This window comes from Bubalus bubalis, chromosome 15 (genome assembly GCF_019923935.1).
Source record: "Bubalus bubalis isolate 160015118507 breed Murrah chromosome 15, NDDB_SH_1, whole genome shotgun sequence".
Taxonomy (NCBI): domain Eukaryota; kingdom Metazoa; phylum Chordata; class Mammalia; order Artiodactyla; family Bovidae; genus Bubalus; species Bubalus bubalis.
In genome coordinates, this window is record NC_059171.1 from 58,758,553 (window position 1) to 58,902,731 (window position 144,179).

Below are 144,179 nucleotides of genomic sequence, written 5' to 3' on the forward strand. Positions count from 1 at the left end.
TATACATGTGTTACCACCACCATCACCAGTCGCAGGCTGCACGGCAAGTCTGGGGATCCAGACCAGACAAGCTGGCATGGGCTTGTGTGGGGACCGCCTTTCAAAGTGTAGGGGGGGGGAGGGTCTGCTGCAGCTACTTTTGCAAACTCTAAGCTCTTTGCACTTGGAACACGATCTCCTGCCAGGTTGACTTCCCCTGGCTATGAGCCACTTCTCTGGCTATGAGCCACTCTTAAGTAGTGACTGGTTCACATTGAAAGACAAAAGACCTTAAGATGTTCCTACTATAAACCAGCCATTTCCACCTCTTGTTCTTGATAGAGGAAAGGTAACCAGGAAATTTTTATCCCATAGAGGAATGATCAAGGTGTGGATTTTTAGAGCTGATATGACAGTGTTTTATTTCCACAGAACCCAGTAACTTTGAAATCTTGTGTCCCTAGATCAGAGCTTGGGACTAATTTCAGAAAGTCCATCCTTGCCAACTGGCATCCTGGTTGAGTCGTTTATTGTTCAAATCACACAGTCCCATTCAGCATGTGATTTTACCCCAGGAAGACTACCTTGACTGCTGTTCAGCTTTGATTTGACTAAATATTTTAGCCACTCTCCATATCAGACTTTAAGTTAGATTGTTTCCAGCACTTCTATCTGAAAACTTCAACATGAAACGTGAGGTTTCCTTGGTCTCCATCGCAATCCTAAACTTCGCCGAGGCTAGGGATCTCATTGGCTAGTGGACACCGAGCGCGTCACCTTCCTTGCTGGGACTCACACCTTCTGAGAGAGCAAGAGTGGCAGTGTCTGCTGTCAGTAATCCAGCCCCTCTCCCCCGCTGCACCACCCACACAGGCAGGATCACACCCACATCTGCACACCCACACGAGTGCGAACAACACACAGAGCCAGAGACTGATGCACGTGGTGCTGCAGCCAGCGGTTCCCTCTGATTCGGGGGACACAGGGCCCCTGCTATGTGATACAAATTACAGGAATGAAAGTCCAAACACGAAGGCAAGCCAAGGGACAGCCCCACCTGCCATCAAGCCTGGAACACCCGGTGCTCAAAAACAAAAAAGAAATCTGACCAAGCCTGGGTCACTTGCTAACAGTTTACTCTAAAGGGAAGGCTCCAGTGGCACTCCCAGGATTTGTATTTCTTAAATTAAAGTTATTAAGTATCTAGTCTGGCCGGTGCTGGTGCGACAGCAACAGGCAGGAGCCCCTCTGATCCTCCCTTCACAGACCTTACACCTAAACGTTGGTGTTGCGGAGAAGAGAACCAGCTAAGGGATGAAAACAGGACGGACAGGTTCTGAGCTCCTGTATGTTTGAAACACTCATATAACTATCATACTCCCTCGTTCCCTCCCTGCCCCACCCCCGTTGCTACAAGTGCCAGGGCTTGATTTACATGGCATGGTATCATGCCTGACATATCACCACATTCATTAAAAGGCTGTGCTGCTCATGCTTCATTTTCAGTTCAGTTCAGTTGCTCAGTCATGTCTGACTCTTTTCGACCCCATGAATCGCAGCATGCCAGGCCTCCCTGTCCATCACCAACTCCCGGAGTTCACTCAAACTCATGTCCATCAAGTCGGTGATGCCATCCAGCCATCTCATCCTCTGTTATCCCCTTCTCCTCCTGCCCTCAATCCCTCCCACCATCAGAGTCTTTTCCAATGAGTCAGCTCTTCGCATGAGGTGGCCAAAGTATTGGAGTTTCAGCTTTAGCATCAGTCCTTCCAATGAACATCCAGGACTGATCTCCTTTAGAATGGACTGGTTGGATCGCCTTGCAGTCCAAGGGACTCTCAAGAGTCCTCCAACACCACAGTTCAAAAGCATCAATTCTTCGGCGCTCAGCTTTCTTCACAGTCCAACTCTCACATCCATACCTGACCACTGGAAAAACCATAGCCTTGACTAGATGGACCTTTGTTGGCATGCTTCATTTTAGCATAGGACAAAGTCACTAACCATGTCACTACTGAGTATCAGAATAACTCTCCCTGTAGGAAAGTAGTGTTACCGGTGTTGCAACCATCATAAGAAGAGGGGAAGAGGAGTAGAAAGGCATTAGACTTAGATCTCTGATGTGCCATGAACTCTGCAAAGGAAATAGACATGCTTTGTTTTTAGAGTGCCTTGCAGCAGCAGCTCAGTCTGAGTTAACAAGGACAGAAGCATCTAAAACCACAGGAAAATAAATCCAGTTCACGTAAAGAATTATGGGCGCACCTCATTTTATGGCACTTCACAGACATTGCATTTTTTCTACCATCTGAAGGTTTTTTTTGCAAATTGAACATTTGTGGCAATCCTGCCTTGAGCAACTCTTAACGGCATTTGCTTCTTTCGACAGCATTTGCTCACTTTGTGTCTCAGCATCACATTGTTTCTCATGATACTTCACGCTTCCATTATTATATTTGTTCTGGTGAGCTGTCATCAGTGATCTTTGTTACTACAGATCAGCCAAGGCTTAAATGATGGTTAGCATTTTTAGCAAAAAAAAAACATTTTTCATTAAGGCAACTTGTTTTTTAAACCTAAAGCTCTTGCACACTTAATAGATGACAGTATAGTGTAAACATAACTTTTACATGCACCAGGAAACTGAAACATTTTATGATTCAATATGTTGTAGCGTCAGCTTTACTGCGAGGGGGGTCTGGAACTGAACCTGTGTATCTCCAGGGTCTGCCTGTGCACCCTGGTGGTGCTGATTTCCTTATTCAATTCAGGTGAAGAAAGAAGTTGGTGATGTTTCCATCCTGATCAACAATGCCGGAATTGTAACAGGTAGAAAGTTCATGGACTGCCCGGATGAGCTTATAGAAAAGTCTCTTGACGTGAATTTCAAAGCACATATATGGGTAAGTACTTTTTCTTCTCGTTATAAATGTCATCCCCAGGTGGCGCTAGCGGTGAAGAACTCACCTGCCAGTGCAGGAGACTTAAGAGATGATCCCTGGGTCAGGAAGATCCCTGGAAAAGGAAATAGCAACCCACTCCAGTACTCTTGCCTGGAGAATCCCATGGACAGAGGAGCCTGGCAGGCTACAGTCCATGGGGCCACAAAGAGCTGGGCACGACTGAAGCGACTTAGGCTTCCTCTTGTTCTCTTACAGTAGTGAAAGTGTTGGTCACTCAGTCATGTCTGACTCTTTGCCAGGCTCCTCTGCCCGTGGGATTCTCTAGGCAAGAATACTGGAGTGAGTTGCCGTTCTCTTCTCCAAGGGATCTTCCTGACCCAGGGATTGAACCCAGGTCTCCTGCATTGCAGGCAGATTCTTACAGAATCCACTGCAGACAGGACTCTTACAGCAGTACTGGTCTTAAAGCACAGACTTCTCAGTTCTAGCTCAAGCTGTCCTCTCCTGATCCAACTTAAGCTCTACCTCCCCACACCTCTGCTCAGGGAATCCTGCAAAGACACAGCTGCTCTTGTGTCCTAATCATGTACTGATGGCCAGCGTCCTGTCTGGTACCATCCCAGGCACCTTGTGAATAAGCCTTCAAACAGCCCAGTGAGATAAGGGCTCATAGAAGTTAAAAGTGACCATGCTTAGACATGACCAGGTGACCTCATCATTTGCCTAGGCAAGAACTCCCTTGAAAGGAGGCATAATTAACGAGCAAACATCCACCAGGTCTGTTTGGGGGCACACGAAGATGCACAGTCAACTTTGTTGTTGCTGTTCATTTGCTAAGTCATGTCTGACTCTGCAACCCCATGAACTGTAACACTCCAGGCTTTTCTGTCCTTCATTATCTCCCAGAGTTTGCTTGAACTCGTGTCCATTGATTGAGTGATTCCATGCAACCATCTCATCTTCTCTTGCCCCCTTCTCCTCCTGCCTTCACTCTTTCCCAGCATCAGGGTCTTTTCCAGTGAGTCAGCTCTTCACAACAGGTCCCCAAAGTATTGGAATTTCAGCTTCAGCATCAGTCCTTCCAATTCATATTCAGGGTTGATGTCCTTTAGGATTGATTGGATGGATCAAGGACAGCACAGAGATCCTCTAGGACTCTCAAGAGTCTTCTCCAGCACCAGAGTTCAAAAGCATCAATTCTTCAGCCCTCAGCCTTCTTTGTGATCCAGCTCTTACATCTATACATGCCTACTGGAAAATTCATAGCTTTGGCTATGTGGACCTTTGTTAGCAAAGTGATGTCTCTGCCTTTCAATATACTGTCTAGGTTTGTCATAGCTTTTCTTCCAGGGACAGCATGCCCACCAGCAGCCTGATAACTACGTGCCTTGAACATTAAAAGGCACTGTCCTGACTCTCAAGGAGAGGTGCCCACACTCAAGTTGCATTGTCCTGGCCTTTGCACAGACCAGTCACATCAGCCTCTCCAGCCATGCACACACCCTCGTTCTGCCCCTCCTGGCTCTTGCTCATGACCACGTCTCCCTGACAGGCCAGATGAGTTTAAAAACAAACTGATATTTTAAAACTGAAACCAACAGCCACATGTCCTGTGAACAAAGTTCAGGAAAAATTTGAAATTCAAATATAAGCCAAGGGAGGAAAAAAAGGCACCATAAATCTAAATAACCATATCTTTGAGTGGTCTTACTGGTTTGTGGACTGTGGATATCACAATTAAGATTTTCCTGTACTGTTTCAATGATTGTTTTTGTTGTGTTTTTAAAAGTCAAATATGAGCAAATGTAAGTTTGAGTAAATTATTTTTAATAATTGAAATTCCAATTAAAATACTGGAATAACCACCAGCAAAATATTGATCCACAGTTTAAACAAGTTAAGATGGTTACTTGCCAGATATTTAAGTTTGAATGTCCCATTTCCTTCAGGTATTTTTTTGAACTTGAACAACTGTTTTCAATCATGATGATTATATAAACATCTGAAAAAATATATAATGTGCTATAAAATGTTAAATATTTTACCTTGATCTTCTTAGACTTATAAAGCCTTTCTACCTGCTATGATTGCTAATAACCATGGACATTTGGTGTGCATTTCAAGTTCAGCTGGATTAATTGGAATAAATGGACTGGCAGGTAAGAAAAATATGGTATTTCACAACCGCAGCTTGAGCAACAGCTCTGAATAATCAGCACTGACTTGGTGCATTAACAACAAATGGTAATAGATGAAGACATATATTCAGTAAGGTAAGTTGTTGAGAACTTTATCATCCAGCGAAACTGCCCAGCTGCTATACTTACCCGAAGTTGAACTGGGCACTTTAGAATCATTAGGCCTTATGCAATCACTTGGAATTAATAAAAGACCTAGATGGGTGGGATAAGAAGGTGGGAGAGAAGCTCAGGAGGGAGGGAGTATACATATACATATAGCTGATTCATGTTGTTATACAGCAGAAACTAACACAACATTGTAAAGCAATTATCCTCCAATTTAAAAAAAAAAAAAGAAAGAGACCCTACTTATAAATTCCTTACATAAGTGATTAGCATAGTCACCTTCCCCCAAACTCCCCTGACACTGTAATCAGGGTGTTAAGGAGGATCCTTCTGGGACTTCCTTGTGGTCCAATGAATGAGAATCTGCCTTCCAATGCAGGGGGTGCAGGTTCACCCCTGGTCAGGGAACTAAGATCTCATATGCTGTTTAGTTGTTCAGTCGTGTCTGACTCTTTGCGACCCCATGGACCACAGCACACCAGGCTTCCCTGTCCTCCACAATTTCCCAGAGTTTACTCAAACTCACGGCCATTGAATCAGTGATGCCATCCAACCATCTCATCCTCTGTCGCCCCCTCAGTCTTTCCCAGCATCAGGGTCTTTTCCAGTTAGTCAGCTCTTCGCATCATGTGCCCAAAGTATTGGAGTTTCAGCTTCAGCATCAGTCCTTCCAATGCATATTCGGGGTTGATTTCCTTTAGTATTTACTGGTTTGATCTCCTTGCTGCCCAAGGGACTCTCAAGAGTCTTTTCAGGACAACTAAGCCCATGCACCACAACTACTGAGCCCACGCTCTAGAGCCTGTGCCCCACAACTAGAGAAGCCCCACACACTGCAAGTAGAGAAAGCCTGCACACCACAATGAGATCCAGCGCACCCAAAAAAGAGAGAGGACCCTTCTGCTCTACGAATTTTCCATAAGTGGTCTCCCCTGGCTGGGAGCTTGGAGAAAATATCTTCACCCCAGGAAACCTAAAATTAACTTTCTTTTGCTGTTCCATTGGTTGGAGACTGGCAGGAATTTGTTGTCACTTCCATGTCCCTTGCAACCGACTTGACATTAGCAGTGGGGAGGGGATAAGACATACAAGATCTTCAGTGAAGAGGGCCCACTGGGGAGCTGGCTCTAGGAAGTCCTGCCCTTCCACCTGGGGTGCCCCCCGGAGGCTCATCCATCAGAACCCTAATTGCAACACTCAGGTAGCAGACCAGCCAGCTTGGCTGACTCATAGCTGGTTCCAGATTCACAACACTGGTCTCAGTAAGTACCTCTCAGCTGCCGGATAGGATTCCAGAACCACTTGTCACCCCAATATTAGCAGTCTGTACATGTCTCCCTATAGCCTGGGTCTCCCTGCCTCTGTCCTCCTTAGAATCCATCAGGCATTATTATTACCCCTCTCTCTCGTACATCTGAGAAGTCACAAGTCCTTGACATACCACAGGTGTATTTACAGGGCCTGTTAATCCTTTTGTTAGATACAGCATCTCTCTCTTCAAATGCAGGTCTCTCCTCCCTGGCTCCCTTAGAAACAAGTATTCCCAGCATGGGCAGCAACTCCCCAGAATCAGAACCACTGGGGCTGCTACTTGGAATGCAGGTTCCCTGGCCCTGGGCTGTACCTGCTCATCCCAGTCTCGGGGGTAGAGGAGCTCAGTGAGCTATAGTTCTACCAGATGACTCATATGATCCCAGAGGCGGTTCAGGACCCCTCCTCTACCTCCCTGCACCCCTCGCCACTTCTTCTGTGTCTTTCCCAGCGTCTGGGGCAGCAACTGCCTGATACCCCATGCCTGGCACGTGCAGCCTGGTTCTTGCTGGCTGGAGTAGCTGCTTTCCAGCAGAGCACCAAGGTGTATGTCTTCTGCTGTGTGAGGCAGAGGGAAGGATAAGTCACCTAAATGCCTTTTCTTCTCCTGACATTTCCATTCAGCAAACTGAATGCCCAGGTTTTGACTTGAAGTGAGTGTAACGGAGGACAGAAAGCTCAAAACTGACCCAGATACCACTTCCCCTGCATTTGAAGATAGTCAAGCAGTCAAGGTTGAAGGGGCAGTGTGTTCTTTGCAACCCATGGAATATAGCCCACCAGGCTCCTCTGTCCATGGGTTTCTCCAGGCAAGAATACTGGAGTGGGTTGCCATGCCCTGATCTTTCCCAACCCAGGGATCAAACCCCAGTCTCCTGCATTGCAGGCGAATTCTTTACTGTCTAAGCCACCAGGGAAGCCCAAATAAGAAAAACTGTTTTCCTTCTGGAAGTGGAAGAATTCGAGTTGGAAGAAAACTTGCTCTGACAGGTATCATGACCAACACTGATCTCTACCGCCTAGACTCCCACTTGATTTATTATTAGTGTATGTTTTTTTTACCTGCCCTAGGTCTTCATGGTGGTACTTGGGCTTTTCTCTAGTTTTGGCATGGAGGGGCTTCTCTTGTCACAGAGTAAGGGCTCTAGAGTGCATGGGCTCCATAGTTGTGGCTTGTGGGCTTAGTACCTCTGAGACATGTAGGATCTTATTTCCCTGACCAGGGATCCAACCTGCGTCCCCTGCATGGGAAGGCAGATTCTTGACCACTGGACCACCAGGGAAGTCCCTTGACTTATTATTTTATTTCTTCTTCTATGTGTCCTCCTGCCCCATTTGGGCCAGAGTTCTTTGGGACAGAACCCACATCTGGTGCCCCATGTCAGGGCCCAAGTGCCTTACCATCACTGCCATAGGAGTAAAGTTCAGCTGTGTGACTCCCAGCAGCCCTGCTGTTCCTCAAGCCCACATGGCCGTTGTCATCTGACCTTGAGGTGATCACTGACCTTCCCACTCACGCATCACCTCTTCCAGGCAGAGCAGACCAAGATCATGCAAAACAAGAACTCTGAAATGGTTTGTCTCTGCCGGTATTCGTGTTACGAGGAAATCTTCCTATAAAGCCGTTTTAAAACTTTACACTATATAATAGTATCATTTGTCTTTTCAGATTACTGTGCAAGTAAATTTGCAGCCTATGGATTTGCTGAATCGATATTTTTAGAATCATTTACCAAGGGACAGAACGGGATCAAAACCACTATCGTGTGTCCATTTTTTATAAAAACTGGAATGTTTGATGGATGTACTACTGGGTAAGCATGTCGTTTGATTAAAAAGGAACTGTATTTTGAAAAATGATCGACCATCGATTTTATTTTGTTCTGGCTAAAGTGATTTAAAAAGACTTTTCCAGAATTCAGCCTGCTTTATAAACGGTTTTAGAATTAATTTCCTTAGATGTGATAGTGATTAAGACACTGGGTTTAATAGTGATGGTTTATTAAGGCTTGGAGAAGGAAATGGCAACCCACTCCAGTATTCTTGCCTGGGAAATGTCATGGACAGAGCAGCTTGGTGGGCTGCAGTCCATGGGGTCGAAAAGAGTCAGACTCAAACAGCACACAAACATCAAGGCTATACCCATGTCTTCAAGGCCACCCTGTGGCCTCAACCTGCTCCCCCATCTCCTTGGCGCTCCTGTCACACACCCCCTTTCTGCCACCAACTCCATCCTGCTCTCATCCCAATTCCACAGAAGAATGAGAAGTTGTTGAAGAGGCGTAAATATCCAGTCTGCACTCATCAGATAACAGGCAGTTACTTTTCAAAGATGGGCTTTGCAACATTTAGGCCATTTGTTTAATTTGGTTTCACACATGTGCCTATTATAACATCATTGTATTAATTAGAATCCCTGTTTTCCACTTCAAATTCTAGTTATTACTCACCATATTGATAATAAGACAGCAAGTACAGAAAAATATCAAATCTGGAAGGAAAAGAAGCCAATAAATGATAATGTCTTGTGTGTGCATGCTTGCTAAGTCATTTCAGTCGTGTCCGACTCTTTGCGACCCTATGGACCGTAGCCTGCCAGGCTCCTCTGTCCGTGGGATTCTCCAGGCAAGAATACTAGAGTGTGTTGCCATTTCCTCCTCCAGGGGATCTTCCTGGCCCAGGGATGGAACCTGTGTCTCTTATGTCTCCTGTATTGGCAGGCAGGTTCAATACCACTAGCTCCACCTGGGAAGCTCACAACTGTTTTATTGTCCTTTTTAAGAATTGCTTTCTCTAATTTCTTTGTTTTTTTTTTACCCTCCTCCCCCTCCCCAAGCTGTCCTTGTCTCTTACCGATTCTGGAGCCAGAATATGCAGTCAGGAAGATAGTAGATGCTATCCTGCAAGAAAACATGTACCTGTATATGCCCAAGTTTATATACTTCATGGTGGTTTTAAAAAGGTAATGTTTCTGCTCCTATTAATTCTCAACGTGCCAGTCCAGTCAACAGCTTACTCTAGAGCCAACAGAGAGGAGCCATTTAGAAGATAACTGGCGGTGTGGGGGGCAGGGTGGGGAAGATAACTGTTTTTTGTATATTTATTTATTTATTTTGTTTTTGTCAGTGCTGGGTCTTCATGCTGCGTGGGCGCTTCTCTAGTTGCAGCGAGTGGGGACTACTCTGTAGTTGGGGTGAGCAGGCTTCCCACTGCTGTGGCTCTTCCTGTTGTGGAGCAAGGGCTCTAGTATGCATCCTGATTTAAGCGTCAGGATGGCCACATGGAGAAGATAATGTTTGACCAGGGACCTGAACCTGCGAAGGGCAGGAACCCCCTGGATATCTCGGGCTGCCCCCAGAGGGACCATGAGCCCAGGGCCCTTCTCTTGTCCCCACTCCTAGGACAAGTCTCCTGTTGGCTGACTGTGCCCTTCCTCGTCCTGCAGTGTGAACGTCATGATGGACAGGATCAAAGTGTCAGGAGGGGCGAGCAGGATGGAGAAGATGGACAGTCTTAATTGGGTCTTGCCAAAGCTCTGAGGGGCTATTGCATGGACTTCTCTCTTTTGTCCAGGAAAGAAAGGTCAATGACCTCTTTGGACAGTGGGAGGAACAGAGTGTTGAGAGCCCAGTAGCACTGTGAGCAACAGGGCGAGGTTGCAAGGCAGGATCAAGACTCCTCAAGGCTGCATGCTTCCTGTCCATCATTACAGAGTGTAGTCAGGCCTTGAGACTGACATGGAAGTGAGTGAATAATGTAAATAAAGCAAAGAGAAACACAGAGATCCTGGGCCGGTGTCCTCCCACGTGGTGGACGAGCCGAGTGACCACAAGACAGGGACATTCAGGTGGGCATGAGTGACTGACGCCTTCTTCAGCAAGTCAACGGCCCTGCTTTTCAGTGGAGCTCGTAAAGATGTTCCATGAATGATAACCAAGATGTTCCCTCTTGTGTTCCCTTTAGCTTCTTGCCCCTCAAGCTGGGGCTGCTTTTGGGTGAGTACCTGGGGGCCTTTAATTTAATGGATGGCTTCACTGGTGCCAGGAAGAAAAACTGAAGACCGATTCTGTGGCTGACATCCCCAGATACCCACAGTTACACAACATCTATTTCAATGAAGAAGTGTCTTTGTTGACAGAATGTACCTGGAGACCACAAGCACCAGTCTGCTGTCTAGACTAGTATTTGCAACCAGTGCCTCTGAAAATAATGTTGCACTCTGTTTTTCTGTTGAGTTTTTTTTAATTAAAAAAAAAAAAAGTCCATGTTTGGTGTTTGCTTGCAACTGCTGTGGAAGTGATTGTTGCTGTTGTTTTAGTTACTAAATCACATCCAACCTTTTGTGACCCCATATGTGGAAGTAAGATAATCCTCTCTCTCTTGTGAATAGCCCATCATTTTGGTTGGGTGTCTGTGGCTGAACATGCACTGGACAGGGGAAGTGAGGGCTGAGAAGAAGCACCCAGCATGCGGAGGTGGGGTGTCCTGAGGACACAGAGCTCGTTCCCCAACACCTTGTTCTCAGACTTGGCCTTGTTGAAACTGTGCCATCTGGCATGGAAATGTCAGTCTCCCACATCCTTCTCCCCACACAGATACTCGTCCTCCTCCCCACAAATATGCTTGTTTCTACAGCCGTGGGTATTCAGAGAGCAAGTGCCAGACCTGCTGAAGGTTCCCCAGGGGCACAGTGTCAGGGAGCTTTCCTGTACATTCCTGCATAACCAAGGGCCAGTGATACTGGAGTGCATGCTAAGTTACTTCAGTTGTGTCTGACTCTTTTGCGACCCCATGGACTGTAGCCCACCAGGCTCCTCTGTCAATGGGATTCTCTAGGCAAGAATACTGGAGTAGGATTGCCATGCCCTCCTCCAGGGGTCTTCCTGACCCAGGGATCGAACCTGCATCTCCTACATTGGCAGGTGAGTTCTTTACCACTAGCACCATCTGGGAAGCCTCAGTGATCCTGGACCAAACTTTAAATACGATCACATTGCTTTCCTAGAAGATACCAAAGAGTGGTTGCTTATGACCCTGAAGAAATGACCTTCTCCAGAGTTAGATGAACTGTTCCCTATTAAACCAGAAACCATTCCTGTGGGTAATTTCAAGTGTTTCATTTAGTAATTCAAACTGGGTTTCTCATAAGGTACTTTTTTTTTACAGAAGGAACAAATTTATCCATTTATATTCATCAGGGCTGCCTTCATTTCATTTGTATTGCATGCTTAGGGTTTAATCGACTGGCCAACTCTTCACACTTTGGAGATTAACTACAAAAGCAAGATTAAAAGAAATATGTTAATTACCATAGCCCCAGAGGTCCTTCCCCGGGTGGGAGGAAGCACCTGCCTTGCGAGAGAAACAGCAGCCTTTGTCTTCTGTCTCTGTCACTGGAGAGTGGGGAATGGGGAGGAGCACCTTGGGAATCCCTGTGAGAGTCATTTTGTGGGTAAGATGCTCTTAGAGGGACGGCCATCTCAGGAAATGTGGCATCTAGAATCTATTAGGGACTGATTTCTCCTGAGCTGCCTGTAGGATTCTGACAATTTTGCCCCTGTATTTCCTTTCCCTTCAGAAAGCCTTTTTTAAAAAACTCGTTTTTCATAAAATTAGCCCACAAAGACATTTGAAAATATGCTTTCTTTTTGCAAAAATGGGTGATTATTTTCAATATTCCAAAGCAACTGTATCTTCCTTATTTAAAGTACTTTGTTTGGGCTTCCCAGGAGGCACTAGTGGTAAAGAATCCACCTGCCAATGCAGGATATGTAAGAGATGTGGATTCAATCCCTGGATCAGGAAGATCCCCTGGAGAAAGAAATGGCAACCCACTCCAGTATTCTTGCCTGGGAAATCCCATGGACAGAGGAGCCTGGTGGGGCTAGAGTCCATGGGATTGCAAAGAGTTGGACCCGACTGAGCACACACACACATATGTCAGTGATTATATAAACTGCAAAAGTGCTGGGCTAAAATATTTTGTTTTTTACTGGTTTTTTTTTTTTTTGGAGAAGAAGAAAATTCTTCAACAAAGTAAGGATTTTGAAGAAATATAGGCCTGAACAATATAGGTATTATGTATTTTTTAAAAACTTATTTTATGATCATAAAAACAATAGCTTATATTTGTTGTGCCTGGCACAAAGCTTGCCACTTACACACACGATTTCATTAAATGAGAATCATAAAGGTATCTGATGGATGCTGAAGAAGAAACGGCATTTATTTCACAAGGGTGACATCCTCCTCAACCAGGGACCTGCATTCAGAGGATCAAAGACCCACTTACATCGACCAACTACTGTGCCAAATCCTTGGCTAACAAGGTTAATTAAGAGTGAGGCACAATATTGCTCCCATATTACGATTCCAAACACGTAGATTCTAGGGGCCTGTCTTTTAACTGAAGTATAAAGAAGAGACTCCAAGGGGATTTTGTAGAACAAGGGTCTGGGGCATAGCGGACACCCACCACCTCATAACAGCATTAACAGCAATTATTTCTAATTGGAGTGCATCTTGGCTGGACGACTACAGAGGCCCAAAATTCAATTGTGGTTTTACAGTACCCGTACAATTGTCTAAATGAATTTGGATCTACTCGAAGCACTCAGAGGGGAAGAGACCACATGTAAATTAGAGAATTCCAGAGGGTGATAAATACCAAGGTGAATTAACACCACGGGGGAACAAACATCCTCAGAGAGTTTCCTGGAAGCTTCCACCTGAAATTTAATCCTAATGAAGCCAAGATCAAGAGCCCAACACCCAAAGAGGCCTCAAGACTCAAAAGGCCGGAGACAAGAGCTGTCCCCAGGAATGGGCACCCTGCCCTCCAGATTGCGCCACCTCACATCCTGCAGTCAGCATACCGCTCAAGAATGAGGAAGAACTCTTGATCTTGGAAGGAGTTTGGCTGGGGAAGATATGTACCACCATGGTTTGGGGACAGCTTTTTGGCTTGTTTTTTTTATTATTATTATTTTAATATTTACTTTTATTTTTTATTTGTTTGGCTGTGGTGGATCTTTAGTTGGGACATGTGAGATCTAGTTCCCTGACCAAGAATCAAACTCCAGCCCCCTGCACTGGGAGCATGGAGTCTTAGCCAATGGACCACCAGGGAAGTCCCTGGCTTGGTGTTTATATTGTGAAGCTGTATTAGTCAGCTCAGATTGGCCCACCATGACAAAATAGCAGAGACTTGAAGGGCTTAAATATCAGACGTGTATTTTCTCACAGTTCTGGAGGCTGAAAGTCCAAGACCAAGGTGCCGGTGGGTTCAGTTTCTGGTGAAGGCTCTTCCTGGCATGCAGTCAGCCCTCTTCTCCCCATCCTCACATGGCCTTCCCCTGTGTGTGACCACTGAGAGGGAGAGGCCATGCTCTTCCTATAAGGGCACTAATGCTATCACGAGGGCCCCACCCTCACAACCTAATTGACCCTACTTACCTCCCCAAGGCTCCATCTCCACATATCATCACACTAGGAATTAGGGTTTCCAACACCACATGCTATCAGCCAGAATTAGTCACATGACTGAACTAGCCTGCAATGGAGGCTGAGTGTGGTCCCTGACTTGCACTGCATGAGCCAGCTAAACATCAGGGGTTATAGCACTATGGAAAAAGATAAAGACACCTGTTGATGTCAACTTACAGCTCTGTCACAGTCTGCTTCCCCAAATGGCTATGTATCCTCTTCTCAGATGGAAACCACAGACCCACTCTGCCTTCAAGACCTTCCCACTCTGCGTCTCAGGCAAAGTCCAGGACATCTGGACCAGGGCAGCACTCTGCATCAGGTCCAGAAATGGCTCTTCTCAGTCTGATGACCAAGAAGGTAAAAGGTGATATTTGCTGCCATGCTGAATTCTATGGTCTAGAAGACAAGCTTTAATGGAAGCTGCTGGGGAAAGGCTTAGGACCACAGTCTTATTTCTGCTAAGGCCACTATCTTGAATCCACACTTCCCAGGACTTCTCATCAGACACAGAGAGTGCTGGTTGCTTCAACCATTCCAGGCTCTTCTCTGCAGGTAGAGAGGGCCTCCTGGAACAGATTTTCATCCTCTTAAACCTCCACTTGCACATAGGTATTCTCCAGTCTTCAATTCCAGAAGATTGCTGAAAGCAACAGAAACATCCAAATTGTAGCAAAGTTATGAATTTGTTTTAGCTTTCCCCCTCACACTGCAGTCTCCCTTAGTGAGTGACAGAACTTTCAAGGTAGAGTAAGGTCAATGTGAACCCAATGTTCCCATATGCCAAACAAGGATCACTAGATTTCTAGTCCATATGATTATGAGCCCTTGCCACCTCCCCCATGAGAACTTGAACTTACATCACATATTTTCATCTCTGCCATACAAAGCATTGCTCAACATGGTATTGAGTTATTGTTTGTTGTTCAGTTGCTAAGTCGTGTCCAACTCTTTGTGACCCCATGGACTGCAGCACACCAGGCTTCCCTGTCCTTCACTCTCTCCCAGAGTTTGCTCAAATTTATGTCCATTGAGTTGGTGACGCTATCCAACCATCTCATTCTCTGTGGTCCTCTTCTCTTCTTGCCCTCAATCTTTCCCAGCATCAGGGTCTTTTTCAATGAGTCAGGTCTTCTCCAATGAGTCGGCTGTTTGCATCACGGACAAAGTATTAGAGCTTTAGTTTCAGCATCAGTCCTTCCAATGATATTCAGGGTTTATTTCCTTTAGGATTGACTGGTTTGATCTCCCTACTGTCCAAGAGACTCTCAAGAGTCTTCTCCAGCACTAAAATTCAAAAGCATCAGTTCTTTGGCCCTCAGTCTTCTTTATGGTCCAACTCTCACATCTGTACATGACTACCAGAAAAACCACAGCTTTGACTAGATGGACATTTGTCAGCAAAGTGATGTCTCTGCTTTTTGATATGCTGTCTAGGTTTGTCATAGATTTTCCTCCAAGGAGCAAGGTATTGAGTTATAAATTAGTTTAAAAACAAGGTTCAGTGACCCAGTGATTCAACCCACATCTCCTATGTCTCCTGCATTGGCAGGTGGGTCCTTTACCACTAGCACCCCCATGGGAAGCCCACTGGAGTGGGTAGCCATTCCTTTCTCCAGGGGATCTTCCCAAACCAGGGATCAAACTCGGGTCTCCTACATTGCAGGCATATTCTTTACCATCTGAGCCACCAGGGAAGCCTATCAGTGGGTTTAGATAATGCTAAAGTTTGAAAACAAAACTTTTTTGTAAGTCGATTGTTAAATTTTTAGGACTTCAGCTTTCACATTTATTTCCTAGATGCTTTATGAGAAAAAAAAAGGGTGATATTAAGACAATGAATATAACTCAAACAAGATTATGTATAACAAATAAATTACAAAAAAATTAAAATAAGGTTCAGCTGTAACAATGACTGTAAATAACAGAGAGTTAGGAACTATAAGTGTATTCTGTCATGGGAAAGTCCGAAGGTAAGTGGAGCATGCCTTCCTTCCATGTGGGCTCTGCTCCATGAAGTTCCAGTGACCTGGGCCACAGACAGCTCCTCACTTGGTCATGCCCATAGTGTGGCGATAGCATCTCCAACAAGATGGCAGCTGTCAGAGAGCCCTCCAGGCAGCAGATGTAGGAAGGGATAAGGATGAAAAAGACACAGGCACAATTTGCCTTTTAAGAATATTTCTAGAAACAGCCACACAACACACTCCTCAAACATTATTAGTCAGATGCAAGTGAGACTGAGGGTTGTTGCTTTTACTATAGCAGCAATGATTCCATTTCATAACTGCAGAGATTTCTAAACATGGGAAACTGGGCCTCAGTGATCTTGGCCACAGGCTATCTCAGATCATAGATGGGAATTCAAATCAGTTGAGTTATTCAACTTAGGTCAAGTGATGTGAGCTTTCTGAAACCCTTTTGCAATGCTGCAAATGACTGTAATTACTCAGGTGTAATTCCTCATAAAGAGCCTCTTGATAAAAGTGAAAGAGGAGAGTGAAAAAGTTGGCTTAAAACTCAACATTCAGAAAACTAAGATCACGGCATCCCATCCCATCACTTCATGGCAAATAGATGGGGAAACAGTGGAAACAGTGAGAGACTTTATTTTGGGGGGGGCTCCAAAATCACTGCAGATGGTGACTGCAGCCATGAAATTAAAAGACGCTTGCTCCTTGGAAGAAAAGCTATGACCAACCCAGACAGCCTAGTAAGAAGCAGAGATGTTACTTTACCAAAGAAGATCTGTCTAGTCAAAGCTATGGTTTTTCCAGTAGTCATGTATGGATGTGAGAGTTGGACAATAAAGAAAGCTGAGCACTGAAGAATTGATGCTTTTGAACTGTGGTGTTGGAGAAGACTCTTGAAGAGTCCCTTGGACTACAAGGAGATCCAACCAGTCAATCCTAAAGGAAATCAGTCCTGAATATTCATGGGAAGGACTGATGCTGAAGCTGAAACTTCAATATTTTGGCCACCTGATGCATAGAACTGACTCATTGGAAAGACCTGGGTGCTGGGAAAGATTGAAGGTGGGAGGAAAAGGGGACAACAGAGGATGAGATGGTGGGATGGCATCACCAACTCAATGGACATGAGTTTGAGTAAATTCTGGGAGATAGTGGAGGACAGGGAAGCCTGGTGTGCCATGGTCCATGGGGGTCACAAGGAGTCGGACATGACTGAGCAACTGAACTGAACTGAATTCCTCATAAGGAGTAAATGAGCTGACAGTTATTAAATGCCCAACGTATGGTTTGGTACCTACTAATACTTAATACTCCAGAATCCCGTGGACAGAGGAGCCTGGCAGGCTACAGTCCATGGGATTGCAGAATCGGACACAACTGCGTGATGAAAACACCCACACACAATGCCCAATACACACCAGATTTTTACTGTGTCCCCTATGCTAATCCCAAACACCTAATTTATTGCCTTCAGTTTTCTGATGGGTCAAAGAAAAGTAATTTGTTTTCAGTTTATCCAGATTTTGTTGTTTAAGATTGGAATGATGACTTTATGTCAGAGATGAAACCTGATGTTTAGAAGATGAAGTCTGAAACCAGAAGTTAGCATCTATCAGCTAGTTCTGCATGTTTATGTTTAACACGGTTTTTCAGAATATAAAGATCCTTATCATCCTCAGCATTGTGGCTTCTGCCAGAAGTTCAAGGTATCAAGAAAATGTTCCACTTGAGAGCCTGTAACTGGGGCTTCTCTGGCAGTTCATTGGTAAAGAATCTACCTGCCAAGGCAGGAAACACTGGTTTGATCCCTGATCCAGGAAGATCCCACATGTTGTAGGGCAACTAAGCCCATATGCCACAACTGCTGGGCCTGCTTCTGAGCCCACGCGCCACAACTACTGAAGTCCCTGTGCCCTAGAGCCTGTGCTCCACAACAAGAGAGACCCCTGCAATGAGAAACCCACATAACACAATTAGAGAGTAGCCCTGCCTGCCACTACTGAAGAAAGGTCTGTGCAGCAAAGAAGACTCAGCACAGCCAAAACATAAATAAATAAATAATTTTTTTTAAAGAGCCTATAGCATACATTTGCACACCTAATACATTTTGTACACATAGTACTTTGCAAAGTGAAACAAAATAGATATTCAGGACATATTTTTGAAAGGAATACAGGAAGAGATAGAGACAGAAGTTAGAAAGGAGAAAGGAGGAAAGAGAGAACAAATAGGAACCATAAGATAGTCAAGATCCAAAGTTTATCCAAAATTATATCAGTGTAAGTGGCCTACATAGAGTATAGTGAATAGTAACATGAGTAAAAACATCAAAGTAGAACATTATGTTTTCTTTGTGTGTGTGTGTGTAGTCCAAAAGATAGCAAATTCTTTTAGATTACAAAGAATTAAAAGAATATTATATACCTAAATGTCCACTGAGAAGAGGAATGGGTAAAAAAAAATGTGGTACATATATACCATGGAATATTACTAAGCCATAAAAATGAATGAAATAATGCCATTTGCAGCATCATGGATGGACCTATAGAGTTTTATACTGAGGGAAGTAAGTCAGACAGAGAAGGAGAAATATCACACTATATCCTTTATATGTGAAATCTAAAAAGAAATGATACAAACAAACTTAGAAAACAGAGTCTCATAGATTTAGAAAACAAGCTAATGGTTGCTGAGGGGAAGGGAGAGTTAGGGAGTTTGGGGAAGGTTGGGTACATGCTGCTATATTCAAAACAGATAACCAACAAGGACCTACTGTACAGCACAGGGAACTCTACTCAATATTATGTGGCAGCCTGGATGAGATGGGGATTGGGGGGAGAGCGGATAAAGGTGTATTTATGGCTGAGTCCCCTTGCTGTTCACCTGAAACTATCACAACATTGTTAATCAGCTATCAGATCAGATCAGTCGCTCAGTCGTGTCCAACTCTTTGCGACCCCGTGAATCGCAGCACGCCAGGCCTCCCTGTCCATCACCAACTCCGGGAGTTCACTCAAACTCACGTCCATTGAGTCAGTGATGCCATCCAGCCACCTCATCCTCCGTCGTGCCCTTCTCCTTCTGCCCCCAATCCCTCCCAGCATCAGAGTCTTTTCCAATGAGTCAACTCTTCGCGTGAGGTGGCCAAAGGACTGGAGTTTCAGCTTTAGCATCATTCCTTCCAAAGAAATCCCAGGGCTGATCTCCTTCACAATGGACTGGTTGGATCTCCTTGCAGTCCAAGGGACTCTCAAGAGTCTTCTCCAACACCACAGTTCAAAAGCATCAATTCTTCGGCGCTCAGCCTTCTTCACAGTCCAACTCTCACATCCATACATGACCACTGGAAAAACCATAGCCTTGACTAGACGAACCTTTGTTGGCAAAGTAATGTCTCTGCTTTTAAATATGCTATCTAGGTTGGTCATAACTTTCCTTCAAAGGAGTGTCTTTTATTTTTTTTTTCTCATTAATTATATATTTTATTTTATTATTTTTTTAATTTTATTTTATTTTTAAACTTTACATAATTGTATTAGTTTTGCCAAATATCAAAATGAATCTGCCACAGGTATACATGTGTTCCCCATCCTGAACCCTCCTCCCTCCTCCCTCCCCATACCATCCCTCTGGGTCGTCCCAGTGCACCAGCCCCAAGCATCCAGTATCGTGCATCGAACCTGGACTGGCAATTCATTTCATACATGATATTTTACATGTTTCAATGCCATTCTTCCAAATCTTCCCACCCTCTCCCTCTCCCACAGAGTCCATAAGACTGTTCTATACATCAGTGTCTCTTTTGCTGTCTTGTACACAGGGTTATTGTTACCATCTTTCTAAATTCCATATATATGCATTAGTATACTGTATTGGTGTTTTTCTTTCTGGCTTACTTCACTCTGTATAATAGGCTCCAGTTTCACCCACCTCATTAGAACTGATTCAAATGTATTCTTTTTAATGGCTGAGTAATACTCCATTGTGTATATGTACCATAATTTCATGGCTGCAGTCACCATCTCTAGTGATTTTGGAGCCCAGAAAAATAAAGTCTGACACTGTTTCCCCATCTATTTCCCATGAAGTGGTGGGACCGGATGCCATGATCTTCTTTTTCTGAATGTTGAGCTTTAAGCCAACTTTTTCACTCTCCTCTTTCACTTTCATCAAGAGGCTTTTTAGTTCCTCTTCACTTTCTGCCATAGGGGTGGTGTCATCTGCATATCTGAGGTTATTGATATTTCTCCCGGCAATCTTGATTCCAGCTTGTGTTTCTTCCAGTCCAGCATTTCTCATGATGTACTCTGCATATAAGTTAAATAAACAGGGTGACAATATACAACCTTGACGTACTCCTTTTCCTATTTGGAACCAGTCTGTTGTTCCATGTCCAGTTCTAACTGTTGCTTCCTGACCTGCATACAAATTTCTTAAGAGGCAGATCAGGTGTTCTGGTATTCCCATCTCTTGAATAATTTTCCCCAGTTTATTGTGATCCACACAGTCAAAGGCTTTGGAATACTCAATAAAGCAGAAATAGATGTTTTTCTGGAACTCTCTTGCTTTTTCCATGATCCAGCGGATGTTGGCAATTTGATCTCTGGTTCTTCTGCCTTTTCTAAAACCAGCTTGAACATCAGGAAGTTCACGGTTCACATATTGCTGAAGCCTGGCTTGGAGAATTTTGAGCATGACTTTACCAGCGTGTGAGATGAGTGCAATTGTGCGGTAGTTTGAGCATTCTTTGGCATTGCCTTTCTTTGGGATTGGAATGAAAACTGACCTTTTCCAGTCCTGTGGCCACTGCTGAGTTATATAATCAGCTATACTCCAATACAAAGTAAAAACTTAAAAGTTTGAAAAATAATATTCTGTAGAAATCCATAGCTGAGTTATATAATCAGCTATACTCCAATACAAAGTAAAAACTTAAAAGTTTGAAAAAGAATATTCTGTAGAAATCCATAGCTGTAAATAATTCTACTTTCTGCAGTGAAATACTAAAATACCCTTTACATATAAGTTTTAAAATGTCATTGCAGCCATTCTGACTGGCATGAGATGGTACCTCATTGTGGTTTTGATTTGCATTTCTCTGATAATGAGTGATGTTGAGCATCTTTTCATGTGTTTGTTAGCCATCTGTATGTCTTCTTTGGAGAAATGTCTGTTTAGTTCTTTGGCCCATTTTTTGATTGGGTTGTTTATTTTTCTGGAATTGAGCTGCAGGAGTTGCTTGTATATTTTTGAGATTAATTCTTTGGCTGCTATCCAAAAGTCTACAAGCAATGAATGCTGGAGAGGGTGTGGAGAAGAGAACCCTCTTACACTGTTGGTGGGAATGCAAGCTAGTACAGCCACTATGGAGAACAGTGTGGAGATTCCTTAAAAAACTGGAAATAGAACTGCCTTATGACCCAGCAATCCCACTGCTGGGCATACACACCAAGGAAACCAGAATTGAAAGAGACACATGTACCCCAATGTCCATCGCAGCACTGTTTATAATAGCCAGGACATGGAAGCAACCTAGATGTCCATCAGCAGATGAATGGATAAGAAAGCTGTGGTACATATACACAATGGAGTATTATTCAGCCATTAAAAAGAATACATTTGATTCAGTTCTAATGAGGTGGATGAAACTGGAGCCTATTATACACAGTGAAATAAGCCAGAAAGAAAAACACCAATACAGTATACTAACACATATATATGGAATTTAGAAAGATGGTAATGATAACCCTGTATGCGAGACAGGAAAAGAGACACAGATGTATAGAACAGTCTTTTAGACTCTGCGGGAGAGGGCGAGAGTGGGATGATTTGGGACAATGGCATTGAAACATGTGTAATATCATATGTGAAATGAACTGCCAGTCCAGGTTCAATGCATGATACAGGATGCTCGGGGCTGGTGCACTGGGATGACCCAGAGGGATGGGATGGGGTGGGAGGTGGGAGGGGGGTTCAGGATGGGGAACACGTGTACACCCGTGGTGGATTCATGTTGATGTATGGCAAAACCAATACAATATTGTAAAGTAATTAGCCTCCAATTAAAATAAATAAATTTATATTTTTAAAATGTCATTGCAAATGTGTTATAAAGAATTTCAAGGGTACCAGACACATTGCTACAACCTAGAAGTTTAACATATACACACAACTATATATAAAATAAATGGAGAAGGCAATGGCAACCCACTCCAGAATTCTTGCCTGGAGAATCCCAGGGACGGGGGAGCCTGGTGGGCTGCCGTCTATGGGGTCGCCCAGAGTAGGACACGACTGAAGTGACTTAGCAGCATATATAAAATAAATAGCCAACAAGGACCTAGTGTACAGCACAGGGAACTATACTGAATATTTTGTAATACCTATAAAGGAAAAGAATCTAAAAAATATATATATATAGATAGTTATAGATATGCCTCCCTGATGGCTCAGATAATAAAGAATCTGCCTGCAGTGCAGGAGATGTGGGTTCGGTGCCTGCGTCAGGAAGGTCTCCTGGAGAAGAAAATGGCAATCCACTCCAGTATTCTTGCCTGGGAATCCCATGGACAGAGGACCTTGGTGGGCTATAGTCCATGGAGTTGCAAAGAGTCAGACATTACCAAGCAACTAAACAACGGTGATGAACTAGCATGACAACAAGAAACTTTTGAAAACTAAAATCTTAAAGACCCCCACATTTCAATGGGCTTTTTCTCCAGGAATCCCAGCAGGTTCTCACAGTAAAGGTCTGAGAAAGATCCCTTCCTGGCTCTGGGAAGAGGGATCATTGGGAAAGACCCTCACACCAAAAGTTTATTTACTCCCATTCCCAGAACCCAATAAAACATGTTTGGCTTTCAATCAAAAATTGCAAAGCATGCCTTTTGAAAAAACACAGTCTGAAGAGACATAGTAATCATTGAAACCAGACTCATATATGACACAGATATTCACATTAGCAGGCAAGAAATTTACAATAAATAGATTAATATATTAAGGGCTCTCATGGAAATAGTAGATAACATGCACAAATAGACAGGTAATTGTGATACTGTGATTTGTATTAAGACATACACATTCCTCTTCCCCAGTGCTGGCACGGAGTTCCTAAAACTCTCACAACTCCTAAGTGATGAGTGATAAAGATAAAATGGATGTCCTAGTACTCACCTGACAAGTCCCTTTCACTCACACCTGAGTTTAGATTAATGAGGGGACTTTGGAAAGTCCCCGAGGGTCCAGGCTGGTTGCCAGGGGAACCAATCATGATTACAGGGTTGGAACTTTCAACTTCTGGGAAGGGAAGAGTGGCTGGAGGCTGAATCAGTCACCAATGGCCAATGATACAATCAATCATGCCCATGTAATGAAGTTTCTGTAAAACCTGAAGGACAGGCTTCAGAAAGTGTCCCAGTTGGTGAATGCTTCCCATGGCTGGAGGATGGGCACCCCCAGTCCCAAGGGCACAGAAGCTCCTGCACTCAGAACCTTTCCCACCTCTACCCAATTCATCTCTTCTTCTGGCTCTTCATCTGTAACCTTTATAACATCCTTTATAATAAACTTAAATGTGTAAGTGTTTCTCTGACTTCTGTAGGGCTTCCCTGGTGGCTCAGATGGTAAAGAATCTGCCTGCAATGTAGTAGAACCAGGTTCAATCCCTGGGTTTGGAAGATCCTCTGGAGAAGAAAATTGCAACCCACTCCAGTATTCTTGCCTGGAGAACCCCATGGACAGAGGAATCTGGCGGGCTACAGTCCATGGGGTCGCAAAAGAGTCAAACACAGCTGAACAACTAACACTTTCACTTCACTTTCACTTTATAATAAACTCATAAATGTAAGTCAATGTTTCTCTGACTTCTGTGAGCCATTCTAGCAAATTAATCAAACTGAAAAAAAGGAGGCATGGGAACTTCCTATTTCAAGCCAGTAGGTCAGAAACACTGGTGACAACCTGTGCTTACAACTGGCATCTGAAGCGGGGTCAGTCTTAAGGGACTGAGCCCTAACCTGTAGAATCAGATGCTAGCTCCAGGTAGATAGTGTCAGAACTGTGTCTATTTATAAGACACTTGGTCAGTGTCCACTGAGAAATGGAAAACTGGTTTATGTGGGGATAAAACACACACACACACACACACATCTGATGTTGGAAGCGTTAGGAGTGTGGAAGTCTTTCCAATGCAGTTGGTGGTGTTGGAAAACACTCATCAGAGTGATGCAGACAGAAAGATGGAAACTCTAAGAAAGAATAAAAAAAAAAGATAGAACTTCAAAGCACCATAACAAAGAAATGAATGTCTTTGATGGGCTCATTAATAGACTAGATATAGCCAAGGAAAGAATCAATGAAATTAAAGATGGATCAATACAACCTAGAGGAGTAAGATGGGGTGGGAGGTGGGAGGGAGGGGACATATGTACACCTATGGATGATTCATGTTGATGTATGGCAGAAACCAACACAATATGTGAAGCAATTATCCTCCAATTAAAAATAAATTGATTTTTAAAAGACAGTTCAATGGAAAGTTCCCAAATTGAAATGCAAAGAGGAAAAGCTTAGGAGAGAAAACAGAACAGAACATTAAAGAACTGTGGGGCAATTTCAAATGTGTATCATATGCATAACTGGAATACCAGAAGGTAAAGAAAGAGCTTCTTATTCCTAATTTTCCAAAACTTCCTTTTACTAGGATTAAACACACACAGACTCTCTCTTCTGGATTCTTACTGAAGCAGTAAGAAGGTGTTGCATGATAATATGCTTTGGCAATTCCCCTTTTGGGCATGGACCCTTTCCCTTCACCTGATATTTATCTGTTTGTGTTACCTGCTTTCCCACATAAACATGCAAATTTGGATTCTGATGGCATACGTGTATATCAGTCGCTCAGTCATGTCTGACTCTTAGTGACTCCTTGGACTGTTGCCCACAAGGCTCCTCTGTCCATGGGATTTTCCAGGCAAGAATACTGGAGTGGGTTGCCATTCCCTTCTCCAGGGATCTTCCCAACCTAAGGGTTGAACCCCGGCTTCCTGCATTGCAGGCAAATTCTTTACCATCTGAGTCATATTGCCTGTGAATATAGTCACTTTGCTGTCTTGATGGATGCATCACCAGAGACTGTAAGGTTCTCTGCACAAACCCTCCATGTCCCACAGATCTGGACCTACCAACCCAGCACCACTGCTCTCTGCTCACCCCTGACCAGTGACAGCTGTCAACCTAGATACTCATACAAGCCCTATCCAGACTTTTATTTTTTTAAATAGCACATGAAATCAGATATGTACTACTTACTCTTAAATTTTTCATCATGATGAGAAGTGTTATGTTTGTGTTACATTAAAAATTATGTTTCTAAAAACTCTTATGATGATTGAGAAGTGCTTCTCACAATTGATCCAGGGCTTTAAAAAGCATGGAAACAAATTGTTCAGAATCATAACTACATAAAGGGAAACTTAAAACAATTTAAAATCATATGGAGAAAAGCTTATGTCCATAAGCCTTCACAGGTAATGTGACCGCAGTGATGCTTTTTTACTTCTCTCTCCTGTGTCTCTCAAATGGTAATGAGGATATCATACATGCTCGTGGAGTCCACTCAGATCCCTTTTGCCCTGACACACCCACCCTAGCTGTTGCAAGGGATTCCTAGCAGCTGATACTTGGAATCTTCAGCCCAGGCTCCTTCCTGCCTGACTGAGCCAATCCACATCTTCAGGGCCTGGGTTTGTTTGATTCAGGGTATAAAGAGTGGTGTGTGTATGCACGTTCAGTCATATCCAACTGTTTATGACCCCCATGGACTGTAGCCCACCAGGCTCCTCTGTCCATGGGATTTTTCAGGCAAAAGTACTGGAGTGGGCTATAAAAAGGAACAAGTTTGAATCAGTTCTAATGAGGTGGGTGAACCTAGAGTCTATTATACATACTGAAGTTAGAAAGAGAAAGACAAATATCATATATTAACGTATATATATGGAATCTAGAAAGATGGTACTGACAATCCTATGTGCAAGGCAGCAAAGGAGACACAGACAATAAAGAACAAACTTTTGAACGCAGTAGGGGAAGGAGAGGGTAGGATGATTTGAGAGAATAGCATTGAAACATACACATTACCATATACAAAATAGATAGGCAGTGGAAGTTTCATGTATGACACAGGGAGCTCAAGCCCAGTGCTCTGTGACAACCTAGAGGGGTGGGAGGGGGGTGTAAGAGGGAGGGGACATATGTATACCTATGGCTGTTTCATGTTGATGTATGGCAAAAACTATCACAATATTGTAAAGTTATTATCCCACAATTTAAAAAAAAACCTAGTGGGATACCATTCTACAACTATTAAAAAAAATAATAATACTGGAGTGGGAGAGGAAGATAGAAAGAAAGGGTGGGGTGGGGGGGCTCCCTGTGTCTGTTCTTATATGGGCACTAATCTCATTCATGGGAGCACCATCCTCATGACCTAGTCACCTCCCAAAGGCCCCACTTCCAACATCATCACATTTGGGAGAAGTCAGAATTTCAACATATGAATTGGGAGCCAGGAGAGACACACTCAGTCCCTAAAACACTATCTCACTACATGTTGCTGTTCTCAGCAGCCCATCTTTAACTCCTTTCTCACCATGACACACACTCCCTGGCTGGTCTCCTAAGGGCAAAAGAAACAAAAGAAAAACAAATGGGACCTAATTAACCTAAAAACATTGCACAGCAAAGGAAACCACTGACAAAACGAAAAGTCAACCTACTGAATAGGAGAAAATATTTGCAAATGATATGATCGATAAGGGATTAATCACTCAGTCATGTCCAACTCTTTGTGACCCCATGGACCCCAAAGGAGCCAACCATGCTCCTCTGTCCATGGGATTCTCCAGGCAATAATACTGGAGTGGGTTGCCATGCCCTCCTCCAAGGAATCTTCCCCAACCAGGGATCCTAAACGAGTATCTTCCATCTCTTGCATTGCAGGAGGATTTTTTTTTACTGCTGAGTCACTAGGGAAGCCCAAGGGATTAATACCCAAAACACAGAAGCCACTTATGCAACTCAATATTTTTTTAAAAATCTGATTTTAAGAAATGGTTGGAAAACCTAAGTAGACATCTTTCCAAAAAAGATACACAGATGTCCAAGAGGCACATGGAAAGGTGTTCAGCATCACAAACCATCAGAGAAATGCAAATCAGGACCACAGTGAGATATCACCTTATACCTGTCAGAATGGCTATCATCAAAAAGTCACCCTGGGTGTGAGCAAACTGCTATTTTTCTTTGGGGACAGAAGGTCTCTTTAAGGCTAAAATTCATGAGTAGATGCTGTATCTCTGTGAGGTGGTTGCAGAAGGAGAACAAAGCAGCAAAATCACATACATGTTGCCACAAAGTAGAATGTCCAGGGAACTTTATATTATCCAGATTGCCCTCCAGGATTTGTGAGAAATTGGAAGATTCTCAGAAAAACTCTGAGGCATTACTGCCCAAAAGAAATGTTTTTCTTTCCAAGTGAAGGCAAAAAGGTAATAGGTAGTTTGTCAACTGGATACCTAGGAATGCACTGCATCAATCAGTTACAATAGAGAATTTACTTCTGGTGGGAACTGTTGTTTAGTCGCTCAGTCACGTCCAACTCCTTGCAACCCATGGACTGCAACACATCGGCTTTCTTGTCCTTCACCATCTCCCAGAGTTTGCTCAAACTTATATACATTATGTCAATGATGCTATGCAACCATCTTATCCTCTGTCTCCCCCTTCTGCCCCTGCCCTCAATCTTTCCCAGCATCAGGGTCTTTTCCAATGAGTCGGCTCTGCATCAGGTGGCCAAAGTATTGGAACTTCAGCATCAGTCCTTCCAATTGAATATTCAGGGTTGACCTTCTTTTAGAGGTCCAATCTGGTTTTAAGAAAATTAGCTTTGGGGATTTCCAAGGTCCCCATCATGGCCACTGATGTGATAACCTCCTTTGGTCAGGTGGGTCTGCTTAGTTAGAAAAGGGCACAAGGTAGGACTATGGTTTTTAAACATAAAATCAGCTGGAATCCCTGCAGAGGGTACACTCTCAAATTCTTTAGATAACTAGTATCCCATTTCTCATTTTTTTCCCCCTAGAGTAAAAGAATAATTTTGAAACAATCTAAACAGCTCAGTTTACAGCTCAGACAATTCAAACAGTTCAAACATCCCAAACAACCTTCAGGGCTAATAACAGCCAGTTCTAAAGGAACAGCTAGGTCCCAGAGGAGCCGAGTCGGGCTTTTCAGGCAGTTCATATAGGTCAGCTCCTCTTCCAAAGGAACAGCTGAACAGCTGAATGGGAATGGTTTTAGGGAAACATATAGAAGGCAATGGCACCCCACTCCAGCACTCTTGCCTGGAAAAATCCCAAGGACGGAGGAGTGTAGTGGGCTGCAGTCCATGGGGTGGCAAAGAGTTGGACACGACTGACTGACTTCACTTTCACTTTTCACTCTCATGCACTGGAGAAGGAAACGGCAACCCACTCCAGTGTTCTTGCCTGGAGAATCCCAGGGACAGAGGAGCCTGGTAGGCTGCCCTCTCTGGGGTCACACAGAGTCAGACATGACTGAAATGACTTAGTAGCAGCAGTATACTGCAAAAATCAGACCAGAGACTTCCCTGGTGGTCCAATGGTTAAGAATCCGCCTGCCAATGCAGGGGACACAGGTTAGATCCCTGGTCCAGGATGATCCCACATGACTCGGAGCAACTAAGCTCTTGCCCCAAGACTACTGAAGCTGGAGTAACCTAGAGCAAGCGCTCCAGAACAAGAGGAGCCGGCAATGAGAAGCCTGCTGACCACAACTACAGAAAGCCCACGAGCAGCAATGAAGACCCAGCACAGCCAAAAATAAATAATAAAAGAAAAAAAAAAATCAGACAAAAGTACCAAACAAGTACACTCATACAGAAGAAGGACTTCACCCGGAAAAAAAAAAAAAGGCGGGGTGGTGGGGGTGGGGGCGGAACAGGGAAGAAAAACCAGAACCTTAAAGATTTCAAATTAAGCCCAGAGAGCTTCAAACGCAAAGAGGGTGGAAGCTGCGATGAAGGAGACTTACCTTCAAGCTCCAGGGTCCTTGAGAGAAGCCGAGAGCTTGATGGGCTCCACGTGGCTCCCGGACCTTCTTGTTCACCAGCCCAGCACCCTCAGGGGTCTTCTCTGGACCCCTCGTAGGCCACCAGGATGAAGACTTGAAGTGGACAGACTGCTCGATGCTTCTTAAGCAAAGAGGGTCTTATTCGGGACCCGCAGAGCCTCGCAACTTGGGGTCGGCAACCACAGCAAGTCCCTGCAGGCAAGGGGAGATTTTTTAGAGGGGGAAAGAAGTGGGGAGGGATTCAGTAAGCACATGGCTTGTCTTTGGCTGAGTCCTTGCTGTCTGGCTCCGCTCCTGTCACGGGGCGTGAGTGCTCCGCCTGCTGGTCTCCTGGCGCTATTTCACTAAGGTTTCAACTAATCTTTTACATCTTCATCTGCAGTATGTAGATACTGATAATATTTAGTGTTAGTCGCTAAGTGGTGTCTGACTCTGCGATCCCATGAACTGCAACCCGCCAGGCTTCCCTGTCCTTCACCATCTCCCTGAGTTTGCTCAAACTCATGTCCATTGAGTCCAACCATCTCATCCTCTGTCTTCTTCTCCAGCCCTCACAGTCTTTCCCAGCATCAGAATCTTTTCCAATGAGTCCGCTCTTCACATCAGGTGCCCAAAGTATTGGTGCTTCAGCTTCAACATCAGTCCTTCCAATGAATATTCAGGGTTCATTTCCTTTAGGATTGACTGGTTTGAACTTGCTGTCCTAGGGACTCTCAAGAGTCTTCTCCAGTACTATGGCTCAAAAACACCAATTCTTCAAAACTCTGCCTTCTTCATGGTCCAGCTCTCACATCTATACATAATTACTGGAAAAACCATAGCTTTGACTAAGTGGACCTTTGTCGGCAAAATAATGTTTCTGCTTTTTAATATGGTGTCGAGGTTGTCATTGCTCTTCTTCTAAGGGCAAGCATCTTTTAATTTCATGGCTGCAGTCACCATCTACAGTGATTTTGGAGCCCAAGAAAATAAAACCTGCCACTGTTTCCACTTTTTTCCCCATCTATTTGACATAAAATGATGGGACCAGATCCCATGATCTTAGTTTTTGGAATGTTGAGTTTTAAGTCACCTTTTCCATTCTTCTCTCATCTTCATCAAGATGCTCTTTAGTTCTTCTTCACTTTCTGCCATTAGGGTGGTATCATCTGCATATCTGAGGTTGTTGCTATTTATCTGGGGAATCTTGATTCCAGATTGTTGCTACTCATCACCAAGTCCTGGCAATTTGGTGCCCCAGGTATTTCTATATCTACCCCTTCCTCCATCCAGACCTTTATCCTTAACTGCCACCACCCTTGGGCAGGCTCTTATCCTCCCAGCTGAAGTTCTATAAGAGCTTTTTGCACTATCTCCCTGTCTCCTTAAATACCATTCTTCCCTCAAGACCACCATGCTGGCTCCTTGAAAAAGCAGTTTCAAAACCATCTCAGTCCCTTGCAAAAACAAACTCAAAAAACAAACAGGACAAAATAAACCTCTCAAATGGTACCACAGTGACAACAGGGAAAGTTCACACGCCTTAACCAGACACTCAAGGTTTTCCTGATATATTTTGGCATTTCTCAGATACGACCTCTGACCACTTTTAGCACATTCATCTGAAACCTGTTAAGTTTCCTGGGCAGGGATTTGGGATCTCCACATTTAACGAGCTTCCCAGATGTAAACTGGGAACCCTCTTGAGTCATTTTCCATCACTCTCTGCAGCAAAAAATGGTGTTTCCCAGCCCTGGATGCTTGTTAAAATCACCTAGGGGAGTTATTTTGTTAAATACCAGCACCTAGGCATTCCCAGATGAATTAAAGAATTAATTCCCAGGGGCTTCCCTGGTGGCTCAGTGGTAAAGAATCCACCTGCCAATGCAGGAGACACAGGTTCACTCCCTGGGTTGGGAAGATCCCCTGGAGAAGGAAATGGCAACCCACCCCAGTATTCTTGCCTGGAAAATCCTATGGACAGAAGAGCTTGGCGGGCTACAGTCCATAGGGTCGCAAGGAGTCAAACACGACTTTAGTTTCTACTAAAGACCAACCTAGATAGCATATTCAAAAGCAGAGACATTACTTTGCCAACAAAGGTTCGTCTAGTCAAGGCTATGGTTTTTCCTGTGGTCATGTATGGATGTGAGAGCTGGACTGTGAAGAAGGCTGAGCGCCGAAGAATTGATGCTTTTGAACTGTGGTGTTGGAGAAGACTCTTGAGAGTCCCTTGGACTGCAAGGAGATCCAACCAGTCCATTCTAAAGGAGATCAGCCCTGGGATTTCTTTGGAAGGAATGTTGCTAAAGCTGAGACTCCAGTCCTTTGGCCACCTCATGCGAAGAGTTGACTCATTGGAAAAGACTCTGATGCTGGGAGGGATTAGGGGCAGGAGGAGAAGGGGACGACAGAAGATGAGACGGCTGGATGGCATCACTGACTCGATGGATGGGTCTCAGTGAACTCCGGGAGTTGGTGATGGACAGGGAGGCCTGGTGTGCTGCGATTCATGGGGTCGCAAAGAGTCAGACACAACTGAGCGACTGAACTGAACTGAACTGAAAGAACAGTATCTGGGAATGAAGTCCAGGGATTGTTATTTTTCAGAAAGTCCCCAAGTAATCTGATATGGACCCAGGACCAAGAACCACTGGTAGCATTTAGAGTTGAGCTGTTCGGAAAAGTACCCTCACATCTATGATGCGTCTCATCTCCATTCCTCTACCCACAACCCTCCTCCCCTAGATGGACCTGTGCCCGGATGTCTGCTGAACCAATTCCTCTTTATCCCTCAGGACTAGCTGTAGGTACTGCTTACAATCCCAGGCAGCGTCCCCACACTCCCTCCCACAGGATGGATTTGGTCCATTCTCTCTGGGCTCCTATAACATCAAGTACATATCTCTGCTGCTGCTGCTAAGTCGCTTCAGTCATGTCCGACTCTGTGCAACCCCAGAGAGGACAGCCCACCAGGCTCCCCTGTCCCTGGGATTCTCCAGGCAAGAAGACTGGAGTGGGTTGCCATTTCCTTCTCCAGTGCATGAAAGTGAAAAGTGAAAGTGAAGTTGCTCAGTCATGTCCGACTCTTAGCGACCCCATGGACTGCAGCCCTACCAGGCTCCTCTGTCCATGGGATTTTCCAGGCAAGAGTACTGGAGTGGGGTGCCATTGCCTTCTCCAGTACATATCTCTACTATTGTAGTAAGTTATGTAGTACATAATAATAATTCTCTCTGTCTCCTCCAAATAAGTTTTGGTGCTGTCACTCAATCGTGTCCGACTCTGCGAGCCCATGGACTGCAGCCTCCTAGGTTCCTCTATCCATGGGATTCTCCAGGCAAGAATACTGGAGTGGGTTTCCATTTCTTCCTCCAGAGAATCTTCCCGACCCAGGGATCAAACCCGCGTCTCTTATGTCTCCTGCATTGGCAGGTGGGTTCTTTATCACTAGTGTTACCTAAGAAGTCCAAACAAGTTTTGAGCTAAAGGCAAAGCCCATAAGCCATACATCTTGCATCCTTCTGAACTTAGCAGTATCTGGCATATCTTTGTTGTTTTGTTTAATCACTAAGTCATATCCGACTCTTCTTCGATACCATAGACTGTAGCCCACTGGGCTCCTCTAGCGATGGAATTTCCTAGCAAGAATACTGGAGTGGGTTGCCATTTCCTTCTCCAGGGGATCTTCCCAACCCAGGGATCACACCTGTGTCATCTTCTGTATTGACAAGCAGATTCTTTACTGCTGAGCCACCAGGAAAGCCCCTTCTATCATATAGTAGGTACTGAATGGATGATTGTGGATTGAATAAATAAATGAATGGAAAAAATGAAGGGATTGATCTTTTTGATAAAGTAGTAGGTGAGTCATCTGTCTAGACTAAGAGGCCTGGGGTGAAGTTGCTCTGCCATGTCTGACTCCTTGTGACCCTATAGAGTATATAGCCCACCAGGTTCAGGGTGAATTTAGAGTATTGGAAAGAGGAGGATATTTGGGACTATGCTGGTGAATCACCAAGAGATGAATGGGAAAAGTGAATTTGCATATATAGTCAAGTAAAATACAGGATAGAATTCTTTATTGTTCTTAAAATATTGGTTTAGCCATGCAATTCATCCTATGTGCAAGTATTGTTAAGTGTTATAAGATTGTATGTATGTATTTAGCTGAGACCCAAAGAGGACTTAGTTACTGTTGTAATGGACTTGTCAGTCCTTTACACCTTAGTGTAAATAAAAGCTTTGAAGATAGGAGAAGGGTGCCATCTACCGATAAAATGAAGAATAACAGCGACTTGACAGCTTCAGTGATTTCTTATTTTTACATTGCTCCTAGGAATTGTCTCACCTAATTTCATACTCTGTCCACTGAATATTTAATCAAGTCTTTTTCTAGATTATTTTAAGCACATCACTATTTAGGAAAACATTACACCACCTCCATACATACCCCATGACTATTTTTAAATATTGTTCACATCTTCCTTAAAATTTTAGTGTGTGTATTTTTTTTCCTAATGTCCTTAATCAAAATTTTTAAAATAGAAATTAGTGGATAGCACAGCTGCAAAGTCTGGACAGTTATTTATCTTTAACAAACAAAAGACACCACTGATTTTGTTCATAAATTCCAGGGGAAAAAGAATTTTTGACACAAGGCAAGGGCCAGCTGTGTTCACCTTATTTAACACAAATGCAAGCAATGTGCAGTTAAATGCATCACTGGCGCCTCTGCAAGAAGGCGTCCCTGGCCTGGCGCTGCAGTCCTCACCGGGCACCATGCGGCATGAAGCTGATGAGTTCACACAGACAGTGGAGAGACGGTCACCTGATGCCCACTCTTTAGGTCCTGTACTCATTGTATGGATAATATTCTGTACATCACATAAGGTATTTTCTCAAGAGCCTTCCTCATACACAGGAGACATACTTACTATTCAGAGTGGAGGCAGAAGCAAATAGTGAGCCTGTTTCATGGCCTTCCTGCTCAGATCCCCTGGAAGTCCAAACGTAAGTGGTTATTGCTGCTGTTTAGTTGCTCAGTCATGTCTGACTCTTTTGCAACCCCATGGTAGTCCGCCAGGCTCCTCTGTCCATCGAATGTCCAAGGCAAGGATACTGGAGTGGGTTGCCATTCTCTTCTCCAGGGGATCTTCCCAACCCAGGGATCAAACCCACATCTCCTGCACTGGCAGGGGGCTTCTTTATCACTAATCCACCAGTGAGGCCCTTCAAACATAGGTAGAAATAGCATTTATTGAGCTGTTTCTACATGCCAGTCACTGAGCTTTTTACCTTATAGATGGTGTATTGTTTAATCAGTTGGTCCCCTGGTGGCTCAGACAGTAAAGAATCCACCTGCCAATACAAGAGATGTGGGTTTGATCCCTGGGTCAATATGTGGTTTTGATACCTGGAGTAGGAAATGGCAACCCACTCCAGTATTCTTGCCTGGAAAATTTTATGGGCAAAGGAACCTGGTGGGTTACAGTCCATGGTGTCACAAAGAGTCAGACACGACTGAGTGACTGAGCACGTGCACCAATACAGGAAATGTGGATTTGATCCCTGGGTTGGGAAGATCCCCTGGAGAAGGGAAAGGCTACCTACCCCAGTATCCTTGGCCTGGAGAATCCCACAGCCAGACAAACCTGGTGGGCTACTGTCCGGGGGGTCACAAAGAGTCGGACACAACTAAATGACTAACACTTTGGTTGTTTAATCAAAACATTCTTGTGAGGTAGATTTTATACAGAATTTAATGATGGAGGAAAGAGACTAAAGAAACAGAAGCTTACACCAGCTGGTAGGTCTAGTAAGTGGTTGAAATTGCAAGGCCAATCTCTTTGACCCTCAAATCTATTTCGTTTTATCTCACCAGGGCTGTGAGGAAGACAATGTAGCCAAGAAAAATGGTTAGGGGCAACATCAAAAGGGACACTAATTCATACACGGGGGAGGCAGAGTGGAGTGAATCCCCACTGGTTTGAATTCTCAGTTGCTATAGGAAGTGTTTCTCAAAAGACTTACTTTGTAATCCTAATCGCTGTTGTGCTTCCCTGGAGAAAGTGTGGGGCCCATCTGGCTAGATTAAGGAAAGGCTCTATCTCGCATCTTCTCTGACAAGGGTCACAAAGGTCAGTAGTCTGCCACACATTACTGACTAGAGATACCTCTTTTGTTACCAGAATGTTGTTGTCCAGAGACATATCAATGTTTTAGAGAGTGATACAATGAACATTATGTATTAACATGACGATGGCATGCCACAGTCCATGGGCTTGCAAAGAGCCCGACAAGACTCAGCAACTGAACGACAACAACAATTAACATCACCAGGTAAACTCGCTAGGGCCTACAATTGACCAAGGGTTCATTACCCAACTTACGATTGTCGTTATCATTCACATTCACTTGGTTAGGCTTTTGTTCCAACCTTTGTTGTTGTTCAGTCACTGAGTCATGTCCGACTCCTTGCGACCCCATGGACTGCAGCACCCCAGGCTTCCCTGTCTTTCACCATCTCCTGGAGCTTGCTCAAACTCATGGCCATTGAGTCAGTGATGCCATCCAACCATCTCATCCTCTGTTGTCCCCTTCCCTTCCTGCCCTGTGTATATTATATACATAAAAAAAATTTTTTTAATGACACATCATGAAATTTTGAGTGAAGAACTTTACAGTGAAATTTATGCAGATACTTTCTCTGATGGTCCAAGTGACATGTATACTAGTGTCTCAGAGGATGATAGTTCTTCAGAGTATAGTGTTGATTCAAACGATGTGAATATTAGACCAACAAAACGGCAAAAAACCTTAGAGACTGATTATGACTTGAAAAGTTAAAATGAAACCCACCGTGCTGGAGAATGCTCCTTTGCATCTACAGAAGAGTGTATGGAAGACAACATTACACGAAAATGTGAAGACTTTACAGGTATGTCAGGTGTAACCATAGACTATAATAACCATCAAAGTATTAGTGAAATAACAGAACTAAATTTCAGCCAACCAAAATAAACATCACTACCCACAGGCATTGGTTTCAGCAAAAATCCCCCTAGTCAAAATTTAAGAGCTCTAGGAGGTAAAGAACTCTGTTTAAACTGGCTTATCCAAGGCTTCCTGACGAATTTTTCTTGCACCTCTTTGAACATCCCAGTGAAAACCAGTTAGAAAGCACCAGTGAGGAGTGGCCTGGTTGTAAGCAGGGCATGATGTGTGACGTTTATGTTTTTAAATAGGATCTGGCAGTGGGGTTGGAAGAGGCTGATTAGGAAATGCAGCCAAATCCTGAAATAGGATATTTGGTAGGGGAATTAGGATGGAGAGAGAAAGACAAAAATGGAGAAATATTTAGGAAGTAAAATGAATAGGACTTGAAGATGTATTAGACACCAAAGGGAAATAAATGATAATAATACATTATTTATTCTAATATTAAGTAATTATTACATGATGTTTTCGAACTGTGGTGCTGGAGAAGATTCTTGAGAGTCCCTTGGACAGCAAGGAGATCCAACCAGTCAATCCTAAAGGAAATCAACCCTGAATATTCATTGGAAGGACTGATGCTGAAGCTGAAGCTCCAGTCCTTTGGCCACCTGATGCAAAGAGCTGACTCGCTGGAAAAGACCCTGATGCTGGGAAAGATTAAAGGCAGAAGGAGAAGAGGGTGACAGAGGATGAGGTAATTGGATGGCATCACCAATTCAATGGACATGAAGTTGGGCAAACTTCGGGAGATGGTGAAGGACAGGGAGGGCTGATGTGCTGCAGTCCATCGGGTCTCAAGGAGTCAGACACAACAACTGCAGATTATCAATCTGCAGATTTCTAGTTGTTTGGGTAACTGGATATGAGACAGAGAAACTGGCTTAACTTTTTAAATTCAGTGCGTTCTAAATGTATTTACCCCTAACGCTGCTTTTCTTTTTTCCCCCTTGGAGATTTCCAAAAGAACTGGTGGCCTGCAGGACTTGCTTTCAGAAATGTTGCCATGGGAGTGCCATGTGTTAGAAAAGAACTGGCCCGGAGAATCTGCTCAACATCAGCCAACTTCTGGGTGGAAAATCCTGAGAAAATTGTTATGGAGACAAATGCATTTTACTGTTGAAATGAATAGCAGGGCCACCATTCCTGTGAAATAACCTGGAAAGAGTAGGTAAGCCACAGCCTGTGTAGAGGAAGGGAAAGAACCTGGGAATGGCATTAAGTAAGTGAAGTCATTTTTGTCGTGTCCAACTCTTTGCGACCCCATGGACTCTAGCCCACCAGGCTCCTCTGTCCATGGGATTCTCCAGGCAAGAATACTGGAGTGGGTAGCCATTTCCTTCTCCAGGGGATCTTCCTGACCCAGGGACTGAACCCACATCTTTTAAGTCTCCTGCATCGGCAGGCAAGTTGTTTACCACTAACGCCACCTGGGAGTGGTATTGGGAGCAGCCAAACTGCAGTATCCGACCCAGAGGCTGTGCCCCACTCACTCCCCAAAGCGCTCCCTCCATGATCTGTCTGGGTGAAAACAATGCCACCATCTTGCTGGTGCCCCACCTGGAGGTGTCTCCACAGGCCCCTTTGGCCTTGCTCGGTGTGTGTGTCACAACTTCCTTGCTCAAAATGTAACGGAGCAGGACCCCATAGATTCTTCCTGGGACAAGCCTTCCCCCATATCCTCTGTTGCAGCTCTTCCCTGAAGAACCAAGAGAACAGTACTGGACACACATTTCCCAAGTTGCTTTGCAGATGTGGAAACCCTCCATCAAATGGAAGATGTTAACTATTTGAGGACCATGAACACACAACCCCAGGCCTCCTGGAGCCTAAGGACCAATAGAGTGAACCCCTGTGACCTCACCATCAGCCAAACAGAGAATTGTGCTCAAGCTGATCACAAACTCGGCAACCACACCCTCGCCCCACCTGGCTTTTAAAAATGCTTTGCTGAAACCCTCCAGGGACCTCAGAGCTTTTTAGGGCACGAATCACCTGTGTCCTTGAAGGGCCCTGCAACAAACCTGTCTCCGCTCCACACTGCAATGTTTCCGCGTGTTTGGATTCACGGTGCATCAGGCACATAAACCTGAAGGCACAGTAACCCTGGAGACGATACACTGCAGAACACCCAGCGACACCACCTCTCTCCACTGAGCTTCCCATGGTCCCTCTCATTCTTACTCTGAAGCTTGAAAAGAAGCAGGCCAGAAACTCTATCCAATGTCCTCTCCAGCATCTCAGGACAGCTGCTCTCTGGGGGTCCTTCCAGAAACCTCCAGACATGCCTGAACCTCCATGTGGGTACAGCTCAGGATCCAATTCTGGGATCCTTGTAAATCAAAAGGGCAGAGCCAGACAGTGGATGGAAACAGGGTTTCAGGAACATAGTGCTACAGACAAAGGATTTATTGAATACCTAACACTTGCCACAGGGTTCCCCTTGTAGCTCAGTCAGTAAAGAATCTGCCTGCAATGCAGGAGATCTGGGTTCAATTCCTGGATCAGGAAGGTCGCCTGGAGAAGGAATGGCAACCCATTCCAGTACTCTTGCCTAGAGAATCCCATGGGCAGAGGAGCCTGGCAGGCTACAGTCCAAGGCGTTGCAACAGTCAGACATGACTTAGTGACTAAACCACCACCACTTGCCATAAACAAAGTCCATATTTTAATTATATGATATTAAATACATTCAATAAAATATTAAAGTCTATATTTTAATTTTAAACATTTGTCTATTTAAAAACCAGACCAGAAAGAAATTCTTGAAAATATGGTAACTAGTACAGCATCAGGGTCATTAAGTTTAATAAGAATCTTTATTTGGATGGTTGGATGAACAGTTGGTTGGTTGGCTATTATTTTTGGTTAAAGTTTATGATAAAAAAATAATATCAAATATAATATTTATTAAATACTGCATTAAAATCAGTCAGAGTTTTTATTCTCCAAGTTAAAAAATTGTAGTTGATGCAAATGAATCACAAAATGAGTATTTACCCCTTCGATCATGTGTGAACATGACCATTATTACATTGTTGTTGTTTATCCACTAAGTTGTGACCAACTCTCTTGAGACCCCATGACTGCAGCCCATCAGGCTTCCCTGTCCTTCACTATCTCCTAGAGTTTGCTCAAATTCATGTTCATGGAGTTGGTGATGCCATTTAACCATCTCATCCTCGGCCGCCCTCTCCTTTTGCCTTCAATCTTAACCAGCCTCAGGGTCTTTTCCAGTATACTGATGGAAAAGAGGAGACAGTAGGAAGGGCACCAAGTTATCTGAGGAGAGGCGAGACGTTGTCCACAGAGAATAAAAGAAAACTAAAAGAACAAAGGAGTTCCTATGGTGCAGAGTGGACCGCTGAGGGCGGGTGAGTCAGACTCACTGGGGAGGCAGTGCAGCGGTTCACCACCAGATGGCAGCATAGAGCTACTGCCATTTTCACCCTTGGCCCGCATTGCCGCTTCATGGTATTGAACTTTATTTTTTGTTTTTTTAGTTGTTCAGTCGAGTCCAACTCTTTGAGACCCCATGGACTGTAGCCCGCAAGGCTCCACTGTCCATGGGATTTCCCAGTCAAGAATACTGGAGTGCCGTCCCCCCACACACCCTCTCCCCTCTCTCCTGCACTGCAGGTGGGTTCTTTACCACTGAGCCACCAGGGAAGACCCACTGAACTATATACAAGGTTTCAAAGAAGGACTGGACTCACAGCTATGGAAACATGAATTATTCTAGCCAGACTCCTTTTATTTCACTACCCAAGACCTGAGCACTGATGCTCCTGAATCCCACTTCTGTTCACTTTCCCTCTTTCCCCCCCTTTCTTCTTGCTGTCACCGGCAATGTAGAATAACTGGTAAATCTGATTTATTCCAAAAAAAGAATCATTCTACTTCCAAATTAAAGAATCGCTGAGTCCATTCTGCATAAAGCATTTTTGCTGTTCTTTCTAAACCCACAGTGGTTCAGCTATGGCTAAAACTTTTATTAAAACAAAACACCATTTGCCATGTTTAACAGTATCACCAGTAAGAGGCAAACCACATTTTAACAAGAGTAGTTCAAAAATAAAGACGCCACAGAAATCCAATTGCTTTCCTACAGAAAAGTAAAGCTTTCTGCCATCAACATCCTTTAAGATTAATTTCCCCACACTTGCTGCTGCTGCTGCTGCTAAGTCACTTCAGTCGTATCCGACTCTGTGCGACCCCATAGACGGCAGCCCACAAGGCTCCCCCGTCCCTGGGATTCTCCAGGCAAGAACACTGGAGTGGGTTGCCATTTCCTTCTCCAATGCATGAAAGTGAAAAAATAAAGTGAAGTCGCTCAGTCTTGTCTGACTCCTAGTGACCCCATGGACTGCAGCCTTCCAGGCCCCTCCATCCATGGGATTTTCCAGGCAAGAGTACTGGAGTGGGGTGCCATTGCCTTCTCCATACTTAATAGCTTCTAAATGTGTTCAGTCATGTCCGACTCTTAGTCACCCCGTGGACTGCAGCCCACCAGGCTCCTCTGTCCATGAAATTTTCCAGGTAAGAATATTGAATAGGTTGCCATTTCCTACTCCAGGGCATCTTTCCCACCCAGGGATTGAACACAAGTCTCTTACTTCTGCTTCTAAATGGATTCATACAAATAAAGTATATTGCATCCTCAAACCCAAGGTATTTATGAATTTTCATTGTTGAACTATGCAAACAAATCATTTTCCTTTATAGCCACCAATAGGAATAGCATTGCAGTGATCTATCCAAGATTAAAATACTGTAGGACCATCAGTCAACCCACTCATTTTAAATTCGGGCCAAGTCATTCAAGGGGAATTTCACACATAAACATGATGTCCCCCAAATGCTATAATTTACATTTGGTGCTTAGATTTTGTCAGCAGATGTGACATAAATAGGTATCCAAATGGTTCTCTAGGAACTACACATTATACAGAAGTTGAAGACACATTATTCTTGCTTATGTCAATGTTTACTTTTATTTGAAAGTTTCCTCTAATTTGCCTTTCTGTTGTGATAGAACCTGGCCTGGTATCGTAGTCATGCTCTCATCCCTTGTTTCTGTGCTGTTGTTCTTGGTCAGTAAGTTGTGTCCCACTCTTTGCGACTCCATGGACTGTAGCCCACCAGACTCCTGTGTCTGGAATATCCCAGACCAGAACACTGGAGTAGGTTGCTATTTCCTTCTCCACTGGATCTGCCCATCCCAGGGATCGAACCTGTGTCTGCTGCATTGGCAGGCAGATTCTTTACCACTGAGCCACCGGGGAAGCTTTGTGCCTAAACTTAATGTGGATTAACTTAAGTCTACATTAATTTTTAGCATATTTCCAAAACTATCTATTAATAATGACACTACATTGAGCTGAAGATAACTAAAACATCAACTCTTTGAAATATGTATGCTTAACCTAGAGTTAATATTACCAGTAATTAACCTTATCAGTGACAGTAACAAATCACATCATGCGTCTCCTAGTATCAGGCACTGGAAAAGCCACAATAGCTCTTAGATAGGACTCCGTCCAAAAAAACCTACAACTTGAACCTAATCATGAGGAGATCGAACATCAGCCAAACTGGGGAACATTCTACAAACAAATGGCTTATACTCTTTGAAAATGTCAGTCGTGAAAGACAAAAGGAGAAACTGATCCCAATTAAAGAAAATGGAAGAGATGTGAAAACCCAATGCAATGTGTAATCCAGGAATCCAACTTGAACCAGGGAGGGGAAAAAAATTGCTAGTTAAGACGTTACTGGGAAAATTGGTGAAATTTGCATAAGGTCTATAGATTAGATGGAAAAGGCAATGGCACCCCACTCAAGTACCCTTGCCTGGAAAATCCCATGGATGGAGGAGCCTGGTGGGCTGCAGTCCATGGGGTTGCTAAGAGTCAGACACGACTGAGCAACTTCACTTTCACGCATGGAGAAGGAAACGGCAACCCACTCCAGTGTTCTTGCCTGGAGAATCCCAGGGACGGCGGAGCCTGGTGGGCTGCTGTATATGGGGTCGCACAGAGTCGGACACGACTGAAGCGACTTAGCAGCAGCATAGATTAGATGGGCTTCTCAGGTGACTCAGTAGTAAAGAATCTGCTACCAATGCAAGGGATGAGGGTTCAATCCCTGAGTCGGGAAGATCCTCTGAAGAAGGAAGTGGCTACCCACTCCAGTATTCTTGCCTGGAAAATCCCATGGACAGAGGAACCTGGCGGGCAACAGCCCATGAGATGGCAAAAGAGTCAGACAGGACTGAGCGACTGAGCACAGCATAGCACATAGATTAGATAATGATGCAACGATGTGAAGTTTCCTGATTTTAATCATTGTGCACGTTTGAGTCAGTGGATGTCCTTATTCTTAGGAATATGCACTTAATGTGTTAGGGATAAAGGGCAATGCACTCTCAAGAGACTCAGAGAGAACACGTAATTCTCATGTGTAGGGGAAAGAGTGTGCAAATACAGAAAGTGTTAACAAACTGCTGGGTCTGAGTGAAGAATAGGTCAGAATCATTTGGACCATTCTTGAAATTTTTCTATTAGTTTGAAATTTTTCAAAATTAAAAGTAACTCGTTAAGAAAAACATGACAGCCGGAAAGTCGTTCCAGACTAAGATCCAGCAAGGCAATTTTTGTTGCTGCTCTTTAGTTGCTAAGTTGTGTCTGACTCTTTGCAGACCCCATGGACTGTAGCCCACTGGGTTCCTCTGTCCGTGGGATTTCCCAGGCAAGAATACTGAAGTGGGTAGCTATTTCCTTCTCCAGGGGATCTTCCCAACCCAGGGATGGAACCCACATCTCCTGTGTCTCTTGCATTGCAGGTGGATATTTTACCACTAAGTCACCAGGGAAGCCCAAGACAATTTTTACTTTATTATTTTCTTAATGAATAACAAATACCAAGGTGAGAAAATAGAATATTTACAAAGAAAGTAAAATCACCCTAAATCCACCTCCCTAACCTGAAGGTGTTCCCACAACTACAGATTTCCTCCTGTCCTTACTACCTACACCTCTTGTCCCCTCTCTGTTCCCATCACCTGTTTACAACTTCCCCTTGGAGGTTGGACCCCCGCCTCTACCTGGCCCCTCCCCACCTAATCTTACCGGAGCAGCTAAGGTGTGTCCTTTTGTGTTTGGTACTTTCCACAAAGTTGTGCACATTCACCAAAAGCCAAAATACATTATGTATTTGGGCACATAATGAGGCGAGTGGCTAAATATGTTTGCATTTGAAGACATTCGAGCGTTGTTTAATCCTAGTAAAATCCCTTTTCCTCTCACTCATCCCCAGAGTTCATCTTCTACCCAGTTGAAAAGGAGACCAAACACCCCCAACTCCACTTTTTTTCTTCCTCCCCACTGTCTTTATCTCACACTATATGCATGCAAGCATGAGCTTTCCAGGTGCTTGATGGTAAAGAATCTGCCTGCCAATGCAGGAGGTGTCGGTTTGATCCCTGGGTCAGGAAGATCCCCTGGAGAAGCAATGGCAACCCACTCCAGTATTCTTGCCTGGGAAATCCCTTGGACAGAGGAGCCGGGGGGGGGAGAGGGGGGGTGGGGGGGCGGGGTATGGCAAGGAGTGAGATACGTATGACTTAGTGACTGAGCACACACACTTACATGCATGACTCTCCACCAGGGCATTGCTGAGGCCAGGCAGCGATGTTCACACCTCTCAGTTGAGATCAGACTGGGCTCTGCCCTCCAAGTGAGCCAGAGCCTCCCCAGTCTCACCAAAATCAGCAGGTCAAGTGTTAGACATCTGCCACTAGCCAGCTGTAAGGCCTTTGGCAAACTATAATCTTTCCTGTTTTCCATTTTCAACTAAGTCAACCGAAGGCAGGATTAAATAATTTCTAAAAATCACTTTTAGTTCTGAAAGACTATGATCCATGATTTGATAGCCTGGAAATGTAGAAATAATCCAAAAATCAGAAGTGGAAAAATTTTGAAACAGCATAATAAAAGATGATTATGAACAATGTGGGTTTATTCTAGGACTTAGATGCAGAGGATAGAAGAATCAGACTCTCCTAACACATACTGGTGGAACAGAATTAGCTAATTAGAGACTGGGGGTTTCACAGTGAGACAGCTAATGACTTAGTAAGACAGTTGGCCATGACTTACCACTATGGACGAATGACACATCTCCAGTGCCGTAATTAAATAGACTAGAAACCGAAGTCTAGCTATGAGTAAGCTTTTCTTCCTTTATACTTTCAGCAGCTTGGGAAGAAAAGTAGAGTCAGTTTTTTAGGTTATTAAATCCATGGTTCTACAAGTTTAGACCAGAGATAAAAGCATTTCAGACAAGAAGGGAAGGATCGATGACAACAAGCCCAACGTTCAGTTAGTGCACAGGGCAAGTAAAGACCAGGCTGGTTGAGGGACTTGTAGAAGGTCACACAGCATAGAGGTTCACCCCCAAAATGTCTGCTGGACAGGTACCCCACTGCTAGGCATCCTCGTCCATCAGACACTGCTCACCAGCTAGTATCGTGCTGGTCTCTGGGCTCTTACTGAAACCGTCACCTTTGACACTGATTTACACGCTTCACCCCTGTACACACTTCACCCCTGAGGCTGTCAGCTTAGGTAGGCTGTGTACAAGGAGACCTTTTGTGGTGTTGGGAGTCATTCCAGCCCTCTGGGATGGAGTCCAAGATGCACACCTTCTACCTCCCTGCTGTGGGTCCCTCTGGCGACCATCCAGGTGTTTCCAACTCTTGCAACAGCAGTAGGTGAAGAGCTCCACTTGGCTCTAAGGGTGTATATATCCATCAGCATGCCATCTAGAAATCTGCAAAACTTGAAAGTCCAGTACATGAGCTTCCCTGGTGGCTCAGACTGTAAGGAATTCGTCTGCAAGGGACTTCCCTGGTGGTCCAGTGGTTAAGACTTTGCCTTCCATTGCAGGGATTGCAGGTTCAATCCCGGGTCAGGGAGCTAAGATCTCACATGCCTTTTGGCCAAAATATATATATATTTTTGTATATATATATATATATATATATATAAAACAGAAGCAATATTCTAACAAAGCCAATAAAGACTTTTAAAAAAGATCCCATCAAAAAAAAAAAAACAAACTGCCTGCAATGTGGGAGACCCAGGTTCAATCCCTGGGTCAGGAAGATCTCCTGGAGAATGGAATGGAAACCCAATCCAATATTCTTGCCTGGAGAATCTCATAGACCAAGGAGCCTGGTGGGCTATGGTCCATAGGATTGCAAAGAGTCGGACACGACTAAAATGACTTAGCATGCTTGCACATTATTTAACCACTCAAGTCAAAGGTTTTCCTCTCTGTGGATGAAGGCTGCTATGAAGAATGAATGAGTAAAGAACACGGGGAGGACCATGCTGCTTCCTGCTCACCAGGCAGTTATACGATGACTATATTGAAGAGTTTGACTGTCCCGTTTTAAATGAAGAGAGAACAGTTGATAAGTTAGAAAACCAAACGAGTGAAGGTGGAGGTCTTGTTGACTACTATGGTTGTGATTTCTTCTCTGAACTCTGGTTACATATAGTATTTGTCCTGAAAACAGACAAGTGTTTTGTACAAGAGACTTGAAACTAGGGGTTATAATGAGAAGAAGCTAAAAGACAATATTCAGCGTGAAAGTTTTCTAGTCCTAGATAAAGAAGCCTTAGCATCCTACAAGGAAGAAATAATGCATTAGCTGCCAAGAAATAAACCAGAAGATCTAGAGGGTAATACCAATCAGATACTGAAATGGATTGAGCAGTGAGTCAGTTTCTAGTTCTTGACTTAACAAGAATGCTATTTTACAATCACTCTTGATATCTCTCTGCCATCATCATACATATTGTTCAATTATCAGCAAGACTTTCTTACTGAAATTGTGCTGTTGGACTAGGAGGTAGATAGTATAAAGGTTTATGCTTGAGTTTTTTTTTCTCCATGAGAAAGCCAAACTCAAATGTAATGAATAATACTATTATTAAAAGTTGAGAGTTAAAACTGTAATTGCTTAATGGTTCAGCTGCTAAAGAAAAAATGTGTTAGTCGCTCAGTCATGTCCAACTCTTTGCGACCCTATGGACTGTAGCCCGCCAGGCTCCTCTGTCCATGGGATTCTCCAGGCAAGAATACTGGAGTGGGTTGCCATTCTCTTCTCCAGGGGATCTTCCCGACCCAGGGATTGAACCTGGGTCTCCCGCATTGCAGGCAGATTCTTTACCATCTGAGCCACCAGGGAAGCCAGTAAATAAATAAATTTGACCAACAGCGTAGAAAAGAAAAGAATAAATGAGGAGAAAATGCAAGATATTCACAAAAGTACCTGGCACAGCACTTGGTGCATAGTAAGCATTTTAAAAATATTAGTTATTGCTATTAGTGGAAATGCAGTGGCAGCAACATGGCAGGAGTAGCAGCAATATCGCTTTATTTGGGAGACCACTTGTAATTAATAACAGTGGAATATCTCTAAAAAATGTTCTTGGCAGAATTCATGTTTCCATCTTTGACTGGAGCTCATTACAAATTACCATCTTCTCTGAACAGAGCAAGAACCTTTGAAAGAATGTCCTGGATGAATTAGGAAGGCACACCATCCAGTAATGTGTAGACAGAGAAATATTTTTTTCCCTCCTGAACTGTTCCATGGACTTATTAAAAAACCTTTCTTTAGCTGCTTTAATCGTTGGGATACTAATAAAAACAATAAAAATTCCTGCCAATATTTATAATATAAAAATATTCACTGGCCTCATATTTGGGGCATCTTAAGCATTTACCTGAAGTCAATTTATTCTCTTGAGGTACCATTATATAAGAGATGTACACTGGATTTTATGTGCTGTGCTTAGTTGCTCAGTGGTATCTGACTCTTTGCAACCCCATGGACTGTAACCTGCCAGGCCCCTCTGTCCATGGAATTCTCCAGGCAAGAATACTGGCATGGGTTGCCGTTTCGTTCTCCAGGGGATCTTCCAGACCCAGGAATCGAACCTGGGTGACCCGCATTGGCAGGCAGATTCTTAATTGTCTGAGCCACCACGGAAGCCCAAGTTGAAACAAAACCAAACATGTTATATGCAAAATACTCCTCCATCTACTGGCTTGGATAGAATATCATGACCCTGGGCCATCCCTTATTATTTCTTCATTTCTTCATCTGTCTCCTCATCCATGAAAATAGGAGCCTTAGTGGCTGCCCTGCCGGTCTTCCAAGGTTGTTATTGGAGATGAGATGAGGAAAAACTTGGATCCAATAATTGCAATTGAAATGGTACAAATTTAAAAGTTGTTCATATTTCAAAATGTGAGCTCACTGCCCTACACAAACACTGGTTCTCAGATTCTATTTGTGCTAACTGAAAAACAAATTCCGTGGTTGGTACATCTGCCCCGCCATTGGGGCCTGAAGTTGACTCTCGGGAGGGGAGACAGGCCGACTCAGAACTTGCTGGAAAGTGTTTGGATGCTCACCTATCTGTGCTGCAGACAGGGAGGCCACGACAGCAGGAGCCTTTCCCAGACTGCTTGAAGGAATGTAACCAGGCTGTCTCAGAGCTGTGTGCAAGCCAGAATATATATTGACATGATAGACCACAATGGATTTAAGTGTTTAAAGTCAAAAATACACTTTTAAAAATAAGTGCTTGAGTTGGCTGCTTGAGCAATACCTGGGTGCCGGAGCAAATTTGTTTAGAATAAACCACGGAGTATACAGTGGCTCAGACGAAGAATCTTCTTGCAATGCAGGAGACCCAGGTTCGATCCCTGGGTCGAGAAGATTCCCTGGAGAAGGAAATGGCAACCCACTCCCGTATTTTTGCCTGGAGAATCCCATGGACAGAGGAGCCTGACAGGCTACAGTCCATGGGGTCACAAAGAGTCGGACATGATTGAGTGACTAACACACACACATTCTTTTTGTCAACTTTTTTGCACTGGGGCAAGGACAATCAAAGGGGAGAAGCACAATTCCGTGGACCACTTTCACATTTCTGTGTTATGGAACAACTGCTGCTGGTGGCAGATTGTATCACGAGGCCAGCAAATCCTGCTGGCCTCTGTAAAACAAGGTTTAGCTTTAGATAAGCATGCTTCTATTACCCTGCTCTGTGTCCTTCTTGCTAACGCTTCACACACGTCCCTTACGCTTCCTGTAGCCCTCCCTTTGATGGGCAGAAACTCTGCTGCCAAAGAATCTCCCGAATTTGGGAAAAAACTGCAAAAATGTCGGCTGCCTCTCTTGCCCTGATGTGCCTGGGGGGGGCAGGGCTGGTCCCAGGTGGCTCAGCAGTAAAGACCTCACCTGCCCATGCAGGAAACGCAGGAAAGAGGGTTCCATCCCTGAGTCAGGAAGATCCCCTGGAGGAGGGAATGGCAACCCACTCCAGTATTCTTGCCTGGGGAATCCCAGGGACAGAGGACCCTGGAGGGCTACAGTCATGGGGTCGCAAAATCAGGCACGACTGAGCACGCTCGTGCATTCTGAGGGCACACAGACTGCTGTCTCTTCCTCTGGTAATGCACAGCTCCTGTGACCCTTCCAGGTTGTCTCCACTGCTTCAATTCAGGTGTTACATTGTGAAATATTTTGTCTTGAGTGACATCTTGTGCGGGCGGGATAGCCAAGGGTTCTGAAGCACGGAGATGAGTTTGTCTCATTCACTTGGCTCATTTAGGGAGACACCACTGCCTCTAGCATATTCTAAGAAGCGATAGGTTATTTCATTATTTGGTGAGATTCCAAACTCCAGCTTGAAGCATAAGGGGAAAAACCCTGTGGAACCAGGCAGGTGGTCAGAGCACTCTTGGTCCTGTCATGTCCTCAGATATGCAGACACTTGGCCATCATGTAGTGACAGGAGAGGTAAGGGGGTGGCCCTGGGAAGGTCTCGGAATTTGCCACGGGGCCTTGCTCCTCCACTTCTGACCTGGTTCTGCATGCCAGGGGTGGGAACTGGGGAGCAGGACCCCACTCTCCAACACAAATGTAGAGCAGTAGGTCAGAGGCAGTTGATTCTCCCTTTGGCCTAGAGGGGCCCTCCGCAATTGAGAGAGATTTATCAGGTTTGCCTGCCTGTGTCAGAGGTGAAGTTCCAATAAATAGTTAGCTCACTCTCAGCAGCAGGTAAACAATCTACCTGAGATGCAGGAGACATAGGAGACACAGGTTCTATCCCCGGGCCTGGAAGATCCTCTGGAGGAGGAAATGGCAACCCACTCCAGTATTCTTGTCTGAAGAATCCCATGGACAAAGGAGCCTGGCAGGCTACAATTCATGAAGTCACAGAGTCAGACATGACTGAGCGACTGAGTATGCACATCAGTGGCCAAGACAGCCTGTTTCCTCCGAAGGAAGGAAGCCTTTCTTCCCTCTACCTTCCATCTATGGGTGACATTCCTCCGACCTCAAGTGAGTGTCCTGCTCATCCTTCACCAGCTCTTGGCCACACCTCCGAGCTTGACCACAGGTGCACAGGGCCACGTCCTGGAGGAAAGAGAGAAACTAAGGCAGTCATGCAGGTTCCGGGGAGTGGGGGGGGGGGGGGTCAGGTCAGCGGGCAGTTAACTGCATTCCTCACTTAGGTCTTAGAATCTCCTGTGGGGAGAGATCTCTTCAAAGGCGTTAGCCCAATCAGAAGTGTTTCTGAATCCCAAACCTTCCTGCAGAGCCTCTGTGTATTCCGCAAGGGCACTCACTCCTCACTGCCCGTGGTTTACAAGTTCATGGTGCCCTGTGGGCTTTGGCTGCCTGGGCCCTGGGGAGCTTCAACACTGCTTTTCACTGTGTGTTTCCATCACCTCCATTACCTATGATTTCCAGGTTCTTAAATGCTTATTCCTGCTCTCCCTGGGACATTCATATGACCTATTTTACTCTCACATCCTAAACCAGGAGATGATCACTAGAAAAACGAGGTCAGAACAGCAAGAAGGAAAGTCATCCATTTGGGTGGTGGCCCCAACTGCTGTCAGAGAAATGAGCTTTGTTGCCCCTGAATCAGTACATCCATACCCCCTTCCCATCCCACATCCACTACTCCTCACCCCTCTTCTCTTGCCTTTACGGTCCTTTTATTCACAACCCTTACAACTTTCTAACAAGCTATCTAATAATAGTTTATTTATTGTGTTTATTGCTTACTCATTCTCTCTCCAATCATATAAGTCCCATGAGGGCACAGGTGTTTGCCTATCTTGTTCAATAATCAATCTTAAGTTCCTAATCTTATAGGACAGTGTAAGGCATAGTAAATACTCAATAAATAGTTGCTGGAAAATAAAAAAGAAATATTTGCTGTACAAATGAATGAATGCCAAAAGATAGATACCTCTCTGATGCTCAGGTCATAAAGCATACCCTTCAGAGTGCTAAATCTTTTCCTTGCTTAATTTCCTCATCTCTACATACAAACCTTCAGCACAATTTTAAAACTTGGCCTTTCTTTCTTCTACTCTCTTTACCTCTTCTCACAACTGTAAACTAGAAATTTTATTTAATCTAAACACAACCAATTCCTTGGTCAAGTCTGACTCTATTCTCCAAAGAACCCCATGCTTCAGTAAGAAATGCATTCTCTCTCAGTTGTTCACCCTCTTCTAATTAAATCCATCCCATTATTTATTGTTCAGAGAAGTACTCAAAATTTCAGAATCATAAACATTTCTGGAAAAAAGAACTCTTCAAGTTAATATAATTGTCTATCTTTGCAAATATGCTACTGTCTTCCGGAGGATTACTAGTGCCAAATCATACAATCTTGCACAGCTGGCCCTCTCCCTTAGAGATACCCAGATAGTAGAATTACTATAATTAGTTTTGCAATCACTCAGCACCAAGGAACTCTTACTCAAGACCGGGATACTGTTTTTGTGATGATAAGTTCAACATGGAAGGAAGTGGTACTGATCTAAAGACTAGTCTAGTGAAGAAAAAACAAAGTCTAAGATCTCTGATTTTCAAAATGTAATCTCCTGGAATGGAGAGTTCATGGGTATGTTTTGCTTTTCCTTCTCCTCAAAAGGGAGGGACACAGAATAAAAATAAGTGAGATTTATCAGTGCTTCTTATGGTCCAGTTACCGTGCTAAGCTTTTGGTAGCCATCTGATTCCTGGCCCACGTTAACTGTAAAATGTTGGCATTTCAAAGTTGCAGAACTGAGACTTCTACATTGAAGCAATTATCCAGAGCCCACTGTTAGGACAGCTAGGAAGTAGGGCTGCCCCTACCCTCCATCACCAGCCACACCCCTCCCGTCCTGTCCCTCATTTCCTCCGCTTTCCACATCTTCTCCCCCACGCCCATCCCAAAAGGATAAATAAAGGGGCTTCTGAAGAGATACAGGTAATTGACCCAGACACTGCTCTGAGCCCTCGTGTCGTGAGGGGCTGGAGTCGTGACCCCACCAGGAACAAAACTCAGGAGCGGCGACCATGTAGGGTGTGCTGCTGTTTGCATTGTTGTTGGGTCTTGTTTTCCCAAGAAATGTAGTCCACAGAGCTTGTGAAAGGCATTCTTCAAAAGTGGGAATTACATACAGAAGCTGTCAAGGGTCTGGAATGCAGTTCTACAGGATATCATCCATGTTTTAAGGGCGACAAGATGACAGCCCCAGCTGCCAAGCCCACGAACCGCAAAGTGGAAACACCCCCATCCCGGCCATGAGTCCCCAAGTCTCCAAGAAGCCCGGGTGTGTGTCAGGAAGCACTTCAGCACACCAGATTGACAAAGTCCACCTTTTTATCCAGGAGACCCTCCTCTCTCTGCAGATGACCCAGACCATGGCCTTCCTCTTCCTTGCTCTTCACGACAAACAGCGTGGCCATGTTCCTCTGACATCTCTGGAGCAGAAGACACAAGCACCCAGGACCGAGCATTTGGGGGAGATTTCTTAGAGGTTTAGTGAAGAGTCAGTCACACGGTCACACACACTAATTAACTTGTAAATTTACTCATATAAATCCATATTCATGTTTACATCCCATGTGGAAGCCTTTTATTTGTGTAGACTTATTAAGTATTAAATGATGAATAGTAACTGGAACACTAGGCAGAGTCAGGAGCTGCGAAGAAAATGGAAAATGCTGTGAGGCCGTGTCTATGCGGGGTGAGGAACATGAGGGTCAGAGGCGCACAGCATCTGCGTGGATCACAGCTTATAGGGCGCAAGTTTTGCTTCTGTATCTGCGACCCAGGAAGACGCCTGGCTTCCCACAGGGTGGGCTGTAAGATTATAGGACGTTTCTGACCCTGCCTTAAAAACTGCAAGGTGCCACGCAAACAGAAGTGTCAGGTCAGCCTCTGCTTCTGCAGTTTTGCACAAGATGTAATGGGGACAACATAGGTCTACAGCTGGGCACATGACAGAACACGCACCTAGTTACAGAGTGGACCAGTGCTGCATGGGGAGCTCAGGCACTGGGAGGGTACAGATGGCAGACGGTTACTTCTGGAACAGGGCAAGGACTGGTGTGAAATAGAGCTGAGCCACCACGAGTCTGCTCCTCAACGGAGCAGAGGATGGCTTTGTAAAAGGAGCAGAATGCTCCCAGCCGTGGGCAGAAGGACCAGTCAGCTCGGTTTATGCAGCTCAGGCCCTAAGCACCGAGGCACAGTAAACTTCTGACTGATGTGGTAAATAGCTTGTTCTTATAATCTGCCCCCACCCCAAAATGAAGTTTACTTGTTCTTGCTTATCAGAGGTTTCGGGTATACATGAAGCAACTAGGATGGGGGCGTAGAGTGTGGAGTTGAAGCTCCAGTACTCTGACCACGTGATCTGAAGAGCTGACTCACTGGAGAAGACCCTCATGCTGGGAAAGATGGAGGGCAGGAGGAGAAGGGGACAGCAGAGGCTGAGATGGTTGGATGGCATCACCAACTCAAAGGACCTGAATCTGAGCAAACGCCAGGAAATGCTGAAGGACAGGGAAGACTGGCGTGCTGCAGTCCATGGTGTCACAGAGTTGGACACAATTGAGTGACTGAACAACAGAATGTGAGAAGAAATCTATAAGGACAACATTCTGGGCCAAATTATATAATAAAACTATAAAAGTAAAGGAGTAAATGAAACAAAGAGTTTGACTTTTTGTAATCTTCTCCAGCAGAGATGTTTTTAGGGGGTCAAGTAAGAAGATTGTCATAGTTTATATCATAGTTTTCAGAGTAGACCAAGAATTAGCCAGGCTTTCACGGATTACCTATAAATCCCCTATCTTTTTATCAATGCATTTGAAATATTAATAATAACTACTTGCATGCCACACATGAAACCTGCTGTGGGACAACCTACAGGAAGTTATGGCGTTTTTTAAAGACGTATTCCCAGGGGTGAAAGGCTTTGAAAGAGTCAGTGGTTTGCTCAGGTTGTAATGGCAGCAAGTGGCAGAGCCTGAACTCAGTCCTGGGAACAACTCCAAATGCAGTGCCGTTTTCACACCAAGTTTGGGTCTGGCTTCTGGGTATTACGTGGATTTCTGCTGTTGGAAGCTTTATTTTCACTGTGAACAACCTTATTCCTCAGTGTTCACCACACTGGGCAGGTCACCCTCTCCTCCCCCACAATCCCCACACCCCACTCCCGTCTCAACACCCTATACTTGCCCCTCCTTCACCCCACCCACCCTGAAGACAGGTAGAGCCCACCAATTCTCTTTATTTCTCCAGGACGACGATCAGGACTGGTGGAGAAGTCTGAGTTGGTATCGAGCTAATCTGTGGTCTCTAAACACAGTAATGAGGGGACTTCCCTGGTGGTCCAGTGGTTAAGAATCTGCCTCCTAATGTAGGGGGGCCCAGGTTCAATCTCTGGTTGGGGAACTAGATCTCACATGCCACAACTTAAGATCCCACATGCCGCATGGTGTGGCCAAAATAAAATTTTGAGAAGAGAAAAAATAAACAGTGATGAAACACAGTGAACCTCAGCGCACAGCCCAAGGGAATGTCTGTGAGTGGGGCTGGTCCTATAGGCCAGCAGGTTTGCAGAATGTAAGCCAGGAGGTCTCCTAGAAGCAAGCAGGTGTTCCGATGTGGATTTACATTTGGTTGTGCAACAGCTCCATCCAGGGCAGAGGCAGAGCCTGGTGGCCCTGAGAGAGTCAGCTGCCTGGGGCCAGGGGGCAGCACCGGCCACCCTGCCATCTCAGGCATCAAGCACACTCGCTTCTGATGCAGGTGCCTGTCCATGAAAGCTGTTTCTGGGGTTGTAACTGCAGACCAGAACCAGTTCACCTCATTCAATCTCCTTTTCAGAATAAAGCATTTCACACTTCTACAAAATACAAAACCAAAAAGGTGAAGTTAAAAAGTTGGTTCAGGTGGCACTGGTGGTGAAGACTCTCCTGCCAATGCAGGAGACGCAAGGCACTTGGGTTTGATCCCTAGAGCAGGAAGATCCCCTGGAGAAGAAAATGGCAACCCACTCCAGTATTCTTGTCTGAAAATTTCCATGGGCAGAGGAGCCTGGTGGGCTTCAGTCCATGGGGCTGCAAAGGGTCAGACACAACTGAGCATGCATAGGTGACTTTATTTTCCAGGTTCTACATCTAACTATGTGAACTCACAAAGCGAGAGCCACCATGGAGTCGGGGAGTGGGGAGGGAAATGGGCTCTGATGAGGTGGTACGGAGACTGCATAGACAGCCAGGGGCTGAAGGTCAGGGGAGATCTGACTGCAGCCCAGGAGGCTGGGGCACTCGGCTCGGAGGACTAGGTCGCTCAGGGAGCTGCGTGGGTGCAGGAGACCCCGTGTCTGGAAGGAGGCAGCTGTGTACCTGTCTGTCTCCCTCCCTGAAGACTAGGGCCCTTGAGGATACAGCCTGGGTCTTGTGTGTCCAAAAACACACCCTCCCCACCCTGTTCTAGCCTGCACCCTTTACATGGAGCTGGATGGCCAGGACCATGTAAACAAGAGGGAATGTGGATGTTTATCCTAAGGTGACAACAGGTCTCGGGAAGTTCAAGGAGGTAGGTTGCTGGGTTTCTGTTTGGGGAAGGTTCTCTGGGCTGCAGTACCAAGGAGGGCCTGAAGCGGACCAGGATTCCAGCGGGAGACAGTGTAGATAGAAGGGATCCCGGACCATCACCATAACCTCTGACTCAGCATCTCCACAATTACCCTTCTCAACACACAAGTCAAGTGTGTTGACTTGACCTTCTTTATCTCAGAACCCTGCAGAGCTTCCCTTTCTGTACAGAGTCAAGTTTAAGTCCTTGTAACAGCCTTCAAGGCCACACACAATGTGATCCTAAGCCACCTGTCCACACCCCCTGCCACTGCCTTCATCTACTCTATCAGCCAATAAGAGGATGTGTCTGTCAAGGCCACTCACCCTCTGGGAAGCTTGCTTCTGCCCCTCCCAGGAGCCAATCCTCCAGGGAGCATCTCAAAGTCTCCTGAGGCCAGTGGTGCCTTGCTCCTCCCGACAGTTACCCCAGCACTCTGCACACTGTCGGCACTTTGCTAAGGCTTGTGGAGTAGAATCAAACTGCAGTGCTTGCAGCCGGATTCATTTAATACTTACTGAGCAGCAGAAATCATAAGCAAAAAGACTGATTCATTTAATTACCTTAAAATATAAAATACTGCTCCGAAATGAAAATACAAAGTTAAAAGACAAACTGGGAAAAATACATAGAATACATATGATGAAGAGGTATTAATAAACTTACCAAACCAAGCATTCCCCAACTGGTTCACAGCAACAATCTAAGAAGAAAAAAAAAAAGGGGGGGGGGGGTAGCAAGGGAAATAAATACACCCATTCCATTTTTCACCCATCAATGATAAGGACGGAAGTTTTAAAGTGCCCAGCGGGAATGAGGGCCTGAGGAATGAGGAAGGACTCGCAGGCTTTTCATCCAGGACTGTGGAGGTGTGCTTCCTGGCCTGGGGGAAGGAGCAACAACAAAATTCCAACTACTGAAAACTTCAGCCTAGAAATTTCATTCTTAGAAATGCAGCATACAGATAAAGACAGAACAAGCAAAGCACCACAGCTGACATCATTTCTAAGAGGGAAGGAATCCATCTGTGGGAAATGGGTCCATGACCTAGTATCTCACAGGGAAAGACCTACAGTGGACCTGTAACCGGCCATGCAGAACTATTCCAAACTACAATTCTCAGCGGAAAAGGCCAAGCGCCTCCACTCACGCACTACCATGCTCCTTTTTTGCAAACCAAATATACAGCTACACCTGCTGTTTAGTGGCTAAGTTGTGTCCAACTCTTTTGCGACCCCACAGACTGTAGGCCTGCCAGGCTCCTCTGTCCATGGGACTTCCCAGGCAAGAATACTGGAGTGGGTTGCCATTTCCTTCTCCAGGGGATCTTCCTGACCCAGGGATCGAACCTGTTTCACTGAGTCACCTGGGAAGCACCAGATGTGCCTGTACTTGCATGCAAGACCTTGAAAACCCCTAAAATTGGCTGCTTCTGGGCAGATTAATCTACATTGTATACCTGTTCACATCGTTTGAATCAGCCATGTTTTCCAATGTGTTCAATTTTAAAAGCCTGCTCTCCTGCTCTCCCCAAACACATACACAGATGTTGATCATTTATTATATACTAGAAGCTTCCTAAGGAGGTGTTATGGACAGAGCTGCTTCTTGGAGTAGTTGACATTGCTATGTCCATTATAGTGGATGACATTGCTTCCATCCTTCAAGAGCTTCTGGATAACTACAAATATGCAGCTCTTAGAAGAAACACACGAAGGCAATGGCACCCCACTCCAGTACTCTTGCCTGGAACATCCCATGGATGGAGGAGCCTGGTGGGCTGCAGTCCATGGGGTTGCTAAGAGTCAGACACGACTGAGCAACTTCACTTTCACGCATGGAGAAGGAAATGGCAACCCACTCCAGTGTTCTTGCCTGGAGAATCCCAGGGATGGCGAAGCCTGGTGGGCTGCCGTCTATGGGGTCGCACAGAGTCGGACACTACTGAAGCGACTTAGCAGCAGCAGAAGAAACACAGATGTTAACCTTTGGACTTTTTTGTAGACATGACACCAAAAGCTACAACCACCACCACAAAATGGACTACATCAAAATGAAAAGCTTCTGTGTTTCAAAAGACACCATGAAGTGCAAACACAACATATTCAGAATGGGAGATAAAATTTAGAAACCATGTATTTTATCAGGGACGTGTATCTAGTGTATGTAAAGGACTCTGGCAGTGATAAAAATACACAACCCAATTTAAAAATGGGCAAAGGATCTGAGCAAACATTTCTCCAAAGATCTCTAAGTGGCCAATATGCATGTGAAAAGATGCTCAGCATCATCAGCCATCAGGGAAATTCAAATCAAAACCACAATGAGATACCAACCCAGCCCCTCTAGGATGGCTGTCATCAAAGGCAGGTATTACAATAAATGTAATGAGCACGTGAACAAATTGGAACTCATACACTGGAAAGTGGTGCTGCCACTCTGGAAAACATGTTGGCTCCTCCAAAGACTAAATGTACTCACCATATGACCCAGTATGGTCACACCAGGTCAACTGCCGGGCATATATCCAAAAAGACGCTGTCTATGCAAAATCTTGTACACACAAGTTTCAAGAAGCAACACACCTCATAAAATAGCCAACAACACAAACAACCAAATACCTGTCAACTGATGAATGTATAAATAAAATGTGGTGTATTCACACAATGAAAGCTTTGTCAGCAACAAAAGCAACGAAGCACTGATAGAAGCAATGGGACTGAACCTTGAGAACATGAGGGTGAGTGAAGGAAACCAGTCACCAAAGATCACAAGGTACATGATTCCATTTATGGAAATGTCCAGAGCAGGCAATTCTAGAGACAGAAAGTAGGTGAGTAGCTGCCTGAGTGCTGGGGATGTGAAGTGGAGACGAAGGGTGGTGTGTGTTAGGAGCAGACCAAGAGTGCTACAGGTACAGGCTTTCTTTCTGGGGTGATGATTCCTAAAATCAATTGTGGGGATAGATGACAATTTTGTCAATATACTATTAATAAAAACCATTGCATTGTACACTTTAAACAAATGATTTACATGGTATACAAACTACATGTTGATAAACCTGCTATTTAAAAATAAAAAGAGCTAGGCCAGGACAAATAAATGTGGATATTGGTATGTACATTTAAAGAGGTGACATTAAAATTCCACTTTTAAATAAGCCTAGAAGTACTGAAATGTTTGTTACACAGTAAGTATTCATTGCTTGTCAGCTCCTATCTAAATCCATCATTTTTACAGCAATCAATACAAATCAAAGAATTTCTGAAACAATTCTACCTTTTATTCAAATAGAATCACATTTGAAAATAAAGGTTGCATAGTTTAAAAACCTCTGACCTGGATTTTGGACTAGGACCAACGAGCTGGACAGTTTGTGTCAGCAGCCATCGTAATACTCCTGCACCAGGACCAGATGAAGAGAAGGGACACAAACTATGTTTTCACTTTCTGTACACATGAAATTTGATCAAATAATGTGTCTTTTACAAAGCAATCCTGTAAATGAAAGACCCTGGATTTTAAAAGGCGTGGGTTTGAGAGCTGCTTTACAACCCCACCCGAGTCATGATACTGAATATTCTCACTTTTGTATCATAAAATGAAGCTCAGCTCCAGCCTCATCCTGTGTTGCCATCACCTGATGAACCCCAGCCCCTCCTGTCCATCTCCTCCTTCAGGTGAAACCCCACCTCTGAAAGCACCACCTTTTCTTTAGAAGGCTGTCCAGTAACCACAGACTTCAGTCTCAGAATCCTTTGACTAAGCCCATCCTTAAGGAAACATAAAGAAAACCAGTTCTCTGTATGTCATTTAAAGACACCCGTGCCTCCCCAGGGCTTTTTAAATCAAGGTAAAGGACTGAGATCAGGGCAGAGACCTTAGTAACATGCCTGAGACTGAGGCCCATCGGGTATCCACCCTGAACTTGCTGTCCAGTCTTCTCCCCACCACTCAGTCCCCACCTCCCCTTCAGGGGGACAGTCCACACACTGCTCTCCACACGTGGCTCCAGCCCGCCCTCCTGTCGTGCTGTCACGCACATCACTTCTTCCTTGGAGACACTGCCTCCCTTTCACCCCCTTAATCCCTCCCTTGTTCGCATCTTACTTCTTTCTCTCGAGACCTGGCAGAAAAGCTCAACTCTCCACTGAGCTGTTCCTAAGGCCCCCTTGCATTCAGCAAGTCTTCTGAAGTCGGGGACGTGGCAGAGCCGGGGTGGCTTGCTCTCATTGCGGCACTGAGAGCAGAAGTGGAGGACACGGGGCTTCCCCTGAGGAATCCAAGATCTGTCTAGGTAAGGCCTGGAAAGTCTTATGAAGATGCAGTAACCACTTATTAAAAATATTTATCTGTTCCTAAGTTAAATAAATAATTTTAATGCAAGCACTCAATAGGGCATCTTCCCCAATCCTCCCAAGATCTCGTCTCTCTCTGCTGCCGTGGGCATGGGCGGCTTCACTCCGTTTTGTCTTCTCTGGATCATGACAGAGTTCTGTGCGTATGTACAAAAGAGAAGAAAGCAGAATCAGTCATATACTAAATGCCAATCAACTGCCAGTAATCGGGTATCTTCTAAAAGGAAACATAAAAGGGCAGGTTAACAAAAAACAGAAAATAAATTCTAGGACTCCAGATAATGTTTTGAGATTATTATCCATTAAAAAGAAGTGATTATTCCCTTGGTGGTGGTGGTAGTTTAGATGCCAAGTCCCGTCTGACTGCTTTGCAACCCCATGGATTATAGCCCTCCAAGCTCCTCTGCCCATGGGATTTCCTAGCCAAGAATACTGGAGTGGGTTGTCATTTCCTTCTCTAGGGGATGTTCCTGACCCAGGGATCAAACCCACATCTCCTGCATTGCAAGTAGGTTCTCTACTACTGTGCCTCCAGGGAAGCCCCATTATTCCCACAGGAATAATATGTCCCCTGTTACTAGGATGGGGATACAGTGTTGAACTACCAGCCCAGGAGCACAGCCCACCAATTCAGGAACAACTGCCCAAAGAAGCCAACAGGTGACCACAACAAGTGAGTGAGCAGAGGGAAAGGAAGCCATTGGAGCCGGTGCTCAGAGAAGCAGAAATTACAATATATATGAGAAAATGGGGACCATGGGCAGCAGTCGGGGAGGAGGCAGAAAAAGAAGCTGGATACACGTGGTGACAGGGCAAGCCCGCCATTCCATCCACATCTAGAAAACTAACATGATGGCGAGATACTGATCCACGTAGGAAGACCCACCTCAGTTGGAGCTGAATCCTCACACGTGGGAAGGGTTGAGGCACCCAATGAGAGTGCCCAAGGGTCCTGAGGGCACACGGGGGATGTGGTCAGAAAGCTGGGCTTCCCACAGCCATCACTAAGGAAGGGTGGTGGGTTCTGACAAACCTCAGGCTTCAGACTCATGCATAACAAATGAGTTCTGACAGAGGTGACCGAGCCAAGCTTACCCAGAACTTCCGGCAGTTCTTGTACTTCAAGAAGTGAGAAGAACAGCTCTCCTTGTCATAGTTGTTTTCGGCCATGCATCTGGTAGACGCGTCCGATTCCTTAAAAATGTAAGACAGGCAGCATTTAGGAGGCAGAGTGGCATCTAAAAAACAGATACACACACTTCTGTAGCTGCGTCCCGAGCAGGTAACTGGAGATAGTTTCAAAACGGACTTAGCTTTCCAACTATCCCAGCATCCGTTATGCTCAAGGACAACACCTGCCTCTTCATAGTTGGGGTCAGTTTTCTCTGTATCTGATTCACAGGAATTTGAGTTGAAGCACTGAATGAGATCAGTCAGTAACCATTTATCGAGGCGGCTGAGGCAAGGTTCAACTTCGATGTGCTCAGTCATGACTGCAGGGAGCTTTCTGCGGGTCCAGGGTTAGGGCTCAGCACTTTCACTCCCACGGGCCTGGATTTAATCCCTGGTTGGGGAACTAAGACTGCACAGCAGGGCCAAAAGAAAAAAAAAATTCACTGCTGCACAGCAGAAGCCAAACGCCATCTCCTGACTCAGAGGGCAGCTCTCCACTCCTCCAAGTTCTCACCTGGACTTGAACGTTTGATGTTAAGGTGGTTTCGAGACCCTGAGTAAATAACCAATGACTGGTCTACAACAAGGTAAATTAAAGTAATGACATTCATCTCAACGTATGTTTGGCTATCATTCATTCCATTACGCAAGTAAATACACTATTATGTCAGTAATTTTAATAGGTATCATTAATATCATTTCAAAACTGAAGTGAGCTACACAGGGCTACAAGTTCAAAGGAGGGTAGCTGCCATTTGGGAATTAAAGTTTAGCTGTCTGAACTGCAAGTAGATTGGATAACAAACTTCAGAGTGAAAGGCATGATTCTGAGAAGTCATCTAAAGGAAAACTTTAAATTAAGGGCAAGTAATTTGCTTCACAGATCTGAGAAACATGGTTCATCTAAAGCAACTTAGGAAAGCTGCTGAAAACAGAGTTCAAGTAGAACAAAGCCAATACTCCACGCCAAAGAGTTAACAAATGTGTATATTTGGAAAATGCACATGAGTCAGGAAATACAATTTTCATAGCACCAGTCCAATGGCTGCCTTATTCAAGGATGACAATGCCACAAGAACTGCTAATTGTACCAAATAAATGCCAATAAAAGCTTATTATAACAACCAAACATTTTGTTTACATGATACCCTTGTGAAAACCTTCAGGCTTTAAATACTCTAATTCAGTTATCAGCCCTTCACTCTCAGCGAGGTGGTCTCAGGGACATGATGAAATCATTGTTATCAAAACAAATTTCAGTAACCATTTAAAAATACCTACTTTCCAACTTTGCAAGTTTGGACTCAAGAATTTCCTCAGTGTTGCACATGCTTGTCTAGGGTTAAGAGTGACAACTAAAAGCTTGTATGCTCTACAAATTAGGGAAACTTAAAAGAGATGAGTCTTTGTCAGCTAAATGATGAATATCTAAAAATGCTCTTGTGAAATAAGGATACGCAGGCCAGGAATGTTTCTTGTACAGGAATAACTTTATTCAAGAATTGAAGAAAACTGATGCCCACAAAATCAGAAGATGCTCATTTTTCCAACATAATACTTGTGACAATTCAAAGCCAACCAGCTTACCGACAAGCAAGGGTTTACGTCAGGATCCCTCAGCCTCCGTGTCACCAGGGGCATCCTAAGTGTCTTCTCCCTGCAGGTAGAGGTTGGGAAGGGGAACACAGGGGATGACGCACGAGTCACTTAAGCCTCATCAACTGCACAAGTACAGTACCTGAAAAGTTAACTCTGGCATAAAGATTTTCTAGTGAGGAACTCACGCGCTCTCTGTATTTTCAGAATGAAGACTTGGATGTGATTCTCCTCTACACTGACTCATGCCTCAGCACAAACACCTTGTTTAAACTGTTTAAGTGCCTCTACTGAAATCTGACTAAAATGAAAAAGACAGTTCTGCTAAAATTCAGTTTTAGTTTACTCCTATTTCTAAAGGTGGCTCAGTGGTGAAGAATCCGCCTGCCAATGCAGTAGACAAGGGTTCTATCCCTGGGTTGGGAAGATCCCCTGGAGGTGGTACTGACAACCCACTCCAGTATTCCTGCCTGGAGAATTCCATGGACAGAGGAGCCTGGTGGATTATAGTCTACAAGGTCGCAGAGTCAGACTGACTTTCAGGGACTAAAAGACAACAGTATCTATAGACTAAGCAATTAAATGTATTAACAAAACAAAAATACAGCATGCACTCTAACGATTACTTCCTTATTATACACTGATTAGCACACAAAATAAGGGTGGAATAATTTAGTACAACCCAACTTTAGCAAGTCAACTAAAGTATCTGAATGTCTACTCTGTGGCCTGTCCTGTGTTGGCCAATGTACCAAAAAAAAAACACCACACACACACCAAAGTTATTGCTCAGTGGACTTTTTGAAAAGTTTTAAAAAAAAAAGAAATCTGAAATTTAACTTCCCAAAAGCATCTTCTATTTAACTGATACTTACGGGGATAAAGGAAGTGAGGGAACACCACTGTGGCACATTCATCTTCCGGCTAAAGCCCTATAGGCATACAGCTTGGAGGAGCCTTTATCAATTAAAGATGATCACAGTTCTCAAGAGCCAATTAGGGATTCCAAGTCAAATCATATACTCTTATAACAAGTACGTCACCTATACTCCCAGGACAAATGCCCTCTCTAATGAATCTAACTGAAATTGGTATGTCTGTTATCTTCAAAGACACCATCACAGAAATGAACTAAAAGAGAATTTTTTTTAAAAAACTCAATTACTTGTTAATTAAACACAATTCTTTATTTCAACACATTGGCATATTATCAATGAGCCACCCACAAATATTTTTAAATGGTCTGCGCTAACTTTATGGAACTTACTCCTGAATCCTGCTCTAGCTTAACTGTCTTTTACCTAAAGATCAAAGAAGACAGCAAATAATGTAGGATGACCTACCCGAAACACCAATGAATAAAAAACTGAGTCAGTATAACTAGACAGAGCTCTGAATTTTTACATAAAGTGGTTTCTACTTTCCCTCCCCAAGATGGGACCATCAAAAAATATGAGCCATGTTAAAAGAAATAAAGTACATTCAGGAAAAACAATCAAATCCCCATAAGCTCCTGAAAAGTGGAGGTATTCTAGGATCATGAGTCAACTAGTTCCCTTTCTCTTTTACATGCTCAGTATGTCTAAGCTAAAGGGGATAACCTTTGCAAAGAAGGATGGAAAAAAGTCTAACCATTCTGCGTCCTTTCAGTAAGTAATCCTTCTATGTTATGATCTTCATTGACCAATACATGAGTACACCTAGCTAACAGAAATCTCTTGACAGGAAGAAAATTCAAGATGCTGTTCAACTGTACCTAGAAGCTTCTTCCTCTCCCGCACAGAATTCCTTTGTAGGCTTGACTTCTTCCTAAGACAGGTGAGGCCACAAAATGAACTCACGGCTTTCTTGTCTACGTGTGTCCTGTGTTCTGAGCACAGAGCTCTGCTCCGCTGTTCACACTCCTTGGATGTAATCTCAACAATGATCGGACGCAGACTGAACTCAGGTTGCCCCCCTTCCGTGAAAGTGTTCTACTTTTTATCACCATCGTCGGTTAGAAATTCTTTAAAAACCACACCACCTAGGTAACATTACATATACTGAATCAGGTTTGCTGTAGGAGTTTAATCACCGTTCCTTTCCTTTCCCTTCCGGGTTCTAAATACCAGTCAATCTAAGTTTGGATTTCCGACTGTCAACCTGCTCTGCACGAATCCACATGTAATAACTGGAAATGAAGAGGAAATGTCAGTTTACAGTGAGGACCCGGGCTGAAAGCGGGTGTTCCGCTAGGGAGGCCTTATCTACTTACTCTCTGAAGGTAACAAACAAACGTGCCTAAGCTCTGTCCGCAGAGGATAGTGGGAGAGAAACCAACGATTTGAGGGAGGGGGCGCAAAAAAGCACAGCACGTTTGAGGGAGAGCGCTCAACTCTTTTTTGCAAAGGGCAAAATGCTTTAAAAAGTATTTCTTGACTTTCCATCCAGTGGTTCCACGTCCCCACTCGGAGCAGCTTTGCAAGAGAAAGGAACGCTCCTGACCCGTCCAAGGCCCCCTGCCGCCACCACCGCCCCGCGCTCCAGGCTGTCCGAGCCCAGGCAGGGCTGCGGGCCTCCCCACCGCAGGAGCAGCCGTCGGGAACCCGCAACGCGTCCCGCGAGGCATTCGAGCCTTCAACATATGTCTAGGAGCAGGCGGCGGATCAGGAAGTCGGGGTGGCCTTGCGGAGGGGGCGGGGAAGGCGAGAGGAGATCCCGGAGCGAGGCGAGCCCTAGGCCCGCGGCCTCCCGATAGCTGCCCGTCCAACCTCGTGAGCGGTGGGCGCAGGTGAACACACCTTGCTCTCACTTTCGACGGCACCCAAGAAGGCAGGGGGCGAAGAAAACGCAGGGAACTGGGGGCGCGGGCAGGGGGTTGGGAGGGCGATTACGCTCCAAAGGCCGAGAAGCAAGGGTGAAGGAAGGGCTGGGGGTGCCCAGGCAGGGGGCATCTCCCTCGCCCCCGGCCCGAGGAGACCCGCGTTGCTACGAGGAAGCGCAACGGCAAGAGGCCCGCGCTTTAGGCGAGGCCTGGTGGAGGCGGCTTCACGCCGGAGACGCGACTGCGGGTCCCGCGGCGGCCGGGACGCGCCAGTCTCTTCCCGCAGCCCTGCAGCCGCGGCGGAGGGCAAGGCGGGGGGGGAGTGGGGGGGAGGCGGGGAAACCACTCACCTCGGGCGGCCGCTCCGCCAGCGCCCAGGCCGTCTCCAGCTCCAAACACGTCAATGGCTCACGCAGCTGGGCCTTAAGTAGCGCGCATCCCAACGTGCTGCCCCCGCTCCGCGGCGGCCGCCGACCCAATGAGCGCGCCCCGCCGCCTGACTGACAGCCGAACGGGGCCCGGCTCGGCGGGGGCGGGCGGGCCTCGCCCCGCCCCCAGCCGGCGGGAGGAGGGCCGAGACGAGAGGAGTGGGCGGGGCGGTGCTCGCGACCCCGCCTCCGCCCCCGCCCCGCCGCGCCCCCCGCGCCGCGGCCCGCCTCTTAACACTTCGGCTTGACGGGCGGCGCGGCGGGCCAATCGGAGCGCGAGGCTGCGGCGGCGGTGGCACCCAGTGGCCGGCCCCGGGGAGGAGCGCGCGGGGAAGGGCGGGGAGGGAGGGCGCAGCGGCGGGCGGGGGCAGGAGGCGGGCCGGCGGGAGGCGGGGGCGGTGGCCGAGCGGGCCGGGGGAGGCGGCGGTGGGCGCGACGTCGGCGGCGGCGGCGGCGGCGGCGGCGGCAGCTGCAAGTTGGGCTGCAGGGGCAGCGCATACACTACAATGGCTGCTGGAAAGAGGCGTAAGGAAACAATTTCCAGGCCCGCCGCGTCCAGCCCGAAATATGAGAAAAAAATTATTAGAAATTCCGCGGGCGGTGTAAAGGCGGCGGACGGGCCGGAGGGAGGATGTTAAAGCCCCGCGGTGAGTTCTCCCGGGGTCCGGGGCGGCGGAGAGGCGTTTAGCGGGAGAAATATCAGGGTTATTTAAATTATGGGACTCGCTGAGGGGGCAGAGGAGCCGCGGCGGCGAAAGGAGGAGGAAAAAGTTTGTGCTGCTCTCAGCCCCTGCTCAGGACCCCAGAGAGAAAAATAATAATAAAAAATAAAATAAAAATAATCGGGCGGGGGTGCGGGGACTCCCGAAGTCGCTTCTGACAGGGCAGGGGGCGATGCGGCTGGAGACCCGAAGGTGAGGTCGGTGGGAAAAAAAAAAAACCCCTTTATTCAGGGTCTGGAAAGTTTGAAAAGTTTTCCTCCTCCTCCGCCTCCTCTCTGGTGCTGCGAATATTGTGACAGCGGCAGCGGCAGCAGCGAGAGCGGAAGACATTAGAGACCCGAAAAATAAGGGAAAAATTAATATAAATTCGGTTTTGAGAGTAAACTCTCCGCATTTTCTACCAAAACATCCCGGGGGAAGGTGGGTCCCCAAAGGGCCTGGCGGAAACCCGCAGTCGGCAATATTTGGGGGGCACTTGGAGTGACTTGGGGGGAACTTTGCCCCTTTTTTCAAAAGAGGTTTTTCTTTTTTGGAGAAATGCATTTGTTTTCGCCCTTTCCTCAGGTGGGCGAGTCGGGGTCGGGGTGCGGGGTCTGCGAGGAGGTGTGAGCCCCGGGTGTGTGGCTGCGGGGGGGGAGGGGGGTGCTAAATGAAAGCAGGAGATCTGCACAGACCAGGGACAGCTTGTTGTCAGTATCATAAACAACCAAAATGGAGGGAGAACTCAGGCATATAACCAAATAAAAATTTTTTAAAAATCGCAAAAAAATCCCAAAAAATCCGGGATGCTCCCCCTTTTCTCGCTCAAGGTAAAAGGATGAACCGCCTTTCCCCTGAAGTCCATTTTGACTTTGCAGGGACCAAGGAGTTAATATTTATTTATTTTTTCAAAACTTTCGAAGGGCAAAAGCCTTTTATAACTCAACCGACAATGAGAAAACGTGAAAATCCGATGCTCGAGAAGGAGGGGGAGGGGGGGGGAGGTGGTAGTGCAGAAACTGCTAAACTTATTGGTAATGTGGGCTGATCTGACATAAGATAAACACTATATTTGCTATTTTATAACTCTGTTTTAATGATCGTTGCGGGTTTTTTTTTCTCCCCCCCCGGTGGAAAAAAAAAGTGATGCCATTTTCTTAATAGAGTTAATATGTGTGATTGGAAGAATAAACCCTTTCGGCTTTGAATTGCATTTTCGTCGCATTTATGCTTCAGGTTTTGTTGGTGGCTCCCTCCTTTCTTTAAACTAGGCTCTACAGAGGAGGGGTAGAGAGGTGGTGGTGCACACAGAGGCTGGTGTGCAAGACTGGAGCACCTTTTGGGGTGGGGTGGGGAGTTACTGAGCTGCTCGCCTCCTGACACGTTTGCTTCACCTGCTCATCCTCAGGATAGAATGTCCAGCCGAGGTTTTCTGGTTTTATGTATAGAAAAGGATGGTGCCTCTTGCATCACAGTGAAGTTAATGGGAAAGTGCTGCTGATGTTGGTTTCCACGTGGGATGTGGGACAGAGCAGGGCATTTTAAAGGGACAGCTTCTCTTTTCTTATGATTTTTCATCACCTACACAGAAGCCCTGCGTGAGGACCAGCAGCAGAGGTGCTGGGAGGGTGTGGTGATGGAAGAGCCTCCTCTTTCCATGACTCAAACGCACCCACCTTTAGCAGTGATGGAGGGAAAGGAGGGCTAAAGCAGGCTCAACAGAAGATGGATATTGTGTAGATCAGTTTGTTTCCAAGCTGTTCTTTTGTGTAACAAGCCCTCCCAGGAACTTTGCATGTTACATTGCTGTGCTCTGGAAGCTGATTTTGGAAGGAATTGTGGAAAAATGGAAATAGTTTAAGGTGTGTGGTGTAATGGTATAGCATTATTGAACAGTTATGAATTCTGTGCAGTGAGATCAAAGAGCTGTGTATGCCCATAACATGATTTTACAGCCATTTTGTAAAAGCTGTAAAATACCTAATATTCAGTTTGGCTTAAGGTACACTGAGGACTTCTGGTTGAAAACTGCAGACAGAGTGGTGGAGATTCTTTTACTCTGTAAGCAGTAGGCATTTCTTTAAGGGAAAAAAAAAGCACATACACCAACACCATGGAAAAGTTTACGCATACCCATTTTAAAGCCCCATCCTATACATGTGCAGTAACTCTGTGCCTCTGAAATGAAAAGGTTTTAAAGTCCTGTGACCTACCGGTTTGCATCTTTTAAGTTGAATTTATTTGTGTTATTTAACAGGAAATGTTTACTGATCATAAACTACTATTGACTCTGATGGCTTAGATTTTCACAATATTTTCAAAATTGAAAATATGTAAGTTGTGTGCTGTACTCTATTGGACATTAAGGTTCACCTTGAATAGAATTTACTTGTGTTCCGTTTTCCACAGGTATATGAAGTTTCTGGAATAGATGCCTATTTTCCTTTGTTTTTATGATTTATAGAAATGGATTAATATAAGGACTGGATTTTTAGACTTCTTATATAGAATATTTTTTCTGGCCATACTTTACAAATTATTATTTTGAAGTCTGGTGTACGTTAACCTGTGTTCACATCTGAACTCTTACCTGCACCTTTCTGTAAATACCTCCATAGTAGCAGTTACATCAGTGTAGTGTGGTTTCTGATTTTGGAAGCAATTGCAACTTTCTAAGAACTCATTAAAAAAATTAATCCCATGAACCACTATTAAATCAAAATTGATTGGAAAGTGATTAAACTGTCAGTGGAGAAGGGAAACTCCCCCCCCCCAAATAATCTTTGCAGAGATTTCATGATGCCATTAATACTTATAAAACCTTTGAAATTTATCTTACATGTTCATTGTAGTTTGGCTGGAGACAGTTACATTGACTGTAAGTAGTCAAATTCAGTATGGATTTAAAATAAGTGAGACTTTTAGATCTTGAATAGTTGCCACTTTGACAAACCCGTTACTAACATCAATAAATTCAGTTTCTGTAAATGTGAAGGAAAAGTATTTCTTCCAGTTACATGTGACCATGGAGTTATTCAGTTTGCTTGGACACTTCACATTACGATTAATTTATTGTCATCCTAAATAAAAGTGCTGGTATTGTGATTTTTTTTTTTTTAATATCACAAAAGGTGGTATGAAACCTTCTTCATGTTTGGGTTTTACACACCTGGCTACTTGTCTGAATCAGAGAATACACTCAGAGCACACAAGTATAAAACCTGTAATTCCTTGGAGAGTCTTATTTAGCTGGGACATAGCATAATTCCTCATTTGAATTGATTGTACTGAGCTTTTGTAATGCCTAAGAAATACTACCTGTTCAACATCCTTTTTCTGAAGCTACTATTAAATTGTACCAATTAACAGAAATAAGTTAAGGCTGTTGTATACTCATAATCTTTATTTCAGGTAGAATTAGAGAAGCCTCATAGCTGGAGATGCTTATTTGAAATTTATATTTCTAATTTTGCTATTGGACATTCTATAAGGAATTTAGCTGCTGTGGAAGATGATTTATAAATATGGGCTAATTCTGATAAAATTCAACATCTGCATATTTATTACAATCTAAATATTTTAATAAACACATCTTATAGCTAAATAAATTAGTGAATATGTTTTTATCAGTATATTTTCAAAGTTGTAAGTGTACTCTTGGTGTTTTAAAATCATACAAAGGTGTTCTTTTTTTTCCTTTGTTTTTAATATAATACTGGTTGTCACTATATACATTTTGGTTTGGTATTCTGGAAATTTTCCTTTCTAAGGATTAAATTGTTATTTGCTGAATGAAATATAATGCTGCTGTCTTTGAGATTTGAAAAGCTTGAGAACTAAAACATGTATCTATAGCTGTCTTTGAAGTTTTGTTTTGATAATCATTTGCCCCTTGAGCTGTGTAATCAAAATATTGGTTCCTTCCAGGAATGTTTTAATGTTTTTTATTTAGAATCTTGTTCTTTGGAAAATTAATATGTCTGAAAAGTTACCTGTTACACATATATACACACACACACCCCCCCAAGAAAAAAGTTTTACTGAGTAGCTTTACTTACACAATCTGGAATACTTGTTCTTTTTGATGTGTTTCCAAATGTATAGGAAATAAATAGAAATTTTCTCTTTATATTGATAACATCTTAGATTCTTTGGTTAAGTTATTTGAGTAAAGGAAGAGTTTCAGAAGAAGGCAAGAACAACTGAATGTGTTCAACAAAGTCCAGGATAGTGAATGTGTTCAAGGTAAAAAGGCTAACAGTTGTCCCTTGAGCCATTTTTTAACTGTTTTAAAAACCTGATGAACACCTTATCTGAAACATCAAATACTTTGAAAATATATCAGACACTGCAGAGGAGCAAAAACTGACCCTTAATTTCTTTAATTGTAACAGGAATTAATGTAGGCAGCATATTTAACCAATTAGTAAGTGTTTAGGTAGCCTTGGAAAAGTATTTACAAATAAGTTAAATGTGAGGGCAGGGTACAGTGAATTGATGAACTGAAAGTTAACTATGATTTTAGAATTCATGCAGGAGAAGTCTTTTCCATTTTATAATAGGACCACTTGGAGGTAACTAATTTTTACTTTTGTGTGTATTTCAGTACCTAATTTTTTTCTTTTTTTGAAAAAGCCTGAACCTGACATCTACTGTGTTACTACATTTCTTTTATAACAGGGCAACTTTAATATCTCATTAGCAAATTTAATTTGAGAAATTAAATGCAAAATTTTACATTGTAACATTTTCTGAAAGTATTGATATGTAGTTATTAATATTTGGAGTTGTGAGAAATACTCATGTATGAAAGCCTAGTAGCCATTATTGCAGGGGCATAATTTGATTTTTAGTTTTGAGTCGCTTGGCCTAGTGCCCAGTAGCTTACATTCTACCCTGGGTGTCCACCTGTCTCTGCCTCCTCCCTCCAGGGTGGTATTGACAAGGATATGGTGATGAAGAACTACCAAGGGTGCTTTGGTATTTTTGCTTTCTGATTTTGTGTATGCAATGGTGTGTGTTGTTCAAGTGTTAAGGTTTTTGTTCTTTTTTTTTTAAATGCTTATCAGAGAACAAAATCCCAATTTTAGAAAACAATATCTCATTTTTAAAAAGTGAAGTGGCGTGATACTGCATTAAAATTGTTAGTATTGAAAAGTCCCTGGATGTCTTGTAAACAGAGTTACTGCAGGGACATGGCATTAAAACTAACCACAATGTGTGGGGGGAATTTGAGATGGCAACCCAAGAAATGGGTATGCCTATGTAGAAGGAGTGAATTTAGGCAGTTGTATCCTAGGTTAATAGGAGGAGCAATTTGCATGAAGTGTTTCCCTGTGTTTTTTTTAAGTGAAAACTTTTTCCTAATCTAAATACATAGAAAACCTAGAAATATGAATGTGTTAGAAAGCAAAAATGTTCTTTTTGATGTTTTTTTTTCTTAAAAAAAATTGTAAGGAAAAGTGTATTATAAGAACCTAAGTGTCTAAATTTAATGGGGAAATGTCCAAAATTAATGGGGAAAGAACTAGGTATATGAGAATATCAGATTTAATCGTGGTGAATTTAAAAATTTGACTTCTGTGAATACAGAATAACTAACTATAAAGCAAATGATAGTAAATTTACTCCCCCAAAATGAGAGTGTTAACTGGGGGAATCTGTAAGAGAGTATTTTTAATACAAATTGCTGGTTTATGGTAACCTTTTAAAAATAGATTCCTCCCCAGTTTTTCCTCCATATCTTTAGACTTGTAGTAAACTAAATTAAACTCTAAGAATAATGTGTAGAGATTATTTGGAATACTCTATTTTTAAATAAGGAAAAATGATTTTTTGTTATTTTTTTTAAAAAAGAGTAAAGATTATTTCAAATGTGTACCTAAGTGAAGTGTTCTGAAAAATTTTAGAAACTGTTGAAAATTATTTTCTTAAGTCTTCATCAGAAACTTTAAAACTTCCCATTAAGTTAATGAAATAAAATTTAAAACCTTAGTTTAAGAACAGTGTACTTTGTGGACTTTTTTTAGGGCAATTTAAGTCATTTCTTCCAGACTCAGTAACATTTTAAAAGCTTTTCATAAGGTAAAGATGAGAACACTCACAAACTTTTTGACTTCTGAAGTGTTTTTAGGGGTAAGCCGACATTTAAAGAAATTTTCTTCCCCATTTATTAATTAGCAATTGATTTTCTGAAGGAGAATCTAGATCTATTACAGTATTGTGTTCAAGAGTGGAATTTTCTTTTAATATTAGAAAATATTTTGAGGGTAAAGGAGGCGTCTTTTCTTCAAGGGTCTCAGCAGACTGTGGTTATCTGTTACTGCAGAGCCTTGAGCCCTACCTTTTTTTGAGAGTCAGAGACTCATTTTAGGCTTTCAAATATTAAATATTTGAATTATTGTGTCAAACCAATGTTGGAATTGCACATTGTTTATTGGTTATTTATGGTATCCTATCTTTTAGTTTCTGAATATGGAAATGTTAATTGTCAGATGAAATGCTACAACTACAAGGCTGCCATCTGATTTTTTGAAAAATTTTATCTTTTAAATCAATAGTTTGACATTAGAGCCTTGAGTTTTGAGATACATTTTTGGAGACTGTTCAGCCAGAAGTCGGAGAATGAGGAATTTAGTCCCTTTGACTAATAGGCAGAATTAGAAAAATGTTTTAATCAATTTTTTTCTACTTGAAGATATTTTAGTAAAAAGTTGACTGAATTGTTCTTAATCAGAAGAATTTTAAGAAATTGAACCTGAAAGTTTGAGGTAGTTCAAATGTGCAGGTTCAAAATAGCACCAGTTGAATTTTAGACTAGTAGATTTTCTCAATAACTTGATTTTATTTCCTTGTATTGCCTTAATGCTGGAATTACATAGAGCCCACATCACTTTTCATCATATTCTAAAACAGTTACACTAATAGGTTTTATTTTTATCAACTTTAGACAATGAAATGAAAACACTATTTTATATAAGGGTACATTACCTTTTTAAAACTATTTTGTGCATTTCCTAAATTTAATTTCTTTAACTGTTCCATTCCAAGGAAGAGAAACTAGCTCCTTTACTTTAAAACTAAATTTGCTCAAAATTTGCAGTGTATGGGAGAGTTGTCACTTTATATGTTTAGATAAGATCTATTATAACCTTAAATGTAAATGTTAATATGATTATCATATCTGATTATAAACTATATCTCAAACATGAATTTGCTTCCCTTCTTCTAAAATTGTTTTCTGAATAAAACTGAGAAAATATTTTTCATGTGTTTTTCTCATTTGTTATTGTCTAAAGTAATTTAATTGGGTAAGTTTTCAATGTCAATTATATTCCTCTTCTAATATTAATAGAATTTTACCTAAAATTACTATTCAAATACACAGTGTCTCAGCAGTAAAATAGAACTAGATATATAATAAAATAGTTAATTATACTATGAGTGGTGGAAGCAGTCTTAGTAGTTCCTATTTGGAATAGTTTAAAATGGCTCAAACAAACTGGCCCATGGGTATAAGGCATGCCTCTAACAGCAGTTAGTGATATTTTATAGTTTTCTTTTTCTGCTTCATAAAGTTTGAGCATTCTCAGAGCTACTGTCATGCAATAAATAACTGATTTAACTATGCCCTGTGTAGAGTACACATATCAGGTTTAGCTTTTAATATAAGCTGCTTTAGCTTTCTTATAAAAAAACTGAATAAGACAGGTATCCCTTAGTTATAATTTGGTGGACATCATATCTTAAAAGATATTACAGGTAAAATATATTATCATAATCACTTACCCAAATCAAAATGAAAATAAACTATCAAGTAATTGTTTTAATTAGACATAGAATGATGGTTTTAAATATTTAACTAGATAATTTGATGTACTGCTGAAATATAGGGTATTTTAATTGAAAGTTGTTATTGTACCCGAATCTATTTTTGTATGCCTCAAAAGTTTGTGAATAAAAGTGAACACATGTGAAAGTCTGGTAGTTTACAGACGTTCCTAAACATCTATCCTTTGATAGTTAATGAAAATGTATTTTTTAAATATGTGGGCAAAATTATTTCAGTAATTATTAACATTCAATTATTATACTTATTTTTCAAGGAAAAGTGGAGATGAATGGTTTAGTGTTGCTTATATCTCTTATCAGTTGCATATTCATTGCATTTGAAATTTTAATCATTAAAGCATTTGCTACTTTAGGGATATTTTAGGCTTTTTTATTTTTTTATTAGTATAACAGTATTTTCCTTAAAACCCTTTCTTTTTGGACATTATAATCTATTTAAGATAGTTATTTTAAAACTTTAACTGCTTTTATTTAATAAGAATTTCTGTTCCCTAGATCATGTTATTCTTAAAAGAAGTTCCTATCTTGAAATACTCTTAATCTATAGCTAAAAGGTTATCTTTTTAAATATATGCTAGAAGCTTTTCTTCTTCCTGGAGTTAGGCTTTATCGCTATGAACTTACCTCTCAGAACTGCTTTTGCTGCATCCCATCAATTTTGGTATGTTCCATTTTCATTTTCATTTATCTCAAGGGTTTTTGTTTTTTAATTTCTCTTTGGATGTCTTCTTTGACCCTTTGGTTGTCAGTAGCATTTTGTTTTATCTCCACATATTTGGAAATTTTCTGGTTTTCTTCATGTAATTGTCCACTAGTTTCATACCATTGTGGTTCCAAAAAGATATTTGATGTGATTTCAGTTCTCTTAAATTTACTGGGACTTGTTTTGTGACCTAACATATGGTCTGTCTTGGAAAAATGCTTCATGTGCACTTGAGAAGAATGTGTATTCTGTTGCTTTTGGATAGAATGTTCTGCAAATATGCATTAAGTGTACCTGATCTAATGTGTCATTTAAGGCTGATATTTCCTTATTTTCTTTCTGGATTATCTAACCATTAGTGTAAGTTGGGTTTTAAAGTTCTGTTCTATTATTGTATTGCTGTGTATTTCTCCCTATGTTTGCCTTATATATTTAGGGGCTCCTATGTTGGGTACATGAATATTCATAGATGTTATATCTTCTTGTTCAAAGAAACATCCTAACTTTTAGAGATATTTTAGGAACTAGGAAAAGAGCTCAAGGAACTAGAAAAAGAAAGGAAGGAAACATGAAAGATTAGAGAAAAAAATGAAATAGAGACTAAAAAGATCATAGAAAAAAATCAATGAAACTGGTTCTTTGAAAAGGTAAATAAATTGACAACCTTAAGCTAGACTCATCCCTCCAAAAAAGAGGACTAAAATAAAATAAGAAATGAAAGAGATAGTACAGCTAATACCACAAAAATACAAAGCATCCTAAGAGACTGCTATGAGCAGCTATACACCAACAAATTGGCAACCTAAAAATGGACAAATTTCTAGAAACATAGCAACCTACCAAGACCGAATCATGACAAAATAGAAGATCAGAACAAATGAGTTACTGGTAAGGAGATTGAATCAGTAATCAAGACTTCCCAACAATCAGAAGTCTGGGATCAACCAGATGCCTTCACTGGTGAATGCTACCAAACATTAAAGACTTACAGGCATGCCTCATCTTGTTGCGCTCTATAGGTATTGTGTTTCTCACAAATTAAAGGTTTGTGACAATCCTGAATCAGGCAAGTCTGTTGTTGCCATTTTTTCCAACAGCATGTGTTCACTTCCGTGTCACATTTTGGTAGTTCTCACAATATTTCAAATTTTTTCATCATTACTGTATTTGTTTCGGTGATCTGTCATCGATGATCTTTGATGTTACTATTGCAAAAAAAATTACAACTCATTGAAGGCTTAGATAATGATTAGTATTGTTTAGCAATAAAATATTTACATTGTTTTTTAAGACATTCTGTTGCACACTTAATAGACTACAGGATAGTGTGAACATAAATTTTATATGTACTGGGAAAACAAAAAAAAATCATGTGACTTGCTTTTTGCAATATTTGCTATATTGCAGTGGTCTGGAACCAATCCTGCAATATCTTTGAGGTATGCTTGCAATTTCAATCCTTCTCAAACTCTTCCAAAAAATAGAAGAGGAGGGAACTCTTCCAAACTTATTTTACAAGGCCAGCATTACCCTGATACCAGAACCAGACAGGATGCCGCAAGTAAAGAACCTCATAGGCCAGTATCTTTGATGAATGGGCTTCCCAGGTGGCTCAGCGGAAAGAATCCACCTGCCGATGTGGGAGACTCAGGAGACATGTGTTTGATCCCTGGGTTGGGAAGATCCCCTGGAGTAGGAAACAGCAACCCACTCCACTATTCTTGCCTGGAAAATTTCCATGACAGAGGAGCCTGGTGGGCTACAATACATGGGGTCACAAAAGAGTCAGACACAACTGAGCAACTGAATAAGCAGGCACACCTCTTTCATGAACATAGATGCAGAAATGCTCAAAAAAGCATTAGCCAGCTGAATTCAATAATACATTAAAAGAACTGTACACCATGATTAAATGGTATTTATTCCAGGGATGCAAGGATGGTTCAACATCCACAAATCAGTGTGATATGTCACATTAACAGATTGAAGGATAAAAATTATATGATCATTTCAATAGATATAGAATAGGCATTTAATAAGATTTAATATTTATGATAAAAAGAAAACTTGCAACAAATCAAGTAAAGAGGGAATGTACCTGAACATAGTTATGACCGTATAGGGCCCTAAAGCTCAGAACTAACATCATACTCAGTGGTGAGAACCTTTTCTCACTCAAAGGTGAGAATCTTTTCCTTGATAGTCAGGAGGAAAGAGGGATACCTACTTTGACCACTTTTATTCAACACGGTATTGGAAGTCCTGGCCAGCCCAGTTGGGCAACAAAAAGAAATAGAAGACATCCAAACGGGAAAGGAAGAAATGAAATTGTCACTATCTGCAGATGGCATGATACTTTACATAGAAAACCCTAAAGACTCTCCCCTGAACAAAAAAACAAACCTGTTAGAACTAGTAAATGAATTCAGTAAAGTTGAAAGATACAAAATCAATATAAAAAAATCTATACATTACATTTCTATATGTTAATAATAAACTATCCAAAAGAGAAATTAAGGAAACCATCCCACTTAAAATTGTGAAAGACCGTATTCTGAAAATTGTTAAGACATTCATGAAAGAAATTAAAGAAGTCACAAATAAATTGAAAGATATCATGTGCTCATGGATTAGAAGAGTTAACATTGTTTAAATGTCCATATTTCCCAAAGCAATGTACAGATTCATTGCAATCACTGTCAAAATTCCAAAGGCATTTCTCAGAGAAAGAGAACAAACAATCTTAAAATTTATATGAAACCATAAAAGACTTGGAGTACCCAAAGGAATCTTGTGAAAGAAAACCAAGCTGGAGGCTTCACACTTCCTTAGTTTCAAACTATACAAAGCTATAGTAAGAGAATAGTATAGTATCAGAATAAAAACAGACACACAGATCAATGGACCAGAATAGAGAACTCAGAAATAAACCCATGCATTTTCGGTCAATTAATGCATGACGAGGGAGCCAAGAGTATACAGTGGGGAAAGGACCGTCTCTTCAGTAACTCATGTTGAGCAAACTGGAAGCCATATGCAAGAGAATGGAACTAGACCACAATCTTAAACTATACACAAAAGTTAACTCAAAATGGATTAAAGACTTGAACATAAGACCTGAAAACATAAAACTAGAAGCAAACATAGGCAGTAAGCTCCTTGACACAGGTCTTGGCAATGATTATTTTTAATCTGACATCAAAAGCAAAAACAATAAAGGCAAAAATCGAAAAGTGACATTACATCAAACTAAAACTTTCTCCGTGGCAAAGGAAATCATCAACAAAATTAACAGACAACCTACTGAATGGGAGAAAATATTTGCACATCATATATCTGATTAGGGACTAATATTCAAAGTATATAAGGAAGTCATATAACTCAAAAGCAAAAAAAAAAATCCAATTAAAAATGGACAGATCTGAATAAACATTTTTCCCAAGAAAACATGCAGATGGCAAACAGGTTCACGAAAAGATGCTCAACATAATTAATCATTAGGGAAATGCAAATCAAAACCAAAGTGAGATAATACCTCACAGCTGTTAGGATGGCTGTTTAAAAAAAAAAAAAAAGCTAGAAATAACAAGTGCTGGTGAGGATATGGAGAAACGGGAACCCTTGTGAACTGTCGGTGGTGTAAACTGGTGCAGCCACGATAGAAAAACAGTATAGAGTTTCCTCAAAAGATTAAAAATAGGAATACTGTATGATCCAACGATTCTACTTCTGGGTATTTATCCAAAGAAAACAAAAATGGTGACTTGAAAAGGTATATGGATCCCCATGTTCATTGCAGCATTAATTGTGATTGGCAGGATATGGAAACAATTTAAGTGTCCATCAGTGAATGAAGGGATAAGGAAGATGTGGCATACATGTGCATGCGTGAGATATATATTAATTCATCCATAAAAGAGAATGAAATCTTGCCATTGATGACAAAATGGATGGACCTCAGAGCTCTGTGTGAAATAAGTCAGAGATAGGTGCACACCATATGATCTCTCCTATGTGGGATCTAATAAACAAACTAATTTTTTAAAAACCCACGCTCACAGATACATAGAGCAGATTGGTGGTTACCAGAGGCAAGGAGTGGGAGATGGGAGAAATGGATGAACTGCTTTTGGCTTTGATTTTTAGTTTAAATAAATGGGAATCAAAAACAGCAAAAAATATGTACTAGAGATGGAATCGGTGTGCTTAAGCTTTGCATCTGACGTGGTGCTTCAGTTTCATCATACTCATCTCACCTACCATCAGCCAATGCAGGAAGAGGAAGAGAAAGCAATTTGCTTTCAGAGAAGGGCAGTTGATCATATTCAGGGGCTGACTCATAAGAGCTTTTCTAAAAGGCATGATACCTCTGCCAGAATTAAAAGGAATTTCTTAATTAAAACCATAATGCCCGTGTGTCTAAGAAGTGTTTTCATAATCAGGTTTCAGGCACACTTGTGCCTGCACTGCCCTTCCAAGTGTTCTGCTGTTCGCACGTATTTGCTCTCAGTGCTGCCACCCTGTGTATGGCAGTGCCTCTGTCCTGTCTGCACTAATTTTCTGTGTGTGTGTGTTTGTGTGTTTTATGAAGCAATAGTGTCCAAAACTACTTCGGGAGAATGAACATGCATATTACAATAAATTTTAAAGATATTTTCGTATACTCTGCCCTGTGTTCAGTGGCTGTACTAAATCTAGACTTTTAAAGGTTACACAATTCAGAAATATGGTATTCAGTTGCCAAAAATGGAATTTGGGGGAGTTTTTAAAAGACAAATACCTTTATCTGTTTCATCCGTCACTTCACTAAACAAGCTATTCAAAATAGCTTGAAATAGTGAAATATGAAAGCAGAGGGTTTGATCCTTTATAAAGTTGAGAAATATTATAAGATGTTTTTTGTTTTAGCCAAGTTTTAGTTAAAAGTTCTTCCTAGTAAAAGCAAAACCAAAAATGAGCACAAAAGAGACTGTTTCTGTTTAAAAGAAAAAGAAACTAAATTTGATTGGTTAAATTATCCCCTGAATCATTAGCCAACATGACTTTTAAATTATATCACCCCAAATATTTTGAGTATTAATACTTTACATCAGTGATAAAGTAGTTCGCCTGGATAGCAATCTCTGTTTTCACCTATATTATCTCATTTAATTTTTACTGCAATCTTGTGAGATAGGAAGTGCAAGCGTAATATGTATGCAAGGAACAGTAATGACTTCAGAAACAAATTATGTTACTTTTTATGAACAAGTCTCTAGACTGTACAGGTCATAGAAGCTCAATACATTAATTTGCTAGAGAGTAAACCTGAATTATCTCCATATTGAGGATTTATTTTAAAAATCAATTTGTCTTAAAGCTAAAATTTTCAGTCGTGAAGTTGATAGTAACTCCAGTTAGGAAGTACTGCTTGTCTAGATATTTTTAAAAGTTATAGATAAGGGGGAAATTTTTTTATGAATTTACTAAGTTAAAGGAGATTTTTAAAGATGTATGCCTAAACTTTGCTTTTTAAAGACCTTAAATTTGTACAGTTTTACTGATGTTTGCTTCAAATCACATTTATAGCAAAGCCTTCTGATATCAGAATAATGAACATCTCTTTTTTAATGTTTGTCTAGTTTTAGTTCAGTAAATAATGTAATCATATATCATAATTGAACATACTGTTTAGTTTGGTTAATTTCACATGTTAAGCTTCCTACATAGGAACGTCACTGACGATTTTACCACTCAGGAGAATTGAAAAAACGTTATGCAACGTGTGGTGTCATTCCAACTACTGCAAAATTCCAAGTCAAGTTCAAATCTTTTTTTAATTTTTGCTGGGAAAGATTGAGGGCAAAGAGAGAAGGGGGTGACAGAGGACGAGTTGGTTGGATGGCATCGCTGACTCAGTGGACATGAATTTGAGCAAACTCCGGGAGATAGTGAAGGACAGGGAAGCCTTGCGTGCTGCAGTCCATGGGGGCACAAAACCGGTTAAAATTTAGTTGATTAACAGTGTGATTCAGTGATTCAGGTGTGCAGCAAAGTGATTCAGTTATATACATTCTCTTTCCGATTCTTGTTCGTTATAGGTTATTACAGGATACTGAATATAGTTCCCTGTGCTGTACACTCAGTCCTTGTTGTTTACCCATCTTACATTTGGTATAGTCTATGTCTGTTAATTCCAAATTCCAGATCCTGTTAGCATGTGCTTATCTCCGCAAGTTTAGGGAATTGGAGACACGTGCCAACTTCGATGGTGGCCATTTCTTGACTTTGTCCAGTCTCCATGCAACAATGCTTTTCTCATATACCTGTCTACCTCTTAGCTGTCCTGATGTTAAGTCCCATCTCAGACCATCTTTTTTTTTTTTTGAAGTTTCTTTATTCTTTCTCCAAATGAGAGCCAGAAGTGGGGAGAGTAGCTCCTGCCCCTCTTAGGGTACTGATGTTAGCCTTTCCTTTTTCCTTGTCTTTTTTTTTTTAAGTACCTTTCAGATAATAGGTTGATATATGAAAGAGATGCTACCAAGCAGAATATTTTAAAATACCAAGTGAATGATGGACAGTAAAAGCTAGATCTTCAAGGGAAGGCAGAGGTGGCTCTGGAGGTGGGCTTTCCACAAGGTGTGATCTGGGACTAGACAGAAGGAGGGAGGGCATTCCGGTGCAGCAGATGGTTTCAGCAGGCTTTAGGAGGAGGCAGAAGTGTGCTTGTTGTCAGCAGTCTCCAAGAGGACCAGTCCGCCTGGAGGAGGTGCCGTGGTTGGGAGTGGGGCCAGGTGGAACTGCAGCGGGGTGCTGGGGCCTGCCGTGAACCACCTCACCCGCAGCCTGAGGAACCTGCAGTCTCCGCTGTAGATGGCACTGCAGGTTCTTGAGCAATGGAGGGTATTCAGAAAACAAAGTTCATTCAGAATCCAGAATGAACTGAGCCTACAGGTGTGAGACTAGAGTCACAGAAATGTTAATATGACCCAGATTTGGAGTGGAGATCCACTGCTGCTCAGATCTCCATCGCCAAGCCCATTCTCACTAGCAAGTTCCAGACCTTCATTCTCAGGGCCGCTTGGACGTAGCCACCAGGCATCTCAGACTCAGCATCTGTACAACTAGCAACTCAGACCTCAGTCATCTTATTTACGGCTCCGCTGTTCTTTCAGGCCCCTGGTCAGGAAACTGTCTTTTCTGCGTTGAGTTGGAATTTCGGTTGTAGGTTTTAGGACTTCTGTTGTAGAGATACCAAACCAAGTGGAAACGTAAGGGGAGTAGGAGGATTCAAGTGGTCCTGGAGCAGGGAGTTTGGGGTTGGGGGGGGCGCGTCCAGCCAAGAACAAGGGAATGATGAGGGCCTTGGCCTGCAGCGCCCACTGGGTGCTGTCCTGGAACTGGGGCCTAGGGCATGGTGAGTGAGCGGAACACTGGTCGGTGAGGCTGGGAGGGAAGACTCAGGATGGGACCGGTCCTCACCATTATGGAGCAACCCCATGGTTCAGAGCTGGGACTGCAGTGGCGTGATGCCCCCCTTCCCTGGGTCTCCTTCTCACCCCTCTGCTCCGTCCTCTCATCGTGAACCCCCAGCATCTGGCCTGTTCCGAGCCCCCTTCCTCCATCCTCTCCCCAGGTAACAGAGAAGCTCCCTGCCCAGGGCCTGCCCTGCAGCCTGGTGGGGACGGCCTCAAGTCTCCTGCCCACCCGGGACTCCAGGCCTAGGCCATCTCCACGTTCACATCCTTGTACAGGACAATTGTCTCCTGTTCAGTTCGCAGATTGATAGAGGGCCCGCCATAGGCCAGGGATCCTGCCAGACTCAGCTGGGTGGGAGGCAGGAGACGGTGAGCAGCCATCTCCCCTGTGGGTGTGCCCCCCTCCCCCCCGCCTCATGCCTGGGCCCTCCTATCGTGTGCAGACAGACGGCTACCCGCCGCCAGCAGGCCAGCCTTGTAGCCAGGCTGCAGAGACAAGCGCACGCACCCCAGAGAAGGACTGGCACAGATGACAGGCTTGGGGAGGATGTACATACACACCCGGAACCGGGGGAACCCAGAGTCCCAGGGAGACACACCCCCACAGCGGGCCAGGGTAGACACATACCCTGGATGTGTGTCTACACATACCCTACTATCGTCTGTAGTTCTGCAGAGAGACAGCAGGGGAGAGGCGGAGGGATGAGAGCGCACCCGGCTCAGGCCAGAGAGGGATACACGCTTCCATGGGGTGGAGGTGCGTGACATAGTGACACGTGTCCAGAAGACAGGTGTGGGGGACAGAGACAGACACCCAGAAATGGTGGGGTACAGACCAGGATGGCATGGTCACTTACTTGTAGGGACAGAAAGAGACCCACACAGAAGGTGGGGGAGTCACACCCTGCCACAAAGAAGACACCCGCACTGGGGCATGGGGACAGAGAGGCCCTTCCGCACCCAGGAGAAGCTGGACGCCCACCCAGGCATCCAGAGCCAGGGAGAGACGTGCACTGCAGGTGACGGACACCCAGAGGGGGGAGAGGAACATACACACACCAGGAGTGGGAGACAGGTGGCTGCACCCCCGACTGGATGAGGAAGACAAGCAACGGAGAAGGGAGTTGGCACAGGACACACATGTCCACACATTGCATGCACGTGCAGAGGTGTGGTGGGGAGACGTGTGTGCACACCAGAAGGGGAGAGGCAGACATGAGCAGGGGCACACACAGTCCCCCGAACCATGCACACAGAGCTCACCTGCACCTTCTCTGTCTGTGCCCCCCTCCAGGGTTGGGGTGATGTGTCCTGATGCCCCGTGGGTTTGTCCAGAGAGAATCAGAAGTTATCTCGACTGCTCAGGGGACCTGATCCTCCAGGCCACCCTCAGGTCACAGCTCCACGCAGAAGGCCAGACCTCAGTCCTGTTACTCTCATTAAAGGACCAAACCGCCATATAGCCCCATCCAAATTGTTTTTCTCTGAGCATAATGTCCATGTCATCATACCCATCTCCCGGGTCTTGAGAGTAGAATTCAGAGTCTTGGGTGTGCCTAGACTCTAACCCATGAGTCTCAGCCTCTCCTCCTGGCCCCAGCACACAGTGGGCTTGGACTTGAGTGGGGGCGTCCATGTCGCCTATTCGTGGACCTGGGTCTTATTTGTCGTGAAATCTACCCTTACCCTTGCCCAGTGTAGCTCTCGGAAGATGTGCACTCCTAAGCTGAAATCATCAAAGCTGGGTCTTGGTCCAGCTTCCCACCCATCCAGTACTCCTCCGGGGTCTCCCCTCCCAGCTGGATGCCTGCCCCCACCACAAGCCAGACCCCCTCACTTCCTGGTGTCAGGTCGAGGGACCTCCTACACCCGGAGCATCTGCCTGCACTGCTCCCTCCTCACCGCGTGGTCCGGGGGTGGGAGGGTTCGTGGGGAGCACATCACCTGCTGTTACTTTTACCAAGCGCTCACTGCGCTCTCCCTGCTGGCACGCTCCCACCTGGCAACTCCTTTAAGCCTCATCACAGCCCTGTAGATGGTTTCTGAGCTCATCTGAGTTCCAAGTGGGAGAGGAGGAGGAGGCTAGGAGAAGTTAAGTAACCAAGGACTAAATGAGACAGTGCCTGAAAAAGTCTCCACGTGGCACCTAGTTCACACACATGCTCCAGCGGCTCTCACTGTCTGACAGCCCTGTGGACTCTGGTCTGTGGAATTCTCCCTAACACTGGTGATGGTGTTAACAGTTCTGTCATAGAACCAGGACCTCAGAGAGTCTGCTGCTGCTAAGTTGCTTCAGTTTTGTCCAACTCTTTGCAACCCCATAGACTCTAGCCCACCAGGCTCCTCTGTCCATGGGATTTTCCAGGCAAGACTACTGGAGTGGCTTGCCATTTGCTCCTTCAGAGGATCTTCCTGACCCAGGGATTGAAGCTGTGTCTCTTGTGTCTCCTAAATTGGCAGGCAGGTTCTTTACCACTAGTGCCACCTACTTCTAAGAGTCTAGTAGTCTATTAATAGACTGATGCTAATTTATTAAGTGATTAATATTTTCTTTTTATTTACACTCAATATTTGATAGAGTAGGACTATCTATTTTATGTTCTAATTAATACTAATCTATTAATAGCTCATACTCTAATAGAGATTCCTATTAGAGCTTATAGTAGACATTAGGAAACTTTACCCTAAGATCACTGAGAAGACTGGTCTATCAGGCTTGCCCTGTTCCCCTACCACCAACCTTATAGTGTGGGGCTTTCCAGGTGACGCTAGTGGTAAAGAACCTGCCTCCCAAAGCAGGGGACGTAAGAGCCTTGGGTTTGATCCCTGGGTTGGGAAGATTCCCTGGAGGAGGGCACAGCAACCCTCTGCAGTATTCTTGCCTGGAGAATCCCATGGACAGAGGAGCCTGGCGGGCTACAGTCCATAGGTGGGCCATAGTCTGTAGTCACAAGGAGTCAGACGCAACTGAAGCAACTTAGCCAGCATGCAACCTTATGGTATGGGCTTCCCAGGTGGCGCTAGTGATAAAGAATCCCCCAACATTATCTGCCCCCAAATCCCTTCTTCTCTTGGCTGCTGGGCAGCTCTGCTCTCCTGCCCAAGGCTCACCATCTCTTTCCCTGCCCCACTGAAGATGGATATATGTTTACCCCACTGGTTCTGTTTCTCTGCCAGTGGAGATGTTCAGGACTCTCCAAGCCAGGCTGTTGGAAGCTGGACTCTGCCACCTCCTTCCATCCAACTGTCCTCTTTTCCTTCAGACCTTCCTGGCCTCACCTCCTTTCTCAAACCTCACCACTTCAGGCTCCCATGTGTGTGAGCAAGTGCATGCACACACCCCGCACACAGGCCCACCCCACTGCCAAGCCTGGCAGGTGCTCATCACCCCCCTCCCCTGTGTGATGCTCCCCTAGGTGCCGGTCCATCGACTCGCTCCGCGACTCGGGGCCCATCCCCTGTGGGGTGCCCACCACCTCCATCCCTCAGTGCTCAGCGCCTTCCCAGCAAGACACGGTTCTCTGATCTTGCTAGACTGATTTAGCCTTCAGTCTTATTACAGTTAAAAACGACCCAGCCATTGTATGCTAAATGATTGTTTGAAAGCCTGAATCGTGAAAACCCTCTCTCAGAATATTTATTTGTGGAAAATAATGTACACAGTTCAAAGGCCGTGACTAATAAAGGTATTTGTTTCTATTACTTTTACATCCTCTCAAGCTTCAAGTGGTAATTGCCTTGCTTCAGCAGAGCATGTAGAGTGACTGGTTGGCCTGTGACTCTGTGTCAGGGTTTCAGATACGATCCTGTGAATTCCTTCCTTCACAGAAGTTGTGAGTCAGAAACTGCACGTGTATATTATCTTTTCTGACTTCTTCATCGTCAGCTGGGTTTTATTGAGCATCCATGGGAGTTTGTACACAAGAGATGCTGGTTTGATCCCCAGGTCATGAAGATCCCCTGGAGAAGGACATGGCACCCGCTCCAGTGTTCTTGCCTGGAGAATCCCAGGGACAGAGGAGCCTGGTAGGCTGAAGTCCATGGGGTCACAAAGAGTCAGGCATGACTGAAACGACTGAGCACACACACAGCACTTGGAATTTATAGTACATCCCATACAGATTTATGGTGGAGGTTAAGTTTAGCGCTGCATCTAGAGACGTTTTGTAAAACTTATTATTGAGTATGTCAAAAATGCTGAAAAATCAAAAGTGGAGAGAACAGTAGAATGCATCCTTATCTACCCATGACCAGTTTCAGCAGTTACCACCTCTGTGGGGGACAGCGTGGTCCTCCTACCCACACCCACCCCTTCTCCTGCCCACTAATTTAATACAGAATTATTTCCCATCACTCGTATAGTTTTGGTAAGTATTTCCAAAACGTACACTCTTTTTAAAGATATAGTCACAATACAACTGTCACACCCCAAAAGAACAGTAATGCCTTAATGTCATCAAATATAGTGTTTCATTCTTCCCACTTCTCGTAGTTTTTTTTTTTTTTTTTTAAACCAATTTGCATGATTCAAATCCAGTAAGACCTAATTGATGCTTTTGAACTGTGGTGTTGGAGAAGACTCTTGAGAGTCCCTTGGACTGCAAGGAGATCCAACCAGTCCATTCTGAAGGAGCTTAGCCCTGGGATTTCTTTGGAAGGAATGATGCTAAAGCTGAGACTCCAGTACTTTGGCCACTTCATGCGAAGAGTTGACTCATTGGAAAAGACTCTGATGCTGGGAGGGATTGGGGGCAGGAGGAGAAGGGGACAACAGAGGATGAGATGGCTGGATGGCATCACTGACTCGATGGACGTGAGTCGGGGTGAACTCTGGGAGTTGGTGATGGACAGGGAGGCCTGGTGTGCTGCGATTCATGGGGTCGCAAAGAGTTGGACATGACTGAGCCACTGAACTGACTGATATAGTCAGTTGACATATCTCTCAAGTCTATTTTGATCTATAGGTTACCTCTTCCTTTTTTTTCCCCTTAAAATTTTCTTGAAGAACTGATTTTTTGGGGTTTTTTGGGGTTTGATTTTGTCCTGTAGAGTTTCCCACAAGTCTGTAATTTGTTAATTGCATCCCTGTTGGATATTACTTTACTTGCCTCATTATATGTGAGAATCAGGTTCTGCTTTCTGCCTCCAAACACGTTAAAGTCTCCTAGAAAGAAAAGTGGAAAAGGTGGAATGTGGAAGAAGTAAATTTTGAATGAAGTGCTGTAAGCAATAAGAATGACATTGATATAGGTATAGTAAATCTAGATATGTGATATCTTATTTCTGGTGGAATGTTGATATTCACATCATCAAAAATGATGTTCAGCACTAACAGGTATTTCCTTCTAGTATAATTTTTCTTTGAACCTGTGCAATACTTTTGTAAATTGGGACCTTCTTCATCGTGTATGCTAACCCTGTTTAAAGGTTATTTCCTGCATACTTTTGTGTTACTTCTACATACATCTCAGAAGCTAGGCTCCTTTGAAGGAGCATCTTTGAATTCAGAGCATCCTTTGAATGAGCACCACGTGTACTTAGCCTTCCCTGTGGTCGGCCAGGTAGCCTATGTCTAGTCTTCACTTGATGCTAGTGAGGGGCGGTCTTGTGCTTAAATCGTTATGTGTGTCTCATGTTGTTTTCTTCAGGTAAACTCTCAGGTGTGAAATGACTGGAGAAAATGGTAAATGCCTTCTTTTACTTGGCCATTGTGTGGCCAGTTTGACTTCTGGAAGTTGCCTGTAGTACCTGCGAGTGGTCATTTCCTTAGCTCTCCCCAGCGTGGCCATGACCACAGTCTATGCTTTTTTATTTCCGTCATGTATATTTATGTTTCATATCTTGCCCCTGCTTAGCAGTCCCCCCACTGCAACTGTCATTAATTTGTCTTTGACACCCGAGGCTTCTAAACTTCTCTGCACCAAAAATCGCAGCAACCCAACCTGTTGGGGTTTTGCCTGAGAGGTTGGCCCTGAGTGTGGGAAGGCACAGCACCTGCCTCCACAGTGTGGTGTGTGATGTGCGTGGGTGTGGGACACTTTGTTGGGCTGCTCAGGACTTGTGTTCCTCCTTTCTGTCCTCTCCCTTTGTTTTAGATCATTGATGTTTTGGTTTAAATAAAAGATCACTGTGTATTAATACTTCAAGTTCATGGTAGGATGAGGTGGGAGAAACTCACCTGCCAAATTCTGAATTAGAATTTGCAAAGCACATAAATTAAGGGAGTAATTACTCACATTACCCCGAATTCCTTTTTTAAAAAAATAAGGATTCAGATGGGCACCTCTTTTGGTGTCTTGCAGTATTAACTATGGAAGGGATGTCAGTTAGAAATCTCAAGTATTAGAAATATTCAAACATCATAATCAGGATACTCTGAAATCACAATACATCCTGAAAATACCTCCTATTTGCATAATGCTTTGCCACGTGTCATCATTCCTTGAACTGCTCGCCTCTGCGACCAGGTGACTCCGCGGCCACATATGTAGTGTTTAAGTAACAGCTGAGCCCCAGGCCTGCCCCCACCATGACTTGGTGACATAGTGTGGCCGTTCCTGGCCCTGCCTTCGCTATGTTCCTCCCTCCTGGGTCCCCTCACAGCCCCAAACTGCTGAAATTCCCCAGGCACAGCCGTCTGGTCTCCTATGCCCATTCTCAGGTTGGCAGGTTTTTCTCACTGCCCTAAAGGAATCGGTCAGGTTGAGGCTGATGCAAGTTATGTGGAGTTCTTCTGGAAATGAATCTGAGCAAACTCCGGGAGATCATGAAGGACAGGGGAGCCTGGCGTGCTGCAGTCCATGGGCTTACTAAAAGTCGGACATGACTTAGTGACTGAACAACAACAGCAGCTTCCCTGGCAGAAGACTGCTGGTGGAGAGAGGTCCTTCCACCCTGAGGCAGAACTACACGGGGAAGACTGAGGGCCAGGCATAACCACAACATTTAACAAAACCTGCGCTGCAATGATGTGAGATGCCACGTCTTCCTCGGAGATATTCTCCCCTCCTCTGCCCGTGTGACGAGTGTCCACCCCTCCTCACAACCTGTGCTGGCCTCACTGCTCCAGGGTACCCATAGGGAAAGGGAAGCAGGAGGGGCCATACAGGGGTAGGGGATTAAGGGGTACAAACTATCATGTATAAAATAAGCTACATGTGTGCATGCGGACTCAGTTACCTCTGACTCTTTGCGACCCAGTGGACTGTAGCCCTCCAGGCTCCTCTGTCTATGAAATTATCCAGGCAAGAATACTGGAGTGGGTCGCCATTTCATCCTGCAAGAGATCGTCCTGAGATCGTCCAGGGATCAAGCCCATATCTCTTATGTCTTCTGCATTGGCAGACGGGTTCTTTACCACCAGCACCTAGGAAGCCCCATGTTAGTTTCTGCTATAAAGCAAAGGAACTCAGTTACACGTATACATGTATCCACTCTTTTTTAGATTCTTTCCCCATAAAGGTCACTGCAGAGTACTGAGTGGAGTTCCCTGTGCCATCCAGAGGGTCCTTACTAGTGATCTGTTGTAGATGTAGTCGGGTGTGTTTATCCAGAAGTGTGTTTGGACAGCACCTTCCAGGTCCTGTGCAGGTGGGGGCCGCTCTCCTCAGTTGAGGAGGACGAACGTTCTCGGCATGGCCACCAGGTGGCACAGTGACTGCAGCGTCCCAGTGTCTGGTGAGGGTGGGCCCAGCCAGGAACCACAGCAAGGTGCTCCTGACTGCTGGGCCCCAAGGGAACCCAAGGGAGTTTCATTTAAATGCTCAGCCAGTTCCTCATTGCTCACAAAGGGAAATCAAGTAGGGTGGGCAGCTGTACCCCTCCACAGGTCCACGTGGCCAACAGGAGGACAGCTTCCCCCCGCCCCCTTCTCTTCCTCCTCCTATGCCATCAGCACATGTGTGAGCACCTCCTTGATGCACCCCCCCATTCTAGGTAGCGGGGATGTGGAAACAGATGAGAAAAGGCAGGATCTCGGCTCTGAGGGACCTTTCTCTGTGGCCTCGCCAGGGACCCCACTGGAGGCAGACCCAAGAGTCTTTCTGCTGTCTTTTGTCACCTCCGAAGGCTCCATTCCCCCCTCGCCCCCAGCATGGATTGACTTTTTGTTATCTAAGTGGGCTTCAGTTTAGAAAGCAGAAGGGTCACCCATCAATGCACTGCTGTGACACGTTTTGTCTTCACCATGATTTTCTGTGGCCACTTTGACCTTACGTCCTGGTTAGCCCACTTAATCTGGAACTGACTGCTCTCTTTACGGTTAAGGATATTTAGGTCTAGAAAGACCATGAGGCATGTTAATATGGCGTACGTCAATACACGGAGAAATCCATGCTCAGGTCTCTGGGTCATCAGTCCATTAATGATAGAATCAGTGCCAGTAAAGTTTTTTTATAACTTATTTTTTAAATTTATTTTATTGAAGTATAGTTGATTTACAGTGTTGTGTTAGTTTCTGCTGTACAGCAAAGTGATTCCATTATATATGTGTATATATATTCTTTTTCACATTCTTTTCCATTATGTCTTATCCTAGAATGTTGACGAGTTCCCTGTGCTCTGCAGTAGGGCCTGGTTGTTTGTCCATCCTGTATATAATAGTTTGTATCTGCTAATCCAAAACTCCCAATTCATCAATACCAGTAAAGTTTTTGAAAAAAAAAAAAAAAAAAAACAAAACAAGCAAGTCCAGGATTGTGGCAGGTGCCTGTAGATAAATTTGGCAAACACTGCGTTTGCTGGAGAGAGCTGTTTGACAAGGTCAGCCCAATGTAAATGCATTTAGTTAAAATTACATCTAAACACCAGGGCTTCCCTGGTGACTCAGACAGTAAAGAATCTGCCTGCAGTGCAGGAGACCTGGGTTCAGTCCCCAGGTGGGGAAGATCCCCTGGAGAAGAGAATAGCAACCCACTCCAATATTCTAGCCCAGAGAATCCCATGAACAGAAGAGCCCAGTGGGCTATTGTCCATGGAGTCGCAAAGATGTTTAGAAACATTTCCTCTGCAAAGGGTGAGCAGGAGTGTGAGAACAATGCAAATATCATGTAGAAACCTCAGAAAACACACATTGTTTGTTTGAGACCATGGGAAGTTACTGTCCAAGACTGCAGCCATCTTCATTGTGTTAGACTTAGCCGAGGACATATAGGAATGCTGTCTCCTTCCCTCTGTCCCTAATCCCTCCACTAGCCTGGCTGTGCAAGATGCCATTCAGTTCACAAACCCTTGCCAAGCCCGCTTCAGTTTCAGGAGACTGTGGGGAGGGGACAAATTCAAGATGCTGTGTGACCAAGGCGTTTCCATGTCACAGCATCACAGTGAGGAATTTGGGTTTAGTGTGCACCTGGATAAAGTAGGTGTTTTCTCTGGTTTGTAGTAATCTTACTGTTTTCACAGATGTGTTATAATCTTTTACCACAGTTAGAAGAGACGATCAAAAATAAGCTGTTTCAACAGGTATCAGTTTTCATATGCATCTCACACCACATGTGACCGAACACTTCTTCACACATAGTTCTGCCCTGCCTGTCCTTCAGAGATTCTGTTAGCTCTGATTCTATATAGGAGCCTGTGCCAGTAAAGAGGGAGAAAAAAAATGAACTCTCTTCTTTAAGCACACATCCAGCCATTTGGGGTCAGCACTTAATCCTGAGTCACCCACCGAATAGGGGACTTTGGGACCTTGAGCCCTGAGAAACCCCACTAGAGATCTAGGTATGTCCCCATGATAATGCTCACAGGCCTGCATGGTCCCTTCCTGCCCTTAGAAAAGGGTCAAGCAGGATCAGACCTGGTTCTGGTTCTGACTCTCAGAAATTGGGGCCTGTGCCTCTGGTCCCCACTCTCTTGGCCCTGAACCCGGGTAAGAGTCTGTGTTTTGAGGCCCTCTCCAAGTCAGAGTTCCGAAGGAGCATCGTGAAGACGATGGATCGTCAGACTGCACTGGTCACGGTGACGGAAACACACAGTCCTGGTCACTCAGTCCTTATCAGAGTGTGGGGGGCCGGGTGTACGGAAGGAGCCCCCCAGGTCCTGACTGGGGCTTCAGGGGAGAGGACCCTCAGGCTTCATACCGATGGGTGTAAACCCCTTTTTGTTAATTATTGATACCTATCAGCAAACACTGCAATGGCCTGAGTTTCTAAGTAAGGAAGATCACATTTCTTTAAAAGAAAACGTGCTAACCTAAAACAACTGATAGGAAAATTCTGTTTCAGACAAGCACACAGAGGTTGGCTGTTTGTTGAATGATTTAAAACTGTGTGTGGGGATGGGAGTGGGATGGGAGGGAACATGTTATACAGACACCCACATTTAGGATAATTTTAAATTAGGAGATAATTTAAAATGTCCAGCTCCCATTCAGGACTCCTCCACCATCTCCAGCTTCCTCCTGTCTTTCTCTCTTGGCTACAAAAAACAAATTGCCTGAAGTCACCCAGACCCACCATGCTGTTCCTGACCCCCTACCTGCCCGTGCTTGACTGATAACCTACTAATTCTTTGATTGTCTTGGCTCAACTGTTACTTTATTATTTTTTTAGTTAATCAAAGGCAGGCCTCTCAGTCAGCATGACACTTCTTTCTTTTTAAGGTTACTGCTAATTAATATATTTAGAAGATCTGTCCCCAGGCTGAATTGCGGCTCTCCACCAAGTGCTTCTTTGGTATTTGATAAATGGAACCTGCCCCAGACTATTTATTGTGTGTCGGTCTCAGTTCCAGGCAGAGTGTATTCCCGGAGCCTCTAAATCACCGAGTATGATGTGCCAGCCAGCGTGCAAGAAACAGGTGAACCTCGCTGGCTTCCTCCAAGGGCGACAGCTGAGAATGTTGCTCTGAAAACGGCCCGGACATCTTATCCTTTCTAGTAAGGACTGAATGTGACTCTAACAGTCAGCCCAGGATCCCGCTCATCTTTTTTTTTTCTTTTACCCTCTCTGAATGGGAAGGAAGGATTTTAGTCATTTTGAGTCATAACCCTTATGAAGAATTTAGTTGATGAATTTATCATTTCACAGAAAAGTAGAGGGGTTTTTTTGTGCAGACTCCAGCAAATTCATATGATGATTTATTTCTGAGACTCATCAATTTTAAGTTTCTCTCAGTATGAAAACTTACCTTCTTTTATTAGCTTTAGGTGGCAGTAGTGGTAAAGAATCCACCTGCTGATGCAGGAGATGCAAGAGACATAGGTTCCATCCCTGGGTCGGGAAGATCCCCTGGAGGAGGAAATGGCAACCCACTCCAGTATTCTTGCCTGGAGAATCCCATGGACAGAGGAGCCTGGCGGGCTGCAGTCCACGGGGTCACAAAGTCGGACACGACTGAGCAACTGAGCAGCAGCAGCAGCGCTGAAGTATAATCGGTGTCTAGTAAACGGCATGCATCTAAGGTGCATGGTTTGCCAGGTGGTGACATCGGGGATGCAGCCATGAAACCAGCAGCGCAGACACCAGAGGGAGAATGACTGTCATTCCCAAAGCTTTGCTCATGTCCTTTTGTGAATGCTGCTGCCCCATCCCGTCCCAGTAACCGCCGAGCTGTTTCCTGTCACTGTAGATGGCCTTGCATTTCCTAGAATGGTGTGTAAATGGAATCATGTAACATGCCCCTGTGTTTCTGCCTGACTTCTTTGACTCAGCCTGATTATGTTGTGGTTCATCCTGTTACTGTGTGTATCAGTACTCTATTCCTTCTCATTGCTGGTGATTAGTTCATTGTTTGAACCTACTACAGCTTGTTTACCCATTCACACACTGATGGGCATTTGGGTTTTATCTAGTTTTTCACTTTGACAAACAGGACTGCTCTGAATATCCACTTTCAAATTTTCATACAGAAATATGTTTTCTTGTCTCTTGGGTACACACATAGGTGTGAAATGGCTGTGTCACATGATGGGCACATATTTAACTTTTTAAGAAACTGCCAAACTTGTTAAAAGTGATTGTACATTTCTACCTTCCGGCCAGTGGTGTGAGTCCTACCAGCACTTGATGCAGTCAGATGGTCAGTTGTTTTTTTTTTTAATTGTAGTCATTCTAGTGTGTAGACAGCAGTGTGTCCTTGTGGTATGATTTGCATTTCCCTTATGATCCAGTCGGAGAAGGCAATGGCACCCCACTCCAGTACTCTTGCCTGGAAAATCCCATGAACAGAGGAGCCTGGTAGGCTGCAGTCCATGGGGTCGCTAGGAGTTGGACACGACTGAGCAACTTCACTTTCACTTTTCCCTTTCATGCATTGGAGAAGGAAATGGCAACCCACTCCAGTGTTCTTGCCTGGAGAATCCCAGAGCCAGGGGAGCCTGGTGAGCTGCCATCTCTGGGGTCTCACAGAATCGGACACGACTGAAGTGACTTAGCAGCATGATCCAGTGATGGTGTGCATGTTTTAATGTGCTTATTTGTCATCCATATGTCTTCATTGCTAAAACGTCCGTTCAAACATTGCCCTTTTTTTGATTGGCTTTTGTTATTGTTGAGTTTCAGAAGTTCTCTGTATATCCTGAATACAGGTTCTTTATCACATACATTCTTTGCAGAGTTCTTCCAGTCTTCTTGTGGCTTGTCTTTCCATTCTCTTTACATTGTCTTTTGGAAGAGCAGTTTTAAAGTTTGATGGAGTCTAATTAATAAATTTGTTGCTTTATGGGTTGTGCTTTTAGTGTTGTAGCCAAAAAGTTTTTGACTTACTGAATGTCACAAAATCTTTATCCTGTTTCCTCACAGAATTTTTATAGGTTTAGGTTTTACGTTTGTGTCCATGGTCTACTTGTATATGGAATGAGGTATGGATACAAGTTCTTTTTTTTCCCAGCATCATTATCTGAAAAAGCTTATTTTGGTGGGGAGGTAAAATTATTTTTTTCTAATTGTAAAAGTAAGACATTTGTAAAATACAGAAGAATATAAAGTCTATATCTTGCTAATTTTTTAAAATAACTTAGCAAGGGACATTTAAGGGTATTGTGAGGTGAGTGGGGAGGAGTAGTTCTAAGTGTGTACTTCAGAAAATTGGAATCACAGTGTATTCTGTGTCCTGCTTTTAAAAATTATTAGCATTATATTGGTGCTTAATCATGTGATTCATTGTTTTTAATGGCTGACTATTTTATCACATAGACATATCCTGCTAACCCCTTTTATTAGACATTATCAATTTATTCTTTTTTAAACTTTTATTCTTAAAATATGCTTTGAACATGCTTATACTTAAATCTTTATTTCTTGGTTTTTCTCCTTACATTTTTAGAAATTATTTATCAGATCAGCATACATGGACACTTAAAAGGCTCTGAGTACCTATTTCTACAACATATTCCAGAAAAGCTTCAACAATTTACACTCCCAACAGCAATAGCTAAGAAACTTAATTTTTTAAATTGATCTTTAAATTCTTTTTTGAAGTATAGTTGATTTACAATGTTATGTTAAGGAATACAATTTGTGATTCAATATTTTTATAGATTATAATCCATTTCAGATTAATTATAAAATATTGGTTATACTGCCTATGCTGTCCATCACGTCCTTGTATCTTATTTAAGAAATTTTTAATTTTTATGGCAGGTTTTGTTTGTTTATATAAAAGCCTCAGGGATGCCTCTAGACACCCCCTTCTTGTCCGCCACAGCATCACTCTAACCTTGGCCACTGTCCCCAGGCTGGGCACCCTGCTCCTCCCCCATCCTAAACACCCACACCACCCTCTTGCTTGGCTCTGCTGACACTGACCAAGTTAAGCCAGCTCCTCACACCCCTTACCCCTTTTACCAAACAACTTGCAGGACTAGTGTGTGTCTCTCCCACATCTGTAATCACCTTAGATGAAAACCTGTCTGTTTTTTCGGGCACAGTTTTGCCTTGTCTTCTGCCCCTGCCCTCCCGCCTCTCTATCCTCAATACCCCAGCTCGCTCCTGTCTCTCCTGCCAGGCACCTGACGGCCACCAGCCACTGCCCTACCATTTTTCTCCTCTTCCAGTACAAAGCTCTGAAAAGAAGTCTGTCTTCTCTGGAGGTCACTCCCTGTCCCTCTGCTGGCACCCAGATTGAGGGGAGCCCACTCCTGGCCCCAGTCTCCTCACTCCCTGGTCCACCTTCTTTCTTGCTGAAGCTTGATGCCATCATTCCTAAGTGGTGAACTCTGCACACGAGTGCAGGGTGGTTCTGGAACTCTTCGCAGTCCTGTCTTTTTGTGGGTTTTGCCACCTTTTCCTTCTCGAAGCTCTGCCTGATTGCCCCCACCCACCACAGAAGGCCAGTTTCATCCTATCATTGTGTCAGGAGGCTGTCTGTCCACCTTCCCTTCACCTCCTATGTTGATACTGTCGGGCACATGGGTGGCCTCTCTCTGGAAAAGCTTCTTCTTGCTGGTTTTCAGCTCTGTGCTCGTCCAGCACAGTCCTCCGCAGCCCATGGGACAAGCACTCCCTGCCCCTTGTCCTCCCCCCACTGGTTTTGCTCGCCGCATCCACCCCATCTCCCTGGTACTTGTTCTCAGAGCCGTGGATCCCTTACCTGTCTCACACTTGCTTCTTGTCACAGTACATGGGTGTGAGAGCCCCCAGCCTCGGACATCACTGCACTTTTCTCATCTGAACCCTTATGATATCCATGACTACACCCCACTGCAGCCAGGGGTCACCTTGGCCTGCATGTAACCTGCACTGGTGCCAAGTCCTGGCTTATCAGCGTGCTCCCCACACCACTTTTCTTCTTCTTTATTGTACATTCTTCAAGCACAAGCCTGTAGTAGTCTTCTCCTTTTCTGACCCTCTGTGTTCCTAGTTTACACCGTATAATGTCTCTGCTGTCAATCTGTCATGCTAATACGGCCTTATGTATGGTTGCACGCTGACCCCTGGTCCAGGGCAGTGAAGCAGATGGTTTCTGCATGGAGCTCGTGGTGCCTCTTTCTCCGGTAGTCAGCACCACAGACATAGGTCTCCATCACCTGCATGGTATAACGAAGCTGAGGACAAGATTCACAGTAGAGGCTTCAGAGTTCATTTGGGGTTTTCTTTTTGTTGACGATGAACTCTCCACCTGCGAATTCACCTTAGAACCAGTGACGGCCTTATCTGAAGACCAGCTCAGCGGCTGGGTGCCAGTTGTCCTTGTTCCGCCTCCACTTCGGGGGTGCTCTAGGTTTGCACACCGTCCTCAACCCACACACCTCCCCCTCCCCGAGAACACACAGCCCACAAGGAAACACTCATCCGTCGGGATTTCTGCCTCACCTGTTGTTCGGAACAAAATACACACCCCTAAAGGTTTTTCTCAAAAACGTGTTACAGCAAAAATAGTGCATGTGTTTAGAAAGTAAATGAAGAAAATAAGCAGCAATTCTGAGAAACAACAGTAAACGCGGACTCTTTTACTGAATTAAAAACATGAACAACCTAGATAATTTCATGGTGGTTCAAGGGGAAAGTGCATGAGTCAAGGCATATTGATTGGTTTACTTTTCATTTTTCCATGTACTGTAAATATTTTTCTTTGATTCACATTTGTTCCTAACAGATTCTGAGCTAGATTTCCCACTAAAGTATCAAGATATGAATAAGTGGTAATGAATAAGAACAGCACTGTGGTTCATGTGCCATTAGCCAAGCTGGTGTGACTTTTGGAACTTGAGACTAACTCTTCTTTTCTTTTTAGGTCGCCTCTTGGTGGTGTGTTGGCCGTATCTGGCACCCAGAATGCCTCACTCTGTGACGGTCTATTAATAAGGTTGCCTTGCTAGACTTGGGAACAGAGCCCCCGGTAGGTGGCTTTTATCATTATATGGCATGGCTTTCCAAGTGATTACTTATTCCAGTTTCTTCATAATAGAAGATACGACATTAAAAGCTTTGGAAAGCCTGCCACATAATAAGCATGCCACTTACTATTCTTAGGTCCATCAAAATGTATCGTGCTCATCAGGACCTCATTAATAGTTACGGTCTCACAGAAGGATCGGAATCCTGGCAACGAGCAATTTTTCCCCTGTCTCGTGCACGAAACGCAGAGCTGCTGTAAAAGCTTATTTGTCCACATTCCCCAAATAGCCTGCAGATGAACTCTTCCTCCTCCAAGTCTTGCCCAGAGTTTCCACTGTATCTCTTTCTGTCCACTGGGAAGGGTCCGGGTACCTCCGAGCAGGTGGGGACAGGGCTGGCCCTGCCAGGTGGGATGCAGCAGATGCTAGAATAAGGATCCCGGTGGAACAGCAACAGTTCGCTGACCTTGGAAAGAGGACACAGTCAGGCTGCTAGAGTCTGCAGCCTGTAGGGGCAGCTCAGTGGCTCAAATCACAGTATAGCCATACTTGGAAATCCAGGCACATGTGGATTTGGTACCAGGTAAGTCTTGTCAGCAAGACCTTGAATACAGGATGGAGGTTTAGGGGCCTGGACCCTCAGCCCTGGGATGGGAAGGACACAGATGGCCATGCCGAGTGCCAGAGGATGGGCTCGAGTCACCCGAACTCCACCAACAGCAGGCGGGCCATGCCTGGGAAGGAGGGACACGGCCAGAGGCCGAGGGCCAGGCAGGGTCTGACAGTTCACAGGGAAGGAGCTCTGATCAGATGAAAGGCCCACAAACTGATCTGGCTGAAATGCCCCAATCTCAGCACAAAAATCAAGTCAGAATAAACTTATAGCTGTTCCTATGTTGTAAATATTTTTAGTTATATATAAAGATGTTAATGGTTTTCTAGTGTTACAGGTTATGGATTTTTTTTTTTCCTCTTTCTATTTCATTGTAACTTTTACACTTGCTTTGAATGAAGCTGTTTTGGAGCAATTAGAAAAAGAAAATTTTTTTCATTTCTTTTACTTAGCCAACTCTGTTCACACAGATTCTCTCCCTTCTCATTTCTCTTAGTCTGTAACTGGTCAAAAATTACCTCTGACATTTTCAACATCATCCCCCCCGTTGAAGATCACATGAAGAACATCCTCTGTTAAGGGTTTTAAATTTTACCTGGTTCCTTTTTCTTTCCCATAAAACCATTCATTTCCCAACAGTAAATCACAGTGGAGACAGGTTGCATGTGCTCACAGAGCTATGGAGCTGAACATTCAACAGCAGAAATGTTCTAAAAGTCCAGGCCAACCAAGTGCCGCCCAGGGGTGCCTCCCTGCCCGTTGGGTCACCCACAGGGTGACCTCGAGGGGATGTGCCCACATCTCCACAGCTTCCCACATCCATGGCTTCCCAACGGCTGCAAATGCTCACTGGGTCTCGACCCCAGCGCGGGACTAACATCTTCCTCCTGTGGGGCTTGTCTTCTCAGCTTGCTTTGAAACTCACTTGAAATTTCAGGAGCCCCACAACATGTTCACCTGCTTGCTTTGATTCCTGAAGTTCCTTAAAGGGACTCAAGTGTGGTCCATGCATGTTCATCCAGCATCTGGCATTGTGCCAGGGATGTGGAGGGGGTGACCTGTGGTCTCCCTGCAGATGAATTTACAGTCCCAGGGGAGAAACAGGTCACTTCAACAAGGACTTGACCCTCCATGTTAGACATAAGAATCTTCAGAGACATAGTGTTCTGAAAAGCTTCATTCTGAAAAAAGTTCACCCTGTCTCAAGTAAAACTGGTCAAGGAATCCAATTATCAGGTCTCTTCTAATTGTGACAGCTGGGGGAGGGCAGGGGTCCTCTGGTGGCAGGGGCAGCGGCCGCCCCTGGCTTAGCAGGCTTGCCTAGAACAAATCCCATTCACCTTCAACTTGGTAGGAATCAATCGAAGTGTTTTTGCCCCCAGACAGTCACACAGACACAGGGAGGACAGGGTGAGGGCACAGGTGGAAACTTTCTGGGTGTGGGTTCCTTTGTGTTTTTGCTGTTTGGTCACACTTCACAACATCTGTGCCTTACTGTGTACCGCAACATAAGCTGACATCCACAGCGCACCCGACTTTGAGATGGCTTAAAACTAATTCTCTGCATGAGCTTTTGTAACTTAGCGAAACTGTGTTTCCTTACCCCTTTTGTTGTAATGTGTACTCGTTCTGAACATATAGACAGATTCAGTGTGCGTGCTTGGGGAGGTCAGACTCGAAGCCTGGGTGATGCTGTATTTGTCATTTTAATAGCATTGGCTGTTAACCATCTATGCACGGAGGCAGCCCTCCAAATGTTCAGGGTTCTTCAGTGTGAACATTTTTATAGTTGGTGTCCAGCATTTTTCTTGTTGCCCTAGGAATTTAAGGGGTCAGTGGTAAGAAAAACAGAGAAACAAGTCATCCCAATTTGAGACACGTGCAGTTTTCAGATTGAGCTGACCTGTGAAGCCTGCTTTATAATCCTAGCCTGAGCACCAGTATTTTGGGAATGCTTTATGCAAAAAAAAAGAAAGAAAAGAGAACCTCTAGAAATAAAATTGTGATTAAGTAATCTTAACTCTATATTCAGGTGTACTTGAGATTTTTTGCTCTCTCTCGCTCTTTCTCTGGCATCTTTGCTTCTCTTTTGCATCATTCTGTGCTCATTTCCTGTTTGCAAATACTAATTGTCTAGATGAAGAAAGTGAAAATGCTCTAACATAGCACCCATCTGTAGTTTTTAGTTTTTTTTGTTTTTTTTTTTTAATTTTGATATGAATATACAACCATTAAAAAAAAGGGCTTCCCTGGTGGCCAAATGGTGAAGAATCTGCCTGCAGTACAGGAGACCCAAGTTCAATCCCTGAGTGGGGAAGATCCCCTGGAGGAGGGAACGGCCACCCACTCCAGTATTCTTGCCTGGGAAAGCCCATGGATAGAGGAGCCTGGTGGGCTACAGTCCATGGGGTCACAAAGAGTCGGACACGACTGAGCAACTAAGCACACATACACACATACAACCAAATAAATTAACCAAGGAAGACATTTCTGAATTGAAAGATAAAATTTATTTGGATAAGTTTGTTTTATTCATCCAGCTATCTATTCTTTCTTCTGGGGACTCTAGAAAATGAAATAAACAGCCCACACCTAAGTTCAAGGTGGCCCCAAAAGGAACATCCTCATTGTGCAGAGGAAAGAACTGACATCGGAGTTTGTTGATGCCACTTTGGAATCCGTTGACTTTTTCCTCTTGGTTCTTAAGCACAAATAGGTCTGCAATTCCTTTCACTTCTCTGTCGGCTTTCAGTATTTGTATATTAAATGTTAAAGTCTTTCAAAATACTGTAGGGCTACATCGCGTGGTAAATTTCAGAAGGGCTGTCCTAGAACCGTTTTTTAATGAATTGCTCAAAAGTTGAAAATACCACATAAAGCAATTCCAAAAAGGCGTCCTCATAGTTGAAGGATTTTCATTAACGACATCAAAGATAGGAAGATTAGTTCTGTGATTATCAGTATTCCGGGTGTAAAATGAGACATTTGGGTACCTGGTTACAACTTGGCAGGCCAGGTCAGGCGCAGCCCTGCTCACTGCTGTGTCTCCTGCTTCTGGGCATGTGCCCTGCTCCATCCTGTCCTCTGGCATCGCAGATTCTCTAACCGCCTAACCATCTAGCCATCCTTCCTGGTCCATGCTAGGCACGGACGCAGGCTCCAAGCATGTCTTCACTTTAAAAATTTGCTTTAGGAATGAATGGGGTGCAAAAAAAAAAAAAAAAGAAAAGAAAAAAAAAAAAAAGGAATGAATGGGGACCAAACTGATATTATACACTTATACTAAGTGATTCCTTAACAGTAAAGTCAGTCAGAGAATGTTTGTTCTATGAAACAAAAGGAGTATTTCAGACAGGTTTGAACTGCAGTTACTGGGTTCAGTCCCTTGGGTTGGGAAGATCCCCTGGAGAAGGGAAAGGTTACCCACTCCAGTATTCTGGCCTGGAGAATTCCGCAAAGAGTCGGACACAACTGAGCAACTTTCACTTCTCTTCACTTCACTGTTGTTTTAATCTAAGGCCTTACAAATAGCTGTTTAGAAAGTCCCTTTCTAGTGGCTTAAGTTTAGTTTATTGGACCAAATTATATCCACACTGTATTATTTTTTACTTGAATTTAGATACATGCATTCTGTCCTGTGTCTACTATGGGGGTTGAGCCTGTAAGTTCACTTCCTTGCTGGAAAGCACTTGTCTTGCTTTAATTATTTTCATTCACTCAACAAAAATTTTACTTCCTTTTATGGGAAACAACACTGAATATAACTAATACAGCTCCTGCCCCAATGCTGCCTACAGTCTATTTTTACTTCTGTTTTAGGTTTTTATACATACAAGATAAGTTATTATTCTTAATAAGGGATTTTGCAGACCTGCAAAAACCAAATGCTGTAAAAATTTGGCCATTATCATACCGTATCAAAGAAGTGTTCTAAGTATGCTGTTGCCCCTCAGAATTGACTTCAATTATGTTATCATGTTAGTAATTTCTTTCACATTATTCAAAGCTTTATCGTGTTTTATACATATAAATTATTAATTACTAGTAAATTTCCTTTTCCAACCCACCTGTTTACTATACATAAAAAACATGTTTTAAGCAAATGTTGACGTTTTCTTAATTGTTTACTAATGGGTTTTATGATTAGCATAAAGGAGACTGAAACTTTGATTATGATAGCTTTTGCCCTTAATTAGCAAAGTATATGCGTGACTTCTAGCTTAAATATGAAAGAGTTATCGATGCAGGTAAGTGTTGTCAAAATTCACAGCTCTCAGAGAAACAACTATCAGAACTGTGAAATTTAAAGTACAAAGTACAGAAATAGTTTTAATTCAAGCTTTTTCTTTTGTCAGCATCCTCATAGGAATTCATTTTAGTAGACCCTCTGATGTATGATTCATTTCGCTTGTTATTTTTCTGCATGAGTCACCATTTCAGAATGTAAAACGCAGGGAGATAATAAACCTGTGTATGTGCACGCACACACTATATTCTCTTTAATTATTGTTTTTGTGTATGCAAAGTCGCCCTAGGAAAAATAACATCTGTTCTGGTACCAGCAAAAACTGGGCAGGTATTCTGAAGAGTGTTACTTCATCTTAGGGTAATTTAAAATAGGTATATGTATGTTTTCTACCTTGCTCTATGATTCTTTAGATCAAGACAAAGAACTTTGTAATTATTTGGAAAAGCATGGTAACCCATCTTTGATATGTAAAAAAGAAAAACTGGAGTGCGAATTTCATTGCAGACTTTTCAGTCATAATGCTTTTTTAAAGACTTTCTTAACAGTATAAAAGAGAATACACAGGTAATTTTAGTTGGCATTTTAGTTAGGAATCCATGAATGGAAACTATATATTTATGTTTATTATGCCAAGCCAAATAGTTATAAACTCTAAACAGCTTCTGGTTTCCTTTGTTTGAGGAAATAATTAGCCTGTCATAAGAACTCAAAATAATTAGGCTGAATTCAGGGAAATTAACCATGACTTTGGAATTATGTTTTGTGATAAAATGAATGAAAATGATGTCTGTTATTTTATTTCAGGGTGTAAAATATGTAAGTGGAGTAATTTGTAGACTATTGTAACATTTCAAATCAAAATAGATGTAATTTTAAACTGTACTGAATTATTTTGACTCTAAAGGATTTTTTCTTTATTACAAACGCCATTGAACAATAAGCATAAATAAAAATTTTATGAATGTATTTGAGATGCAGTAAAACTTATATTGGTTGGGGAAAAAAGGAAGAAAAATTGTTGTTCACTAGGCTACTTTGGTTTTAGATTTTTGTTTCTACCTATAAATCATTATCTACTGAGACAGATATGCTACTTGTTACTTTAACTGCTATTTAAATTACCTTAAATTTACTTTACAAACTGTCATTATTTAAAACAAGCTTTTTAAATCTTAAAGGTGTGTCTGTTTGGGGGTCATATTGGCAGCTCTAATAGAGAAAAGAGGACCATCTCCTATTTCTTCATGCCTTTTAAGTGTAATCAGAGGATTTATCCACTTGCACATTGGTTTGCCAGCCTGCCCTTCTACAAAGCAGTAGAATAAGACCGACATAGGACACTGGCCCCTTCTTGACCACATACATGCTGTCAAGATGTTCAGCTTCTCTGGGCCTCTCACTTTAAAATGGACATAGTGATAAAAGCATCTGCCTCTCAGACCCATTGAGTTCCAGGGAGGTAATAGAGATGAAAACACCCTCCACTGTGTAAAGTATTTATATTATGAACTAGCATAACGTGCAACACAGGCTTTCATATTCTTAATTACCCTACCAAAAACCCAGTATGTGCCCTGGGCAAGTAAGTATTCACCAAGTTTATTCATCATTTTGCAGTTTTGAAGTGCAGAATTCAGTTCTTCCATTTATGCATGTTCTGTGCTTTACCAAAAAATGGAGCCTTTGCTTTAACTTTGTTGAGCATCCTTTATTAGTCTAAATTTTTGTCTTCTCTTGTCTTTTAAACTATGAGAATACTGCTTTCACATATACCTGTAGTATTTTTGTATTGATGCTTGAATGCCCTCTATTAAATATTGTATCTACAGATCATCAAATTCTTAATGTGAAAATTTGATTTCAGGGGAAATTAATTAAATGTGTGTTTAGAATGTTAGGGCTTCCCTCATAGCTCAGTCAGTAAAGAATCTGCCTGCAATGCAGGAGACTCAGGTTCAATTCCTGGGTCGGGAAGATCCCCTGGAGAAGGAAATGGCAACCCACTCCAGTATTCTTGCCTGGAGAATCCCATGGACAGAGGAACCTGATGGGCTACAGTCAGTGGGGTCGCAGAGTTGGACACAACTGAGTGACTTTCACTTCACTTCACTTCACTTCACTTCACTTCAAATGTTAAGTAAAGTTATTGTCATTTAACCTGTCATCGGAGAAGCTTATTTTGTTTCAAGTATTGGATTTATATTCTCCTCAGTTTTGCATAATCATGATTTCTGAATTGTTATCTTTAAACCATTTGGGATTTACTTATTTCTCTGTGCCCTGTACTGTCTACTTTTTTTCCCCTTCTCTTTGACCATTTCTGCTATTTGTTCTTTTCACATTTACTTGTACAATCAGGAATTATCAGCAGATTTTTTTTAATGTGTCTTCTTAGTCTACTAAGGATCTTGCTTCTAATAGGCATTTTTAAGATATTTTAAGGTTTTTCAACATCGATCTCTTAAAATACCCCTTCTCCTGTAGGAAACCTATATTTAACTTCCCTTGCATGCTTTTGAAATCTAAGGAGTGCAAGGTTATTGCCACATGTCAGCAGCGCTTGCAGCATCCTGGGAAATAAAGTGGGGGCTATTGCAGGTAATACACATATAGCGTAGAAGCCTATGTTGCACAAGCATGGGCAGTGTGCGCTTGGGAGGTGCTCTCCTCAGGGAGCCCGCTGTTCTGAGCTCAGGCTGCTGGTGCGCTGTCCCCAAGAGAGAACCGAGCTTGTCTGTTCTTGAGTAGTGTTTAGCTTCATGAAAATTTGATCCATTTGGTTTACAGTCACCCTAACAGGCATTTCTCTGAATAGGCAAGTTAGGATTAAAAAATTGAATTTGGGGAAAAGTGTGGGGTCATTCAGCATCACGAGATGCCATTTATCTAGGTAATACTGTCTTACTTTTCATTTCTGCCTTAATTTGGTCATGTAAATGTGCTCAGAACTAATAAAGATTTGCAACTGGTAAAAATTAATGCATGACTCTTCAGCCGAGTACTGAATGAAAAAGCATGTGTCATGAAATCGCCATTCTCTGATCCCGTGTTTTCCATCACTTACGGACTGGTTCCGTTTAGAGTGTAGTCCATGCTTATTTTTTGTTTCATAGGTTGGCCAAAATGGGAAGGACTGGATTCCACTCTCTTCCACGAAGAGTCAATGGGACTGGCTAAGATCAAGGTCTGAGGCTTCATCCATCCATCATCAGGTATGCATTGAACAAAAATCACTACAGTTCTATGCATGTATCTTTGAAGTATTTGGTTGATATGCATATTATAAATTTGGATTTTTATACAATGTTGAGTCACAACTTTATCCTATAGTTTTTAAATGCACTGTAAGTAATTTAAATTTTGAAGTATATTGAGTTAAATGATATTGTTAGCCATGAAAAAATTTCAGCTGGTCTTAGAAAAGTGTAATATTTGAAATATGCAATTCTTCATTGCTCAGTCTGTACATCCAAAGATAACAGAATTCTTGTGTTACTCCATATTGAGTGTCACCAATTTTCATAGGATCAATTGTTTGCTGCATCATGATGCAGTTTTAGTACATTCTTTTCAATAACTTAAAAACTGTTTTTCTCAACTGGAATTCTCGGCCCAATTATAGTTGGGTTCTTCTAACATGATAATGGCAAAATATGACCAGTCTATGAAATATTTTCAGATATTACTTATACATGGGGTTTTAGATACTTTGTATTCCATGTTGACTTAACAGTTGCAAAATTTAACAGCTTGTTTCCCACACCATTCTAAATAGATGCACAAAAGCATCATGTTAGGAAGTCAACATTACTCTCTTTTCCTGCTTTGGCAGAATGCTGTATACCAACTTACATTGTCTTTACTGGTTACAGCAGAATAGCTGTTTAGATATTTCTGAGAGAGGCAGAGAAGCTGTGTCTTGAATGAAAATATAACAGGGAAAGAACAAGCCGTTGAGATTCAGAAAAATCTAAAACCAGAGGGAACACATTGTGTTAGCAATAGTGATGTCAGTTGCATTAATTGTGTTAATGTCACTTAAAAAAATTTTTTTTTTATTTTTTAAATTATGAAAAGTATGATAACATATACAGGAGACTTGGAAAATACAGAACAGAGTTACATATAGTTCTAATACATATTACAATTTTTAAGTAGATAAATTAAGATAATTTTTAGTTGAAGTTTCTCAAAATAGCAAACTCTTAAAAATTAATAGAATTAATACATAGAAAAGTAGAAGGATATAGTCTACCCAAAAAGTACTGTGCACTAATTCAATGTAATTAAGATTTATCCAGTTTTCACATAACAGCTGGGTACAAATGCTCTCTTCTCTGCAGTAACCCTCTGTGTTTTTTCAGTCTTTTTACCTTCTTGAGGCTTTTGATGACCAAGTCTAAGGTCTTTCTTGGTAACGGTCACATTGTGCTTGAAAATATGTGGGTTATTTTCCATTATCTTTTGATATTTATTTCTCACATAATTCCACAGTATGTGGGGACTTGAATTTGTACCCTGCTGTTGTGTGAAAAAAGTGTTAATGTCACTTTTAAACTGCAGAGGAAACTTAGGCGTGAAGGAAAGCCTTGATGTGTCTGCCTGCTGAAGAAGAAAGGCTGTGTGACTCAGACACCGATTAACTCAACATCCATGCTTTACTCTTTAGTCACATGAGCAGATGATTGCTGTATTTTGCCTGTTTAGGGACAGTCTTTACATTAAAAATACAATAGGGTCAATTGCAATGTACACTTAATTTTACAAAAATATAGGTTAAATCCATCCACTTTTCATGAGGGCAAGCGTCAGTCTGATGCCAAAACACAAGTGATAGAAAGAAACTGGTTTTCATTGCTTTTTGAATATATAATAGGATGAGAAATCCAGTTAATCAGTAGTCGATAACATTTAGCCACCTGCCAATTTTCAATTTAAAGTCAGATCTTTTTGAAAGAGGTTGCTGGTATTATCAGTTCTGTGTCTCTTAGAAATATAGTACCCTGCTAAAAACTAGCATTCATGAACTTGAGGAATCGTTTACCTTTTTAATATCAAATGGATCTTTGAGGAGCTGGTTTCTTCCTCTGAGAAATACAGTTGATAATATTTACTATCTCTTGTCCACAAGTTTTCAAAGTTTTCAATCAATGTAAGTTTTTAAGTAGACATGCTCTTTGCCATACACAATATACATTTCATTCTTTCTTTCTCAAAGCACTGATAATGAGTTGAAACTCTGACCCACCTTTTTCAAACTGATTCCTCCACACTGATGTACTGCTGCACAAGTATTGTGCTTACCACTCTCACAGGTCACAGGTGTGTCAGAGACTAGCCCCCTATATCTGGTCATCCGCTCTCCCTGGGTGCCCCATGAACAGCATCTTCTTCTATGACGTGAAAGACAGTGGGGAAAATTACTTCAGCCAAATCATTGCTTCCACCCAAGAGACAGGGAGCCGTGACCCTCACCTAACATAACACCAAAACGTTTCACCACCTCAAGAATGCATATTTGTCCTGAAGACAAGTCATTTCTACTCTTGAGTCAGAAACCCCTCTTCGTGTGATGACACTGATGTAAAGAATTGATTTTCACCTTGGGCACTGAGTTCAACTCTTTCAGGCCTCTGGTGTCTCTTGTCTTAAGAACTCCTTCCCTGGACTGAGTGGTTCACAAGGTGCCTAAAAGAGTTTTTGGCTGATTATCTATATTTTTCTACAACACAAATTGTGGCTAGAGCTGCTTCGCACAAATTAAGAGGATTTTTAGACATTAAAACATACGTGGAAACATTTTTATGTTCTCAGCGAGATTTATGTTCTCTGGGTCCTTGTAAAAAGTGAAGCTTTAATGATGCTACTTACAGCGTCACGTCTTGATGATTCCCGAGGGTTCCCTGCTGCTCTCCCTGAGTACGACGTTTGTCAGGTGGGATCTCAGGGGATCTGTGAACTGTTCATTCTGAGCAATGCCTTAATATGTATTTTGACAAATATAAAAGAAGCCTAAAGATATTACATTAGACCAGCTGAATCCATTTTATGGTTTCTTCTTTCTTTTTTAATTCAAAAGCATCACATAGCAAGTAAAACTTTTAAAAATTAAATCTAGTTACAAACTAGTTGTTTCTTATTTTTTTTTCCAGTCCCTTTTTGCTTTCTTTTACGACCACATGAAACTTGAGAAGCCACCTAAAGCTAAATCATTTAGTGGAGTTGGGCAGTTCCCAAGTGTCCAACAAGAAGGCCTGCTTTAGGCTGCGATGGCCACTGTCATTCCTGGTGATTTGTCAGAAGTAAGAGATACCCAGAAAGTCCCTTCAGGGAAACGTAAGCGTGGTGAAACCAAACCAAGAAAAAACTTTCCTTGCCAACTGTGTGACAAGGCCTTTAACAGTGTTGAGAAATTAAAGGTGCACTCCTACTCTCACACAGGAGAGAGGCCCTACAAGTGCATACAACAAGACTGCACGAAAGCCTTTGTTTCTAAGTACAAATTACAAAGGTATTAAACTCTATTTGTCTTTCAGATTCTATTTTCTATTATGTTGGCTATTTGAAGCCATTGTTAACGTATATATTTGTATCCACCTCTTTCCGCTGACTTGCAGAGAGAAATGTTTAAGTAGATTAGACGTTTTAGCATTCTAAGTCACAGACTTTTATGTGTTAGTGCTTTTGGATCTTTTTTAATGCAATGCTTAAACAAGAGTAGAATGTCCGTTTGTACAAAGAAATTGCAAGAGAAGGGTATGGACGTTAACGTGAGTATATTCTGTCTTGCTCAGTTGCATTTGCAGTCACTAAAAACCAGAGAGAACTAAAGTGGCGACTTAGATGGTTCCAGGTCTGCGGTGTTTAGGTGTGTACCCTTTGTAGCAGACGGGTAGTGAGTTAGAGAGTGTCGGTGAGTAGGGCAGGTCTGTGTTAGCCTAGCAGCTTAGCTTCCTTTTGAACAGGGAGGCCAAGCCGTTCTTACCATGATGCTGACAGAATATGTCTGTGTTCAAGGCACATGGCTACGCACTCTCCCGAGAAAACCCACAAGTGTAACTATTGCGAGAAAATGTTTCACCGGAAGGATCACCTGAAGAACCACCTGCACACGCACGACCCCAACAAAGAGACGTTCAAGTGCGAAGAGTGCGGCAAGAGCTACAACACCAAGCTGGGCTTCAAGCGGCACCTGGCCCTGCACGCAGCCACGAGCGGCGACCTCACCTGCAAAGTGTGCCTGCAGACGTTCGAGAGCACCGGCGTGCTGCTAGAGCACCTGAAGTCGCACGCGGGCAAGTCGGCGGGCGGCGTGAAGGAGAAGAAGCACCCATGCGAGCACTGCGACCGCCGCTTCTACACGCGCAAGGACGTCCGCCGACATATGGTGGTGCACACGGGAAGGAAGGACTTCCTCTGCCAGTACTGCGCTCAGAGGTTCGGGCGCAAGGACCACCTGACGCGGCACATGAAGAAGAGCCACAACCAGGAGCTCCTGAAGGTCAAGACGGAGCCCGTGGACTTCCTGGATCCCTTCACCTGCAACGTGTCGGTGCCCATCAAGGACGAGCTCCTCCCAGTGATGTCGCTGCCCTCCAGCGAGCTGCTGTCCAAGCCGTTCCCCAGCACCCTGCAGCTGAACCTCTACAACACTCCGTTCCAGTCTGTGCAGAGCTCGGGCTCTGCCCACCAGATGATCACCACCCTGCCTTTGGGCATGACGTGCCCCATAGACATGGATGCTGTCCACCCCTCCCACCACCTTTCCTTCAAGTACCCGTTCAGTTCTACCTCATACGCCATCTCTATTCCCGAAAAAGAACAGCCCTTGAAGGGGGAGATTGAGAGCTACCTGATGGAGCTGCAGGGCGGCGTGCCCTCCTCCTCCCAGGACTCTCCAGCGTCCTCGTCCAAACTGGGGTTGGAGCCGCAGCTCGGGTCCCTGGAGGACAGCACGGGGGACCTCTCCCTGTCCAAAAGCTCCATCTCCATCAGTGACCCCCTGAACACACCAGCATTGGATTTCTCTCAGCTGTTCAATTTCATACCATTAAACGGCCCTCCCTACAACCCGATCTCGGTGGGGAGCCTGGGGATGAGCTACTCCCAGGAGGAGGCACACTCTTCGGTGTCTCAGCTCCCCCCGCAGAGCCAGGACCTGCCGGATCCTGCCAGCACCATAGGGCTGGGCTCTCTGCACTCGCTGTCCGCAGCCTTCACCAGTAGTCTGAGCACGAGCACAACCCTGCCCCGTTTCCACCAGGCTTTCCAGTAGAGTCCCACCGTGCGCATCGATGGCCGAAACGTATGTGCAGCCCTGCCTTAGCTGACCGTTCTGGTTGTAGTGCCTACTTTAAGACAGTATCACAGTTTCTGCTTCTGTATAGTACCAATTTTCATTAAGCCAGTATAAAATAGAAACTAGCTTTTTAAATGAGCTACAGAACCATTTGTGTTCAGCTATGTTTACCTGGGTATTTTGTCCTGATTCACTGCCAACTGTCATATTTTAAGACGATTTCTCACATAGGAAAGCCATTTAGCAGTCAAGTCTTACAAATCCCATGTTCTGACTTACTGTTAGATCTTAAACTTTGCATTTTTGTCTGAGATCAATGGCTCTACCTTTTGACATTTGGCTCCTTAAAAATATTTTGCTTCAGTAAGTTTTCTAAAACGTACATGAATGACCTGAGAGTTTAAAAAATTTTACTAGCCTCTAAATGGATTAATAAGGAAATGCTTCAAATGAATTTAGAATCCAGTCTGGGGACATAGCATATGTTTCTTAGATATAACCATAATTTCAGGTCAGTGTATTTTGAAGACTTGCTATTGTCTGGCTCAAATGTTTGCTGTCTTTTTTATGCACATATAAGAAAAACAAGCCTAGACACAAAGCGCACCAGTATTTGTAGCAAACAGACACCCCCTAGGAAGGTGACACGGCAGTCCATGTTACTTAAGAGTTGGCCTTAAATTAGTACACAGGATATTTGCCACGTTTTATCCTTGTTGCTGTCTTTCTTGCATTCATGCTAATAGTCTATGGCGTCAAGAGTCTTCAGCGTCAGTCTTTAGGTGCGTCTCTTTCATCTTCTCCATCTTTGATGGCCAGAGGGTAGGTCGAGGACAGCCAGCCACTTCCCTTGGCTTCTCACTGCACAATTGGTCCAGAGTCCACAGCTGTTGGGGAACACAGGTGTGCTTATCCCAGGGGTGGGGCTGTCCCATCTTCTAGGGTGAGAGACCCCAGGCAGAGAGACCAGTGTGAGGCCTGCCACTCTGCTAGGGACTCGTCTGGGGACCACGTCCCCGGTTGCCAGGGTGGAAATGAGGGGTCAAGTCACAGCATATCACTTACATCACTCTTGCTCCCTTTGATTCTGTTTTCTCTCCCTGAGCGCCAAAAGCGGAAAACAGAACAACCCGGCTCGCCAACCACCACCATCCCCCGCACTGTGGTATCTTTCTCATTCAGTTTTTTTTTTGTTGTTGTTTTTTTTCATTCAGTGTTAATTCTTTTTTCCCTGCTGTTTTTGGACAGAGACTTTAAAGTTAAATGCATTCGAAAACTATTTGAGGAAAGATCACAAAATTTAAGTGACTAAAAGTATATACAGTAAACCCCACGTTTACAAGTCCCTGGGAAGGTGGGAGGAACGTCACAAAGAAGCTGAATTTGCAGACAGAGGGGGAAGAGCACAGTAAAACAAGCACTGTCTTAGGTGATGTGAAAAATAACAAGAGCGTGGTGTTCAGTGAATACAGTAGTTATTACAGGCTTTCCTCACTTGACAACCAGCACATTTTCTCAAAGGTCAAACTATTATTCTATTTTTCTAATAATCGGTTGGGGCGTCAACCTAAGAAACATATCTTATTAAGCACTTGTTAACACCTTATTTGGGGACCCTGTCTGTCGGGGTGGGTTTGAGGAGGGAGGGTTTATAGAAGAGTATATATCTCTTTAAAAAAAAAATATTTCTGAGCACTCATGAGCCCTGTGTGGAAGCTTCTCTTCCCTTTGACAGGGCCAGCTATCACTGCGGATTTCCATGTTTACCAAGAAGTTCTAAAGATGAGTGCAGATTACTGAATATAATACATTATTTAAACTATTGGGGAGTAGTATAATTTGTGGAGAGATGTAAATTGTAATAATGTAAATGGGGGTTTCACTATATATTATATATATGTACACACACGTGTATCGCACTTCATAGAATCAGAGTTGCTCTCGTACGGAGCTTTGGCTCCAGTATTTTTATCATGCTCCTATTTGTTTTTGTTTTTTTAAATCCCAGGAGCAGTAGTTTTTATACGTATGTATTTAAATTTTATTATTAAAAGTAACATTTTATTAAAAAAGTGTGTTCCAAAGGCATTAAAATTATATATGTTAATAAGGAAATACATTTAAAAATTTTTCAAACTGCTCCTGAGCATTTGCCTAGGAGACTGTTTGCTCTCAAAGTAGGCTTTTAGCTCTGCTGTGTTGCTGCCCGCTTTAGTTTCTATGAAACAGATGCTTACTTAAATCATTAGTTGAATGATTAATGTTCAATATTGCTTTAATCACCGTCGAGAGGAAAAGCAAAAAGAAAAAAAATATTGGTGACAGAGCACAAATGAATAGAAAACCTGTTTTTAAATAGAAATCACAAATCACAAGTGTGGAAGCACTACTTTATTTTTGTCTAAAATTTGCTTAAAGAGAAGTCAGATGAACGAACTGAGATGTTGGCCTTTTTGTGGGCTGTATTTCACTGCTAATAAAAAAGTAAAAAGGGAGTACCAGGATTTATTAAATAAAGCATTTTGGAAATGGGGAATGGCGCCATGTAGGTGTATATATATATATATTTTTAGCCTAATTCTCGCCCAGCATACCTTCCAGGGCACCAGGGCTGAAATTGTGGACTCTATTTTCACGTGTACACACCCCTTTGCCTGTTGCTTTCCCACAGACTTGAAATCACACTTCCAAGTAAGAGGGAATTCTGCTCATTCATTTTTTAAACTGACTATAGTGGTCACTAAACCCCCTTTGAGAGAATCTCTATTAAGCATGAGGTAGACTCATTTTATTTTAATTGCACAATGGTCTGACAAGGCTGTAACACCGAACTGGCCCTTTTTTTTTTTTTTCCTTAAAAAGAAAATTGACACTTTTGATGTCAACGGGATGTGATTAAAAATAATGATTGCCAATTCTGTTTTTATTCTCCAGTGGCCAGAATCATTATCCTCGAAATTTCTAGTAGTGCCTTTGCTTGGGTTTTTCTTTTTTTTTTTATAAAGGGATTGTTATTAAGTAAAAATATTTCAGTTTAGAATTTGGACCTCAGACAAGATATTGAACCTCATTCGGTTTGACCTTCCACGTGTTTGTACAAATTAATGTCACCAGATACCGAAGCACGAGCATGGAAGGATACTGACACTATAAGCAATATTCTCCGCGGATGGACCCGAACATCACCTTGATAGCTACTGGTCACTGCTACAACATGCATCTTAAAACCCTGTTACCAAGTTCCGTTGTTCATGTCCTGACTGATCACGCGCTACTCTTTGTGCAGCTTGTTAATTTCATGTAGGTGTTTCTTCCAAACTATGTATTTTTGCCGATGTGTTGCTTGTGTTTTATTCTTCTTAGTCACTTGTGCAACATAGTGATATATTGTGTTAATTTGGACAGTAGCGGTTTTTAAAAACCATATACTGACTGAAAACATGAGCCAGAGCTGACTGCTTTATTAAGCTAATAATGAATGTTAAAGAGTACATATTTTCAGGATTATTCATCTAGTAAGCAATACACATATATAGGCCAATATTTTTTTAAAAAATAGAGCTTGGTCAACCTCTATACTACACATATTACAAGATATAGCACTTTCAAAACGAATCTAAACCTTTACAGAAAAACTTTCTTATAGGTTATGCCTTTTATTTTAAGACTTATTATAATTTGTTTCAAGTGCCATTAGAGGATAGATATATAGGCCTTTGATGTATAATGCTTTGTGTTCAAGAATGGTAGACGGTATTTTAAACAGGTACAGTTTTACAGTGTTTTCTTATCAATTTGCTATATTGCACAGAATCAGTGTGTCTTTTCATAAGGTTTTACAATGGTTTATTTTTTTAAAAGGTTTACGTGTCTCAAAACACACTGTCTTCCCAGTATGTAAGTTAAAATACAAAAAAAAAATATTCACCCAAGTTGCTTCCAGCCTACTGAGATCCAGGCGACATTGGAGGAGATCTTTTAGATGTCATGTATTCTTCATTAGCAATGGCAGACTGTTACCTCTGAGAAATGAGTGCCTACATTGAGACCTTGTCTTATTTTTCTCACACTGTGTCAGCAACCATGTCAATCACACAGATAGTCTGTGGTGATCCCATAGATCCATGTTAAGCTGTGTTGTGTAGCTCTGTGCTGAGAACCCATGCAGAGCTCCTTTCTGATCCATCCAAATGGATCCTTTCTTATACATCCAAATGATACCACCCACAACGGGCAAGGCACGTTCCTATCACCCCCGGCCCTTCTGCAATATTGTCAACCTCTGAGGTTGGAAGGCAGTGTCTTTTGATTAAGTTACCTAGCTTAGAAAGGACAGAACTATTGCTAATGTGTAAAACACTTCATTGTATAAGCTTCAGTGGTACATATGACCCAGAATGAATGTGTATCTTCTCAGAAACACTCCTTCAATATTCTGTCGGATCATGCTGCTAATGTAACTTGGGATACAACTCTTCATGGTGCTACAGACTTCTCTGTCTCGTTCAGTCATATTTTTTTTTTATCCATAGGAAAAAAAAAAAAGGACTACATTAGGTGTAAAGGTGTACAATATATTTTTATACTGTGACTTCATTTGTCTTTAACAAGACTTTTACACCACCCACCACAATGTATTCATGTGCACTTGCAAAAGGAAACCTTGGACGTGCAAATGTTATACCAGAACAAACCCAGCTTTGTCCACAAAGGTGACCGTGACTCGGAAAGAAACATGGGCTTTATAATATGGTGTGGAGTGAAGAACATGCTGTACGTTACTAACAGCCCTTTGAATTTAACAAAAACTGGGCATCCATTCGGAAATGGATTGCATCATGCCTGAACATAAGCTGGACTGCTGAAATTGTATTTTTAGCTGACGAAAAAGTGTTTGGACTAGTACTCTAAAAATGTTCTGATGATAAAGTTTTGAGTCAAAATAGAAAAGAGAAACTGCATTCCAGGCTGCATTTTGTATATTTTTATTGCATTTAAAATTCGCTCTTCTGTGATACCGGGAAATCAAGTGGCTTATCCTGTATATCATGTACTTAAAATGTATTCACAAACTACTGTTGTGTTTGTATAAAATATAGACAAAGATCATATTTTCTGTGTGTGTATAAGCTCTGTAAAATAGCAATCACATTATGAAGCTGCAGCAAGACTACATTTTAAACATCCACATCCAAAGAAGCAGGCTATTTATTGTCCAGTTACCCAGTTATAAAATATTCATTTGCTGCTAATTAAACAATAGTACTGCAGCTTCTCATGGCCTACAGTGTTATGTTTGCTGTAAGAAAAAGATATGTGAACTCCACAAAAATATATGAATAAAAATTATAGAATGGCTTTAGATAATGTAGATCTTCCTGAAATTATAACAGATGATAAATTTCTATTTGGTATAACATTTTTTCCCTTTGAATTTGAAATATTTTCTCATTTGATAAATATAAGATTCTAATAGCTGCCTCTAGGACAATACTTGGTTGAAATGTAAAGTTCTAGGGTTTCTTTTGTTTTGTCTTAAAACTTTTGTACCTTGAAAGGAAGGATAGAAATTGTAAATAAAAAAGTCAAAATGTTGTGCATCAAAACTTTAATCCAGGTGAGAATTCAAACAAAGAATCTCCCAAAGGCTGTTAGAATGTATAGATCAATCATGTTTTTATTCATATGAGATAAAATTGGCATTAAGTATTTCTTTGGCACTTACTGTCCATCAGTCCTGTAAATTATCTTTTAGACGTTCTCTTTGGGCTACTTGTCTAAAACTTTGCTGAAAATCCTCCCTTGATCATTCACCTGGACCAGAGTAATGAGCTCACAGGTGTCATTTCGTCTCAAATTCATCAGTTAAACAGTGATGCATCTTTGAAAGAAAGAGATTAATTCTGAAAATCCAGTTAATAATCTGGCCAGGAACCAGTGGCAGGAAAAAAAATTTTTTTGGATTTCTCATAGCACCTCTTTCATTATGATAGGAAAAATTGCTTCTTAACCTTTGACTTTCCTGTCCTAAGGTTCTCTACCTTCAGAGAGGTAAAGAAAATGCACAGTGACTCCCCATTTGGCAGTTCCTCTTTTCACATACCTAATTCCAGCAAATCTAAAAGCATTTCTTTGTTAATTCTTAGCATTAACACTACATACATTTTTATTTAAATTCACGCATATGAAATATTTCAAGGACTATTTATAGAAGGGAAAATGCTATTGCTTTTTATAGTCAGAATACTCTGAAAAAGGATGTTTGGGGTTAATTCACTTAAGGTGTATTCTCCCTTATGGAAAAGCAATTAGAAGTGCAGTTTAAGCAAAGCATTAAGCATAAGCATTGCACCATAGATCCAGTGGGGCTAAAAGACTTCTTCATGCAGGTTTTTGTTAGATGAAAAGTTAGTACTGATGATTTATCATTAAGGGGAGGAAAACTTCAGTCTGACTAAAGACAGCCTGAGTTTTTGCTGCCACTTTTCCTTAAATGAGCATTTCTTAAGCAGAAGGCACCTCTTCATGCGAAGTCCTGGGCTGTTCCCAAGGAGTCAGCTTTATAGAAAGAGGCTGGTTTCCTGATGAACCATTGGAATGAAGATGACACCATCATTACAACAGTGGAAGGTGTAAATGCTGTATTGAGTTGTACCCAGTTACCCTTTTTTGTAGATCAAAAATGATCAAATATTGGCGGTTTCAGACTAAAACTAAAAACAACCAAGCCCAGAATGTCTCAACTTCACCCGCTTTCTATTCAACACAGAGGTCAATAATAAATCTGTCTACTGAAGATGTTTGACTCCTGACTAGTGTGATGGTTAATTTTCTGTGTCCACTCGGCTTGGCTGTGGTGCCCAGACTGGATGCCTGGTCTAGTCAAGCACCGGTCTAGCTGTTGCTGTGGAGGTTCTTTGTTAGACGTGATTAACATTTATAGTCAGCTGACTTTAAATAAAAGAGACTGCCCTCCATAATGTGGGTGGGCCTCATCTCATCAGTTGGAGGCCATAAGAGAAAAAACCCATTCTCCCATGAAGAGGGAGGTCTGCCTTCAGATGGCTTCAGATTCAACCTGCAGCATCAGCTCTCCACGGGTCCCCAGCCTCCCTGAGTCTCCAACCTGCTGGCTTGCCCTGCAGATTTCAGACTTGTCAGCCTCCACAGTCGTGTGAGTCAATTTCTTATAGTAAATCTATTGTATGCAGTATCCTGTGGCTTCAGTTTCTCTGGAAAACACTAACACAGCTAGTTCAACTGCTGTTCTTCAGAGGTTCTGGTTCTCAGAAGTGGCAACATCTTTCTCTCTGATACACTGTAATAGCAAAGAATGCAAATTCCCAGGTTCTCAGAGAAAAGTATCGTATATTAATGCGTATAGGTGGAATCTAGAAAAATGGTACAGATGAACCTATTTGCAAGGTGGGAACAGAGACTCAGACATAAAGAACAGACATGGACACAGTGGGGAGGGGACGGTGGGATGAACTGAGAGTTTGGATTGACATATATACACGTGTAAAACAGTGAGTGGGAAGCCGCTATATACCACATGGAGCTAGAAGGGGTGGGGGGGATGGGGCTGGGTGGGATGGAAGGAGGTCCAAGAGGGAGGGGACAGATGCATACTTACAGCTGATGCCCTTTGCTATACAGGAGAAACTAACACAACATTGTAAAGCAATTACACTAAGAAAAAAAAACTGGTTAAAAAAAGTTCCCAAGTTCTGACTGCTTTAGAAAAGAGATAAACAGCACAGTGCCTAATGGAGATTGTACCTATAAAGGAGTCCTTGGGCTCTCCTTTTGCATACTAGTATTTTGACTGCCGTGATTTTTTAAAACTTTATTTATTGAAATACAGTTGATTTGACAATGTGCTAATTTCTGCTGTGTAGCAAAATGACTCAGATACACACACATATATATACATTCTTCATATTCTTTTCCATTATGGCTTATTACAGGATACTGAGTATAGTTCCCTGTGCTCTACAGTAGGACTGCATTATTAATAACTGCAGTTATTGCAGATGAAAATGGTTTTCTCCTAATGAACCAGTTTTCTTTTAAAAAACATGTCAGCAGGCTAATCTTGCTTTACCCTGTAGAGGCATACTTGACATGTAAACCAATGTTTATCCTAATACACACATGGAAACGTTCATAAATTGAATCCTTTTGAAAACATGGTCCATTTCTAGTAATACCTCAGTCAAGGTCTTGAGGTTCTGGGAGAGATGAGAGTTGGAAATGTAATGGTGCCTCACATAAGTTGCAGAAGTTTCCTGTTTTAAGGTGGCAGCATTTTTGCAAAGGTTTAACTTTTGGTTTAGTCTGTAATTAGTGAACTCGCATCTTTTTTTTGGAGCCCCTTTCAATGTGTTGTTCATGCTGTTTCTAAAAACACTTAATTGATCTGCTATTTGTATCTACACACACCTGGTGACATTTCTAAGATCGCTCCTGTAACCAGATTTTCATGTCCTAGGAATGTGCATTATGTAAGTAGGTTAACAGCCTAAGCCATGCCCTATTTCAGATTTTAAGCTATGTCAGCTTCTCCCAGCCCAGAATTATGTAGTGGTGATGAGTGGCTGTAATAAATACACACCCTTAGAAACATCTCCAAGACCATTTTGTTTACAAAATGCAGGCAGACCGGTTCAACTATTCCCAGTTTCCTAACTTACATTAACTTTCACGGGAGTGAAGTGCACCTGCTTTTGTATTTTCTGTCCTGAATCCTTTCATACGCTATTTCTGTAGTTATTCCTAACCTCAACATTTACTAAAAGAGCTTCAGGTTAGTACCAGTCAGTGCTTTAAGGGACCCTGAAATTCTTTCCCACTCTTGACAGCAGTCCTCCTGTTTCCTCCTCTTACTTTTTCTGTCCTTTTCATGTGAAGTCACTCACCATTCTTGTGCTTATCCCTCCCTTGCATGCCTGCTTTCTCTGCTCCTGCCTCTGAATTCCAGGGCTTCCCAGGTGGTGCAGTTGGTAAAGAATCTGCCTGCAATGCGGGAGATCCAGGTTCCTTCCCTGGGTCAGGAAGATCCCCTGGAGGAGGAAATGGCAACCCACTCCAGTATTCTTGCCCAGGGAATGTCAGAGACAGAGGAGCCTGGCAAGCTACAATTCATGGGGTCACAAAGAGTGGGACACGACTGAGCATGAGCATGCCTGTGAATTCCACATGCCAAAATCTCACCATCCTCTGCAGATGGGGACTGGAGCCATGCAATTAAAAAATGCCTGCTCCTTGGAAGAAAAGGACTTGGCTGTGACAAGAAAACTATTACAAACCTAGACAGTATATTGAAAAGCAGAGACATTACTTTGCCAACCAAGTCAAAGCTATGGTTTTTCCAGTAGTCAGGTATGGATGTGAAAGTTGGACCATAAAGAAAACTGAGCATCAAAGAACTGATGCTTTTGAACCGTGGTGTTGAAGAAGACTCTTGAGAGTCCTTTGGACTGCAAGGAGATCCAACCAGTCCATCCTAAAGGAAATCAGTCCGAAATATTCATTGGAAGGACTGATGCTGAAGCGCCAATAATTTGGCCACCTGCTGCGAAGCACTGACTCCTTAGAAAAGACTCTAATGCTCAGAAAGATTGAAGGAAGGAGAAGAAAGAGATGACAAAGGATGATATGGTTGGATGGCATCACCAACTCAATGGACATGAGTTTGAGCAAGCTCCGAGAGTTGGTGATGGACAGGGAAGGCTGGTGTGTTGCAGTCCATGGAGTCGCAAAAAGCGGGACATGACTGAGCATCTCAACTGAACTGAACTGAGCCCTTTCTTCTTCTTCTTCTTTTTTTTTGACAGCACCATGAAGCATATGGGATCTTAGTTCCTCGACCAGAGATCGAACCCACGTCCCCTGCACTGAAAGCACAGAGTCTTAACCACTGGACCACTAGGGAAGCCCTCCCTCTAGCTGTTTCTTGATGATCACTCTTCCATTCACAATACCTTTTCAGCTTTCACCCACTGAAAAGTATCTTATTTTCCCTATGAACTTTTATTAGATCTTCTGAGGGCTGTGTCTGTTTTTTTTTTAATTCCTTTAAGCCCCTGAATTCAAAGCTCTGTCCACTTAGTCTCCTGCATACAGCAGATAATGAACACATATTTGTTGCCTCAATGGCAATGATGGCTTTGACCTTTCTCAGCCATCTTAATAATTAGGACATATAGCTTAACAGAAGTGCTCTTTTAAAAGTTGACCCTAGAAAAAATTTTGTATGACAGTCGTAATGCTCGGGTTATCTTTGTTCTATAGAAAGGCTTATTTGATACACTGAAGACTGTGTGATCATACTTAAACCTCACATTTTGTTTTGCCCTCCTGCATTGAAATAAGCAAATTCTGTAATAGTGTACCCTTTCTTCAGAAATAAACCACTCTAAACACGTTCACTGCAATGGACCAAAATTAGGGAAGAACCGTTGATGATTCCAATTCTTATAACTGTACTTCAAAAGCTCTGTGGAATTGTTAGCTCTGTTTAAACTTTCTGGAAGTTGAGTGACTATCTAGAGATAAGTAGGTAGGGTTCTTAAGATGTTATTTCACCAAGTACTATGATAAGTTCTCATAACAGAAATTATCATTTGGAAATCTCCTTAGATCTTATTCAAATTTTAGTTTGCATTTACCCTCAGCATTTAGGCCAGTGAGTAAAAAACCACTGAAGGAGAGCCTTTTTGTTTGCTTATTCTACACACAGAGTCAATTTGTGTTCAGTTGTGTCTGACTTTTTGTGACCCCCATGGACTGTAGCCCACCAGGCTCCTATGTCCATGGGATTCTCCAGGCAAGAATACTAGAGTGAATTGCCATTTCCTACTCCAGGCGATCTTCCTGACCCGGAAATTGAACCTGTGTCTCTTGTGTCTCCTGCATTGGCGGGCAGATTCTTTAGCCCTGGGCTACCTGGAAATGAGAGAGATTGGTAATCCTTTCAGATCGAGATGAAAAAAAATAAGAAAGGGCATAAAATTAAATAATACAATCAAACTTGATGCGTATAGTAAATAAAACTTTGTCATTTGAAGGAATACATCAACACTCATATTTATGTCCAGGTATTACAAAATCTTTTATGTGTGTTATCATAAATAAGGTAAACACATTTTCAAAAGGGTAAGTGTTAAGGCCACGTCCTATTAATAAAATTAGAAATCAATTAGTCATTCTTATATGACTTCAGGAACTTCCTTGGTGGTCCAGTGACTAAGACTCCGCTCTCCCAATGCAGGGGACCTGGGTTCAATCCTTGGTCAGGGAAGTAGATCCCACATGCTGCAACTAAGAGCTTACATGCCACGACTAAAGATTTTGAATGCCGAAACTAAAACCTAGTGCAGCCAAATAAGTAAGCAAATAAAATACATACATATATATTACAGAAGCACCAACTCCAGGGACTTCCCTGGTGGTCCAGTGGTTAAGACTGTGCTTCTACTGCAAGAGGCGTGGGTTCGATCCCTGGTCAGGGAACTAGATCCCATGGGCCAAACTAAGATCCTGAAACTAAGACCTACCTGGCACAGCCAAAATTATAATATATATATATTATTATATATATTATATAAAAATTATAATATATAATAAAGTAAATATATATTATATAAATTTATATTATTTATATAAATATTTATATATATATATATTTTTTAAGGCTATGACTTTAAAAAATAGGTAACTACTGGGAAACTAAGAAACATCATCCTAAATATTCCTTGGATGAACAAAAAAATTCCAAACTGAAATTACATGGAAAAAAAGTCCATGAAAAGAAAAATGTCTCATATTAAACCTCTGAAGTCAATGTTTAAGTTATGCTGGGAAAATATTAGGACTTGAAAATTCTTCATTATTGAAAGAGAAAGACAGAAGATAAAAGAATGCTCTCTTTAGCTATGGGGAGACTGGTAGCTAGCCTCCAAATCCACTCCTTTACCACTGTGAAAGAACAGTAGCCGGGCTCATGGCATGTCTAGCTGGGGCCAATTACACTGCACCCCAAAGACCCCCTTGCAGCTCAATTGGCCATGGAGCTACATTGTCACCAATAAAACATAAGTGACAGTGTTACATGCTTCAGGGGACCGACATCACATTTCCTATCCCCTCCCCACCAGCTGGAATGAAGGCCGGGAAGTGACCCAGTTTTAAAGAAGCACACAGGACATTGCTTTAGAGCTCTGTCAACACACTTTCTGAAAAAGGTCAGAGAGGAAATAATTTAGGTTTTGTGGGTCAACTGATTGCTGTCATAACTACTCATTGCGGCTACTGCCACTCAAACGCAGTCATAGACAAAATGTAAACCAATCAGCATTGTTGTGCTGCAGTTAAACTGTATTACAGAAGCAGGCAGCAGGCAGAGTTATCCCTCATGTAAGGTCTTCTATGGCTTCCCAGGATGCTCAGTGGTAAGGAATCCACCTGCCAGTGCAGGAGACACAGGTTCAATCCCTGGGTGGGGAAGATCCCTGAGGAGGAAATGGCAACCCACTCCATTATTCTTGCCTGGAAATTCCCTTGGACAGAGGAGCCTGATGGGCTACAGTCCATGCGGTCGTGAAGAGTTGGACAGGACTTAGGGACTAAAACAACAACAAAGAACTTAAATGTCCTTAGATATGCTGATGTGACTTCCTATTCAGACCAGTATGGTGGATTACATTGTTAGATTTTCAAATACTGAACTATATCTGCATGCCTTGAATCAACATCACTTTGGTCTTAATGTACAGTTTTTTGATATATAGCTGAATTCTATTAATATTTTGTGAAGGATTTTTTTCCATTAACTCTTGTGAGGAATATTGGTCTTATAGTTTGCTTTTCTTGTAGTGTCTTTGGTTTTCATATCAAAGTAATACTAACTTCATAAAATGAGTTGGAAGGTGTTCTCTCCTCTTCTATTTTCTGGAATAGATTTTGTAGAATCTGTGTTTTGTGTGTGTGTGTGTGTGTGTGTGCTAATTTTTCTTTAAGTCTTTGGGAGAATTCTCCAGTGAAACTATCTGGGCTTCAAGATTTCTTTTGGGAGAGTTTTTAAATTTAAATTAAATTTTCTTAATACTTAAAGAGCAATTCAAATTATGTACTTTTTATTGAGTGAATTATGGTCATTTATATTTTTTGAGGAATTGATCTATTTCATCTAGTTTTCCAAATTTATACATATATTAATAGAGTTGTTTGTAATATTTTTTTATGTTTGCAGAGTCTGTAGTAACACTCCTCATTTCAGTCTCAATATTGTGAATTTGTCTTTTCTCTTGATAAATGACAATGTTGCTAGAGGTTTGTCAATGTTGTTGATCTTTTCAAAGACCTAGATTTTGTTCCATTGATGCTCTCCCTTGCTTACAATCACATTGTTTTTATCTCTATTATTTCCTTCCTTAAGCTTCTTTTGAATTTATTTGCCCTTCTTTTTCTAAGTTCTTGAGGTGAGGGTATAGACTATTGATCTGAGACTTTTCTTTTTTCCTAACATGACAGTTTGGGGTTAAAATTTGCCTTCTTAGCACTGCGCTAGCTGTGTCTCACAAATTTTCATATGCTATTTGCATATCAGTTCTATGTGGTTGTTTTTAATTTCCTTTGAGATTTCCTATTTGACACATGGAATATTTTGAGAAGTGTAATTTAGCTTCCAAGTATTTGGAGATTTTTCCTGTTATCTTTCTGTTATTCCTTTCTAGTTTAATCCCATTGTGATCAGAGAACACACTCTGTTTGGTTTCAATTCTTTTACATTTGCTGGTTTTTTGTTTTTTGTTTTTTGTTTTTTTTTTAATGGAGGGGCTTCCCTGGTGGCTTAGACGGTAAAGAATCTGCCTACAACATAGGAAACCCAGTTTCGATCCATGAGTTGGGAAGATCCCCTGGAGAGGGGAATCGCTACTCACTCCAGTATTCTTGCCTGGAGAATTCCATGAACAGAGGAGCCTGGGTGGGCTACACTTCATGGGGTCGAAATTTATGCAGGTTGTCTTGATACGTTTCATGGACAATTGAAGAGAATGTGTTAGGTGGAATATTCTGTCAATGTCAATTTGATATGGTAAATAATGGAGAATAAGGAAACATGCTGAAATACACCCATAAGTATTTGTTGTTGTTCAGTTGCTCAGTCGTGTCCGACTCTTTGCAACCCCATGGACTGATGCACACCAGCCTTCCCTGTCCTTCACTGTCTCCTGGAGTTTGCTTAAACTCATGTCCATTGAGTCAGTGATGCCATCCAACCATCTCATCCTCTGTTGCCCTCTTCTCCTGCTCTCAATCTTTCCCAGCATCAGGGTCTTTTCCAATGAGTCAGCTCTTTGCATCAGGTGGTCAAAGTATTGGAGCTTCAGCTTTAGCATCAGTCCTTCCAATGAATATTCAGGATTGATTTCCTTTAGGATTCCTGTAAGTATACAATCAGTAAAAATCCAGATGGGAGAACGTCTGCAGACAAAATGGTCCACATGTGTCAACAGATAAATTGTAAAGACAAAGAAGGGATGGAAAGTCAGCCTGTAGATTAAAGGCTTAAAATATACACCAGCATAAATAAAGTATGATATTAACCATAGTGTCCAGGGATGGACACATGGGTGATAAAAAACACTAAAACACACACAAGGAAGTGATTACTGTCAAGTCAGGGTAGCAGTAACTTCTGGAGAGAGAGGACCGGGGTAGAAAATATGAAGGGGTTACCGAGGTGGCTGGCAAGGTTTTATTTATTAGCTGTGGTTTTCTTTCTTTCCTTGGGTGGCAGTTACAAGAAGCGGTAGGGTGGTGTGTAATAGCTGACTCTCCAAGGGGGAAAGAAAGCCCTGACTTGTAGAGGTTCCTGATCTCCATCATGTAAATACTACTACCGTGGCCAATTTCAGGCTACCAACATGATGTCATTGTGGAGCTGGGAAGAGATTACACAAGCAGCTCTCAGGGGCTGTGTGAGCCGGCGCCAGCGCAACACTGGAAGGGTGTGTTCCTTATAATAATTCACTCCACTGTACGTTTATTTTTTGAATATTTTAAAGTTAAAAAGATTAAAAAAAAATTTTGCACTGGCTAAATAGCCGATTCTAGGACTGGAACGGGAAATATATAAAAGGAGCCTAGAACATCTTTCTGTGTCAGAAAGTACAGAAGGGTTTAAAATGGAAATAAAAGCCCCATAACAATGAGGTATGTCAAAGGGAAACAGCAGCCAATTCAATGAGTTTCCATGGCCAAAGCTGGATACAATTTTAGCAAGAAAATGAAGTATAACCCGAAGTATAATATGCATGACTACATATCGATATAAATAAATGGAGGAGAAATAGACATATCTCCTGGGCAGAAAAATCCAAATAATCTGTGTATCCATACAACCACATAATTCCCTGCCCCTTAAGTAAGGACTGCACATAAGGACCCTTTTCTAATGAGGACAGTATGGAAAGGGGATAAAAATAGAGATTTTATAGTAGAGAAACCTGACAAACACAACCTTAACCAGGTGAGCAAGTGCAGCATGAATGAGGGTAAGCTGTGTTGATGTTACACACCCGCCACATGATGTGATGAGAACGGCAGTCAACTCGTGCTGTCTTCCTTCCAGAAAACCATCGTCCCCAGGTAAGTAGGAGAAAAACACCAGACAAACCCCGAATGGAAGACACTTTATAAAATACTTAACCCGGACTCCTCAGAACTGTCCAGGTCATCAAAAATAAGGACAGTCTGAGGATCTGCCCTAGGCAAAAGGAGCCTGAGATCATGACAACAACATGCACTGTGTCTGTCCTGTGCGGGATCCTGCGTGTTTGGCAGACATTGGTCTCAAAAGCTGAATGAAGCAAGCCTGTCACGTCCAGAAAGAAACCACTGACAGCGTTTGTTGCTTCTGATAAAAATCTGCTTTCCAGAGAAAAGTGAAATCTTGGAAACTTTTATCCACACCTTGATGTGGTGGCTTCTCATTACTTTCTGATGAGATGAGTGGTGATATCAACGAATGTAATTTTTTGGTATTGTGTAATGAAATGTGTCAACATCTGGAAGGTTTGCATAACTCAGGGAATTATTTTTTTTTTCAAATGACCAGTGTTACGAATTCATACCTCTGTAAAAGACCCATTCAGTGTTCAAGAGAGACCATTGGATTTTAATGTTATGGAGTACAAAAAGTACATTGTTACAGTTTCAAATTCTACATGGCAACGAACATTTAAGAAACTGCCACTTGCCAAGTTTGGATATAGTTTCAAAGTAGAATAGCCACAATTATTTGAAAACACTAATAAAAAAAAATGCAGCTGTGCCTATCTCTGGGACACTAGTTTCCTTCAGATATTTCATCCACAACAACATATCACGACAGGCTGAATGTTCAAACAGGTGTGAGGAGCTGGTTGTTTTCCATTAAGCCCCAACCTATAGTTAAAAGTACTTGCAAAAATGTTAAACAATGTCACTCTTCTCACTAAACTGTTTTTCTTTGCAAAAGAGTTGGTTTTTTATTAAACAAATAAAGGCTCTATTCCTGGAGTAGAGGCAAAAAACAACAACTATGGATCCATAGTGGCAGGAGGGAGGGGGTTGTTTATTTTTTATTGTTTTGAGGGGCGGGTGTCTCCTTGCAGGTAACGGCAGTCAGGCACTGCTGTTGGGGCACATTGAGAGGAGTGCAAGGATAATGGCTGAGCTCCTTCTAGGAAAACGCCTCTGTCCCTAGTAAAGTGCACAGGCACGGCTGGCTCTTCCAGCATCTTGCCTGGGATGGAGCTGTGATGCTGCAGCTGGCAAACCAACTCAACCTTACGTCCTGTGACAGCTCCGGCCATTTCCTTCTATATTTCATGTTACATGGAATAACCCTTCATCACTTAAACCGATCTTAATTAGCTATTCTGTGACCTGTGGCAGAAACCATTCCACACTGATACGTGACTCACACATCTGGGAACAGGGAGGTCACAATCCTCCAAAGGACAGGAATTCTTTTGTTTTTTGGTAAATCTAAATTTATTTCTCTTAGCTTTTATTTTGAAAAAGTACACACCTACAGAAAGTTTCCAAGTACAGTGAAGATGTATATAACCTTTACGGAGATTCCCAGATATTTTGTCACGTGTTATTCCTCTCTCTGGAAAGGACAGGAGTTCTTTCGCCCAGTTCTGACTGGGTGAACTCCATTTCTCTTCCTTCTCCTTCCTCATCTTAAGACCCCTCAAAGCGATGGCCGTGGGGGTGATAAGGACTTACAGCATCAGGAAAGCTAAATTCAGGATTTGCAACAGAACAGGGCCCTGAATGTCCTGTAGCATTCTCCCCCCACTGTCCCCCCAGCCGCGGGTCCAAGAGCAGAGGTGAGGTGTGCACCGCTGTGTGTGCAATGCCACCAGCTTCCTGCGGTGGCTCTCAGTGAAGTTCTGAGTGGCTTAAAAGTTGGGGAATAATCCTTTTTAAACCGCTTATAATTGCTATTAAGTCCTGTTAATTTCCTGTAATTAATAGGACTAAGGACCAGTTGATGGTGGTGGCATTTTTTCAGGGTTAGTCAGTAGAGTAGCTCTCACACCTCATGCATCACATGGTGTGTGACAGAATCGGCGTTTGTCCAGGGACAGCCTCATACCTGCTGCACCCACCCTCAGGAACCTAGCTCCTCAATCTTTGTGCTTCTTGTGCTAAAACAGCAGCTCTAGATAATGGATAGCCCCAATTACTTTTCCATTAACTTCTAAATGTTGGCAGATACCCCAGAAATACCTTGGGACTTCATTCAAAATTTAAAACTATATATATATATACACACACACACACACACACCAACTATAAGTAATATTAGATACATATATATATAGTTTATACTACATACATACATATTTATATTAGTATTACTAGTAATGTATACTAATATAAACATGTACATATTGAGTATTACTATTAATATAAACTATATGTATGTATCTAGTATTAGCCATATAATATAATATATATATATATTATATATTAGCATTAAAAAAGGAACAGTGAAATTCTGCATTGGTAACAACATGGATGGACCTAGAGAATATTGTGCTTAGGGATATGGCAGACAGAGAAAGACAAATACTCTATGATATCACTTATCTATGGAAGCTAAAAAAGAAAACAAACATATATGCAAAATAGAAACAGACTCACAGATACAGAACACAAACCAGTGGTACCAAAGGGGAGAGGGAAGCAGAGAGGGGCACATTAAGGGCATAGGATTAAGACATATAAACTATTATATATAAAATAGATAAGAAACAAGGATACATGGTACAGCACAGGGAATTATAGTCATTGTCCCTTAATAACTTTTAATGGAGTATGTGCTATAAAAATACTGCATCACACTGCTGTATGCTTGAAATGATTATAATATTATACATCAACTATACTTCAATTTTTTTAATGCCATAATATTGAAACATCCTGGAAGGAGGAAAGCTACCTTTGAGAGCCTCCTGGACTTTCCCTAAATGAGAAATTAACTTTTTTTCTTAAAAAAAACGTTTCCAAACCACAGAGGACACTGAAGGCATCCTGGCTTTGCCCTCCTCAGCCTTACGTGTTAGTTACTACCTAGTCATCAAGTCCAATACTGAGGACTAACAACGAGGTACAATGGATTCACCTATTGTACTCCTTGGAAGGAAAGTTATGACCAACCTAGATAGCATATTAAAAAGCAGAGACATTACTTTGCCAACAAAGGTCTGTGTAGTCAAGGCTATGGTTTTTCCTGTGGTCATGTATGGATGTGAGAGTTGGACTGTGAAGAAGGCTAAGTGCCGAAGAATTGATGCTTTTGAACTGTGGTGTTGGAGAAGACTCTTGAGAGTCCCTTGGACTGCAAGGAGATCCAACCACTCCATCCTAAGGGAAATCAGTCCTGAATATTCATTGGAAGGACTGATGCTGAAGCTGAAGCTCCAATACTTTGGCCACCTCATGTGAAGAGCTGACTCATTTGAAAAGACCCTGATTCTGGGAAAGATTGAGGGCAGGAGGAGAAGGGGACGACAGAGGATAAGATGGTTGGATGGCATCACCGATTCAATGGACATGGGTTTGGGTGGACTCTGGGAGTTGGTGGTGGACATGGAGGCCTGGCATGCTGTGGTTCGTAGGGTCACAAAGAGTCCGACACGACTGAGCAACTGAACTAACTAACTAACTAGGCTCCTATTCACTTGTCACTTTCTGATCCTTCCTCATCACCACCATGCAGGCCAAGGGGGATGGATAAAGTCTCTAAGTTTAACACTTCCTAGTGGCACCCCACTCCAGTACTCTTGCCTGGAAAATCCGATGGGCGGAGGAGCCTGGTAGGCTGCAGTCCATGGGGTCGCTAAGAGTCGGATACGACTAAGTGACTTCACTTTCACTTTTCACTTTGATGCATTGGAGAAGGAAATGGCAACCCACTCCAGTGTTCTTGCCTGGAGAATCCCAGGGGCGGGGGAGCCTGGTGGGCTGCCGTCTATGGGGTCACACAGAGTCGGACATGACTGAAGTGACTTAGCAGTAGCAGCATCAACTGATCACTCTCTAATGAGATCTCGTGAGTTCTAGACTTAATCATCTTCCCTTAGTCAGTTCAGTTGCTCAGTTCTGTCCGACTGTTTGTGACCCCATGACTGCAGCACACCAGGCTTCCCTGTCCATCAACAACTACTGGAGCTTGCTCATACTCATGTCCATCAAGTCAGTGATGCCACTCAACCATTGCATGCTCTGTCATCCCCTTCTCCTCCTGCTTTCAATCTTCCCCAGCATCAGAGTCTTTTCCAATGAGTCAGCTTTTTGCATCAGGTGGCCAAAGTATTGGAGCTTCAGCTTCAGCATCAGTCCTTCCAATGAATATTCAGGAGTGATTTCCTTTAGTATTGACTGGTTGGATCTCCTTGCAGTCCAAGGGACTCTCAAGAGTCTTCTCCAACACCACAGTTCAAAAGCATCAATTCTCCAGCACTCAGTTTTCTTTATGGTCCAACTCTCACATCCATACATGACTACTGGAAAAGCCATAGTTTTGACTAGAAGGCAAATTAATATCTTTGTTGGCAAAGTAATGTCTCTGCTTTTTAATATGCTGTCGAGATTGGTCATAGCTTTTCTTCCAAGGAGTAAGCATCTTTTAATTTAATGGCTGCAGTCACCATCTGCAGTGATTTTGGAGCCCAAGAAAACAAAGCCTGTCACTGTTTCCATTGTTTCCCCATCTATTTGCCATGAAGTGATGGGACCAGATGCCATGATCTTAGTTTTCTGAATGTTGATTTTTAAGCCAGGTTTTTCACTATCCTCTTTCACTTTCATCAAGAGGCTCCTTAATTCTTCTTCACTTTCTGCCATAAGGGTGGAGTCATCTGTGTATCTGAGGTTACTGATATTTCTCCCGGCAATCTTGATTCCAGTTTGTGTTTCATCCAGCCCAGCATTTCTCATGATGTCCTCTGCATATAAGTTAAATAAGCAGGGTGACAATATACAGCCTTGACATACTCCTTTCCCAATTTGGAACCAGTCTGTTATTCTATGTCCAGTTCTAACTCTTGCTTCTTGACCTGCATACAGATTTCTCAGGAGGCAGGTAAGGTGGTCTAGTATTCATATCTCTTTCAGAATTTTCCAGTTTGTTGTGATCCACACAGTCAAAGATTTGGAGTAGTCAGTAAAGCAGAAGTAGATGTTTTTCTGGAACTCTCTTGCTTTTTCCATGATCCAGCAGATGTTGGCAGTTTGATCTCTTGTTCCTCTGCCTTTTCTAAATCCAGCTTGAACATCTGGAAGTTCATGTACTGTTGAAGCCTGGCTTGGAGAATTTTGAGCATTACTTTGCTAGGGTGTGAAATGAGTGCAATTGTGCGGTAGTTTGAACATTCTTTGGCATTGCACTTCTTTGGGATTGGAATGAAAACTGACCTTTTCCAGTACTATGGCCACTACTGAGTTTTCCAAATTTGCTGGCATATTGAGTGCAGCACTATCACAGCATCATCTATTAGTATTTGAAATAGTTCAGCTGGAATTCCATCACCTCAACTAGCTTTGTTTGTAGTGATGCTTCCTAAGGCCCATTTGACTTCACATTCCAGGATGTCTGGCTCTAGGTGAGTGATCACACCATCGTGGTTATCTGGGTCATGAAGATCTTTTCTGTATAGATTTTCTGTGTATTCTTGCCACCTCTTCTTAATATCTTATGCTTCTGTTAGGTCCATACCATTTCTGTCCTTTATTGTACCATCTTTGCACGAATTTTCCCCTTGGTATCTCTAATTTTCTTGAAGAGATCTCCAGTCTTTCCCATTCTATTGTTTTCCTGTATTTCTTTGCATTGGTCATAGAGGAACTTTTGACCACCGAGTACCTCTCTGTGTGTGCTGGAGACTCAATAAATGGATTTATATGTTGATATTTAAAGGTTCATTTGCATTCACTTAATGTTTTAAAAAATGTGTTATTTTTTAAAATTATAACGTAAAAGACCAAATTTTGAAGTTGACTGCATTGTTTTCAGATCCAGGGATAAAGGGCTATTGAAAAGAGTATTTATTTTGAACTAGTCAGATGAGAACAAGACCCAGTTTCCCCCACAGTCAGTCTCTCCCATCAGGAAGCTTCCATAAGCCTCTTATCCTTATCTGTCAGATGGCAGACAGAATGAAAGCCACAATCACAGAAAACTAATCAAACTGATCACATAGACCACAGCCTTGTTTAACTCAAAGAAACTATGAGTCATGCCATGTAGGGCCACCCAAGATGGACGGGTCATGGTGGAGAGTTCAACAAAACATGGTCCACTGGAGAAGGGAATGGCAAACCACTTCAGTATTCTTGCCTTGAGAACCCCATGAACAGTATGAAAAGGCAAAAAGATAGGACACTGAAAGATGAACTCCCCAGGTTGGTCAGTCGGTCAGTCAGTCAGTTTAGTCACTCAGTCATGTCAGACTCTTTGTGACCCCATGAATCGCAGCACGCCAGGCCTTCTTGTCCATCACCAACTCCCGGAGTTCACTCAAACTCATGTCCATTGAGTCGGTGATGCCATCCAGCCATCTCATCCTCTGTTGTCCCCTTCTCCTCCTGCCCCCAATCCCTCCCAGCATCAGGGTCTTTTCCAATGAGTCAATTCTTCACATGAGGTGGCCAAAGTACTGGAGTTTCAGCTTTAGCATCATTCCTTGGTAGGTGCCCAATATGCTACTGGAGAAGAGTGGAGAAATAACTCCAGAAAGAATGTGGATATGACTGGTGATGAAAGTAAAGTTCAATGCTGTAAAGAACAATATTGCATAGGAACCTGGAATGTTAGGTCCATGAATCAAGGTAAATTGTAAGTGATCAAACAGGAGATGGCAAGAGTGAATATCAACATTTTAGCAATCAGTGAAATAAAATGGACTTGAATGGGTGATTTTAATTCAGATGACTATCATATCTACTACTGTGGGCAAGAATCCCTTAGAAGAAATGGAGTAACCCTCATAGTCAACAAGAGAGACTGAAATGCAGTACTTGGGTGCAGTCTCAAAAACAGAATGATCTCTGTTTGTTTCCAAGGCAAATCATTCAATATCACAGTATTCCAAGTCTATGCCCCAACTATAATACTGAAGAAGCTGAAGTTGAATGGTTCTATGAAGACCTACAAGACCTTCTAGAACTAAAACCAAAAAAAGATGTCCTTTTCATCATAGGGGATTGGAATGCAAAAGTGGGAAATCAAGAGATACCTGGAATAACAGGCAAATTTGGCCTTGGAGTACAGAATGAAGCAGGGCAAAGGCTAACAGACTTTTGCCAAGAGAACGCACTGGTCATAGAAAACACACTCTTCCAACAACACAAGAGATGACTCTACACATGGACATCACCAGAAATGATGGTCAACACCGAAATCAGATTGATTATATTCAGCCAAAGATGGAGAAGCTCTATACAGTCAGTGAAAACAAGACTGGGAGCTGACTGTGGCTCAGATCATGAATTCCCTTATTGCCAAATTCAGGCTCTGGGAAGATCCCACATGCTGTGAAGCAACTAAGCCCATGCTACAACTACTGAGCCTGTGCTCTAGAGGCCGGGAGCCACAGCTACTGAGCCCACATGCTGCAGCTCCTGAAGACTGCAAGCCCTAGAGCCTGTGCTCAGCAACAAGAGAAGCCACCACAATGAGAAGTTCACACACCGCAACTAGAGTGTAGCACCTGCTCGCCACAGCTAGAGAAAGCCCGCATGCAGCAAGGGAGACCCAGTGCAGTCAATAAATAAATAAAAGCATTTCCTTTACAGTCTCCTTCCATTCCTCAGAACCAGAGGTTTTCTGAAGTCAGAGTCCTGGCTCTGGACTCCTGCTCAGCCTCTAAGGCCCCATGGGCATTTGCTTCCAGAACAGGAAGAGGCTGGACAGCCAGACCTCTAGCACTGTCCACTGGCCCCATTACTGGGTCACCAATCTTCAAGGGTTGAGAATTGTTCCACTGGGTGCCAGCACTGTTGGGATGCCTCTTCCGCTGGGTGAGCAATTGTGGCATCAGCTCCTCAGTGGTCTGCATGATCCCTTCAGGAAATTCCAATCTAAGTACATAATACAGCATTTAAGCCACTGAGACCCAACACTTCCAATCTCCATCATGAGAGATGCTGGGATGCTTCTTACAAAATGAATGCTGGGCTCTTAAGAACACCCTCTGTAACCGCCGAGTTTCACATTTCCTCTGTTTTCCCCACTACCTCCATCGAGTCACCAGCAGCCACTGTGAATGCAGGCACACATGCTCAGTCATGTCCGAATCCTTTGCAACCCTATGGACTGTAGCCCACCAGGCTCCTCTGTCCATGGGATTTCCCAGGCAAGAATACTGGAGTGGGTTGCCATTTCCTTCTCCAGGGGATCTTCCTGACCCAGGGATTGAACCTGGGTCTCCTTCATTGTGGGCAGATTCTTTGTTGTCTGAGCCACCAGGGAAGTCGAAGTTCATGAGAAGTTCTTACTTCATGTAGAATTAGTCCTAAGAGTCCAAACACTGGGGTCTTTAAAAAAAAAAAAGTTTATTTTATTTATTTGGCTACACTTGGATGGGATCTTTAGTTGGAGCATGTGGGATCTAGTTCCCTGACCAGGGATTGAACCAGGCCCCCTACAGTGAAAACTCAGAGTCTTAGCCACTGGACCAGCAGGGAAGTCCCCACACATTGTTAACAGCTCCCCATCTCTCTTTTACCAGATCTTTGCTCTGCTTTATTCTGCACTAACTTCTCTCTCAGGTAAGCAGTCTCCTAAAGGTGCTGCTTCTTCACTGACCTAGAAAATTCCCTAAGCTGAGGCTTATTGAATCAATCATTATGGCCAAGAGAAGGAAAATATGATGATTAGATAGACCTGGAGAACCTAATCAGTAAAAATATCCTCTTAACCACTGGAACTTATGGAGAAGTTAGTGTCCAAAATAATTAAACTGTGCTAACACCCCAAGTGGCTCAGACGTGCCTGGTGATTACCCTGTGATGGTTTTCCCCTTCCCAAGAGAGCCACAAGAATTGAGTCATCACAGTCCTGAAGAAGAAGGAAAGTACTGTGGAAACATCTGAATGAGTGCAGAGCACAATTGGGAAGGGCTGTTTTGGGGACATCCAGAGCAGCGTCTTCAGAATTCTCTCCCACAACCCAAAGTCTTCCTTGGTGGCTCAGTAGTAAAGAATCCACCTGACAATGCAGGAGATGTGGGTTTGATCTCTGGTCAGGAAGATCCCCTGGAGGAGGCAATGGCAACCCACTCCAGTATTCTTGCCTGGGAAATCCCATAGACAGAAGACCCTGGCGGGCGACAGTTCATGGAGCCACAAAGAGTTGAACATGACTGAACACACATGACAAGCACACGCCCACAGCCCAAACGATAATGAAACATCATGAGGGTGCAGGGGACAGGACATCATCACAGCTGGACTCAGGATGTAGACACACTAGGGAAGTTTATATTCCAAGTCCCCCTTACTGCCCTGGCTTTGCCAGAGGCTGGTCCCCTGGTGAGTGTAGAGGACAACAGTCTCTCTCTGGCTGCATAATATCTAGCGCTTCCTAACAACGCCTTGATTTTCTCTTCAGAAATTTCTTCTCCCTACAATGTTTCGTGGTCTGGTTGAGATAGTTATCCAGGTGCCCACTTTCCACAAGGGGAACCAAAGCTTCACATACTGTCTTTCCCCATGCTGTGCCACCAGGAAGGGAGAACAGTGGACGAAATAGACCTGCGGGTCATTCCATCCTGAGACAAAAATAATGACCGTGGGACACTCAGTCCTGGCCATACTTTTATGTCCGCATTGGTTCAGTGGTTCCTGTTTTCTGGTTGTGTAGAAACGTCTCAGTTCTCAGGTGGCACTAGTGGTAAAGAATCCACCTGCCAATGCAAGAGACATAAGTGACATGGGTTTGATCACTGGCTCAGGGAGATCCCCTGGAGGAAGAAATGGCATCCCACTCCAGTATTCTTGCCTGGAAAATTCCCTGGACAGAAGAGCCTGGTGGGCTGCAGTCCATGGGGTCGCAAAGAGTTGGACATAACTGAAGTGACTTAACATGCATGCCTGCTCAGGTCTTGCCCACTTCTGAGTGTATTTCTTCAGGTTCCCAAGTCTGTGATCCTGCAAAATCTCTCCAATAAACTTCTCCTTGCTTAAGTTGGTTTCCACTACTTTGGGGGAACCTAAGAAGCCTAACTAATACAGTGGTTAACCATGGATTATAGTAAATTGAATGAGGCTGTCCCTGCTGTGTCAATGCTATGCCTCATTTTGTTTCTGTATTGAAAGATTATCCTAAATCCCCCTAATTTTTATAAGCTTTTATGAATCCAGCTAATGCAACTTCTCTCCCTGAGCACCACGGAAAGCAATGATAATCTGATGTATTCACTCCCTAGTTTATGTCATAACATGTTGCCATGGAATTTAAGCTTATGTCCTACAGTAGATCCAAGTATTATAATGAGCCATCACATTGATAATATATTGACGTGCTCATTTGTGCTCAGGTGTGTCCAACTCTTTTGCGACCCCATGGACTAGAGCCCACCAGGCTCCTCTGTCCATGGGATTTCCCAGGCAAGAATACTGGAGTGGGTTGCCATTTCCTTCTCCAGGGGATAGTCCCCAACTCAGGGACTGAATCCCCATCTCCTGCATTGGCAGAAGGATTCTTTACCACTAGCACCACCATGGGGTTGAACATACATGGAAAATGCAAGAAACAAACCAAATAATAGGAAAGTATAAGTTAAAAGTACTGGAAACATAGAATTAAACAGAGGACTACCTCAAACCTGAAGCCATTCAAAATGAAGATTTATAGTAATTTCATATCTTCTACCATGCTTCCTGGACCCTGCTTCTTCTGACTTTAGCTGTGTTGTTCAAAGTTGGAGCCACGATTCCACTTCATCTGGATGAACAAGCTTGCTAATGTGCCAGCTCAACACCATTCCTTTTGGTGGAAAATGACACAAGGTACAGAATGCCTGCTATCTCCTGTGGGGTCATCTGGGGCAAATTACTGTGTGGCCACCTCCTTCCTTGGGTTGGGCTGAATGTGGGGACCAATACCAAGGCCAGTTATTAATAACATCTGGTCATATAATTGCACATTATCGTCTGCAGGTGAGAGCAAGGTCATATGGGATTACACTCAATAGTGGAAGAGACCGTGCTATTCTTTTCTGGTAATCTGTAAATTAATGGTCTTTGAAACGTGGTGATATTAATTGGGACATATAAATCCCAAATCAGCCTCCAGTCGATTGGTCCACTGACACAGTTTATATAATATAATACTGTACTCCCCTGGTGGTACAGTAGTAAGAACCCACCTGCCAATGCAGGGGACATGGGTTCAATCCCTGGTTTGGGAAGGTTCCACTGTGGAGCAACTACTCCACTAGCCTGGTGCCGCAACTACTGAAGCCTGTCTGCCCTGGAGCCTGTGCACTGAAACAAAGCTACCACAATGAGCCCACGCACAGCAACTAGAGAAAGCCCACTCATAGCAACTAAGACCCACTGCAGCCAAAAATAAAAAACAGACACATAAATAATTTTTTTAAATTATACAAGAGTGATCTGAGACATACAAAACCCCAAAATCAAATGTTTCTGTGAATAAGGCAACATAGACATTTAACCCTTGGACGACATGGGGTCAGGGACACTGACCCCCAAGCAGATCAAAATCCACATATAACTTTACAGTTGTCCCTCCATAACTGAGGTTTCACATCCTCAGATTCAACCAACTGTGACTTGTATAGTATTGTAGAACGTATGTACTGAAAAAAATCCACATATCCATTGATATTTTCTAATTGTGGTGATGGAGAAGACTCTTGAGAGTCCTTTGGACTGCAAGGAGATCAAACCAGTCAATCCTAAGGGAAATCAACCCTGAATATTCATTGGAAGGACTGATACTGAAGCTGAAGATCCAATACTTTGGCCACCTCATGCGAAGAGCTGACTCATTGGAAAAGATCCTGATGCTAGGAAAAGGGAAAGAAAGTTCTGATACAAGCTACTGAGAAAGTGGCCCAAACCTCAGTAAACACAGGGAGGGAAATATTGAGAGGACGCTCTCCAGAAGGTTCTTTCTCCATTTCCTACCTAAACATGGCCCACTGAGACTGTATCCCAGCTTACCCATCTCAACAAGCCCTAAAGACCTTCTAATAATTGGGGTCCTCCTCCAGATTGGAGGACTGGGGGGGCATGGGTTCAATCCCTAGTTTGGGAACTAAGATTCCACATGCTGTGGGGCAACTAAGCCCACGTGGGGCAAGTAGAGAGTCTGTGTGCCACAACAAAAGATCATGAGCACCCGAGTAAATAAATACTAAAAAAAAAAAAACCCCAATCAAATACAATCCACACTGTGGTATCATTTTTTAAAAAACAAACACAAAACCCCCCAGACCAATACTGTGTAATAGATCTTATTGGTATAACCCCATAATACATTTTTATGAGTTTCATAAATAATAATTAGCAGGCCCTGATCTAAGTAATTGGAACTCTCTTAATCTTCACATAAGAGATAGGTATATGATCCTGAGATAGGCATATGTTCTTTACTTTGTAGATGAGGAAAATTAGGGGCAAGAAACCCAGGTCATCTGGCCTGAGATACTGAATATCCAGTTAAATACTCTTGGGCAGATTGGCAGATGATGGATCTAATGAACTTAGGGTTTGTGAATGGGTGCTGCTAAGTCGCTTTAGTTGTGTCCAACTCTGTGCAACCCCATAGACAGCAGCCCACCAGGCTCCGTCATCCCTGGGATTCTCTAGGCAAGAACACTGGAGTGGGTTGCCATTTCCTTCTCCAATGCATGAAAGGGAAAAATGAAAGTGAAGTCGCTCAGTCGTATCCGACTCTTCGGGGCCCCATGGACTGCAGCCTACCAGGCTCCTCCGTCCATGGGATTTTCCAGGCAAGAGTACTGGAGTGGGGTGCCATTGCCTTCTCCAAATGTGAATGGGTAGAGTACCATATTTTTATTATTACCTTATATTTTATGTACATAATAAAGTCAAATTGTGAAGAATAAATAGTTTATGCTATTTATTATCTTTAAAATAATAAAGATTACATTATAGAAAGTCACATCATTTTGCATTATGTGTAATGCTCAAGTTAAGGCACTCTGCTGCTCTCATTTGGCCAATCTTCACAGCATTTCTGATATCATATAACAGTTTCAGAGCCCTAGAGTGTAATTCCTACTATGTGACAGCAATGAAATAGATTCTGCAATATATACTTAATATAGAATATAATTGTACTTTCTTAGTTTACTCTATCCACTGTTATCTTTTTTATACTTCAGGTTTGACATATCTGCATTTTTACTATAATATTTAATAGTTTACATTTTTTATATTTTTGTTATTACTCCAGATAGTGTTAGTTGCTCAGTCTTTTCTGACTCTTTGTGACCCCATAGACTGTAGCCCACCAGGCTCCTCTGTCCATAAATTCTCCAGGCAAGAATACTGGAGTGGGTTGCCATTCCCTTCTGCAGGGGATCTTCCCTACCCAGGGATCAAATCCAGGTCTCTGGCATTGTAGGTAGATTCTTTATTGTCTCAGCCACCAGGGAAGCTCCATTACTCCAGATAGGGCTCCCCAAATTTTGTTCCAAAATTTAGAAGTTTATTTTAATGATTATCCTGATTTCTTAAGTAAAAAGACTGAGGCTCAAACAGGTCAAATATTATACATGACATCACATGGTAAGTCACAGGGGTAATATAGAATACAAATCTTATTCTAGGGTTCAGTAGACTTCCAATAGCTTATGTAAATGGACTGTTTATTAACATATCTTCTTGGAACAAATATACTTCAGAAGCATAGACCCATCATCAGAAAAATGTGTTTACACATCACCTATGTGCTCTAAGTGCAGAAATAAAGTCTAAGTCTATTTCTAAGCAGAAATAAAGTCTGCTAAGTCTATTTCTAAGTAGAAATAAAGTCAAGATAAAACTTTACCATTTGACTTTTCAAAAGGTAGATCCTAACATCTTCCTGTGTTTTTTCATGAACAGGGTGTTAATGTTGGTTTTCCGCCCAAAGGTATGAAATGAAAACTGTCTTTTTTTTTTTTTAAATAAAAATTAGAACAGAAGAACTCATGGCTGAACAGCAAGACCCTGGATTTCAACATCTGATTTTCCACAGTATATGGAGGAACAGTATATGACTGTGACTCTTTTTATTTCTTCAGTTTTTCCTCTCCTAGGATTCTCTCCTATTTGTTATTATTTGACACTCTGGTTGTGGCTCTGAATCATTTTCATTCTTTTTCCTCCTCTAACTCTGCTTCAGAACTTCTGTAACTTATTTGCTGTGAAGTCTAGAATCTCTTCTGCAAGTGAGCTTACTGGGTGCGCCAGCCAGCCATGGACCCCAAGGACTGCTAAGGACTCCATATGTTGCTAAGAAGTCTTGCTAATTTGCTCTATCAGCTGAATGGGGTGTCAGAGAATTTTCTTTTCCCTTATGAACTCAGAGTGTTTGTGCTGTGACCTGTATCAGCGATTCTGTTTGGATCGATCACTTTCAGCTTACCATTTTTCATCCCTTTGTGAACATTGCACCTAATTTTCCCTGTAATCGGTTCAACAAGTGTCAGCTGTTCATGTTTCAACTCTTTCTGCCAATAACTGCTGGAAGTGATTTAGTGCAGCTGGAGAATAAACTGACAATCATTATAGCCTGCAAAGTGTGAAAAAAATTTGATTGCACTATTGTGATCTGAGGACCGATGACGCCCAGCGGATGAGACTTGGAGGGGGGGGGGGGGGGGGGGGAAGCCTACTTTATAATAATTCAAGAACTTGTAGAAGAGGGGTGATTCCTGGGGCAAGTCCAACTGTTTATCCGGTGAACCCTCTTCCAGGGCTTGTTTTATAAGAATTCACTGTAAGTGCCCAAGGGAAATGCCTTCATCTGAATGGGGTTGTGGTGCTGCCTGCGTTCAGATGGTTTCCCCAGCTGATAAAAGTCCTCGATAAGGAATCGCACAGATGTGGCTCCTTTGGGGAAGATGAAGGCAGAGGAGACAAACAACGGGGTGGAGCGCAGGGGCGGCCTCCAGTGATGCCTGCAGGCCGGCGGGGTCCCCTCTTCCAGGCCGGTTCACCTGCGCCCCCGCGGGGTCCGCGCTGCAGGAGAGATGCCCTCGCCCCTCCCGCGGCGCCCTCACCTGCCCGGCGACCTCTCGCCGTCGTCGGGGGACTCGCGGCCCTGCAGCAGCCCCTGCGAGCTCTTGGGTCGCATCCCGCCGCTGGCCCAGCGCCTCCGGCGCCGGCTGGCCTGGTGTTCCATCGACTGGGAACAGGTGTGTCTGCTACGGAGGCTGGGCGCGGGGGGCTTTGGCTCGGTGTATGAGGCCACCTACCACGGCGTGCGCGTGGCGATCAAGCAGGTGAGCCGGTGCTCCAAGAACCCGCGGGCGTCAAGGCGCAGCTTCTGGGCCGAGCTCAACGCGGCCCGGCTGCGCCATGCTAATATCGTGCGCGTGCTGGCGGCCAGCACGCACCCGCCCCCGGGTTTTGACAGCCTGGGGACCGTTATCATGGAGTTCGGGGGTAACATCACCTTGCACCAGGTCATCTACGGCCCCCCCGGCTGCCCCGGGGACTCAGGCATGCAGCTGGGCTTGGAGAGGTGTCTAAAGTACTCCCTAGACGTGGTCAGCGGCCTGCTGTTCCTCCACGCGCAAAGCATCGTGCACTTGGACCTCAAGCCGGCCAACATCCTCATCAGTGAGCAGGACGTCTGCAAGATCGGGGACTTCGGCTGCTCCGCGAGGCTGGAAGACCTGCGGAGCCCGCGGACGCCTCACCACCTGGGTGGCACCTACACTCACCGAGCCCCGGAGCTGCTCAAAGGAGAGCCCATTACACCCAAGGCCGACATCTACTCCTTCGCCATCACCCTCTGGCAGATGAGCACGCGGGAGGCACCCTTCTCGGGGGAGCGGCAGCACGTGCTCTACGCCGTGGTGGCCTACCACCTCCGGCCCGCCCTCCAGGCACCCGTCTTCACCGACTCGGTCCCCAGGAAGACGCTGGCGGGCATCGTCCAGCGCTGTTGGGCGGCCCTTGCTCCCGAGAGGCCAAGCGCAGAACTTCTCTTGGGGGACCTCCACGCTTTGAAAGAGGAGCTGGGAGGACTCGAGACTGGATCCAGATAAGCGTCTGTCTTGTTTCTGATCGTTTTTAACGAAGTGAAGATTTAGCGGGGGAAAAAATCATATAGGTAGGATGGATTTTTAGAAAATAAAGTCCCTAAAAAACTCCCTTTATCTCGAATGCTTTTTCTAAGACAAACTGCAGAGCGGTCGTGGTGCTCTTTGTCGTTATTTAGTCGCTAAGTCATGTCTGACTCTTTTGCTACCTCATGGACTACAGCCGGCCAGCCTCCTCTGTCCATGGGCTTCTCCAGGCAAGAATACTGGAGTGGGTTGCCATGCCCTCCTCCAGGCAGTAACAGGTATTCCTGAATAAATTGTAAAAAAAAAAAAAAAAAAAAAAATAGTTGTCTGCAACCCCAACAAAGAGGACAGCAGCTCATAACTCTTGTTGTTTTCATTAAAATGGCTATTCTTTGTATTTGTTGTTGTTGAGTCCCTAAGTAGTGTCTGACTCTTTGCTGATCCCATGGACTGTAGGCCACCAGGCTCCCCTATCCATGGGATTTCCCAGGCAAGAATACTGGAGTGGGTAGTCATTTCCTCCTCCAGGGGATCTTCCTGATCTTCCAGACCCAGGGATGGAATCAGAGTCTCTTGCATTGGCAGCCAGATTCTTTACCGCTAAACCACCAGAGAAGCCCCCTGGTGGTTTTGCTGCTGCTGCTGCTAAATCATGTCAGTCGTGTCCGACTCTGTGCGACCCCATAGATGGCAGCCCACAGGGTCCCCCGTCCCTGGGATTCTCCAGGCCAGAACACTGGAGTGGGTTGCCATTTCCTTCTCCAATGCATGAAAGTGAAAAGTGAAAGTGAAGTCGCTAAGTCGTGTCAGACTCCTAGCGACCCCATGGACTGCAGCGCACCAGGCTCCTCCGTCCATGGGATTTTCCAGGCAAGAGTACTGGAGTGGGGTGCCATTGCCTTCTCCCCCTGGTGGTTTTAGGACCTACCTTATCTCCTTACAGAGTTATGTTTTGCTTTCTCATCTACTGTGCTTACTGTAACGGTTCCATGGTACTGCACTTTTTCAGATTTGTTATTTGTAAAACCAGGGTTTCCAAAACAGAACTGAATTAGAAAATGCCAAAACTTTTGATACTCAAATAACATGCTCCATACCCACCACCTAAATTTAAACTACTAACAGTTAATTTTGTTCCCATACTACATAAGTGAACACATTTTTTAAAAAAAGATTACTTTTCCTTCCTCCTCCAAAAACCTACTTGTTTCTAATGA

The 144,179-nt window shown here is 43.1% G+C and overlaps 4 protein-coding genes and 1 long non-coding RNA gene across 10 annotated transcripts in view; 3 read left to right on the top strand and 2 right to left on the bottom strand.

The window, feature by feature from the left end:
- Nucleotides 1-10,764, top strand: part of LOC123464947 (epidermal retinol dehydrogenase 2-like) — a 16,734-nt gene extending 5,970 nt beyond the window's left edge. The window contains exons 3-8 of one of the 2 annotated variants that reach the window (XR_006640043.1): nt 2,751-2,882; nt 4,942-5,041; nt 8,169-8,313; nt 9,336-9,461; nt 9,901-10,346; nt 10,463-10,764. Coding sequence is in view for 1 of the 2 variants with exons in the window: in XM_045162818.1 (XP_045018753.1) it covers nt 2,751-2,882; nt 4,942-5,041; nt 8,169-8,313; nt 9,336-9,461; nt 10,463-10,556 (597 nt within the window). In the remaining variant the exon portion in view is untranslated. The remainder of the gene's footprint in view (nt 1-2,750; nt 2,883-4,941; nt 5,042-8,168; nt 8,314-9,335; nt 9,462-9,900; nt 10,347-10,462) is intronic. The other variant, XM_045162818.1, reaches the window with a different exon arrangement.
- A 40,774-nt stretch (nt 10,765-51,538) lies between these two features.
- LOC123464948 lies at nt 51,539-56,941 on the bottom strand. 2 transcript variants are annotated; one of them, XR_006640045.1, is made up of 2 exons: nt 55,779-56,941; nt 51,539-54,378 (listed from the first exon to the last, which is right to left on the bottom strand). It is a non-coding gene; the product is annotated as an uncharacterized LOC123464948 (long non-coding RNA). The 2 variants fall into 2 exon arrangements; XR_006640044.1 differs by having other exon boundaries at nt 55,439-56,941.
- Nucleotides 56,942-59,470: 2,529 nt separating this feature from the next.
- Nucleotides 59,471-65,517, bottom strand: CHCHD7 (coiled-coil-helix-coiled-coil-helix domain containing 7). 2 transcript variants are annotated; one of them, XM_025265384.2, is made up of 5 exons: nt 65,393-65,501; nt 63,996-64,262; nt 62,231-62,300; nt 60,566-60,664; nt 59,471-59,607 (listed from the first exon to the last, which is right to left on the bottom strand). In XM_025265384.2, the coding sequence occupies exons 3-5, from the start codon at nt 62,282-62,284 to the stop codon at nt 59,503-59,505; spliced, it is 258 nt and encodes an 85-aa protein (XP_025121169.1). In that variant the 5' UTR covers nt 62,285-62,300; nt 63,996-64,262; nt 65,393-65,501; the 3' UTR covers nt 59,471-59,502. The 2 variants fall into 2 exon arrangements, with proteins under 2 accessions (XP_025121169.1, XP_025121168.1); XM_025265383.2 differs by lacking the exon at nt 63,996-64,262 and having other exon boundaries at nt 65,393-65,517.
- A 369-nt stretch (nt 65,518-65,886) lies between these two features.
- PLAG1 (PLAG1 zinc finger) lies at nt 65,887-116,385 on the top strand. 3 transcript variants are annotated; one of them, XM_025265385.3, is made up of 4 exons: nt 65,887-66,117; nt 105,930-106,028; nt 108,969-109,327; nt 109,834-116,385. In XM_025265385.3, the coding sequence occupies exons 3-4, from the start codon at nt 109,086-109,088 to the stop codon at nt 111,089-111,091; spliced, it is 1,500 nt and encodes a 499-aa protein (XP_025121170.1). In that variant the 5' UTR covers nt 65,887-66,117; nt 105,930-106,028; nt 108,969-109,085; the 3' UTR covers nt 111,092-116,385. The 3 variants fall into 3 exon arrangements, with proteins under 3 accessions (XP_025121170.1, XP_025121172.1, XP_044784692.1); XM_044928757.2 differs by lacking the exon at nt 65,887-66,117 and adding an exon at nt 94,495-97,956; XM_025265387.3 differs by lacking the exon at nt 108,969-109,327.
- A 25,372-nt stretch (nt 116,386-141,757) lies between these two features.
- On the top strand, nt 141,758-143,036 carry MOS (MOS proto-oncogene, serine/threonine kinase). Its single transcript, XM_006041513.4, has one exon. It carries the CDS (start codon nt 141,919-141,921, stop codon nt 142,939-142,941), a length of 1,023 nt encoding a protein of 340 aa, XP_006041575.1. The 5' UTR covers nt 141,758-141,918; the 3' UTR covers nt 142,942-143,036.
- The last annotated feature ends 1,143 nt before the right edge of the window (nt 143,037-144,179 follow it).

Bases quoted from the DNA above. Each gene is read 5' to 3' on its own strand.
- CHCHD7 (XM_025265383.2), bottom strand. From the start codon at position 62,284: ATGCCCCTGGTGACACGGAGGCTGAGGGATCCTGACGTAAACCCTTGC. The intron at 60,665-62,230 runs GTAAGCTGGTTG...TACATTTTTAAG, and splicing joins ACGTAAACCCTTGCTTGTCG to GAATCGGACGCGTCTACCAG. The intron at 59,608-60,565 runs GTAAGCTTGGCT...ACATACGCACAG, and splicing joins AGAACTGCCGGAAGTTCTGG to AACTCTGTCATGATCCAGAG.
- PLAG1 (XM_025265385.3), top strand. From the start codon at position 109,086: ATGGCCACTGTCATTCCTGGTGATTTGTCAGAAGTAAGAGATACCCAG. The intron at 109,328-109,833 runs GTATTAAACTCT...TCTGTGTTCAAG, and splicing joins TCTAAGTACAAATTACAAAG to GCACATGGCTACGCACTCTC.
- MOS (XM_006041513.4), top strand. From the start codon at position 141,919: ATGCCCTCGCCCCTCCCGCGGCGCCCTCACCTGCCCGGCGACCTCTCG.